The following is a 122,748-nucleotide window of genomic DNA, read 5'->3' on the forward strand; positions in this document are numbered from 1 at the left end:
CTGCCTCCATGTCTTCCCAGAAACTCTGCATGTAGCCTTTTTACTTTCGCACATGCAGTTGACAGAAATAGAGACTTGAGGGGGAAAAAAGCCAACAGGGAGAACACAGTGTCTCTGCTGGGTCTGTTTCTATAGCGAGGGAAGCCCTGGGTCAGGTTTAAGGGGGGACCTGAGCTTTGTGTGACGTACCGTGTTAAATTAGGACTGTCAATTTAACACCCAAGCTCATTGATGAGGTTTTGTTCTGTTGTCCCAGTTAGACTAGTAGTTTCCTGCCAACTTTCTTTTATGCTTACCAAGGTGTTAAAAACATAATGTAGAGAACAGTGAAATAATACTACTGTGACACATTATTTTTAGTTTAAAATAACTTAATATAACTGTAATTTCTTGCTAATAGCAAAGCTGAGGTTTCAGCAGCCATTATTCCAGACTTTAGTGTCACATGATCCTTCAGAAAACATTGTAATATGCTGATTCAATGCTCAAGAAACATCTATTTTTATCATCAATGCAAATGAACGTTTTTTGTAGAAACCATGATATTTTTCAGGAGTTTACGAAAAATATTCAGCTCAATATCATATAACAAATAATGTACAAGGTCAACAAATGTATAAAAATGCAGTCCAGGCTTTTACAGTTGTCAATAATTAAATTAATAAAAATAAAAATGCAATTAAAAATACAGACTAAATATAATTTTTTTTTAAATATATATAAAAAAACAGGCACTTCTTGCATTCAGAAACTAGAATTAGAACCAGAGCTAGAACCAAGCACATTTATAAAATACCAATCAAGATTTTAATGTTTTTTTAAAGCAACACTAAAGAGTTTTTTTTTATCTTAAAATAATGTTTCCGAACTCGTGTCAGTGGTTCATCGGCACTTTCGTATTCGCTTTGCGACCCTCTATCAGCCATAACAGCACTTTGTAAGTTTGGGTCGTCGGGTCGTGGTTTTGTAGTTCAAATGAGACTACAAATGCGACTTGCATTACGGAAAAAAAAAAAAAAATAGCAAACAATGTCATTTCTATGTTTTGTTTCGTTTTCATACTTTCATAAAGTCATGCAACATACTCTACCTTGTCACTGGACATCGTTATTTCCAAAGCCGGTCCTGGATAGCCTCCAAACAAATAACGTGCATGTGACACGACGGTAGGCTAAATTATTTACGACAGCGGTAATGGACAGTTCCGCTTCCAACCTGTAGAGGGATTGCGAAGTTCTTTAGTGTTGCTTTAAAGAAACGTCTTCTGCTCACCAAGCCTGCATTTATTTGATCCATAATTAAGCAAAAGCAGTAATATTCTGAAATATTTTTACTATTTAAAATAACTGCTTTCTATTTGAATATATTTTAAAATGTAATTTATTCCTTTGATCAAATCTGAATTTTCAGCATCAATCCTCCGGTCTTCAATGTCACATGATTCTTCGTAAATCATTTGAATATGCTGATTTGCTGTTTAAGAAACTTTTTTATTAAGTACTTTTTTTCAGGATTCTTTGATAAGTAGAAAGATCCAAAGATCAGCATTTATCTGAAATGTATCTGCTTTTGTAATATTACACTCTTAACATTCAAAAGCTTGGAGTCAGTATAATTTTAAATGATAGAAATTAATACTTTTATTTAGCAAGTCACAAGATAAATTCAGATAAATGCTGTTCTTCTGAACTTTCTGTTTATCAAAGAAACCTGAAACAAATCTACTCTGCTGTTTTCAGCATAATAATAATATTTGAATGATTTCTGAAGGATTATGTGACTGGAGTAATGATGCTAAAAATCTAGCTTTGAAATGACAGGAATAAATTAAATTTTAATATATATTCAAATAGAAAACAGTTATTTTAAATAAAATATATCAAAATTGTTCTGTTTTTGCTGTACTTTGGATCAAATAAATGCAGGCTTGGTGAACAGAAGAGACTTCTTTAAAAAAACAAAAAAAACATTAACAATCTTACTGTTCAAAAACTTTTGATTGGTAGTGCATGTAAATAAAACAAGCATTACATTGACACAACTTAGCGAAGCCACTTTTTGATGTATATTCAATGCTAAACACAGAACAGAAATGCATCTGTGTCACCATACATTAATGCCACATACACAATGGCCCTACACCACCCCAAGACCCTCTATAGCACATGCTGTCTTTTTTTTTCACTCTCCCTTTGAGATCTCCATATTTTATTTACACTGGCAGTGCCAGGCTGGTGTCTCAGTGCTGTAATTTCATCTGTCGCCTGCTGCCGAGGACACGACCAGCCTCCCGCTTGCACCAACCTCACGCAACCCCTCTACTTTTGCATAATCATGGCTTTCTTCTGTCCTTTTGCACCCATCTCCTCTATATGGTACATTCTGATAAGTGTATATGTGTGTTAATATTTGTGGGCATCTGTGCATTTTAGGGTTGTTGTTTTGGAGAGCCGGCCTACAGATAACCCTACCGCTCTCAGTAACCTCTACATCCTGGCTGGACACGAGAACAGTTATTAGCTCCGCCTCCTTCAGCCGTTCAGGCACACTGCATCTCGAGCCGTTGCGGTACCCATGATGCATTTGTTTCGGAACGGCGCCAACGCTGGACAACCACAGCTGAGCTGATGAGCAGACTGTGTTTAGTGCTAAATCTCACTGCAGCCTTATTGCCATGCGCTGCTCACCGCCAGAGACACCCAGACATCTCGCCACTTAAGGCATCCAGAATCAAACATTATGCAGTTCTACAGCAGCCAGTCAGATTTGTGCAAATCAAGCAAGTAATCGCCAGAAGTGCAAGCAGTAGATACATTAAATCCTTTTTTTAAACCCTATTAAATGTAATCATTCAAAACATTTAAAAAACATTAAACCAACGTTAAAGCTGCAAAGATAGAACATTGAGCAATATGCATAGCTGCTCAAAAAGTGCCATATAAGGGAACGGTTTTATTAAAATATTAAACTAACTTCTGAGGTTTTGTGTTAAATTGGATTTAAAATGTCCGGTTTTTGTGCCGGCGAACGGGGAGAGTTTTTGGGAGAATGAGTGAGTGTTATTTATTCAGCTGAGTCATGTGAGTCAAGCATCTCGCCCTCATGTTACTGAGTGAATATTTTTCTGCTGCAGGTCATTTTCTCCTTGTTTGTTGTAGCTTTTTTGTATTTTCTCCAGCTGAGTAATATTTTAAAATTTTCAGTTATCTCTTTTTAAAAAGTAACTTTAATTCAATACTTGCACCATGTAAGCACTTTTGTACATGTTCTTTTTGTATTTAAAAATGACAAAACATGGGAGATGTGAGGTTACTGTGATATCTCAAGTGTTTCCGTTGCTTTAGTTTTAATGTATGCAGCTTTTGTAATAAAAAGGCAATTGTTAACACTTTGGGATGTTGGTGAAAGTCATTTCTGATAAAAATGCACAGAAATAGCGGAAATCTCTCAAAACCTACATATTTGGACATGAAAAACAGTGCGGTGGGGTTGTATTTTTGTTGTAGTTTTAATTACTAATTAGTACAAGTACACTTAATGGGCCTATCTACAGAATTGGTTCAAAGTCAGAGTTGGAAATGACTTAATAAAATGTTTTTTTTTTCCCCACAGATTTTGTATGTTTGCAAATTGTGTAATATCCATTGTACACATTTCTAATAATTGTGAAGTTAATTCTCATATTGTATTTTCAGAAAGTTTTGGAAATTTGTCCTCTCCCCAGATTTGTCACTAACCAAAACACAGTAATATAAAATTTTATTAGAAGGGTTATATTGACCTATTAAGATTTTGCTTACATCTTCCTTGTGAATGTTTTTTTCAATTTTATTAAAAAGTTTTTTAGAGGTAAATCAATAACAGTAACAATATTTCAAGTGTGATTTATTTTGAATCCAATTTTCTTTGTAAAAGGCAAGAAGTTGATCATACTGATTTCAAACTTAAGGGTTCATTTGTTTGAATATACATTGAATCAAACACTAACATAACATCCTAGTTGATAATTCAGTATACTTTTATTTTTGACAACATCCCATGTTTCGGTCATGACCGTAATGTTTTGGAAGCAACCACATCACATTACAGAATTATAACCCCATTCTAAAACTACTAAAATACTAAAAATTGTTAAAACTAAAAGTTTGTTTATTTCCCCCAAATATGAGAATTATGTTTTCCCTTTTGTCACTACCGAAGCAATGATGACATGTTTCTGTTGTGACAATTTTATGGGATAACACCCAAAAAAAACAATGATGTTACTACCGAAACTTCACCAAATATTTCGGTCGTGACTGTTATGTTAGTGACAATTTTATGGAATAACACCCAAAAAACAGAGACGTCACTACTGAAACTTCACCAAATGTTTCGATCGTGACTGTCACAGTAGTGATAATTTTATGGAACAACACCCAAAAAACAGAGACGTCACTACTGAAACTTCACCAAATGTTTCGATCGTGACTGTCACAGTAGTGATAATTTTATGGAACAACACCCAAAAAACAGAGACGTCACTACTGAAACTTCACCAAATGTTTCGATCGTGACTGTCACAGTAGTGATAATTTTATGGAACAACACCCAAAAAACAGAGACGTCACTACTGAAACTTCACCAAATGTTTCGATCGTGACTGTTACGGTAGTGACAGTTTTGTGGGATAACACCCCCCAAAAAAACAAAAAACAATGATGTCACTATCGAAACTTCACTAAACGTTTCGGTCGTGACTGTTACGGTAGTAATAATTCTATGGGATAACAGTCAAAAAACAAAGATGTCACTATCGAAACTTCACTAAACGTTTCGGTCATGACTGTTACGGTAGTGACAATTTTATGGGATAACACTCAAAAAAACCAAAGACGTCTCTACCAAAACTTAACCAAACATTTAGGTCGTGAATGTTACGGTAGTGGCAATTTTATGGAATAACATCAAAAAAAAAAAAAAAACTCTGATGACACTACCAAAACTTCACCATACGTTTCGACCGTGACCGTTACAGTAGTGACAATTTTATGGAATAACATTACAAAAACAAAGACGACACCACCGAAACTTCACCGAATTCTTCGATCGTAACAGTTACGGTAGTGACAATTTTATGGGATAACATTCAAAAAAAACAAATACGTCTCTACCAAAACTTAACATAACGTTTAGGTCGTGACTGTTACGGTAGTGACAAATTGTATGGGATAACACCCAAAAAGAACAAAGATGTCGCTACCGAAACTTAACCAAACGTTTCGGTCGTGACTGTTACGGTAGTTGCAAATTTATGGAATAACATCCGGGGAAAAAAAAAACTCTGACGACACTACCAAAACTTCACCAGACGTTTCGACCGTGACCGTTACAATAGTGACAATTTTATGGAATAACATTACAAAAACAAAGACGACACCACCGAAACTTCACCGAATTCTTTGATCGTAACAGTTACGGTACTAACAATTTTATAGGATAACACCCAAGAAAACAAAGAAGGCACTACCAAAACTTCACCAAACGTTTCGACCATGACGGTTACAGTAGTGACAATTTTATGGAATAACATTACAAAAACAAAGACGACACCACCGAAACTTCACCGAATTCTTCGATCGTAACAGTTACGGTAGTGACAATTTTATGGGATAACATTAAAAAAAAACAAATACGTCTCTACCAAAACTTAACAAAACATTTAGGTCGTGACTGTTACGGTAGTGACAAATTGTATGGGATAACACCCAAAAAGAACAAAGATGTCGCTACCGAAACTTAACCAAACGTTTCGGTCGTGACTGTTACGGTAGTTGCAAATTTATGGAATAACATCCGGGGAAAAAAAAAACTCTGACGACACTACCAAAACTTCACCAGACGTTTCGACCGTGACCGTTACAATAGTGACAATTTTATGGAATAACATTACAAAAACAAAGACGACACCACCGAAACTTCACCGAATTCTTTGATCGTAACAGTTACGGTACTAACAATTTTATAGGATAACACCCAAGAAAACAAAGAAGGCACTACCAAAACTTCACCAAACGTTTCGACCATGACTGTTACAGTAGTGACAATTTTATGGAATAACATTACAAAAACAAAGACGACACCACCGAAACTTCACCGAATTCTTCGATCGTAACAGTTACGGTAGTGACAATTTTATGGGATAACATTAAAAAAAAACAAATACGTCTCTACCAAAACTTAACAAAACGTTTAGGTCGTGACTGTTACGGTAGTGACAAATTGTATGGGATAACACCCAAAAAGAACAAAGATGTCGCTACCGAAACTTAACCAAACGTTTCGGTCGTGACTGTTACGGTAGTTGCAAATTTATGGAATAACATCCGGGGAAAAAAAAAACTCTGACGACACTACCAAAACTTCACCAGACGTTTCGACCGTGACCGTTACAATAGTGACAATTTTATGGAATAACATTACAAAAACAAAGACGACACCACCGAAACTTCACCGAATTCTTCGATCGTAACAGTTACGGTAGTGACAATTTTATGGGATAACATTAAAAAAAAACAAATACGTCTCTACCAAAACTTAACAAAACGTTTAGGTCGTGACTGTTACGGTAGTGACAAATTGTATGGGATAACACCCAAAAAGAACAAAGATGTCGCTACCGAAACTTAACCAAACGTTTCGGTCGTGACTGTTACGGTAGTTGCAAATTTATGGAACAACATCCGGGAAAAAAAAAAACTCTGACGACACTACCAAAACTTCACCAGACGTTTCGACCGTGACCGTTACAATAGTGACAATTTTATGGAATAACATTACAAAAACAAAGACAACACCACCGAAACTTCACCGAATTCTTCGATCGTAACAGTTACGGTAGTGACAATTTTATGGGATAACATTAAAAAAAAACAAATACGTCTCTACCAAAACTTAACATAACGTTTAGGTCGTGACTGTTACGGTAGTGACAAATTGTATGGGATAACACCCAAAAAGAACAAAGATGTCGCTACCGAAACTTAACCAAACGTTTCGGTCGTGAATGTTACGGTAGTTGCAAATTTATGGAATAACATCCGGGAAAAAAAAAAACTCTGACGACACTACCAAAACTTCACCAGACGTTTCGACCGTGACCGTTACAATAGTGACAATTTTATGGAATAACATTACAAAAACAAAGACGACACCACCGAAACTTCACCGAATTCTTCGATCGTAACAGTTACGGTAGTGACAATTTTATGGGATAACATTTAAAAAAAACAAATACGTCTCTACCAAAACTTAACAAAACGTTTAGGTCGTGACTGTTACGGTAGTGACAAATTGTATGGGATAACACCCAAAAAGAACAAAGATGTCGCTACCGAAACTTAACCAAACGTTTCGGTCGTGACTGTTACGGTAGTTGCAAATTTATGGAATAACATCCGGGAAAAAAAAAAACTCTGACGACACTACCAAAACTTCACCAGACGTTTCGACCGTGACCGTTACAATAGTGACAATTTTATGGAATAACATTACAAAAACAAAGACGACACCACCGAAACTTCACCGAATTCTTTGATCGTAACAGTTACGGTACTAACAATTTTATAGGATAACACCTAAGAAAACAAAGAAGGCACTACCAAAACTTCACCAAACGTTTCGACCATGACGGTTACAGTAGTGACAATTTTATGGAATAACATTACAAAAACAAAGACGACACCACCGAAACTTCACCGAATTCTTCGATCGCAACAGTTACGGTACTGACAATTTTATAGGATAACACCCAAAAAAAACAAAGAAGGCACTACGAAAACTTCACCAAACGTTTCGGTAGTGACAATTTTATAGGATAACACCCAAAAAATCAAAGATGACACTACCGAAACTTCAAACGTTTCAGTCGTGACAATTTTAGGTACTTTGAACCTAGCTCAAAGAGGCTAACATGGTAAGTTAGCACAGTTCTGAACAGTTGTACGCATATAAAAATTAAATGTTATGGAATAACTCCCAAAACAATTCTTCAATGTTTGCCACACATTTTGAACACATTACCTAGGACCCATCTACACATACCTTGACCTTGTAAAAATGCGGGACACATTTTTTTTGTATGTAATTTTTTTTAACTTCACTTTTTACAGAAATAAAAAAGATAAGAAAATAAAAAGATATTTTAAAAAACAATGTAATGAAATGTAAAAATGATTTCAGTATCATTTTCACAAGTTGAAATGTAGGGGTTGGGTTCGGAACAGCCACCTCCCAATTGAAAGTACACACTAAATGATGATTTTTATATGAATTAAGCTTATTTTAAATATTATTGTATGTTTCAATAGATGCTAAAAAGATTTTAGTAAACATCTAAGATTTGAATACTTAACTGCTTTTTAAATGTGTTTTTTGGTTGTGGGATAGCAGTTTGCTCCAATTCTGTAGAATGGCCCATATACAAATTCGTAGTGTGCTGTGTGATCAACTAGGCACTGGTTTGTTGTTCTCACACCTTATTTAATAAGAAAAATAACATTCTCTTGCGAATACATGTGTGAGAAAAAGTGATAGACTCAAGCGCGCGTGCACTTGTCACCTCACGCTCACGCGAACTGTTGGGTGTGTATGTGTGTGTACAGGTGGAAAAAACTTCGTGACATTTGATTTAAGTCATCGGATGCAGGGATTTACAGTCCCACTGCTCTCATCTCGTAAAAGGCTGATCTGAGGTCAGACCGCGCGGATTGTTTCGCGCTTTCAGCGTGTTGCTGTGCAGATTGAAGCGCGCCCGGAGTGGAGGCGGAGTCTCGAATCGGTTTCTACGGCGACCTGCAGCTTGTAAATAGCGTGTTTTCTTCTCCATGCGAACTCAAACACATTCTCACGGTGCGCGGACACACGGTATCTGTCCGTCAGATTCACTCAACACAACACACCTCCGGTTATTTGACAAATTTCGACCTCTGGAAACGGCTATTTGTATACGCTTTTTCAGCAAACATTTGGATGGGACATTGGAAGGTAAGCTGCATATCTAACTCTCTATGCTCTCTATATTATATTGTATGTTCTATGTATGTTTTATAATTTTGTTGATACTAAGGTTGAACACAGTTTAGTACACTGACTAGAACAGTAGACTTGACTACAACGGTTCTTTCCCATAGTAAAGTTATATATCAATAATGCGTTCCTTTCAGCACAAGACTTAAGTTACCTCAAAAAACATTATCTTATACATTTCAATAAATTAATTAAAAAAATTAACAATCATAAATTTAAAAAATAATGTTTCAAATTAAGTTTGGTGTCCTAGTGGGGTCAAAGGTGAACTTTTAGTGGCCCACAGCTATTTCTAAATGTTAACACTATATTTTACAGAGTTCTTGTTACTTGAACTCACTATAGTAGTACTTCCTTGTGTTATTGCACCTTAACATGGTTAAAATAAAATGTATTTTTATCTTCAGCCTTGCATGTGTCATTTACAAGCCTCTCATTTCTCTCCAGGTTTTCACATTTCGATCCACATCAAGGTGAGGCAGTATTATAAGTGTTTTCTGCTGGTCTCACAGAGATGGAGAAGTATGAAAAGATCAGTAAGATAGGCGAAGGCTCGTACGGAGTCGTGTTCAAGTGCAGGAATAGAGACACCGGACAGATCGTGGCCATCAAGAAGTTTGTGGAGTCTGAGGACGATCCCATCATTAAGAAAATAGCGCTCAGAGAAATCCGCATGCTGAAGGTAAACACTCAGTCTTGACTTAAACCAGCCTAAAATGGTTTGTTGGTCTTTAAGAAGGTCCCCTTGGTTTTTGTCTGCCCAGATCCTCTTTAAAACCAGCCAACAGACCAAGCAAGACCAGCAAAGTAGTTTAGTCTGGTTTAAAAGGAAGTCTTATTAATTCATGGTTTGTTACTATTGTTTGTAGACTTTAAGATTAGTATTAATAGTGTTTATGTCTCATAAGTGGATGTGTGGCGACAGGATGTTTTAATAATCAGTGTCTGGAGCTCCTGTGTGATTTGCAAACTCTTTCCTTTGAGCTGAGAGCAAAGCAGTGGCCCTTTGAAGATCTGACATGTCAGCCAGCACTAGCTTACCAATTAATTTCACTCTGTTATGCATGAATGGATGAATGAATATTCTTGTTGTTCTCTTCCCCTCCCTTGAGCGTTTTTTTATTTCAGGAGGTTACTGTATCACAGACTTCAGCCCATTTTTGACTCTCTAAAAAATATTCTGTGATCATGTTTAAATATAAATTATTTTGTCTCTAAAGGGAGTCACAGATTATTCTAAACTTCGAAACTCTTGCAGTTTAAGATGGTTCTAGGATTAATTCTGGGGTGGATGCTGATCTGGTTGGTAATATGGGGCATATTGTTTGTATACAATTATAATATTTATTCATATTTTGAATTGGCTTTTCAATTTTCAGTTTTCAATTTTTAATTTTAGTAATTTGTTATGTTCTTTTGTCATTTTTATTAATAAATTATAAATATTTTTATTTTATATTATCAATAATTTTATGTAAAAAAAAATCCAGTAAGTTTTATTTTAGTTCTAGTCATTTTAGTAAATAAAGTTTCTTCGACTAATATTTATATTTAATTTTATTTAAATTTTTTTTCAATGTTCAAAAATGTAAAAAATTTTAGTTAACAATATCAACAGTGATATAGGGTGTGTTGTGAAACATTTGATAAGACGTGAAGCTACTTATCGTTTTTAACATTTGTGACCCTGGACCACAAAACCAGTCATAAGGTAAAATTTTACAAAACTGAGATGTATACAACATATGAAAGCTCAATAAATAAGCTTTCTATTGATATATGGTTTGTTAGGATAGGACAATATTTGGCCGAGATACATCTATTTGAAAATCTGGAATCTGAGGCTGCAAAAAAAAAATCAAAATACTGAGAAAATCACCTTTAAACTTGTCCAAATTAAGTTCTTAACAATGCATATTACTAATAAAAAATTACATTTTGATAGGTTTACAGTAGGAATTTTACAAAAAATCTTAATGGAACATGATCTTTACTTAATTTCCTAATGATTTTTGGCATAAAAGAAAAATCTATAATTTTGACCCATACAATGTATTTTTGGCTATTGCTACAAATATACACATTTGTGAATGCTAAATCAAATGTACCCATATAAAGTGAGGTCAAAAGTTTTAGACTGCATTAAAAATGTAATTTTTCATGATGCTAAATAAATAAGAAATATTTGAGAATCTGCAGTATTTGCTTACTATAAAAATAAGTAAATTTGTGACATTGGCCATGTGATCTCTGTGAACAGACGATCAGATGTTCTTCCTTTCATTAAAGCACAAAATGCTCTTCATTCATCTTTAAAGCAAAAGGGGGACAAACCAAATATTAAGAAAAATATTATTATATTACAATCAAATTAGAAGCATTTTCTCTAATATTCTTAGACTTTTTGGATACGTTTCCACATAAAGTACCAGTCAAAAATTTTTGAACAGTAAGATTTTTAATTTTTTTAAATACGTCTTTTCTGCTCACCAAGCCTGCATTTATTTGATCCGAAATCCAGCCAAAACAGTAGCATTTTGAAATATATTTACTATTTAAAATAACTGTTGTCTATTTAAGTATATATAAAATTTAATTTATTCCTGTGATTTCAAAGCTGAATTTTTAGCATCATTACTCCAGTCACACGGTCCTTCAGAAATCATACTAATATTCTGGTTTGCTGCTCAAAAAAGTTTTATTATGTAGAAAACAGCTGAGTAGAATTTGTTCAGGCTTCTTTGATTAATAGAAAGTTCAGAAGAACAGCATGTATCTGAAATAGAAATCTTCTGTAACTTTATAAATGTCTTTATCACTTTTGATCAATTAAAAAAAAATACACTGACTCCAAGCTTTTAAATGATATAGTGTATAATGTTATAAAAGCTTTTTATTTCAGATAAATGCTGATCTTTGGAGCTTTCTATTAATCATTCTTTAAAAAAATGCAGTTAACTGTTTTAAACATTTATAATAATAATAATAATCAGCATATTAGAATGATTTCTAAAGGATCATATGACACTAAAGATTGGAGTAATGATGCAGAAAATTTAGATTTGATCACAGGAATACATTACATTTTAAAATATATTCAAAAAAAATATTTCAAAATTGTACTGTTTTTTATGTACTTTGAATCAAATAAATGCAGACTTGGTGAGCAAAAGAGAAGTCTAACTGTTCAAAAACTTTTGACTGGTAATGTATAAATCCTAATTTGTTCATTACATTGTGTGTTTAGCAACTGAAACATCCAAACCTGGTGAATCTGATCGAGGTATTCAGAAGAAAGAGAAAACTGCACCTGGTGTTTGAGTACTGCGACCACACCGTCCTGAATGAGCTGGACAGATACCCAAGAGGGTGAGAACAAAAACTCGCATGCAGACACACCTATAAAACAGCTCTGTGTTTCTCACACTAACACACATATTGTGTTTTTGTTGCTATGACGCTCAGCATGTCTTTGGTGGAATGTTTACAGCAGGATGCGTTTGTCCTCTGTGGTGCACTTGAGGGAGACGCTGTTAAACATTTAACAACATTTAACTCTTTATGTGTCCTCCTCTTGATTTACAAGTCAAGAATCAACAGAGCTCGTACAATAGAGCACTCATACAGTCACATACACACTATATCATCAGAACCTATAGGGTTAGTGTGGAGGGTTGAGACAGAAGAAGCGAAGAATGAATGGGTAATGTAGAAAATGAGGTTTGTGTTCCTGTAAATGCATTGTAATGCTTTTGTGTGTCTGTGTTCACACAGCGTTCCAGAGCACATGGTTAAAAGCATCATCTGGCAAACACTTCAGGCTGTGAACTTCTGCCATAAACAGAACGTAAGAATTTCAGAATTATAGATGCTCTCTCCCACTCTATTAACAGTATTATTTTCTCAGATTTAATGCCTCTGCCCTGAATGGAGTTAAAAAGGCAGCTGGATGTATACCGTGTTAGAAAAAATATTTAAACAATAGTGGGTTACACTTTATTTTAATGTGTCCTTGTTACAGTGTAATTATACATTTAAGTAACTTACTATATGGTTAGGATTAGGGTTTGGTTTAGGATTTAGGCATGTAATTGTGCATAATTAATTGTTATTATAAAAGTAAGTACATGTAATGTGTAACAAGGACACATTAAAATAAAGTGTTACCAAAATGTGTTATTATTTTAGTATGTAGAATGAATATTTTAAATCAGTTTTTTTTTTCATATTTTCCATTTTAATTTTAGCTTTAAAGTTTTTTTGTTGTGCCTTTTTATTTTTAGTAGGTTTTTTATGTCTGTAGTTTTTATTATTTTTTATTATTTCAGTTTTAGTTCTTTTTAGCACACCAAATCAAACTAAAATAAAAAATAAAAAAATAAGAAAAATATATATTTTTTTAAAGTTTTTATTACTATTAATATTTTAAATTTAATGTCTACTTTATTTCAAGTAACAAATTAGTTTTATGGTTTTAGTTTTAGTTTCTGTTTTAGTTAACTATAATAATAAACAATAATAAATTAATTGTTACTGTAAAGCAAGTTGTTACAATATATTTAAATCCTGTAAATATGATTAACATAATTGTGTTTAAAAATGGGTGAAAAATGTGTTAAAAACATTTTTTTATTATGACTCCCTAACACTCCTTATTTAAATGAAGTGATTTTTTGTTTATTTTATTTAATTGTTTTATTTTACGTTATTTTGTTTTATTATTATTATTATTATTTTCATTATTTTATTTTATTTTATTATTTTATATTATCATTATTTTTTTATTTTGCTCTGTTTTATTTTATTTAGTTTTATTTTGCTGTTTATTGGTTTTACTAGCTTTGCTTTGTTTTGTTTTACTTTTTTTAATGTAGCTTTGTTTTTTATTGTACTTTTTGTTTTGTTTTATTTCAGTTTTTTGTTTTTGTTTTATTTTGTCATTTTATTTGAGTTTTTGTTTTATTTTGCTTTGTTTTATTTTACTTTATTGTTTTGTTTTATTTTATTTCCTTTTGTTTTTAGTTTCATTTTCATTATTTTATTTTTATTTTACTTTATTTTGCTTTGCTTTGTTTTATTTAGTTTTGTTTTTCTTGTTTTATTTTACTTTTTGTTTTATTTTGCTTTGCTTCATTTTGTTTTGTTTTACTTTGTTTTATTTTTTTGTTTTGTTTTATTTTGCATAGTTTTTATTTATTTTTAAGCCTAATAATAGCTAAGTTTTAAAATCTGGATCCAGCCTATTTTAGTAAATCCTCGACATCATATGCTTTGACCCGTGTACAGTAAAGAGTCAATGTTTCAGTCAATTTAGTCAATTCAGTAAAACATTTTAATACTATCCTTAGATTAGATGTTTTAGGAGACTCTCCGAGTGATTTAAAAATGTGTGTTTTTAGTGTATCCACAGAGATGTGAAGCCTGAAAATATTCTCATCACCAAACATCAGGTCATCAAACTCTGCGACTTTGGCTTTGCCAGGATCCTCAGTGCGTGTACACATACAATCCACACACACACACACACACACACACACACACACACACACACACACACACACACACACTCCCTACCTTTTCATTCATCTAACAGCTCGTTTTTTTTCCCAGCGGGTCCGTGTGATTATTACACGGATTATGTAGCAACGCGGTGGTACAGAGCTCCAGAACTGCTAGTGGGAGACACGCAGTACGGCCCGCCAGTGGACGTCTGGGCAGTTGGATGTGTGTTTGCAGAGCTGCTCTCTGGTGCCCCTTTATGGCCGGGCAAATCTGATGTAGACCAGCTGTATCTGATCAGGAGAACTCTGGGTAAGTAACACATAACTGCAGCTGTTCATATGTAATGTGAATGAATGCATGTAATAAATACAGTTTGTGTGTTGTTCATAGGCGAGTTAATTCCCCGACACCAGCAGGTGTTCAGCACTAACCAGTTCTTCAGTGGTGTTTGTGTCCCTGAACCACAGGAGGTGGTAAGATGACCAATTAAGTGATTAAGTTTTCATTCTGCTCAAGTTCATTTCTAGAGATCTTGAAATTAAACCCATTCACATTCAATGTGTTTCATTTACAGGAGCCTCTTGAACTGAAGTATCCAAATATTTCATACCAGGCACTGAGCCTCATGAAGGTCAGTTAAACACACACACACCATCCATACAGAAGTCCGCTGTGCACCTAGAATTAGTACCAACATGTTTGTCTGTTGTCTGTCTTTCTCAGGGTTGTCTGCGGATGGACCCGGCTGAGAGGTTGTCCTGTGAGCAGTTACTGGAACTGCCATACTTTGACAGTCTGCGAGAAGAGAGCGAGAGTGTGACACGTGAACTGGACCGCAAGAGACGCACACGCCAGCCACGCAAACACCTGCCACCTGGGGTTTGTTGCCACGACTACAACACTCACACCTAGGGATGGGCTGTGTGACCCTTATTGTGTGCAAAGCTGTAAAATTCAGTAGTTATCAATTATTCCAGTAGTTTAGTTATATACACACTACCCTTCAAAATTTTGGGATCAGTAAGATTTTTTATGTTTTTTTAAAGAAGTCTCTTATGCTCATCAAGGCTGCATTTATTTGATCAAAAATACAGAAAAAACAGTAATATTGTGAAATATTATTGCAATTTAAATGACTGGTTTTCCATTTTAATGTACGTCAAAATATTATTTATTCTTCAGTATCACATGATCCTTCAGAAATCATTCTAATATGCTGATTTATTGTCAATGTTGGAAACAGCTGTGATGCTTTATACATTTTTTTCAGGATTCTTTGATGAATAAAAAGTTTCCAACATTGATAATACATCAGCATATTAGAATGATTTCTGAATGATCATGTGACATTGAAGGCTGAAGTAATAATGCTGAAAATACAGCTTTGTATCACAGGGATAAATTATACTTTAAAATTTATTGAAATAGAAAACTGTTATTTTCAACTGCAATAATATTTCACAATATTACTGTTTTTTCTGTATTTTTGATCAAATAAATGCAGCCTTGATGAGCATAAAAAACCTCTAAAAAAAACTTAAAAATATTTATTTGAAGTTGCTTTTACTGTATTTTTGATTAAAAATGCAGGCTTGGTGAGCATAAGAGGCTTCTTTCAAAGACATTAAAAAACTTCCCTCCCCTAAGCTTTTATATAGCTTAGGGGAGGGAATATATATATATATATATATAAACAAAACTATATTATGAAATAAAAAAATTAAAAATATCAAATTGCTTAAAGGATTATTCCACTTTCAGACTAAAAAAATCCTGATAATTAACTGACCCCCAAGATATTTCTTTCTTTCTTTCTTAAGTTGCAAAGAAATTAATTTTTTTGAGGAAAACATTACAGGATTTTTCTCCATATAGTGGACTTCAATGGCGCTCAACGAATTGAAGGTTAAAAATGCAGTTTCAATGCAGCTTCAAAGGGCTCTAAACAATCCCAGCCGAGGAATAAGGGTTTTATTTAGCGAAATGATAGGTCATTTTCTTTAAAAAATTCCTATTTCTACACTTTTTGACCACACATGCTTGTATTGTCTAGCTCTGCAGCTTATTCCTCGGCTGGGATTGTGTAAAGCCCTTTGAAGCTGCACTGAAAGTGCATTTTTAACCTTCAATCCATTGAGCACCATCCTGAAAAATCCTGCAATGTATTTCTCAAAAACCTTAATTTCTTTGCAACTGAAGAAAGAAAGACATGAACATCTTGGATGACATGGGGGTGAGTAAATTATCAAGAAAGGTTTATTTTGGAAGTGGAGTAATCCTTTAAAAAAAGACTTTGGCCATACTGCCCATCTCTACTCTTACCCATATAATTCTCCCATTTATTTTAAAGATTTAACTCCCTGTTCTCTGTGTAGTATCTGCCTCAGCTGGCCAGCAGTACTGTCTTTCCAGCCGTGGAGAACAGAAAATACTACAACAACCTGCGCAAATTCAACTATCATCTACCCAACATATGATGGACGCTGACTCATCAGGAACCCGAGAACCGACCAACCACCTCCCAGCTGGTGTGTGAGTGAGTGAGCGTGTGTGTGTGTGTGTGTGAGTGTGTGTGTGTGTATGTGTGTGAAAGACAAAGGGCTCTGCTCTGCCTGTAGAACAATGATGTCACACTGCCAAAGCAAAGACTCACAGAGGCATTTCTGTAATATGTAAAAAGACAACAGCAATAATAATAGCGTTAAAACTGAATGCTGTGCTGTGCTTGATAGTTTGATTAGAAACTCACATCAGTGCTGTAGAAGAGTTTGCTCTGTGGGACCAGTTTTTTTTTTTTTTACCTTTATTAGATCCAGATATTTTTCTTTATTATAAATAACGATGCTTCATGTTTGTTTGAAGTGTGTATATATGACTAAAATCATTTCTAGAGACGTAACCAGACCCAGACAGAATCAACAAACTTTTTTCAAATTCTCTGTAGATAAAAGACTGTGGAATTCTTAATTGCGAGTTGCTGAAAGCATAGTTAAATTAGCCAAAATATTTAATAAACTAAGGGTTTGGGGATGTGTAAAACTTTTTGAATTGTACAGAAATCTGTGGTGCTTTTTGTGTGGGCATTTTTTGTGTGGGCCTGGGCATAACATATATTTTTTTAAAGGAAACCCTGGGTATTAAGACTTGTTGGTTTATTATAATGTAAATTAAGTTCTCTTACTAAATTATGTAGTAGAAAACCTGTGAAGAGTTTATGTTATTTAAAAAAATCCACTGCTGGTGCTACCTTTTTTAACCTGGTTTTTAACACAAGTAATGCGAGTTACGTAATAAGACTACTTTTTCCAAGTAACTAGTAAAGTAACACATTACTTTTTAATTGGCAAGAAAATATCCGAGTTACTTTTTCCCCCCATTTATTGATTAAAAGCTCTCCTGTCCCCATGTTGAGAGAAATCGAGAGTAAGATGTTACTTTAGTTCTAGAATAAATGTGAACGTGCATAAATTTATCTCACTCAAAAAAAAACCAACAGATTCAGTATTTTTCAAAATGAATATAAACAGTTAAAATCAACTCGGAATATGACGCAAACATGCAATAATTAATTATGTTAATTAATACAAATATACTTTATGTATTTAATCGTATTTTATTAACCAGTGTCTTTGCTGCTGACCTTTGATGACACAATTCATCTGTACTAATAAGCCAAAATTACTCAAGATAATCTAATATTTGTTTTCCTTTTTTATTGATGAATTGCTATTTACTTTTTGGTTTGAAATGGCTATTATATATGACAAAAATATAACTTTTTATATTTAAAACAAGCAAGCCCTGCCCAGATTTAAAAAGTAACGTAACACATTACTTTCCATAAAAAGTAACTGAGTAATGTAAATAATTATTTTTTAGTGATTAACTTAATATTGTATTGCACTACTTTTAAAAGTAACTTTCCCTAATGCTGGCTGTGTCTACTAAAAGCCTCAAAGGCATCAGGGCTAAAGTGGAGAGAACAAAGACGTGGGTCTTTAAGAAGTTTTATTCGTCCACAGGCATCTTCCCATTCTATTCTTCTCTTCTTATCGCTAGGAATGCAGTGAAGACTTACATTGCTTCTCTTATTGCCTTTTAACTTAAAATTAAACCCAAAAGCAAAATGTGGCATCGTATCAGTATTTAATTTTCTGAGTTGTTTTGTGGTAAAAATAGCAACAGGTAGCCCAGTAGCTCACCGAGTGCAGTCATTTCACGTCATCGAAATATTGTCGCCCCCATAGTCCAAAATATGTATAAAACTATGTGGATAATGCAGTTTTCTACTATATAGTCCCGTAAGAGGCATCATTTGTTTTATTAAGCCATACAAGTCTTAATACCCAGGGATCCCTTTAACATTTATTACCCCATTGTGGACATAATGATCTTATTGTTGCCTTTACGACTGGTGCTAATAATTGAGCCACTGACTTGCACCAAATGCCAAATTCAAGATTTGCAAATGTGTTTTTTGTGTTAAAATGAGTAGATTAAATAGTTTTTGTTTGTTTTCAGACTAAATCATTAAAGATCTTTCTGCAACATATTTTTGTTTCTATAGCTTCTTCATAAGAAATGAAACACGTGTATAAAGAGAAACAACATCAAAACTACAGTTGAAAATTTATTGATAATGGCAATATAACATTGTTCAACTGCCGCAGGTGGTCTGACAAAACTACATTTTGTTGGATCAAAGCTAATTCGATGTTGTTGACAGGAGCTCTCTGCATCCATCCGTGGGATGCTCAGTTGCTTGGAAACTGTTGCCACAGCAGTCATGGACATCAGCCAGAGGGGTTGTGTGGCCCGGTCATAAGGCTGTAAGAGTTGTGGTTTTCCAAATGTGCTCTGAGAAGCGCTGCGATTGGTTAAGCCAGATCCAGTTCTATGGTGAGTCTGGGAAGTGCAGTCTGGAGTCTGTCCACAGTCTGATCTTTATCTTTTACACCAGGCAGATCACTGAGAAGCAGAGACTCCAGAGTCCTAATATACACGGACAATCAGAGGTAACACTTATGATTTAAGTAGCAGAAGCCACTGATTTTACTGTAGTGACAAACCAATATATCAACCAGGGCTGCACTTCTCAAAAGTAGGTCATTGAAACGTTCAGCAGCAGTGGTCTGTAAAAGAATCATTCACCCAAAATTGACAATTTGCTGAGAATTTACTCACCCTCAGGCCATCCAAGATTAGTTTTATTCTTCATCAGAACAGATTTGAAGAAATTTAGCATTACATCACTAGCTCACAAATGGATCCTCTGCAGTGAATGGGTGCTGTCAGAATGAGAGTCCAAACAGCTGATAGAAACATCACAATACACACAGCTTTTTGCTTTACAAGACTTATTTAAGGTCAAATTAACTGTTGTTGTGTGGATTACTTGTGGACTATTACTTTTATCAGCTCTTTCGACTCTCATTCTGATGGCACCCATTCACTGCTGAGGATCCATTGCTGAGCAAGTGACGTAATGCTAAATTCATCTAAATCTGTTCCGATAAAGAAACATCTACATCTTGGGTGGCCTGAGGGCCTGAGGATGAGTTTTCAGCAAATATTCATTTTTGGGTGAACTATCCATTTAAGCTCACACTGCCTCTAGGAAATGCATTAATTCTCCAGTGGTCATTTGAGATGATCAATATCATCCAATTTCAATGCCCATATGGCATACACACAAAATTATGAACAATACTGAGAGCTAAACTGAAATAAAAGATGCTGTTCTCATACCTGAGGTGATGAAGAGCGATGATTCCTTTATCTGTCACATTGCCACAGGAAACTATCGTCATGTTCTTCAAACTGTCCTGCAGCGTCTTTATTTGACTCAAACGCTCCAGGCAGGCGTCTTCTATATAAATACATTTATTGAACCTGATTTCCTCTACATGCTCGAGGCCCTCTAAACACAAAAACAAAGGCGTGTAAGTACCAACAATCCTTTAGATGCATTTGGTAAATATTCATTCATATATAGTCCAAGAGGTCAGCAACATTTTTTGACCTTTTCTTATATATATAAATACAGTTGAGGTCAAAAGTTTACATACACCTTGTAGAATCTCAAAATAGTAATTATACCAAAATAAGAGGGATCATACAAAATGCATAGTATTTTTATTTAGTACTGACCTGAATAAGATATTTCACATAAAAGATGTTTACATATAGTCCACAAGAGAAAATAATAGTTGAATTTATAAAAATGACAAAAGTTTACATATACTTGGTTCTTAGTGTGTTGTTACGTAAATGATCCACAGCTGTGTGTTTTTTTTTTGTTTGTTTGTTTAGTGATAGTTGTTCATGAGTCCCTTGTTTGTCCTGAACAGTTAAACTGCCTGCTGTTCTTCAGAAAAATCCTTCAGGTCCCACAAATTTTGTGGTTTTTCAGGATTTTTGAACCCTTTCCAACAATGACTGTATGATTTTAAGATCCATCTTTTCACACTGAGCACAACTGAGGGACTCATATGCAAGTATTACAGAAGGTTCAAACACTCACTGATGCTTCAGAAGGAAAAACCATGCATTAAGAGCCAGGGGTGTAAACGTTTGAACGGAATGAGGATGTGTACATTTTTCTAATTTTGCCTAAATATAATTTTTTTTCCATTTATAACTGCCATTCAGAAGATACTTCCATGTTTCCCAGAAGACGAAATAAGAAAAATATACCCTAATCTTCAAATTCAAAAAGCCTTAATGGTCTTAAAGCATAGTTTTAATGTATGAAGCATCAATAACTGTTTGAACCTTTTGTAATAGTTGCATATGAGTCCCTCAGTAGTTTAACTATTCAGGACAAACAAGGGACTCATGAACAACTATCACTAAACAAAAAAAAAAAAACAGCTGTGGATCATTTAAGTAACAACATAGTATTAAGAAACAAGTGTACATAAACTTTTTAACTTTTGTCATTTTTATAAATTCAACTATTATTTTCTCTTGTGGACTAGATGTACATGTGGACTAGTATTTTATGTGAAATATCTTATTCAGGTCAATAATAAATAACATGCATTTTGTATTATCCCTCTTATTTTGGTTTCTGCAAGGTATATGTAAACTTTTGACTTCAACTGTAATACGGTGAGCTTTTATTACAGTAATACAGTAAGCTTTTAATGAGGCAACTCAACGTTCCTACTAGTTCTAAGGTGACATTTTCGAATTAGTAATAGAGGCTTGGGTTCAGCTGTTAAACTGTCAACCTGAGATTTGAATCCATGGCGGAAGCAAGTTGTTCGCAAAAAAAGAGGGTTTTTAAAGACACCCTGTCGTTTCTTAGAAATGTGTAGAAATGTAACATATAGTGTACTGTATAGTAAAACTGGGTGCGTAAAAAGACAAGTGTGTGAGTGAAAATACAGAGAGGACCGCACTGTATCTGTCTGTGTAAAACACCCCTTAGCTTTACGTCACTTTTTCCCCACAACTGAACCTCTCATCCTCACCTGTGACACACAAACAGTGTCTCATCCTCACCTGTGACACACACACGGTGTCTCAGTGTCTCACCGCATCTCTCACACACACAGTAACATCCTCACAAACTTTCCCTCTCTGGGGTCTAATTTAATAAATAATGCAAGACTGTTTTGCTGAAGCAAATGGAGTAAGAGATCTTAAGGTTGAAGCAGGTGTTTGACCTTCTCCATTCACTGATGATTTCATTAAATTTGCATAGGTAATGTCACAATGCTAAAGGTTAAAAGATAATTCTGTTACATAAGCATAAGCGGGTCAGGGAAATGAGAAGAGTGTTTATGCATTTCATCGATCACTCACCAAGATGATCAAAACCACGATACATGATGCAGGACTCTGTGGCATCAATAGCTTCTATCCGGTACCGGCCCAACGGCCCAGTCGGGAGACCATTGTAGTCATGCTGCCAGCGGTCGAAACCACGAAACCGAACTTTTGCACCACATCTCAGGAGCCACTCGGCAGCAGCTCGATCAGGACCCACTGCTTTAATACGCTCGTAATCAACTCTGTATTGATCAAAGAACACAACAATTATGGATCAGTGCATCTGGAAAGCTTAATGGATAGTTTTGTATAAACTAACATTTAAAAGTTTGGTTGGGGTCTTTAAAGGATTAGTTCACTTCCAGAACAAAAATTTACAGATAATTTGCTCACCCCCTTGTCATCCAAGATGTTCATGTCTTTTTTTCTTCAGTCGTAAAGAAATTTTTTTTTTGAGGAAAACTTTTCAAGAATTTTCTCCATATAGTGGACTTCTATGGTGCCCACAAGTTTGAATTTCCAAATTGCAGTTTAAATGCAGCTTCAAAGGGCTTTAAACGATCCCAGCCCTGTTCTTATCTAGCAAATGATCTGTTATTTAAAAAAAAAAAGGCAATTTATACATTTATTTTAACCTCAAATGCTCGTCTTGGGACGATTTTGAAGTTGGAGGAGAAAATAAGATGGGTGTTTTTCGACATACCCTAACTGTTTTGAACCAGAGTTCACAGAATACGCATACACATCACAGAGCTAGACGAGATTGGTTGCATTAGCATTTTTGGTTGAAAAGTTTAAAAAATGTATTTTTTTTTTTTTTTTTTTCAGAAAATAACCAATCGTTTCACTAGATAAGACACTTCTTCCTCAACTAGGATCATTTAGAGCCTTTTGAAGCTGCATTTAAACTGCAATTTGGAAATTCAAACCTGTGGGCACCATAGAAGTCCACTATATGGAGAAAAGTCCTGAAAAGTTTTCCTCAAAAAACAAAATTTCTTTACGACTGAAGAAAGAAAAACATGAACATCTTGGATGACAAGGGGGTGAGTAAATTATCTGTACATTTTTGTTCTGGAACTGAACTAATTCTTTAGTGTTCTATTCTGTTCACCAAGGATGCATTTATTTAATCAAAAATACAGGTAAACAGTAATATTGTGAAATATCTTTTTTTTGTATTTATTATATTTCAAAATGTAATCTTTTTCTGGCAAAGCTGAATTACTCCTCTAATTAATCTTCAGTGTCACAGAAATCATAATGTGCTGATTTGATGCTTAAAAACATTTCTTATTAAGAACATAAAACATAAATTAAATGCAATCCACCTTTTTCTTTAAAGCAGAAGTAAGCCTATGGGTGAAACTTCTGGTTGATTAAGCTATAGGGAAATAACCAGAAGAATAACAACGTGCACTACAAACCAGTGTGCTCATAATTAAGATAATGCCTGAAAGTAATATGGTGAGACACACCAATTTACAATATCAAGCAGCAAAACAAGCTGTTTTGTTCAGCTAAAAATAGCTGGATATGGGTGAGATCGGAAGACCTATAACATGTACAAATGGGAAGAAAAAGGTGGATAACTTTAAATTAAAGTCCAGACTCTAAATAAGAGCTGTTGTTGTGAATTAGAAGGCTTAGATTAGTCTCTGTAGGGATTTCACCCTCTAATGAATAGTCATTCTAGAGACTAATCACTCGACATTAGTCCCTTTATAGATATTTATGGCTCTCACACTCAACATTTCGTTTGTTGTAATTGGCCTCAGGTGCTTTGCAGTCTGCTGTGGGTTGGGAAAGGAAATACATTACGACATTAAAGCTAATATTAAACTAGTTACATAACTGTTTTGAAAAATATCAAAAAATTACTTGTTGAAAACAGCATTGAGCCACCCCCAAAACTCACGACTACTGCCCTCTGACGGCTGCTTATAGGCGGATAAAATCCTCCTCGCTGACCAGGTGAACAATCTCATGTCTATGGATAAGATAAAGAGAGAAAGACATGAAATATCAAAGTATGAAGACATACAGAGCAAAACAATCTGTGTACGCAAATGGCCGTGTCTTTGAATATGAAGGACAACGTATTATTTTATCAAGCCACAAACATCTAAATGTCCTAGAGCTCCGAGAGAATCGGTACGTAGTATATACAGAACCACTACAGCAAAGCACTGTAAATCCTAAAACTGACCCTCTGTATATGCGTGGAGTATCTGTTATTTACATCCCGTCCTCCATGCGCGTTCGCTGATCTTTCACCCGTTGCGTCACCACGTCCCGCACTCCCATTGGTCGGTCAGTGTACGTCAGGGGCGGGGCTACGAAGGACGGATAGTACACCGTAGATTCCTTTACCCGAGAATAAACCAACGTTACCGGGTCAGCGACGAGCACTATGATTACACGGATATAACAAGTGTGTTTGGAAAAGTGCACGTAATTTGTGGAATAATGATACGAACTTTCGGTACCGGATCTGTGCGCGTCCATTTACTGTCACAGGGATTCAAGTATGCAACATGCAGAGCTGCACACCTCCACAGCGGGTGAGAATAACAACAGCACTAGTGACAGAGTATTTAAAACAAGTACAAATTACTTACAATGACAAAAAGAGTTCTGACTGTAAAGTTAGTGTCATAAAATTGAAAATACGTTACCTCAGTGTCAGTATTGTTACTGTAGAGTGATACTGTAGTCAGAGTGCATTCAGTGACATTATTTGCACCGATTTTAAAGTAAAAGTTCACCAAAAATGAAAATTCCCAATGTCGTTCCAAACCTGTATTACCTTCTTTCTTGTGTGAAACATAAAAGAAGATATTTTGAAGAATATCAGTAGCCAACAGCTTTGGTTACCATTGACATCCATTGTATGGAGAAACAAGGCAGAGACATTTCTCAAAATGTTCTGGCTGTTCCACAGAAGAAGTAAAGTCAAAAAGTTTGGAGATTTTTTCTTTAAAGTTATTTGCTACTCAAATTGTTACACTATTCTGTTTTGTCTGAATAAGTTAAAAATTAAAACACTACAAGCTAAAACCAGACATTTAAAATGTTACCAATTTTGGGCATCACATGATTATAATGAATAGTATGCTTAAATAGAGATTTATCATACTGTTTTCATTAGTAGCATGGGTATATTTGTAACAGTAGCCAACAATACGTTGTATGGGTCAAAATCATTAGGATATTAATTATAGATCATGTTCCATGAAGATATTTTGTAAATTATCTCACCGTATATATATATTAAAACTGAATTTTTCTTAGTAATATGCATTGCAATGAAAATCTAAAGGTGATTTTCTCAATATTTAGATTTTTTGCACTCCCAGATTTCAGATTTTCAAATAGTTGTATCTCGGCAAAGCATTGTATGATCAATTTCCAAAAATTGACCCTTATGACTGGTTTTGTGGTCCAGGGTCACAAAAATCCAATATCAGGTGATTACCTATATTATACCATTGTATTGTGTAGCTCTTTTGATGTGGCTGTTGTTGGTGGAGGGATTGTTGGACTGGCCTCTGCCAGAGAGCTGATCCTCAGGCACCCAAACCTCACCTTTACCTTGCTGGAGAAAGAAAATGAGCTTGGTAAGTGTGTGTGTGTGTGTGTGTGTGTGTGTGTGTGTGTGTGTGTGTGTGTGTGTGTGTGTTTTAGATACTTTTTCATATCTGCCTTGATTTCATATTAATTTCTTTTGTGTTTTTCTATCCACAGCTCTCCATCAGACAGGCCATAACAGTGGTGTGATCCACTCTGGTATTTACTACACACCGGGCTCTCTGAAGGCTCAGCTTTGTGTTCGTGGAGCCATGCTAACATATCAGTACTGCCAGAAGAAAGGTGTGCCTTATAAGAAATGTGGCAAGGTGAGAATGAGCACAGGCCTCCATAATACCACAGATACCAAAGAGATTTGCCCCTGTAGCAGTGGTGTCAAACTCCTGTTTCCTGCAAAGTTTAGGTCTAACCCTAATTAAACACCCCTGATCCTTTCAATCACATCTTTCAGGCTTTTTTGAAAATATTGCAGGGCTGCGGCCTTTCAGGAACTTTGACACCTGTGCTCTGTAGTATCCTGTGTGTTTGTGACTTCAGCTTATCGTGGCAGTGGAGAGAGAGGAGATTCCCCGTCTGAAAGCTCTATATGAGCGTGGTCAGGTGAACAATGTTCAAGATCTTCGTCTGATTGACGCCAAGGCCATCCGAGAGAAAGAGCCGTACTGCAGGGTGAGTGATATCTGTTTATTTGTTAATGAAAGATAGGCTTCATATTTTCCACTCATTTACCATACTTTGGTTTGATCAATAACCAGCAGATTGCAAAAGTGCTATCATCAGGCCTTTACCTGATTTAGGTGACCTTAGGCCTGCTGTTTCAAAGAGTGAACTATTAAACTATTTATGACTGTCAAATGCATTTGTATTTTATATAACGTGTTTTGTCAATTTATGTTAAACTGGCTCTCACATAAACTACTGTTCAAAAGTTTGGGGTTGGAAAGATATTTAAAGTTTTTGAAAGAAGACAACATATTAAAAATACAGGAAAAATAGTAATATTGTGAAATATTTTTACAGTTTAAAACAAAAAGTTTTTAATTTCTATATATTTTAAAATGTAATTTATTCCTATGATGCAAAGCTGAATTATTAGCAGCCATTACTCTAGTGTTCAGTGTTCAAGAAGCATTTCTTATTATCATCAAAATTGAAAACACTTAGGCCCGGTTTAACAGACAGGGCTTAGCTTAAACCAGGATTAGGAAATAGTTCAATTAGGACATTTAAGTAATTTTTATTAACTTTCCCTGAAAAAAAACATTACTGGTGTGCATCTAGAGGCAAAACAAAGGCACTGACATATTTTAAGATCAGTTAGTGCAAATTTCTTTCAGTTAAAACAGCTCAAATTTACAGTTTAGTCTGGGATTAGACTTAAACCTTGTCTGTGAAACCGGGGGTATATGATTAATATTTATTAATCAGCACAAAAAATATATATATTTTATGCCAAAAATCATTAGAACAGTAAGTAAAGATCATGCGCCATAAAGATATTTTGTCAATTTTCTACCGTAAATATATCAAGACTTAATTTGTGGTTACATATACATTGCTAAGAACTCAATTGCGCACTGACAGCCAATCAGATGCTGATTTAAGCCATTTGTGTGAGGAATATCAATCAAACAGTCAGAAAACAGACTGTACATTAAATAATGTATGATTTTTTGGTTCATACATAGGGCATCATGGCATTGGACTCTCCAAACACAGGGATTGTTGACTGGCGGATAGTAGCGCTGACCTATGGTAAGGACTTCCAGGAAGCAGGTGGCACTGTGATAACTGACTTTGAAGCAACTGACATTAAGGTGGCAGCAGAAAGCCCAGCTGGGAGTGCTGAAGGTGAGTCACGTGACTTGCTCTGTGTCTCAGATTTCTTTCTTTTCTTTATTAATAATCACTGTATTCATCCCATTATGTCTAAACTATGTTTAGGGCTGAAATATCCCATCACCATTAAAAGCTCACAGGTGAGAAACTGATATGTATAAATCATGTTTTCATGCTCTCTTGGCTTGGTGTCTTAGTATGGCTGTGTTTTGTGTGCAGGGTAAGGAGGTGAGGTGTCGGTTCGTGTTGACGTGTGGAGGTCTTTACTCTGATCGGTTGTCTGAGATATCTGGCTGTAGTTCAGAGCCCCGTATCGTTCCCTTTAGAGGAGATTATCTAGTACTCAAGCCAGAGAAAAACTACCTGGTCAGGGGCAACATCTACCCTGTGAGTAGAAACACAACACACAATCACATAATACACAGATATGTGAGAACGTGTGTTTAAGGACTTTATGTTTGTGTGCTGAGGTGCCAAACCCACGGTTCCCATTTCTTGGATTCCATTTCACTCCTCGTATGGACGGCAGCATCTGGCTGGGCCCAAACGCTGTGTTGGCTTTTAAACGAGAAGGGTATAAACTCTTTGACTTTGATACACAAGACTTCGTCAATGCGGTCTCTTACAGGTACGTTTAAATACACTTTGGCGTATATAAGTTCAAAAGTTTGGGGTTAGTAAGATGTTTTTTAAAGAAATCATCAATTTTATTCAGCAAGGGTGCATTAAATTGATTAGAAGTGATAGTAAAACCATTTTCGATGTCAAATAAATGCTGTTTTTTTGACTTTCTATTCATCAAAGAATCTTGGAAACTAATATTAAATGATTAGTTCACTTCCAAAATGATAATTGACTCACTTCCATGTCATCCAAGATGTTTATGTCTTTATTCCTTCATTCGAAAAGAAATCTAGGTTGTTGAGGAAAACATTCCAGGACTTCAATGGAACCAAACAGGCTGAAGGTCCAAATTTCAGTTTCAACACAGATTCAAAGGGCTCTACACAATCCCAGCCAAAAAATAAAGGCCTTCTAGTTAAACGATCGGTCATTTTCTAAATAAAAAGAAAAATGTATATACTTTATAACCACAAAAGCTTGTCTTAACTCAATCACGCACACGTGACATAGGTGGACATACCGACCCAGAGTTTACAAAGTGAACGTGCAAAGAAAGTCAAACTCCCTTTACAAAAAAAGGTAAAACAACAATGTCAGATGATTTTGAAGTTGGAGGAGAAAATGAGATGGTGTTTTTTTTACCCTACTTTACCTTTTTGAACCAAAGTACACAGACAAAGAATTAATCGAATGTGACTTTTCCAACGTGATTACATAATGCTTTAAGCATCGCAGAGCTAGTGCAAGACGAGCATTTATGGTTAAAAAAGTATATACATTATTATTATAGTAGACAAGCCCATTATTCCTCAGCTGGGATCATGTAGAGCACTTTGGACCTTTAACCTGTTGATCCCCATTGAAGTCCACTATATGGAGAAAACTCCTGGAATGTTTTCCTCAAAAACATTGATTTCTTCTCGACTAAAGAAAAAAAGACATGAACATCTTGGATGACATGGGGGTGAGTTGATTATTATGACATTTTTATTCTGGAAGTGAGCTAATCCTTTAAGCTGCAACTTTTTTTATCATTGATAATGATTAAAAGATGAGATCAGAATAATAGAATGCTTTCTGAAAAATCATCTGACACTGAAGACTGGAGCAAAGGCTGCTGAAAATTCAACTTCGTCATCACAGGAGTAACTTTTATTTGAAAATATATTAAAATAGAAAACAATTATTTTAAATTGTAATATTATTTTATAATATTACTACAAGCATAAAATGAAATTACTGACCCCAAACTTTTTAACAGAAGTGTACACTCATATTTACACATTCTCATGCATAAAATGCACTTGTGTAAAGTTATATCCAATTTTACAACTTTGTTTACCATGCCTAAAACTCTAAAACAACCATAAAAATGACAATGTTACAGCTCACATCTGACCCTGGACAATAAAAGCAGTCATAAGTAGCACGGGTAAATTTGTAGCAATAGCCAAAAATTCATTGTGTGGATCAAAATGATCATTTTTTTCTTTTATGCCAAAAATCATTAGGATATTAAGTAAAGATCATGTTCCGTAAAGATATTTTGTAAATTTCCTATTGTAAATATATTTCAACTTTTTGATTAGTAATTTGCATTGTTAAGAACTTCATTTGGACAACTTTAAAGGTGATTTTCTCAGTATTCAGATATTTTTGCATCCTCAGATTAAATTTTTTTAATAGTTGTATCTCAGCGAAATATATAAACAAACCATACATCAATGAAAAGCTTATTTAGCTTTCAGACATTCAAAAAATTTACCCTTATGAATGGTTTTGTGGTGCAGGGTCACGAGTAGTATGTTTTAACAGACAAATTAATGTTTTAAAGTAAACTGATCCCATTTACTTTCTTTGTAAGTTATTTATTGGTTACCTACATTTTTCTTCTTTTTTTAAATAAAACAAGGGATGAGTTGGAACATTGCAAAAATGCTGTTGAAGTTACTGAACCCAAAACATTTCTTTAAAGGGGTCATCAGAAGCCCATTGTCAACAAGTTGATATGATTCTTTGGGGTCTTAATGAAAAGTCTATAACATACTTTGGTTAAATTTTTCAATGGTAGTGTAAAACAACACCCTTTTTACATTGTCAAAAAGAGCTCAGTTCACAGCGACCCGTTTCTGTGCATGGCTCTTTAAATGCTAATGAGCTCCGCTCACTCCACCCCTCTTTTCCGTGGGATGACGACCAGTTTTCTGAGACTGTAAACTTTTGCTGCAGAACTTGCTAACTAGCACATTATTAAGAAAGTCGATTTGCATAGATTCATTAAAAACCCTTATACTCACTTCTTCTGTAGGTTAAGCTGGATCACGAATGATTTGTGCGAACATAGACATATTAGATCGGGGGTTGGGGCATTTGCTTCAAAAACAAAAGTAATCCTTTGCATCTTCAGTGAGTAAATGACGACTGCTATGTTTATTATTACATCTTGTCTTCTCTGCTGCAGCGTCAAAACAATGGCAGATTGTTTACAGCTCACTCAGGACGGGTCTATGCTAAAACACCAATGTCAGTCAACAATTGTGGGAGGGGCCTGGCCCTGTGTGACGTCACACAGCCAAGAATCTGAGAATGGCTTGATTTGTGAAAGGGGTTATGATTTTTAGGGATTTATGTATGTATTTTAATCATTATAGGGTGGTTGTGTACACACTGCCAACACACATTTATGTTCAAACAACATGTAAAAGTGAATTTTGCATCCGATGACATACATAAGGGTGTTAATTTCAAGAGAGTTTCTTAAATTAAAAAACAAGGCCCTTTGCTCATGTTCGTAATGTGTGTGTGTGTGTGTGTGTGTGTGTGTGTGTGTGTGTGTAGGGGTCTGCAGAGGCTGGTAATGAAGAATATTGTGTATGGAATGGGAGAAATATATAGAGGTTTGTTTACCAGTGCTCAGGTAAAGAACCTGCAGAAGTTCATACCCGAACTGAGCCCCAGTGACGTCCTCAGGTACAGACACACAAACACTCAATTGAAAAAGATCATAGGAGTCATGCATAATCTCATTTATTGTCAAAATTGTAACTATTTCTGTTGGTTTGTGCAGGGGGCCGTCAGGTGTGCGCGCGCAGGCTTTGGATCATGAAGGAAACCTGGTGGATGATTTTGTGTTTGATGGTGGGAAGGGAGAGCTGGCCAGCCGGATTCTGCATGTACGCAATGCTCCATCACCCGCTGCGAGCTCCTCCCTGGCCATCGCTGAGATGATCGCAGATGAGCTGGAGAAAAGATTTCAACTGTAGACATACCTCAGATGACGTTGCCATAACATTGATTACACTCTCACTCTTATACTTTAACTCAAAGTATAACAGAATGATTATAGAATAAAATTTACTTTTATAGTGGTGTGGAATATATGTATAAAGAGATTTCTGGTGCTCTTTTCTAATGTGTCTTCTGGAAATAATGCAGGTTTTAGGAAATGCTGTGTAACTGTTATTATGTCTTTCTAAATCTTATGATTTATGAGGAAAAAGAACTGCCTCAAAGTAATTTACAAAAGGTGGTTGCCTCCTAAGAAAATGCATTCACTTTATTTGAATTTGTAAAAATAAAGCATAAACTCTTTTTAACCGATGAATATACATGACTATTACAGTTGTTTGTGACTTCTATACAAATTCTAAGATTTTTAATGTTTTTTTTAAAGAAAATTCTTCTGCTCACCAAGCCTGCATTTATTTGATTTGAAGTACAGCAAAAATAGTATAATTTTGAAATATTTTACTATTTAAAATAACAATTTTCTATTTAAATATATTTTAAAATGTAATTTATTCCTGTGATCAATATTACATTTTTCAGTGTTTTAATTCTTCAGAAATCATTCTAATATGCTGATTTGCTGTTCAAGAAACATTTTTTCTTGAGTACAGTTGAGTATATTGTTTTTAGGAGTCTTTAATGAAGAACAGCATTTTTTCTGAAATAGAAATCTTTTGTGACATTACAAATGTCTTTATCATCACTTTTGAGAATTTTTTTAGGGAAAGAAATGATAAAAATAGTACTTTTATTTAGTAAGGGTAATTTAATTTAAATAAAAGTGATGATAAAGACATTTATAATGTTACAAAAGATTTCTATTTTAGTTAAATGCTGTTCTTCTGAACTTTCTATTCATCAAAGAAACCTGAAAAAAAAATCTACTCAGCTGTTTTCAACATTATAATAAAAATAAATGTTTTTTGAGCAGCAAATCAGAATATTAGAATGATTATTTAAGGATCATGTGACTAGAGTAATGATGCTAAAAATTCAGCTTTGAAATAAATTCGATTTTAAAATATATTCAAATAGGAAACTGTTATTTTAAACAGATCTTTACTCTTTTTGCTGTGCTTTGGATCAAATGAATGCAGGCTTGGTGAGTAGAAGAGACTTATTTTCAACTTATTGTTCAACTTTTAACTGGTAGTGTATATAATTTAAAGTTTGATGTGATTATAAAAATGTCTACTCTTTAGTATTTTTTATCTTTATTATTTTGTAATTGTAATATTTCATTAATTAACATTACTTTTCCAGGTCTAGAAATCGCACACCTCCTATATTCAGGTTTTTAGGCAATATGAACCCTTGTTCTTCAAAGAAGTTAAGGTTATGGACAGTTGTTGAACAGGTCAGACATCTTGTTTTTTTGTTGTTTTAGCTTATTTTAGTACTAGTTTTGTCTTATCTGAAATCAAGTCATCTTAAGGTTGGAGGTTTGCTTCCTTTTCTGAAGCATTATTTGCAGATCCGTGAAATGTTTACATGATCTTACTTGACCATTCCGCTTTTTACCACACGATGGCAGTGGTTGACTGGAAATTTGGGGGATTTTTAGCTTTATAGTAACTAAAATAATCATGAAAAATAATAAACAATATTTGGAAGTACCACAGGCACGCCGCTACAGACCATGTAAACTTTTATAAGTAGCCTATTAAAGATGATTCACTATCGATTACTGAAAGTCATATGCAATACTTTTGTTGTTAAAACACTTCTAGAATATACGCTTCAGCGTATGTGTGTTTATTCTGCCAAAATAAGACATCTCATGTATGTGCTATATTGCTGCGCTCATTCGCTCGCTTGCTCGCACACAGCGGGCGATCCCTCCCTCGGGGCTGCGCAGATGCGGGAAGCGCGCGCAGTGAGCAGCTGTGATTACACCGTCATGGACACGAGCGCACTACATCGGAGTTGAATCGGGACGTTGCCAACAACAAAAACAAAGACATTAGCACTTCCCGATTTTTCGTCGGATTCTAACGGATTCAGGCGTCTCTGATGTGATTGGAATATGCCCAGCAGACGGACTCCCACAACATGACAGTGTCGCGCTGGAGAAACTCTCGAGGCCACAGAGCCGCGGCGCGCCGCCAGATGTGCTGCTGTTAACCGCAGGCACAACACCGTGAGACGAACACCAGCCCGACGACACTCAACGCCTCTTTTTAACATTTCCCCCCTCTGTGAAAGACATGACATCGGCTGTCCTGTTTGAGGAGCAGCTGGGCGAACTGCCCGACTAGCATGTGCGGCTAATTTCGGTGTACGTTAGCGGCTAAACACCCGCGACACTCCAACGGCTGTCAGGACAGAGACCCGGACACTTTTACACTCTTTAAAACTGCTTAGTCTTATTCACAAACATTTTTCCTCACAGAATGAGGTGTTTCACGTGTCGAATAGCCGTGCTGGGCCGTCAATGTGGTAGAGTTTGAGTTTGTTTTGAGTGTGTGTGCGCGCCGTGAGAGCGGCTAAACTTGGGAGGTTGTTCCCGGTGCTGGGAGCGCGCAGGGCCGATGCAGAGCAGCGCGCACGGCGGCCGCAGGCATGCAGCACGACTTCGGCTCCAGCGAGGAGAACAGCGCGAAATGGCGAGGCCTGTTCGTGCAGGCGCTGCGAAAGGTAACGTTACTGACCCTGTTCGCTCCGCCGTTCTCACTTTTCATAGTGTTTGTATTGAATCTCAAGCTTAATGAGGGAGTTTCAACGACTATTTCTGCAGAACTGAAATGTAGAGTTGTGTTCGTATGATGATTAGCACAGCTGTACATAGTGACTGCTTTGAGATGTTCCTGAAGGATGCAGCTGTGCAAGATGCAAAGTATGTTTCTTTTATTGTTATATTATGGCCTAAACACCATACAGTCAAGGATTCATAGTTCAGACACAAACTTTGACACGATATGTCTGCTGTAGTGTCGATATGTCTAGTTTAGAGAGTTCAGTTGGTTGGCTTTTACTTTTTGATGGGACTTTACCTTTGACCAAGCAGTCCAATGTTTAACTATCATGCGCTGCTAGTCCTTTTAAAAATTAAAAATTAGACTAACTAGCTCTGTGTGAGTGTATGTGTGTTTTTATTTATATATATATATATATATATATATGACCCTGAACCACAAAACCTGTCATAAAGGTACATTTTTATGAAATTGAGGTTTATATCTGAAAGCTGAATAAATAGGCTTTCCATTGATGTATGGTTAAATCTGGAATCTGAGGGTGCAACAAATCTAAATACAGAGAAAATTGCCTTTAAAGCTGTCTAAATGAAGTTCTTAGCAAAGCATATTACTAATCAGAAATTAAGTTTTAATATATTTATGGCAAGAAATGTACACAATATTTTCATGGAACATGATCTTTACTTAATATCCTAATGATTTTGGCATAAAAGAAAAATCGATAATTTTGACACATACAGTGTATTTTTGACTATTGCTACAAATATTCTTGTGCTACTTGAGACTAATTTTGTGGTCTAGGATCACATATATAAAATTTAGGGTTTCTTTTTATTTATTTGAAATTGAGGTCTTCCAGGGCTTCCCCTGCAAGAATAAATGAAAAATGTATTCCAGATCTCCCTTCTGTCTTGTTCTTCTCACTACTGCAAGAAAAATATCTCAGCACCATCAGGAGTCTGTGGGAGCAGATGGTGTGTGTGAATGTTTTTGGTTGTGAGAGAAAGAAAGATTTAGGCTGCATCTGATCTTCGTTTGTTTCCAATCAAACATATCCTTAAAAATAAATATGAAATGAGTGACACTGAGACAAATAAAGAACTTTATTTATAAACAACATATTCACTGAGCATTACTTAAAGGAAAAGCTCACCCAAAAATGAAAATTAATTTACTCATCCAAGTAATTCCAAACCTATATGTGACCCTGGACTACAAAAGGGTCATAAGAGTCAATTTTTTGAAATTGAGATTTATAGATCATCTGAAAGCTGAATAAATAAGCTTTCCATTGATGTATGGATTGGTTGGATATGACAATATTTGAAAATCTGGAATCTACAGGTGCAAAAAAATCAAAATATTGAGAAAACCGACTTTAAAGTTGTGCAAAAGGATGCATATTACAAATTAAAAAGTAAGTTTTGATATATTTATGGTATGAAATGTACAAATTATCTTAATGGAACATGATCTTTGCTTAATATCCTAATGATTATTGGCATAAAAGATAAATCAAAAGGTATTGTTGACTATTGCTACGAATATACCCATGTTACTTATGACTGGTCTTGTGGTCCAGGGTCACATATGTCTGTTTGTCTTCTGTGGAGCATAAAAGAAGACACTGAGAAATGTCTCTGGTTATTTTACATTGTAAGTCAATAGTAACGAAAACTGGTTTTACGAAAAGATTTTTAAAATAAATACTGTGTTCTGCAAAAGAAAGTCATAAAGGTTATGAGGGTGAATAAATAATAACAGAATGATAAGTTATATTATTCATTCAAACTGACAACTTCTAAAGATGTAAATATACAGAGCATCGCTTTTAAATCTCATCCTGCATGTTTTTCATTCTGGAAGTAGCGCTCACATCTCTCATTTTCTCTGCCTGCTCTCCCATTCTCCACATCAATACTTTTCTGTCTGCTACTATCATCCCCCCATCCCTGGAGAAGACAGAGGGGTAGAGTGTGTGTTTGTATCTGCGTGTGTGTATGTGTGTTGTGGGGTCCCAGTAGAGTAGCTCTCAGTGCCTAATGGAGGACGGCATGTAACCAGACACTAGAGCAGAGAGCACAAGCCATCTCTCATCTGTGTATTTGTGTGGTGTGTGTATGTGCTTGCATGCATTCGCTTTGTGTTTTCGGTCAGTATTTCACTGCAGAAGTGGATTAAATCTGTGTTCGACTTCAAACCTGCGCTCACCTTTAACCTTTCACCTGTCAGAACACAAGTGCTATTTTATATTTGAGGCTCCTACTGTTTGTACTCTCTCTCTTTGACACTTTTTTTCCTAACTGGTTTTGCCACACTACCTGAACAGACTGCATTCCTATTTCAGGACGCAGCCCAGTAAGGTGGGAGGGGGATAAAATCGGAAAGAGAGTTTTTTTTTTTGTTTCATTTGTCCACCAAACCGTGAGCTGAGAAGGTGTGTGCGTGTCTGCATATGTCAGATGATGTCATGCTTTCTTTGTAACAGTGTGTCTATCTATAAATGTGTGAGAGAGCTATGAGCACAGACCAGATTTTTTTTTATAAGTATTTATTTTTATCCTTTTTTTATGTGCATTTGTCTTGGTGATGCCATACAAATGCATCTGTGTTACAATGAAGTTATAACATCACTCGGTTTTATATGTGCAGGTGCAGTTACAAGTGCATCCAAACCTGTCGGCTAAAGAAGACGCACTCCAGCACATTGAGGCACTCATACTACAGCTCCTGAACAAGCTGTGTGTTACACAGCCCAGAACAATAGCTGATGTCGAGGTACACATACACCAGGGATGGGTGGTATTATGACATGTCGTGTAGTGTACTATGGGAGAAATGTGTCAACTGGAACACGGAAGCTTTTCTTACTAAAGCGTGCGATTTAGTTTAGTTTAGTTTCTTATATAGCACATTTCTACTGCCACAAGATCAGTCCAAACTGCTGTTCAATGCATTTAAGAAAACCAAACAAAAACAGTAACACAGCATCTTAAAAAGGAAAGAAAAAATATTAATAATAATAATAAAAAAAGGTTGTGTTAACCGAAAAAAAAATTTCATCAGTGACGGAAAAATCTGAAGGTTGTCCGTCACTTTGACGGAATACACCACACACACAATTTGTAACTGTAGTTCCCACCCCTGTCCAGTTGTTGGCAAATGCGCTCCAGTGTAGCAGCAGAGCAGTATCCAGAACCAAAAAGAAACACGAATCCTTTGCTATGCGTTTGTTTACGCACAGGCCAGTACCCAGTTAAGGCTACAGCGATCTATCACCCCACATTAAAGAGTGCCAAAACGGTATTTATTACTTGAATATTCTAATGCAATGGACAGAATTTGAAATCTGAGAATTTTTCATATTGAACGTAACAAATGAGGCGCACTATGTAGCCTACTCTTCATTATGTGCAAACAGCATATACTGAAAGATCGATTGGGATTTAAGAATTTAAAAATTTATTTAAAAATAAATATAAGTTCATAAAAATGAGAATCTATTCAAATCGAGAAATCGATTTTTTTTTACCCAGCCCTAGTATGTTTTGTTGTTTTTGTCACTGCTGAGTGTGGTATTGAACACGAAAAGTGACGCAGTTTCTGTTCATCTGTTCTCTTCATAAATAAATACATAAACATATACAGTATGCTTGTATTGTAGGTTCATTATTAAAAAATGACAATTGAACAAAAATAAAAGCAATTAAATGTGTTATTATAATATGAAAATTAAAATGATAGGTAATAATAGATTATGACGGAATTTTTGCGACCCTGTCCGTCAAAATGACGGACAACGAAAGAATCTAATGCAACCACTATATATATATATTATTTTTTTATTTTATTTTTTTTTACGTCTCTTCTAAATCAGATTCAAAAGCCAAGATATAAAAGATATAGATTAGCATAATATTCAGTTGATGTGTCTGATGCATGGCTTCAAGTGAGACTCATCAAATCAATTAAATTTTTTTCGTTTGCAATTTTACTTTCAGTCTTTTGGTTTTAATCAGAATATTACATAATTTAAAGCTGTTTTTGCATTGAATCAGAATTGTAGTTTTTGTAAATATTTATGAATTTTTATGAATATAAAATCATGAGGTACCCATGATCCTGAATGTTTTGATGAAATGTTTTTTTTTTTTTTAAAGAAGTCTCTTCTACTCACCAAGCCTGCATTTATTTAATCGAAAGTAGAGCAAAAACAGTAAAGTTTTGACATTTTTACTATTTAAAATAACTGTTTTCTATTTGAATATATTTTAAAACAGTCACATTATCCTTCAGAAATCATTCTAATATTCTGATTTGTGGCTCAAAAACATTTATTATTATTATTTTATTATATACATTTATTATATACAGCTTATGTTGAATACTGAGTAACCTTTTTTCAGGTTTCTTTGATGAATAGAAAGTTCAAAAGAACAGCATTTATTTGAAATAGAAATCTTTTGTAACATTATAAATGTCTTTTTCATCACTTTTTATCAATTTAAAGCATCCTTGCCCTTTTCTCCCTCTGAAAAAACCTAAACTGACTCCAAGCTTTTGAATGGTATAGTGTATAATGTTACAAAAGCTTTTTATTACACATAAATGCTGATCTTTGGATCTTACTATTCATTAAAGAATCCTGAAAAAAATGTACTCAACTGTTTTAAATATTGATATTGATAATAATAATAATAATAATAATAATAATAATAATAATAATAAAATGTTTCTTGAACAGCAAATCAGCATATTAGAATGATTTCTGAAGGATCAAGTGACACTGAAGACTGGAGTAATTATGCTGAAAATGTAGCCTTGATCACAGAAATAAATGACATTTTACAATATATTTAAATAGAAAGCAGTTATTTTAAATAATAAAAAAAATATTTTAGAATATTACTGCTTTTGCTGTATTTTGGATCAAATAAATGTAGGCCTGGTGAACAGATGAGACTACTTTAAAATAGGGCTGCAACTAACGACTATTTTAATAGTCGACTAGTCACCGACTATTGAAACGATTAGTCGACTAATCGGATAATTATTCAATTTTTCTCAAATTTAGCATGAGATTGCTTTAATTATGTGGAAAATTATAGTAAACACAAGAAAGAAGGGGGTACTTCAATAAAAGATGCATATTTTGCTGCTGATAGGCCAATTCATACTAAAAGTAAATAAAAATGCCCTGTCTAAAACCAATTAGGCACAGTGCTCGGTCAGTACAGACATAAATGCATAATTTAAGAAACTCTATAATTTTTTTAATGGACAGGCACATTTGTTTTATAAGAAAAAATAAATTAAAATCAAGTAAACATTTTCTTCCTGTAAACCATCAGCAGCAATAAAACAGTAAACAAAAATGTATATCCAAAACAAAACGTATTGGCTTCCATGTTATTTAAATCTTACCGAGGCCAGCCAAACTCCGTTTCATTCAACTGTCCGACGTGCTTTCTCTTTAAATGTTCGTGCATCACAGAGGTGCTGCCGTGATGCGCAAGGACTGCTTTACAAACCATGCAGGTAATATTTTAATTCGCCGTAGCAGGCTAAAATGCTCCCAAACTTTACTCCTGTTTCATACATACTCAGTCTGCAGTGCGTCTACAGTCCGTGTGCGTTACGTATGCGGTGCAGAAGAAGCACAGACTCGTTTTGCTTTCACACAGAACGCGTTTGCAGTCCGTACATTGTGAACGTTCTAATCCGTTAACATGGGTGTGGAAAAAAAAAACGCACTGCAGACGGAGTATGTGTGAAACGGGCGTGTTTTGGTACGCGCAGCAGCTGCGTTGGACGCCGCCATTTCTGTATGTTATCGCTCAGCATAGAAGCTGCGTATGTGCGACTCTCGGCAGAAAGATGCCTCACTCGGTTGTCTGGCGACAACATCGACAATGAAATTCATTGTCGACTATTTCTATTATCGATTTTTGTCGACAACGTCGACGAATCGTTGCAGCCCTACTTTAAAAATACATTTAAAATCTTACTTTATAAAAACGTTTGACTGTAATGTAGTTACATAAAAATACATGAATACAGGATTTTGGTCACCTTTGTCTTGATTTGTAATCACAGGATCGTGTCCAGAAGACGTTCCCAAACCCCATCGATAAATGGGCAATGTCAGACGCTCAGGCTGCGATAGAGAAGCGCAAGCGAAGGAACCCACTGCTGCTGCCCGTCGATAAGATACATCCACTACTGAAGGTGTGAAAACCTCAAACACATACTCAACATTCACATACTGCTAGGCTAGCTGGCACGCAGAGTAACACATTTGTTTGTTGTTTTTTTGTTTTTCTGACAGGAGGTGCTGGGCTACAAGATCGACTATCATGTATGTCTGTATATTGTTGCTGTGCTAGAGTACATCTCAGCCGACATCCTCAAGCTGGCTGGAAACTACGTGAGCAACATTCGACATTACGAGATTAGCCAGCAAGACATCACTGTCTCCATGTGTGCTGACAAGGTCAGAAATGTCTGTGTGTGTGTCTGTGTCTGTGTCTGTATAAATAGTTTTTGCTTTTTGGAAGGATGTTATTAGTAAAGAAATTATATTTGGTGATGATAAACATTTAATTATGACAGTTAATACAACTGTCACAATTGTCACCCCCATCTCATCCAAGATGTTCATGTCTTTCTTTCTTCTGTCGAAAAGAAATGAAGGTTTTTGAGGAATACCTTCCAGGATTTTTCTCCATATAGTGGACTTCAATGGGGATCAGCAGTTTGAAGGTCCAAATTGGAGATTCAGTGGAGCTTCAAAGGGCTCTACACTATCCCAGCTGAGAAATAAGGGTCTTAACTTGCAAAACAAACAAAAAACAAAAATGTATATACTTTTTAACCACAAATGCTCTTCTTTTGTTCTTCTTTCAAAATTGTCCAACATCATTGTTTTTTTTTTTTGTAAAGGGTGTTTGACTTTCTTTGCACGTTCGCTTTGTAAACACTGGGTGGGTGCTTCTGTCTACATCACACATGACCAACGTGACTATGTAATGCGTGAAGTCGAGCTAGTGCAAAATGAGCATTTGTGGTTAAAAAGTATATGCATTTTTATTTTTTTTAGAAAATGACAATTGTTTTGCTAGATAAGACCTGTATTCCTTGGCTGGAATCGTGTAGAGCTCTTTGAAGCAGCATTTAAACTGCAGTTTGGACCTTCAACCCGTTGGCTTCCATTGAAGTTCATTATTTGGAAAACAGTCCTGGAATATTTTAAATTAAATAATAGAGAATAGTTGTAATTGATTATTTTAATGTATTAACAGTTTTAATATTGTGTGTGTGTGTGTGTGCGCGCCTTCAGGTTTTAATGGATATGTTCGATCAGGAAGAGGAGATGGGGCTTGTGTCTCAGAGTGTAGAGGAGGTGTCTTCCTCTGGTGTGCTCACATATGATGACCTTGTGCGTCTGGAAATCGCTGAGGAACGTCAGTATCTGCGGGAACTCGATCTCATCATCAAAGTATTCCGCCAAGCCTTTACACACAATGGCAAACTCTTCTCCGCTCAGGTGTGTTCTTCCGACCAATCAGAACATGAGCTGATGGATATTAGCATTTATGCTGGCAGGGATTAGCTGTTTGGATTCTCTTTATAATTATTTATTCTCAGTTTTCTCTCTCTCTGCAATATGTGTAGGATGTGGAGCTGGCCTTCAGTAATATTCTAGAGGTTCACGAGTTAACGGTTAAGCTGTTGGGTCTCATTGAGGATGCTGTAGAAATGACAGCCGACGGGAGTCCACATCCCCTTGTGGGTAGCTGCTTCGAAGATCTTGCTGAGGTATGGAAACGAGAAATACCATAATTTATAATGTACATTACTGCGCTGTTAGAAATGTTTGTGTGTGTATCTGTTGTGTACAGGAGCAGGCGTTTGATCCCTATGAGACACTCTCTCAGGACATCCTCTCTAAAGAATTCTGTCAACATTTCCACACTCTGATGTCCCGCCCCACTGTTGCTCTGTACTTCCAGGTCAACACCAACACTGGCCTCTATTATTAATCTTGATTTATTTTTGTTTTTTTGTCTAAGTTAGTGTTGAATAGATCAGTATTAGTCATGTTTGCTTGACTTTGATCCAGTATAGTGTGTCTTAGAAGTGACCCTAACTGAACTTAAAACGCTGCTTTATTAAAGGATTAGTTCACCCAAAAAATTTTATTCTATCATTAATCATCTGTAAGACCTTCGTTCGGCTTTGGAACACAAATTAAGATATTTTTGATTCAATCCGAGCGCTCTCTAACCCTGCATAGACAGCAAGGGTCCTTCCATGTTTGAGGTCCAGAAAGCTGTATATGGAGGGTCAGAGAGCTCTTGGATTTTATCAAAAATATCTTACTTTGTGTTCTGAAGACAAACGAAGGTCTTGGAATGACATGAGGGTGAGGGTGAAACATGTTGTTTCATTAGTTGAACTTGGAAATCATATCTACCACATTTTGAAGGCAAATAATACGATGCAAAAAGAGACTTTTGGGGACAGGGAGAGGGCGGGCATTGGAATCAAAGCCTTCATCTCTGCAGGCATGAGCTCAGATGTTCAGTCTCCTGTGGTGTGTTTCTGTGTGTTTCAGTCAATTGCAGAGGGTTTTAAGGAGGCAGTGCAGTATATGCTTCCTCAGTTGATGATGGTTCCCGTTTACCACTGCATGCACTACTTTGAACTGTTACAGGTGAGTACTAAATGCACTTCACACTCAATCAGTAACATACAGCTGTGTAATGTGTTATTTGAGGTTTGTGTATCTTTGTCTCTGTAGCAATTGCAGGAGTGCAGTGAAGACCAAGACGACAGAGAGTGTCTAAAACAGGCTCAGACTGCACTGATCAACCTACAATGCAGCATTGAACGCATATATGCTAAACACCAACCACGGCGCAAACAAGGGTAATTAAGATGATAAATGCTCACCAAGCCTGCATTTATTTATTTTAAAGTACAGCAAAAACTGAAATTTTAAACTATTTTTACCATTTAAAATAACTGTTTCTTTATTTGAATATTTATTTACAATGTAATTTATTCATGTGATTTCAAAGCTGAATTTTTAGCTCCAGTCACATGATCCTTCAGAAATCATTCTAATATTCTGATTTGCTGCTCAAAAAACATTTATTATTATTTTGAAAACAGCTGAGTAGAATTTTTTTCAGGTTTCTTTGATAAATGGGAAGTTTAGACGATCAGCATTTATCGGAAATAGAAGTCGTTTGTAACATTATTAATGCCTTTATCATCACTTTTGATCAATTTAAAGCATCCTTGCTAAATTAAAGTATTAATTTCTATAATTTCTTTCACAAAAAAATGTATACTGACTCCAAGCTTTTAAATGGAAGAGTGTATGATGTTACAAATGCTTTTTATTTCAGATAAATGCTGATCTTTGGATCTTTCTATTCATCAAAGAATCCTGAAAAAATGTACTCATCTGTTTTAAATATTGATAATAATAATAAATGTTTTTTGAACAACAAATAAGCATATTAGAATGATTTCTTGAGGATCATTGAAGACTAGAGTAATGATGCTGAAAATTAACTTTGATCACATGAATAAATTACATTTTAAAATATATTCAAATAGAAAATGTATATTCAAAATTGTACTGTTTTTGCCGTACTTTGGTAAGCAGAAGAGACTTCGTGAAAAAACATTAAAAATCTTACTGTTCAAAAACTTTTGTCTGGTAGCGTGTCTGTACTAAACTGTATTTTCATCTTTCTTTCTTTCTTGCGACTTTCTCTTTTAGGGAGCCACTTTATCGGTTATATAGTCGTGCATCTCGCAGCAAGCAGGCAGCAATAAAGCGTATGAATGACATCCAGAGGAGTATTGATGGCTGGGAGGGCAGAGACATCGGCCAGTGCTGCAGCCAGTTCATCATGGAGGGGGCACTCCTACGGGCCGGAGCCAAGCATGAACGCCATAACTTTCTGTTTGATGGCCTCATGATAAGCTGCAAAGCCAACCAGAGCTCCAGGTTGCCAGGTGCAGGCAGTGGGGCAGAGTTTCGTCTAAAAGAGAAGTTTGTTTTACGCAAGTATCGCATTGTAGACCGTGACGATTCGCCAGAGTTTCGTCACGCATTTGAGCTGGTGGGCCGTGAGGAAAGCAGTGCCGTGTTCAGCACACGCTCAGCGGAAGAGAAGTGTGCGTGGATGGCTGCGCTAGTCACTCTGCAGTACCGGCCCACACTGGACCGCATGCTGGACACCGTCTTGCACCGTGAAGAACAAGCACAACCGCTGAGGCTGCCATCACCAGACGTCTACCGGTTCGCCATACAGGATTCTGAGGAGAACATTGTATTTGAGGAGGGAGCGCAGAGCAAGACTGGAATCCCTATTATTAAGGCCGGGACAGTTGTCAAGCTTATTGAGAGGCTGACGTACCACATGTATGCAGGTACAGATTTTTAAAGAGAGAAATTGAGTCAAAGGTCTCCAAATACTAGTGTTTCATTATTTGTGTATATCCCTGGGTGCCTTTATTAGTACTGTTTTTCTTTTCCACACAGACCCAAATTTCGTGCGTACATTTCTGACTACATACCGTTCTTTCTGTAAACCACAAGACCTGCTCACACTACTGATTGAAAGGTAAAGCACACATACCCTTATGTCTCACACATGTTCAGTCAACAAGAAGAGAGGAATTCTGTTAAATTATTCACAGCTCTGCAATCACTCTAAAATGTTTGCATGTCCATCAGGGGGTTTGTTGCATTTACACATATTGGTTTGTAAACTTAGGATTGTCTGCTGTTTCTTGTTGTGTTTCCCTTTCATGTTAGGATGTACAGTATATGCACGCAATTTTGTTTTAATTGTTTCCCCATGATGCTTCAGGATTGAGATTCCAGAGCCAGAGCCATCAGAAGCAGACTTAGAGGCACTCTGGAATGGGGAGCAACCAATGGCGGCTGAGCTTCAGAGATTTCGCAGAGAATATGTGCAGCCTGTCCAACTCAGGTAAAACATAGACATTCTCATTCGCCAAGCACACTCATACATGATTTGCTCGTGATGATATATCTATTAAAGATAACTGTTTTCTATTTGAATATACAGTGGTGGCCAAAATTATTGGAACAGTAGTGTTTTCACCAGCTAAAAACAGTTTTAAGTCAGTTATTTCTATCTTTTGCTGTATTGTGTCAGAAGGATATATCAGTTTACATTTCCAAACATTCTTTTTGCCATTAATTGTAATAATCCAGTGAGATTTTTATTTGCACAAGGAGTCTGTCAGTGCTCCACCACAGAGATCTGATCTCATTATCATGCAGATCTGGAATGACATCAAGAACAAACTGAGACAGACTAAATCCAGAAGAACTGTGGCAATGTCTCCAAGATGCTTCAAGCAACCTACCTGCAAAGCTACATAAAAAACTATGCGCAAGTGCACCTATGGCAAAAGCTGCTTTAAATGCAAATAAATTAGTTAATATAAGTTAATGGATAAATAAATTCTATGTATGGCATTATTTATGACAGCATCCTCATTACATTTAACAGTACTGTAGCTTTGCAGGTAGGTTTCTTGAAGCATCTTGGAGATGTTGCCACAGTTCCTCTGGATTTAGTCTGTCTCAGTTTGTTCTGTTTCTTCTTGTCATTCCAGACAGACTGGATGATGATGAGATCAGATCTCTGTGTGGAGCACTGGCTGTTGTCAGACTCCTTATGCAAACAAAAATCTCACTGGAATATTACAATTAATGGCAAAAAGAATGTTTGGAAATGTGAACTGCTATTTCCTACTGACACACTGCAGCAAAAGACAAAAATAACTGACTTAAAACCATTTTTTAGGTGGTGTTCTAATAGTTATTAGAAATACTAGTGTTCTAATCATTTGGCCACCACTGTATATTAAAATGTGATTAATTCATGTGATGCCAATGCTGAGTTTTCAGCAGCTATTTTTATAGACTTCAGTGTCACATGATCTTTCAGAAGTCATTCTAATATGCTGATTTGGTATTCAAGAAACATTTCCAGTTATTACCAATGTTGAAAACAGTTGTTCTGACTAATTTTTGTGGATACGGTGTTTTTTTTCTTTCTCCAAGATTCTTTGCTTCATTCAAAGGAACCGCATTAAAAAAAATATATATATATATTGCTGTAATGAAACCGCAATATTGTCGCTTTAATAAATTTAATGCGTTCTTGCTAAATAAAAATATATATAACATTTGAACTTTTGTATATATTTTATTTTTTATTTAATTTTTTTTTTTTTTTTTTTTTTGTAAGACTCAACCATCCTGTTGTTGCCTCGTCTTGTGCTCATTTCAGTCCATGTCACCACACACAGTCCTGCTGTCAATCGTAATAGTAATAGTCTGTGAGCGCATCGGTCTGATGTGTGTATGTGTGTCATTAGGGTTCTGAATGTATTCCGTCAGTGGGTAGAACATCACTTTTATGACTTTGAGAATGATCCTGAACTCAGCTGTGGACTTGAAGAATACCTCACCAGCACCACACAACTTAGAGGTACATAAACACACTCTAACACTGCTTGCTGATTGTCTTTTAGATGCTCATACATAGACACAAGTTTAGAGACTGATGTCTGATACTCTGCTTTGCAGGTAAATCCATGCGTAAGTGGGTGGAGTCTATCATCAAGATCATGAGGCGGAAGAAACAAACTCAATCTAATGGCATCAGTCACAACATCACCTTTGAGAGCCCGCCCCCTCCTATTGAATGGCACATCAGCCGTCCTGGGAGCATTGACACCTTTGATCTCATGACCCTTCATCCAATAGAAATTGCTCGTCAGCTGACACTTCTAGAGTCTGATCTGTACAGGTGAGCCAATCAGAATTATAAACGTGTATAAGAGAGACAGTACATTGACTGACTATTGTACATTTGTGTGCATAGAGCCGTGCGTCCATCTGAGCTGGTAGGAAGTGTTTGGACAAAGGAAGATAAAGAGAAGAATTCTCCAAATCTGCTGAGAATGATTAGACACACAACCAACCTCACACTGTGGTTTGAAAAGTGAGTAACTAGCTCATAGCCAACTGCATCATCTCCATAAGCAGCACAACACATTTTATGTTGCAGAAAAACATTATCTCCATTCTTGATATTATAAATTCTTACACAAGTTTCTCTCTCACTGTCACTCAGGTGTATAGTAGAGGCTGAAAATGTGGATGAGAGGGTTGCTGTATTCTCTCGTATTATTGAGATCCTGCAGGTGTTTCAAGAGCTCAATAACTTTAATGGAGTTTTGGAGATTGTAAGCGCCATCAACTCCGTACCGGTGTATCGTCTTGACCACACGTTTGAGGTGACCTGTTTGTTTATTATGAACTCCAGTGTTAATTTTGTGACTAATTGTTTTCGTCATAGTTTTTATCAACAACATTTTTTTCACTGATAAAAATGAGACAATAGTGAAACAAAAACTGGTTTTAAATGACAAAATCTATGACGAAAATTGAATGACTTTTCATCAACTAATAAAAACGAAACAAAAACGTTAGGAAGGGTTGATTTGGCAAGAGATTCATTTAGAACAAGCTTAGATGCATACCTTTGACCTGTAACACAGCCTATTGAATAGTCCGGTGGGACATAAGCTGGCATATATTTGCTGCATGTCTCAAAACGTTCAATATCTAGGAGTAAGAGAACAGCAGACGTATGGATAAATTTTATGACGCTAAAGAGAACTCTATTTGGTCCGGTTTTCTGAACGTAGACACTAAAGCAGCGCCTCACACACAGCGCACGAGTACTCTTTCGCATCTCATGAATGGAGAAATGCACACAAAATGATGTTGAATTGTCCGTTTTGACGAGTATTCATGTAAACACACTCGGTTACGTCTTAGGTGAACGCAAACAGTTGGGAAAATGTTGGATGTGTATCAACATTGCTTCCATGCGTTTGGTTTTAAAGGGACAGAAGCCTAATTTATTTGCTGTTGTCTGTGGCATTGATGTTAATCAAGTAACAAAAGAAAGACACAAAGAAAGGAAATCACTCATTGCTCTTGACTGAATCACTTTAATAGCACTAATAAAGATTAATCTACATGTATTTATAGAAATAAATTTGTCTGCTTGAAAGAATGAATAATTTTGTAAACAAGTTGTTATAAAGCATAATTAACCTGCATAAAAGACCATGTTCTTTTTTTTATGAGAAGTGGGTTCATTTAATTTTAATATAAAGACATGTTGTGTGTCACAGCAGTTAAATCAGTGTCTGTCATTTTAAAATCGTAAGATCAAACCTATACAATGAGTTTGGTAATTTTAGAGAAATGCTTAATAAATGCATTACACTGTACATAAAGCCATTAGATTTTAGCTGACTAAATCTACTGTAGATTTAGTCAACTAAATTCTTGCAATATTTACTCGACTAAAACTAACCTAAACTAAATGGAATTTTAGTCAAAAGTCTATGACTAAAAATAAACCAAAAGTAGCACTGATGCACTCACAGTGTCAAGTAATAATGGAATATGTGGTTTTATTGTGTATATGTAGGCCGTGCCAGAGAGGAAGAGGAGGATTCTAGAGGAAGCTGTTGAACTGAGTCAGGATCATTTTAAGAAATACCTCGCCAAGCTCAAATCCATCAACCCACCTTGCGTACCTTTCTTTGGTAAGAGAAAGAGATGCTTTGTTACAATCTAGCATGTATTTATAAATGCACTAAGTTTGGGGTTGTAAGGTTTCGCAAGAAGTCTTTGCCAGTAATATTGTGAAATATTATTGCAATTTAAAATAGCTCTATATTTGTTCTTATATATTTTGAAATGCAGTTTATTCCTGTGATGGCAAAGCTACATTTTTAACAGTCATTACTTCAGTCTTGAAAAAAAGATGTGTTACTTGATATTTTTGTGGAAACCAATTTTTGGATGAATATAAAGTTCTAAAGAACAGCATTTATTTCAAATAGAAATCTTTTGTAACATTCTTTACCATTTTTTTTTATATGTCTTTGCTGAATAAAAGTAGTAATAATTTGCTGAATAAAAAATAATTTCTTACGTTTTCTGTCTGTTTGCTGTGTATGCAGGTATCTACCTGACTAACATTCTGAAGACTGAAGAGGGAAATCCAGATTTTCTAAAACGTGTTGGAAAAGAACTAATCAACTTTAGCAAAAGACGCAAAGTAGCAGAAATCACTGGAGAAATCCAGCAGTACCAGAACCAACCCTACTGCCTCAAAGTAGAACATGAAATAAAGGTTTTTATGTTCATCACTCACTCTCACCTTTTTCCTATTTCTCTGATTAGTTTATATGAGTTTAAGAGTTTGTTTGTTTTGTAGAGGTTCTTTGAGAATCTGAATCCAATGGGAAACATGAGTGAGAAGGAGTTTTCTGACTACCTGTTCAACAAGTCTCTAGAGATTGAACCACGGAACTGCAAACAGCCACCTAGATTTGTAAGTATTTTGTTAAATCAGAAAGATATTTTATGTTTATTAAAGAAGTCTTATGCTCGTTAAAGTTGGATTTATTTGAACAAAAATATTATGCAATATTATTGCAATTTAAAATAATGGTTTACTATTTTAATATACTTTAAAATTTTATTTTTGTGATGCAAAGCTGAATTTTTAGCATCATTACTCCAGTTTTCTGTGCCACATGATCCTTCAGAAATCATTTCTAATAAGCTGATTTATTATCAGTGTTGGAAACACTGCTTAATATTTTTTTTGAAACCTGTGACACTTTTTCAGGATTCTTTGTTGAATAAAACGTAAAAAGAAGAGTGTTTATTTAAAATGGAAATATTTTGTAATATACACTACTGTTCAAATGTTTGGGGTCAGTTTTTTTTTTTTTTTTTTTTTTAAGAAATTTATATTTTTTTCAGCAAGGATGTGTTACATTAATAAAAAGTGGTTGTAAAGACTTGCGTTGTTATAAAAGATTTATATTTTAAATAAATGCTGTTCTTTTAAACTTTTTATTCTTCAAAGTATCCTGCAAAAAGAATCACAGGTTCACAAAAAATATTAAGCAGCACAACTGTTTCTAACATTGATAATAAATCAGCATATTAGAATGATTTTTGAAGGATCATGTGACACTGAAGACTGGAGTAATGACGATGAAAAGTCTGCTTTGCATCACATGAATAAATTATATTTTACAGTATAATGTTATTTTAAATTTAAATAATATTTCACAAGATTTGTTGTTGTTTTTTTTTTCTAAATTTTCGATCAAAGTAAGATCAAAGAGTAATGTGAGGTGGGTTAAGTTTATAACAGTATGTTGGTTTTACAGCTGAGTGTGTTGTGTTTTATAGCCCAGAAAGACTACGTATTCTCTGAAGTCTCCTGGCGTTCGGCCGGTGCGGCAGGCGTCAGGAGGAGGAGGGACACTGAAAGGTCACCCAGTGCCATTAGAACGAGAACCACCTCACAAAATCACCTTCAGGAGCATCGCAGAAACAGAACCTGAGACCCCCCCTTCTCTCCCAACCTCTCCAAACACACCCACACCTCCACAGTCTGCCAGCTCTGACCTTAACTCTGTGTTCATGGATCACGACCTGAGCAGCTCCTATGGTGAGAGACGGGAGTGGTGGTAACTCAATGGTTAAGGATCAGCTAGTAAACTTCTGCAGCATTTTTTCCCTAGACATGGTTAAATGTAATTTTGTTTGTTTTTCTACAGGTAACAACAGCATATTTGTCCCAGTTTTGCTGCCCCAGTCCAGTAAGTGTGACGTCATAATTTTCGCCAAGCAGAGCTGTCCTGTTTTATCTGTCAGACTGTAAGATGGTGTGTTTTCTCTCTTTGTCAGAGTTTCAGTCTGTCTCGTGTGGCAGTTTACACCATTTGATTGGCGATGAGCTACTTAAACCCCCTCCATTACCTCCCCGCAGGAAAGATACCTCTTCAGAGACCAAGGTGACTTGCATACGTTGTTGAGGAAGTTACTTTGAAACTGTACATTCTATAATGTCCACACACTAAAAATTAAAGGTTCAAAAACATTTATTTTTCCAAGATAGGGATCTAACTGTATTATCAATATTGTGGTATTGCAATAGCAATTGCTGTCCAAATTCAAAATATCTCCTTCAAGTGTAGAAATTAGGAATTTATTGTAATTTCCGTACTGTAGTGTATTATATTCTAATTTGTTTGGCTTCCTAAAACATTAGTGTGAATGTAATTTAGACTGAGACAGTATACCACAAATAAAAAGAGGATTGAATTTTCTTACTTAACATGGGTTGGAGCTCCAAAATTTTAACTCTCTAAGTGTATTAGAAAATTTTTTATATAATTTTCTTTCCTTTTTTTTTTTTTTTAAATTTTGCACAAAACATTGTATCGTGGTCTCATATCAAGATATTATAGTATTGTGAGATTCTGAGGTCCTTACATCCCTATTTCAATAACGTTTTTGTGTCATTTCTTTGAAACTACACATGCTACTCATAATTTCAAGAATTTACAACATAGTTACAAACAGCTTTTAACAAAATATTTTAATACAAAATGCAATTTAAATTATTTTATTGTGATTGCTCACCCAAAAATGAAAATTCTGTCATTAATTACTCACCCTCATGTCATTCCAAACTAATAAGACCTTTATTCAATTTTGGAGTTTTTTTGAAGCAACAAGAATACTTTTTGTGCGGAAAGAAACAAAAATAACGAATTTATTCAACAATTTCTTTTCTTCCATGTCAAGTCCCTTCATATGTTTGCAAGAGTAGACATGAGAAACACATCCGTGTGCATTTCCTAAAGTCATTATTTATTTATTTATTTTTTTGCACACAAAGTATTCTTGCAGCTTCAAAACATTACAGTTGAACCACTGATGTCACATGGACTATTTTAACAATGTCCTTACTACCTTTCTGGGCCTTGAAGATGGTAGTTTCGTTGCTTTCTGTGGAGGGTCAGAAAGCTTTTGGATTTCTTAAAAAATATCTTAATCTGTGTTCTAAAGATGAACAAAGGTTTGGAACCTATCATTAATGACATAATTTTCATTTTAGGGTTACTATCCCTATAAATTTGAAAACAGTATTACGAATATCAGAATGTCTTTTGTATTTGATTTGTCCTCCTTCTGCTTTAGATATTTAGTCAGTTTTACAGGCTTTTATCAGTGCATGATGTTGTGCCATCACATTTACACAAGTGCATTCTGTCCTGTCTTAAAGTTGAGTTCCAGGCCTGAAAGTCCTCCCGCCATTCCACCACGACAGCCGCCGCCTCCTCGCCTGCAACCACGTGTTCCAGTGATCAACGGGCCGTCAGACGGGCCGCTGCCGAGCCCCCCGCCCCCTCCGCCCCGCGACCCAATGCCGGACACGCCTCCGCCAGTTCCGCAACGACCACCGGAGATCTTCATCAACTACCCCGTGAACGTGCAGCCGTCTCCAGGAGGCCGTTTCCACTGGGACTTCACCAGCCTGCCCAGCACTCCCAACACCCCTCCCGGCACGCCCTCACCCCGCGCTCCGCCCCCCGGCACGCCTTCTCCACGCGTGCCTCGGCGCCCCTGCACACCCAGTCTAGTCCACCTGCCCCCGCCCACTCCGGCCCCTCCCATCCCACCTCGGCACAACTCCACCCCCGCGTTGCCGAAACTGCCGCCCAAGACTTACAAGAGAGAACTCTCTCAATCCACACACACTCTCTCACAGCCATCCATACACACTCTCTCACTAGTCGACAACAGGGACAGCAACGAATAATAGCATCGCGCACTAGAATACAGACGCGAGTGTGTGTTGTTTTAACAACGTTAACCTGGAACCAGACAATCTGATGCTAATAAACACCTGAAGACGCTCTCGAGGAATGTGATTATCACTCATTTTTCACGCAAGGTCATGTGCTCAGCACATTCACTGATGGAAATGCTGCTCCGAGGCCTTTCACCACCGTCAGACTCTGCTGTGGATGTTTATTTGGTTGCAGGTCAAAGGTCAACCAGGGTTCAACCCGAACACCCTCAGCACGCCTCTCTTCGGTTGCCTTTATCTCACAGCCGTGACCTTGACCAGAGATTGTACCCTTCAGGTGAACTCTTTGACAGAGCTTTTTCCTTACACTATTTAAAGCCAATATGATGTCTTAACTTCTCCCCATCTATTCGTCGATTCATCGCAAGCCTCGGCCCTCTACTTATGCCCCGTGATTTCCACACCAGACTCTTAACGTGCCTTCGATATCAGTACTGAACAAAATGTAAGTGTCCGACAGCATTCGCCTTGACCATGCTTAGAACAAATGTCTAGACAACACCTCCTCCGTTCGTCGTCCGTTTGTGCGCGTGCGCTCCAAGTATTCTGTACAGAGTGACATATCTGCCCTCGCTACTCACCTCGGCGCCGTGGCGGCCCAGTTGCTGATGTATCTACTGACAATCTCAGTCTGAGACCCACCGGATTCACACACTGTTGTAGTGTTTGGTGTGGACCAGTGTCAAGTTTGTGTGTCTTAATAGTGTGCGGTGAGCCTTTTTTGCACTTTAGGGCAGTACTGTTACAGAAGCAGAGGACTCAAACTCACAATCCTGTGACCTTATGACCCTGTCCTGCTAACCCCCGTCCTCTGGGCTGGTCAGGACAACCGTCGGGGCTGTTTTCCAAAACTCACGAACTTTGGGACACGGTGCCACGGTCAGAATGTTCTATTGTAAATCACGCCTCCTGCTCTCATTCAGGTCCGCTCCATCAACCGAACCAGGTCCGTACAGGAAGGGCTTCATCACCAGAGCAATTCCTACTCAATCGACCACGGAAATGGTCTCCGAGGCGATCAGCCATAGAGGGACTGCAGTGTTTTGTAGTGATGTCACATCCTGTATGTGTAGAATCTCATCCTGGCCACTCCCACTGAGATGATTGGTTTGAAGTGTTAGTAATTCCCAAAAACTCACTGTTTGTGTGCGTGTGAGTGTGTGAATTTGTGTGTGTATGTGTATGTGTGAGCATTCAAGGCCTGTAACTGCTTTTGTACCATGTTCTCCATGAGACTCATTAATAAACTCGCAGTCTTATTTTCTACTGAACGTTTTTATTCCTCTGTTTATGTGCATTCGGTTACATCAACGTGTTTATTTCTCTCTGACAGGACAGATCATGCTGGAAGACTTTTGTTGAGTTTAGCTGTCGTGAGGGTGCTGGTTCTTCATGTCAGGTCACAGTGAGGAGAAGTCTGCATTTGTAATCTCAGATTATTACAGTGATTTCATTGGATGAAGTAGAGAAGTTCCCTGTGTATAATTAGTTGCACCAATGCGAACAATATTTATTGTTTGTTGGCATAGGAGTGTTTCAGACTGTGCTGCAGGGTCCTTCGCTATCTTCACTGTCGTGCCACACTGCTTCAGCCCGCTGGACTCCAGACGCTCTGTATGCAGATCTACAACAACATATACACACATTACTACTTTGGAGTGCACTTAACTGGCATTACGCTGTTTTAAGTTTAGCACAGAGATAACTTTGCACATAATTTTATTGACATTTTTATTGGATTTCAGAAATCGTTTGGAATGGCATACTAGGCTCTACAGACATCTCAGATGTATTTGCAGGCTCAGAGGTAAGTGCTGTTGAATATGTAGCTAAACTAAAACTGCAGTTACAACAAAAAAAGGATGATGGTAGAGAATTGTAATCTAAGCCAATTTAAAAATCTATTTTAGAATTTTATCATTACATGCAGTGTCTTGTGCATTTTTAAAAAAAATACTTTAGTTAATTGATTTAAAGTCAGTAAGTTTATTATATATTTTTTATGTGCATAGAAAAATCATTAACATTGCAATATTCTATTTGATGTGAAATTTAATTTACATTTTAAGTATTTTACATACATGGATGGCACCAGCATCCAAAATTAACAGTTTATTAAAAATGCCAAATGCTAAATAAATGGCCTTATGAATAGGAATGATAAACTCACTGTTGTACAAAGACATTTTTTATACAAAATTCCATTAACATTAAACTATGGAAGCCCATTTCTTCCACTGAATAATACATAAAAAAAAAAAAAAAGTAATTGCAACTTTTTATCTCACCATTCTGAGTTGCGAGTTATAAAGTCAACAGTGCATGGTATAAACTCCCAATTCTGAGAAATAAAGTCAAAATTGCAAGATATAAACTTGAAATTGCAAGATAAAAGGCAGACTCAGAATTCTGAGACCATATCAGTCTTTTTTTCGCCCAAAGAATTGGACTTTGTGACTCGCGATTGCGAATTACTCACAATTCTGAGAAAAGTCAGAATTGCGAGATACAAACTCGTATTTGCAAAAAAGTCAGAAGTGTGAGTAATTCCGACTTTATTTCTTGCAATTGCAAGTTTCTATTCCGCTATTCTGTCTTTATAAATCGCAATTGTGAGTTACATCACGCAAATCTGAGGGAAAAAAGTCAGAATTGTGAGAACTTTATTTCTTGCAATTGAGTTTATATCACATTATTCTGACTTTATAACTCGCAATTGTGAGTTTATGTAACACAAATCTGAAAAAAAAAGTCAGAAATGTGAAATACAAACTCGCATTTGCGAGAAAAAAGTCTCAATTTTTAGTTTTTCTCTCACAATTATGACTTGTAATTGAAATGTTCTTGCAAATGAGTTTCTATCCCACTATTCTGACTTTATAAATTGCAATCGTTAGAGAAATTCAGAATTGCGAGATGCAAATTTCTATTTGCTGAGAAAAAAAATGTCAGAATTGTGAGATTAAAAACTTGTATTTGTAAGAAAAAAGTTAGAATTGTGAGTTATCTCATAATTCTGACTTAATTTTTGCAGTTGGGTTTATATACTGCTATTCTATTGCGAACACATTTGTGAGAAAAAAAAAGTCAGAATTGTGAGTAACAAAAGACCTTATTTCTTGCAATTGTGAGTTTATATAAAAAATCAAGAAAAAAATCAGATTTGCTAGATGAAAAATCTGAATTGTGAGGGAAAAACTCACAATTTTCTTTCTTTTTTTTTTTCAGTGGTGGAAACGGGCTTCCATACTAAACTGTTTTTATAATTGAGATTATTAAATGTTCTGTTGTATACTGCACATTTTGGCAGGTCATCCAGGTAGCATGCTATTTCAAATGCAGCCGTAAGTCCACTTACCGTGATTGGTCAGTCTCTTGCTGCTGATTAATGATCTGATTGGTTGAGCTGAAAGACACAGAGTTCTCTTTTGCAGGAGTCACATCAGCCTGAAAGAGAGGTTAGTGTTTCTGTTAGTAATGGTTCATGTGATATTTCAGTGGCTGCATCTGAAATCACATACTTGTCAACTATATAGTAGGCGAGAAATAGTGTGCAAGAAAAGTAGTAGATTTTGAACTATCGTCTCTGATTTGAGTTATTGGATCAGGGCAGCTCTTAAAGTGACAGCAGTCTAATATTCCTGCTGTCTGTTATTCATGTTAATCAAACAACAAGAGAGAAAATCTCTTACTTCTCTTGACTAAATCAATTTTGTAACTTTAAAAGTATCTGCTTAGAAAGTATGCAATTTCAGACAATATTATAAGTGGACCTCAGGGGGACAAAATAGTGAATCAGAATTGTAGGATGCAGTGGGCTTGTGCAGATTTTTGTGTGATGTCTCAAACCTGCAAGTAAGTTGGGTCCCAAATCGGCCGGAAGGCACTGGCGGGGATTCTGTGTGGTTTTGGGGCACGCGTTTTGCCTTGAGCCCCAATGCGAACCTCGGCAGGAATAGGAGCCCGCCTGGGAATCTGCCACGGCATACATACACTTCCCCCCGCCTGCACAGCTGAAGCGTTGTGAGTGTATGAAGGTTTGAGGAGAACTGGAACCTCACTATCCTCTTCATCATCATCCTCATCCTCACGTGCTTCCACTCCCCTGAGCCGATTCAGAGTTTCATCTGGGCTACAGGTCGTTACAGAAGAGAAGTCAAAAACGGATGCGTCGGCCACGTCACAATCTGTGTCTCCGTCATCAAGACGATGTGGCGGAGGGTACAGGTCAGATGTGTATACGCGTCCGTCGAGCCCCGGGGACCCACACACACGCACAGCCAGACCAGCCGAGGAGCTCTGACTCTTGGCAGCAGTCGTGAGGTTTCCCCCGACACCAACAGGTGGCACAGGATTCAGAAAGCGGCCGGGTTCTCTTGGATGACGAGGGAAGGGTATGCAGATGGGACCCGTGTGGCTCTGCCTTGCATTGCCATTCCACATGTACTCTGTGGTCCAGCCACCAGGGGGCAGATCACACATATGCTCACGGCCATTTCTGAGGAGACATTATTGTTTAGTATAGGTAAGAAAAAAATGTAATCCAAATTAACAAATGTTAAAAATTAAATAATTACATTAATCTGACTTCTGATTATGAAATGAAAATGTATTTACAGTTGAAGTCAAAAGTTTACACCTTGCCTTATCTGCAAATTGTTAATTATTTTACCAAAATAAGAGGGATCGTACAAAATGCATGTTATTTTTTTATTTAGTACTGACCTGAATAAAATATTTCACATAAGTCGTTTACATGTAGTCCACAAAAGAAAATAATAGTTGAATTTCTAAAAATTGCCCCTTAATATATACATACACTTGATTCTTAACACTGTTATTACCTGAATGATCTACAGCGTTTTTTTTGTTTGTTTGTTTGTTTTTTGTGTAGTGATAGTTGTTCATGAGTCCCTTGTTTGTCCTAAACAGTTAAGAAAAATCCTTCAGGTCCCACAAATTCTGTTTTGTTTTGTTGTTTTTTCAGCATTTTTGTTTATTTGAACCCTTTCCAACAATGTACACTGAGGGCAACTGAGGGACTCATATGCAACTATTACAGAAGGTTTAAACACTCACTGATGCTCCAGAAGGAAACACAATGCATTAAGAGCCAAGGAAGAAAGAAGAAAAATGTACTCATCTTCATTCTAATGCATAGTTTTTTCCTTCTGGAGCATCAGTGAGAATTTAAACCTTCTGTAATAGTTGCATATGAGTCCCTCAGTTGTCCTCAGTGTGAAAAGATGAATCTCAAAATCATACAGTCATTGTTGGAAAGGGTTCAGATACACACAAATGCTGAAAACCTAAAGTATTTGTGGGACCTGACTATATTTATATTATTAATTCATGTTTCATAAAAAAAAGTTCTAAAAGTACCTATATATTTTATGACATGCTTAAAATATACTGTGATATTATGAAGATGTCATGTTGTTTGAAAAACAAATAATTGCCATTTAGGTTTCCAATACAAATAATCTGTATTTACAGGCTCAAATTGATTTCGTTTAGTGCCGTTTAATACATTTAAATTTGTTACAGTTGCTCAAAATTTTATGCCATTTTTAATACATTGAAGCAGCTGACAAAAAGTCTTAAAACTATAAATTATTTTAAATTCAATTATTTTATTTAATTAATTAATAAAATTAATTAATTATAAATACCTTACATTTTGAGTCATTTTATGCAGACTGCACTGTCAAAGAACAATTTCAACAACAATTCACTGTCAAACGAAGCAAATTTAATATTTTATAGTATACCTAGAACTGTCTATGATTTTAGACTTGTATTACTTTCCAGGTTTAGTAATCACAATTAAATACATTAAATTAAACATTGTTTTATTGGATTTATTCTAAGGGGTTGTTTATACAACATTTTCAGCCAAAAACAGGAAACGTATGTGTTTTGCCTGCCATTTACATGACAACAGTGTTTTGAGGACTGAAAATACAAAACGAAAGCGCTGTCACTGAATTTTATGCCATTTTTTAATACATTGAAGCAGCTGACAAAAAGAAATGCCTTAACTTTACACGTACTGTGAATGTCTTCATACCTGACACGTACTACAATCGTGCATGAAATCACCGTTTTCAAAGATTCCCGTTTTGGGTGTTTACACGGAAATAATAACGTTGCGTTTTCATTCGCGTTTTCAGTCCCCAAAACGTTGTTGTCGTGTAAACGAACAGGCAAAATGCATAAAATGTTTTTGGCTGAAAACATTGTAGTGTAAACGGCCCATTCACCCAAAAATGAAAATTCTGTCATTAATTACTCGCTCTCATGTTATTCCAAACCTCTGTTCATCTTCGGAACACAAATTAAGATACTTTTGTTTAATTCCAAGAGCTTTCTGAGCCTGCATAGACAGCAACACAACTACCACGTTCAAGGCCCAGAAATGTGGTTGTGACTGACACAGAAGAGAAGAAACGGTTGAATAAAGTCGTTATTTTTGATTTTTTTGTGCACAAAACGTATTCTCATAGCTTCATAAGATTACAGTTAAACCACTGATGACACATGGACTATTTTAACAATGTCCTTACTACCTTTTTGGGCCTTGAACATGTCAGTTCCGTTGCTGTCTATGCAGGGTCAGAAAGCTCTTGGAATTCAACAAAAATATCTTAAAATTGTGATTCGAAGATGAACAAAAGTCTTAAAATCTCTTTAATGGTCTTTTTCTTGCTCTAATTTCTGTATAAAACGCTGGAGTACCTTAAAATGCCACTGGGCCGAGGTAGCGTGCGTGAGATGCCAACACGACAGCATTTCCTCTGGTGTACAGTGCTGTCTATGCCTGCGCCCGCTGTGACGCTGGCTGTATCCGCGTTAGTGTTGGCACAGTACTTGGTAAAAGCGGAAGGGCCACAGTCGGGGCTCTCGGCACAGCACCTGTTTCTCAAACTGCAGACACACTAAAATTAGCATCAACCACCTGCCACAAAAGCCAGTTTCATTTCAAACAGAATAGTACAACAGTAAAATTCACACTTCCTGAAGCTTTACGTGACAGACAGACAAACTAAATAATAAGACTGACCCTTGTTCAGACCCCACCCCCTCTTCGCATGGCCCCGCCTTCGCTAAGGTCATGTGACAGCTTGTGCAGAGGTCCCACAGCACCCGCTCGCTCTCCTGTAGTGAACACCAGTCGGCATGTCCAGCGCCAGAACTGCGTAACAGAGCCTGGTGGAATTAGGACGTAGAGTAGAAAAGATGCAGGTTTTTGTAGCAATAATGAAAATTAAAATCAATTATAAAATATCAGACTGCATTTTTAGGAAGATACATGTGCTGAACTGCTTGGACTACTTGAACTTGCACTACTTAGTGCAGACAGTAGTGCAGCAGTGTGCAAAGCAGACCTATGGTGGCATGAGTTCAGCAATGCGGTAATGCCATCTGGACCCTGCTCGACTGTGCTGTAGCATTCATTGCCGACTCGTGGTCTACAACCCCAGTGTCACGTCCAGCCTCACGTTTTCCATAATTTTATGTTTAGAGGTTCAAAAGTATCTTGACCTAAATTCAACACAACATCAGCTGTTTAACTGAGTCGGGTTATACATTTCAGCAGTGACTGAAACTGACCATTCTTGAACTCTGTTGACTGTGTCTATGTCATGCTGTCGATCCCCATAGAAAATGATTGACTCGTCTCTCACTTAGTAAAAAAAACTACTAAAAAACAGTTTGCAGTAATATACTGACAGTGGAAGCTCAACAAATACAATGTATATAGTACTTTTTAAAGGTCCCATATTGTACACATTTCTGGAGGTTTATTTTAGTTGTTGATCTCCTTAAGAATATATATTTGCGGTATAAGTGCCAAAATCCATCTCAATATATTTTTACAGCTCCTTTTTTAGGAGCTCTGTCAAAAACAGGTCGATTTTGGCCCATCTAATTAATATTCATGAGCCTCTCTTCTGATTGGCCTGTTGTTTTCTGAGTGACGCGCAGCCGGTCATGTACGCTTTAGCCGAGCCCAGAGCCATAGAGAGAGCCTAGCCTGCTGATACTCAACAGGATATTTCAGAATGATCATTAATGTTTTTTCTTTTTCAAACACCGAATGCAGTAAGCTACATAACTGTTGTTTTAGTAAAGCCCCTTTCACAATGCGCGCTGATTCTGGAAAATTACGGAAACGAGCGCTGTGTGAACAAAAGCCAGAACCATAAAGGCAGTGTTGTAGTGATGATGCAAGTTATCATGCGACTCTTCACGATGAAAAAATACGTGCAAAGTGGAATGAAGCGGCGATCAGACAGAGCCAGCTCCGCACTATCAGCGCTATTTTCTCTTGTGGACTATATGTAAATGTCTTTTATGTAAAATATCTTATTCAGGTCAGTACTAAATAAAAAATAACATGCATTGTGTATGATCCATTTTATTTTGGTAAAATAATTAACAATTTGCAGATTCTGCAGGGTATATGTAAACTTTTGACCTCAATTGTATATGAGATCTGAAACTAATATCAGCTGTTTTATCATTGCGTAAATCAGATTGTTTTATTACTAAATGTTTACAAAATGTTTTTAAATTATTTTCTGTATGATTATAATGTTCATATGATCCAATGATTATAGATTGCCAGACCCAGAGTTTACAATCACTCTTTTTTTCCTGTGAAAATCTCTGCTGTACATAAAACAAACACATCAGTATTAAGGCATGTTCACTATTAAGGCTATTAAGTTCATGCATCTAGAATAGTCTCAACAAAAGGATTTACACCTTTACAGATCAAAGTAACAAGCAATGTGTGTGTTACTGTTAACATATTTTTCATTCATTTATATCAAGTTTATTCTGCAAGTATGTATAGAAGCCTGTTTATGCCAATGAATAAAAAATAAAGGTAGTGTGACTTTTTCTCACAATTGTAAGTTTATTTCTTGCATATTGACTTTTTTTCTCAGAATTGTGAGACAAAAACATGCAATTCTGAGTTTTTTCTTAGAATTGCAAGTTGTAAAGACATAAACTCGCAATTCTGATAAATAAGCCCACAATTTTGTCTTTTTCTTGCAAGTTTATATCTCACAATTGTGACTTTTTTTCTTATAATTGCGATTATATCACACAGTTCTGACTTGATAACACGCAATTGTGAGTTAAGTCAGAATTGTGGGATATAAACTCGCAATTCTTAAAACATATCAGTCCCCCCCCCCCCCCCCCAGTCTTGTTCTCCCCCTCCACTGGACTCAAAAAAGTCAGAATTGCGAGTTTGTATCACACAAGTCAGAATTGCAGGATACAAACCTGCATTTGCAAGAAAAGTCAAAATTGTGAGAAAAAGTCAGAATTGTGAATTTATATTTTGCGATTCTGACTTTATAACTAGCAAATGCAAGTTTATATCTTAACAGTTCTGAGAAAAAGTCATAATTGCGAATTTATCACACAATTCAGAGAAAAAAAATCTGAACTGTGAGATAAAGTCGCAATAATATTTTTTTTAAATTTAGTGGCAGAAACAGTATGCGACTCACCTGTATGATGTTCAGGTATGTGTGGATGCGTGAAACAGGAGCGAATAGTAGTGAAAGCAGTCTGAAGCTCTCTTTCTCCTCCTAGCAGAAAAACATAAGCACATGAAACCAATATTTTGCAAAAGTAAAAATCAATAGATTTGTACATGCACATATATATATAATATATATACTACTGCTGAGCTAAACACAAAAAAGTCATTACTGTGTGCTTAGGCATCTATCATAACATGAAACAAGAAAATTTGCCTGTGTGTTTTGTGGACTGCTGTTGGGTAAAGTTGTGCCGATCTCTGTTTTCAGGATATTTCCCAGACTGGCAGCGTATCCGAGATAGGCATCAGAGAAAGTCTTCTGCAAAAGGACAACAATAAACCTTTTAAAAACAGTAATATTATATTAACATCATATTGATACAATTTAAAAGAACTGTTTTATATTTTAATACATTTTAAAATGTAATTTATTCCTGTGATCAAAGCTGAATTTTCAGCATCATTACTCCATTCTTTAGTGTCACATGATCCTTCAGAAATCATTCTAATATGCTGATTTGCTGCTTAAGAATGTTGAAAACAGTTGTTTGATTAATAGAATGTTCAAAAAAACATTCTATATTATATTTTTGTAACAATGTAAATGTCTTTATTGTCACTTTTGATCAAATTAATAAGAGAAAACATTAGTGGTAGTAAATGGTATTACATTGTTCTGTCCAGTGAGATTGAGGAAAGCATCCCCAGCAGCACAGCTTCTCTCATCCGTGGTCAGTCGTTCCTCTAGGGTGTTGCGGAACAGCAGGTGGCGCTGTAGCATCTGATCAATATGCTTTACAAACGCCACACTGTCTCAGAAAAACACAAAGACAATTGTTATAGTGCATAGTACAGTCGGCGATAAAGAGATTGCATGAAATAGTGATAATGTTTGCAGTTCTCTACTTTTGCTCAGCAGATTTGTATTTCTCATAGAGCTGATTCAAACTAGACACATAATCGCGTTCAGACTGCAACAGCATCTCCACCACACCCCGCCTCCTGCCTGACACAAAGACACAGAGAGACATGAGGATCCACATGTGAATACTGAGCAGTTAAAAGGCTAGGAGAACAGATTATTTACCCCGTCGTAGGCAGCTGTGCGTTACATGGGAGGAAAGAGAATCTGCACCTGAAACAGGAGGATTATTCATATTTACTTTTCCTCATTTAATTCCTACCATTTATTATTTATTATGCAACATTTTATTTTATACAGTTGAAGTCAAAAGTTTACAAACACCTTTCAGAATCTGCAAAATGTTCATTATTTTACCAAAATAAGAGGGATTACACAAAATGCATGTTATTTTTTTTATTTAGTACTGTCCTGAATAAGATATTTCACATAAAAGATGTTTACATATAGTCCACAAGAGAAAATAATAGTTAAATTTATAAAAATGACCCAGTTCAAAAGTTTACATACACTTGATTCTCAATACTGTGTTGCTATGAATGATCCACAGCTGTGTTTTTTAGTTTAGTGATAGTTGTTTATGAGTGCCTTTGTCCTGAATAGTTAAACTGTCTGCTGTTCTTCAGAAAAGTCCTTCAGGTCCCACAAATTCTTAGATTTTTCAGCTTTTTTGTGTATTTGAACCCTTTCTAACAATGACTGTATGATTTTGGGATCCATCTTTTCACACTGAGGACATATGCAACTATTACAGAAGGTTCAAAAGCTCACTGATGCTTCAGAAGGAAAAAAAACATGCATTACGAGCCAGGGGTGTAAACTTTTGAACAGAATGAAGATGTGTATATTTTTCTTATTTTGCCTAAATATCATTTTTTTATTATTATTATTATTTCGTACTGCCTTCAGAAGCTACTTACATGTTTTCCAGAAGATAAAATAAGTTCCATTTACCGGCTCTTCGTTTCTTCTTCTGAAGCATCAGTAAGCGTTTGAACCTTCTGTAATAGTTGCATATGAGTCCCTCAGTTGTCCTCAGTGTGAAAAGATGTATCTCAAAATCATACAGTCGTTGTTGGAAAGGGTTCAAATACACAAAAATGTTCAAAAACCAAAGAATTTGTGGGACCTGAAGGTTTAACTGTCCCTCTTAATTTTTTATGTTTTTAACGTTTTTTTACCCATTAAATGAAAGCTCACCTATATTCTGTCTGGCCCATTGCCACACCTTTAATCCCTGCAGGTAACAGTGTATGAAGAAATCTCCGCTCACAGGTGAAAGGGGAGGAGCCTCTGCCGCACCATTACTCTGTCCAGCATTACTGTCATCCAATCCATTACTGCATTCACACATAAACGCATCAGCACTCGCACTGTAACACAGTTAGTCATATTTCAAATGCAAATTTGTGCATGTCAGCATGTGTGTGTGTTTGTGTGTGTTTACCTTTCTCCTTCTGGATTCTCTGGTGGTTTTCTCTCTTGTGTTTCACAGAGTTGACGAAACTGACAACGTACTTCCTCCAGCTCCTCCTAAAGAGACACACATGAAAACATAACTTGGACAGACACATACAGAACAGATTTACAAGACAGGTGTCTGATCTCACCTTGAGGGACAGCACCAGACTCTCTAGGTGAAGGGCGCGCTTGTTGCAGCCATGTCTTGTGTCCTCCAGCTGGCTCTGCAGCTCAGTGTCTCCCTGCTGAATCTGATTCAGCTCCAGCAGCGCACGAGAAAACCCTGCCCGCAACTCACACACCATGCCCTGAACCTGAACACAAGACATCAAGTAAGAATGAATAGTCAATGTAGATTTTAAATCATGCACTGACAAAGAACAATTTCTAATTAGTGTAACATTTTAGAGTATAGCTAGAAATTTCCATTATTTAAAAACTTGTTTAAAAACCCACGACTGTTCAGGCCTTTGTAATCACAAGTAATTATACACACTAACCCAAAAAGTCTTTTTAACAGACTTTTAAACATTCAAACTTTTTAAACCTGTTGAAGAAAGTCAGTGTGTGTGTGTGTGTGTGTGTGTGTGTGTGTGTGTGTGTGTGTGTGTGTGTGTGTGTGTGTGTGTGTGTGTGTGTGTGTGTGTGTGTGTGTGTTTGTTTGTTACCTTAGAGATCTCTCTCTCCAGTTCTCCCTCATGAGATTTCATTTTCTGTGTGAGGATACACAAACATCATTCAACACACAAAGGTTCGTCTCAAAGGTTCGTAAGCATTCTCTGTGGAGAGGCTTTATTTTGCAGATGACCGCTGAGAATTATGTAGGTGTAGTAAGATGCACAACAGTTCAGTTTTTATGTCTTGACGCTTGAAAAGGCATGCTCCTAATCGGACTATAGTTTCTTTTTCACGGACACGATTACATAATATTTACACAATAGCAATAAATTATATATAATTTATTGATTCTCCCTAATTCCACTTTTTCGTATTGTTTTTACCATGTATTTATATGTCCTTGGAAGGCTTTTGTCTTTCAAACACATTAAAATGCACAATTTCACAAACTTGTTTTGTGATCTGGTCCTCGTTTACCTAACATATTTACTTTAAGTACCCCTGATATTTTCTAATAAATATTTTAATAATTATGGATCACATTGTTCATGTTTCTCTAACATTGGTTATGGTCACTTGACATGCAGGTAAAAAAAAAAAAAAATATATCTTTTTTTTGTAAGTGTTTTATTTATTTTTTTATTTTTTTAATTATTAAACGTTTCATTAAAAGTTTCTTCATAAACCCCAGTTTTGGAAACCTTGATGTAATATAGTTAGGGCAGGGCAATGATTAATTGTGTTTAATCGCATCCAAAATAAAAGTTTTGTGTACATTTATAATGTATATATAAATACATACGCATGCATGTATATATTTAAGAAAAATATGCTATGTTTATATATTAAATATATTTGTGTATTATATAAAAGTAAAAATATACATGTAAATATTTTCAAAATATATACTGTATGTGTGTGTCTTTATATAGAGAGATGGGTAAATTACCTACAAATTGTAATCCGTTACTGTTTCCTAATTACATGACAAAAACTGTAGTTAATAATGTAATCCATTACATTACATATTTTAGGTAATGTAATCAGACTACTTTTTTTAGATTACTTTTGACCTAATTAGTTTATCACATTGATACAAATAGGATAATCTTGTACCATATTGATATAAAAAATACAAAGAGTAAGAAAATATATTCCATTTGTTGTTATTAACAACATGAAGTTCATTAAACGAGTTTAATGAAAAGCCAATAATCAATTAAATCATAAAAAATAGTAAACAAAAATAAATAATTTTAAAATCAATCAAAATAATAAAAACGTACTAAAAAAACGAAATATTTTATTTGTTTACCTGCATGTCACGTGACCATAACCAACATCAGAGAACCAATGAACATGCAAATGTGATATTTAATTATTAAAATATTTATTTGATATCTCAGGGGTACTTCAAGCAAATATGCGAAAGAGGATCAGATAGCAAATAAGTTTGTGTTTAAAAGACAAAAGCCTTCTAAGACAGAAATAATTGGTTAAATGACCAATTAAAATAAAAATCAGTGTTCAGCAGCAGTACTTGTTGCAATTTTAAAACACTTCATAAACCTGAAATTATTTTTGTAAATCAATGGTCAAATGCAGTGTCGTCACCTGACTATGACTGATCTTTGTGTGAATGTCTACAAAACATGGAAGACTTTCTAAATGTGTATAAGCAGTAGGCTATTTTAGAAAATAAAATTTAAAAGCTGAAAAAAAGGAATTAGAGAGAATCAATAAATTATTAATAATTTATTGCTATTGTTTCAATAATATGTAATCATGTAATCCATTAAAAAGTAACTGTAGTCTGATTACGAGTATTTTAAAATGTCATTTAATCTAATTACAAATACTTAATTTTTGGAATCTGATTACATAATCACCAAGCTCTTTTAATATATACATAATAAATATTATAATAAATACAATATTATATAAACAAGACTTTTATTTTGGATATGAATAATCGGGATTAATCGTTGGCCGGTACTCTATATAATGCACTCCATGTTGCTAATAACAACAAATGGAAAATATTTTTTTTACTGATTTCTATTTTTATATCAATATGGTACAAGATTATCCAATTGAAATCAATGTGATAAACGAGAAACATCAAAAGTAATCTAAAAGTAATCCGATTACCTAAAATGTGTAATGGATTACATTACTAATTACAATTTTTGTCATGTAATTTGGAATCAGTTACGGATTACAATTTGTAAGTAATCTACCCAACCCTGCCAACAAGCTAGTCACTACAAAAAGAGTAAACTGCATCATCTTATACACATTTTTAAGAGGTTAGTCACCTAAGGGGGTGTTTCATAAAACAAGTTTACCATATAAGCCAGGCTTATTTAAGGCAAATCAAGTGACAGTAAGTCAGACTGACTTAAATAAACCTGGTTTATTTGGTAAACTTGTTTTATGAAATACCCCTCTGAAGAATAGTAAACCATGATCAACGTGTCCATTAAGCAAATTAGTCATTACTACAGAATGGGTTGTGAGACTGAAACCAAGGCGCTTTTACCTAGAGCTGGTCGCCCTGTCAGCGAATCCCAGGTGGGGGAAAAGATACCTGCCAAAGAGCTCCACCCTACACCAGACAGTGAAAAAAGATTTATAAATATTTTCTTTCTATTTTCTCATAAGTATTTTTATAATCTTATATTTTCCTAATACAGTCTTGTATTACACATGTAGGCTAACTAACGACGCATCATTACACAAAAGTAAATAAAAATGCAGTAGCCTATTCAACAACACACTTTTAATAATGCTAAGGCAAACTAAGGCAAGTATTATTAATATTAATACTAATAGTAAGAAATTCATATATATATATATATATATATATATATATATATATATATATATATATATATATATAGACCGTATATGCAGCGTGCTGACTTACCAGAAAGAAAATCTTCAAGATTTCTTTTTAAGTTTGAATGTTATTCCATTTCTTTGACATAGTGACGACCTCATGTTTTTGTAGTTCAGTGTCTAACGTTATCCCTGAGCTCTCGTGTCCCGGTGTCCGGTCTATCTGGTGTCGTGCACTGCGTCTGTTTGACTGCGGGAGCAGAGGAGGAACAGAACACGGACTGCGCACAGTCAGCAAAAGAGCAGTTTTTCGGCTGATTAGAGCTCCGTTTGACTTACACTCAAATATCAGAGGTAATGTATCAAGATAATTATTTTAACTTGAGTCACAATATTTTATTTAATAGCCCAGATATTGTCTGTTTGATTACATCTCTGAAAAAGAATAAATGCGTACATTGTAGTAGTAGCCCACTCGGAAAAAGCTGAAAACTGTAGGAGCTTACGTCTCATTAATATGTAATTCTCAGATTAAGCGAAACTGCGCAGAGGGCGTGTCTTCTACAAACAGAGGTGTGGTTTTCGAACATGTTCGATATGATTGGACGAGTCCTTTAAGTATGTTTTAAAATAGCTGCGCATGCGCATTGTGAAGCGGTGTGTCGGTGAGTTCGGTTGTTGATTCTCTCTGTTGCTTACAAACTTTATGTTTCTATGTAGCATTTTAAAGCTTCGTTTGAATAATTTCGAGGTGTCGAGTGCGTAAATAGAGTTAGTTATGCAAACGAGAATATATATGCACCTGCTAATAATGTCTCATAGCATATTATACTTTTATTTCTCATAAATTTACATTGAAATCTAAATTTTTCACGTGATAAGCAAAGCCATCAGAAGAAGCTAATGTTTGGATATTAGTTTCACATTTCAGCTCTCATGTGTCAGTGTCTGGGTTGATTAATGATCTTGGTGTCATTACACTTGTGTGTATGGTAGACTGGGGCAATGAGGACAAGTGAGTTTGATTCATCTGACGAAGAGGACTTTGGTGAAGTGGAAGCAACACCTTTTCAGATCTCATGGTGAGAAAAACATACATATACATACTCAAAAGCTGAAGGAATTTTCATAGATTGAGAGTGATTTGTGGTGTGTGTTTTGCCAGGTTGTCTCTGTCAGTGGTGGAGTGTTCCCAGTCCCTTGGCATTTGTTCCTTACCTGGTAAAATTAATGAATTAATTATGGCTCTTTTTGCTTTGTGTGTTGATTTCATAAATATTAAAGGGATAGTTCACCCAAAAATGAAAACTACCCCCATGATTTACTCACCCTCAAGCCATCCTAGGTATATATGACTTTCTTCTTTCAGATGAATACCATCAGAGTTATATTTAAGAAATGTACTGGCTCTTCCAAGCTTTATAATGGCAGTGAATGGGTGTTGAGATTTTAAAGAGCCGTAAAGTGCATAAATACATCATAAAAAGTACTCCACACAGCTCAGGGAGTTAATAAAGGCCTTCTTAAATGAATTGATGGGTTTGTGAAAAATATCCATATTGAAAGCTTTATAAATCGTAATCTAACGTTATATGTGGGTTCATGAGAGAGTGGTGTTCCAGCAGATGCTGAAGGACTTAATGTAGTGTAAGCTCCAGAAAGAAGTGATGAATGTGGAAGCGCAGAGGAGAGAGCAAAACCATTCACAAATTAGAAGTACAAAATGAGAATTTGTAAAGAAAAATGTTGAAGTATTTCGATATAAGCCAAGAGGAGACTGGTTTTCCTTTGCTTTAAAAAAAAAACTAGGTTCTCAAGAGATTACAGTATTCTCACCAGAGCTTACGCTACGCCTACATCTTACGTGGCTGGGACGCCACTCTCTCGTGAACACGCATACAACAGTTCACAGGAGCTAGAGATTACATTTGTGACCCTGGACCACAAAACCAGTCATAAGGTTAAATTTTACAAAACTGAGATATATAAATCATATGAAAGCTCAATAAATAAGCTTTCTATTGATGTATGGTTTGTTAGGATAGGGCAATATTTAGCCGAGATACATCTATTTAAAAATCTGGAATCTAAGGGTGCAAAAAATCAAAATACTGAGAAAATCACCTTTAAAGTTGTCCAAATTAAGTTCTTAGCAATGCATATTACTAATCAAAAATTACATTTTGATAGGTTTACAGTAGGAATTTTACAAAAAATCTTCATGGAACATGATCTTTACTTAATTTCCTAATGATTTTTGACATAAAAGAAAAATCTATAATTTTGACCCATACAATGTATTTTTGGCTATTGCTACAAATATACCCCAGCGACTTAAGACTGGTTTTGTGGTCCAGGGTCACATTTTATAAAGTTTTAAATATGGATATTATTAAACCCCTGGAGCCATGTGGAGCACTTTTTATGATGGATGGATGGATGCACTTTTTAAAATCTCAACCACCATTCACTGTCTTTATAAAGCCTGGACATTTTTTTGAAATACCTTTTGATTGTATTCATCTGAAAGAAAGTCATATATACCTAGGATGGCTTGAAAAAGAGTAAATCATGGGGCAATTTTAATTTGAGGGTGAACTATCCCTTCAATAAACATTTTCTGCTAGACCTGCACAATTTTGTTGATAAAATAAAAATTACAATACTAATACTAATTTAAACCAAACTGAAAACACTGGTTCATGAGCTACTTGTGTGTAAATGAAATACAGTGTCATGGTTTACCCTGAATAATCGCCATAATAAGCCATAACATGTTGTTTTTATTTTAATCATGAAGACCCAATTTCTCATTTCAGGATGCAAATACAAAGAAACCAGAAGAAATCTGCAGAAAGATGTTGGTGAGTGTAGCTGACATGCACACATACAGTTCACACACAGTAATGGTCTAAACCGGTGGTTCTCGACCGAAGGTGAGGCCAAAACAAAACAAATGAAAATCCATGGTATGTAGGCACAAATACTTGTCAGTTAGTTAAAGGTTGTCAAATTAGTAGGATTCAGACATTGAGAAGTGCTTTGGCATCCTCTGATCCTCAAAAAAAAAAAAAACACCCAGACTCATGAAATCAAAAAAGGACAATTCTTCATTAATTTTAATACATATTGCAGCAGTAAACAAATGACAACAAACGGACGAAATTTGTTTTTGTTTTTCATGATCAAGAAGCTGTTTTGTTTGAATATAAATCACAATAGGCAAGAAAATATCACAATTTCCATTTCATGTCAACTTTAAATATGAGTTTATTTGCATAAGTATGGTTTGTGCCAAAAATGTTTGAACAAACCAGGTTAATTTTCCTATTCAGTCTATGCCATGTTGTTTTTGCATTTAGCAGGGCCTGTTTGTAGTTCTATTAATACATTTTAGCATTTGGATGTTTTAAGGATATTTTTGTTTCCTTCAGTACAATATATATTTTTTACACTGTTTTGGTTCACCACTTGATGTCCTGACTGATTAATCTGCTGTGTGTGTTTGTGTGTAGCTGAGATGTGTGATCAGGGTGTGGAGGACGTGTTTGTGTTTTGTACCAGAGGAGAGCTGGTGCGCTACAGGGTGCCATGTCTGTTAGAGGTTTATTCTCAGAATGGACTCCGAGTGCACTACCTCCCCTTCCCAGACGGCTGCGCTCCAGAGCTTTCTCAATGCAGCTGCATTCTGGAAGAACTGCAGGACTGCCTGCAGAATCAACGCAGGACTGTCATACAGTAAGAACACACTCAGTTACTTTAAGGGCATTTTTCATAAGCTAAAGAAATGTGATCAGTTTACCTTTATAACAAATTTAACGGAACCATTTTTAACAAATATATTTTTGTAATTTATTTAAAATAAAACATTAAAAATGTAAATAAATGTTAACACATTAACACAATACATTTTCAGCAGTGATGCACTGAATTAATGTCAAACGTGACAGAAAATACACTACCAGTCAAAAGTTTTTGAACAGTAAGATTTTTGATGTTTTTTGAACGTGTCTTCTGCTCACCAAGCCTGCATTTGATCGAAAGTACAGCAAAAACAGTCAAATTTTGAAATATTTTTACTATTTAAAATAACTGTTTTCTATTTGAATATATTTTAAAATGTAATTTATTCCTGTGATTTCAAAGCTGAATGTGTAGCATCATTACTCCAGTCTTCAGTGTCACATGATCCTTCAGCAATCATTCTATTCTGATTTGCTGCTCAAAAACATTGTTGAAAACAGCTAAGTAGAACTTTCTCAGGTTTTTTGATAAATAGAAAGTTCAGAAGAACAGCATTTATCTGAAATAGAAATCTTTTGTAACATTATAAATGTCTTTATCATCATTTTTGATCAATTGCAGGGCTTAAAGTATTCCGGCACTGTGCCGGATCTCCGGCGTGCGGCCGTGAGGGAAAAAAATATATATATTTTAGAGCCTGCGCATGTGGTTTAATATTTTCGAGACAATTTATTTCACCTACCAATCATATGAGAGGAATGCAGCTTTAACTAACGTTACAAGCCTATCAGAAGCAGAGAAGGGCGGGTCCTTGCAACACAGAATGATTGACACCCATACGTCAATGTCACATTAGCGTTGTCAGAGAAAAAAAAATGGAGCACATTTTTATTTACTTTAACCCCTGCAATTGTAAAGCATCCTTACTAAATACAAGTATTACTTTCTTTAATCCCCCAACAGCAAATCAGCATATTTAACTGATTTCTGAAGGATCATGTGACACTGAAGACTGGAGTAATGATGCTGAAAGTTTAGCTTTAATTACAGGAATAAATTGCATTTTAAAATATAAATAGTTATTTTAAATAGTAAAAATGTTTTAAAATTTTTTTTTTTTTTTTTTTTTTTTTTTTTTTACTGTACTTTGGATCAAATAAATGCAGGATTGGTGAGCAGAAGATATATATAACATCAGATTTTAATTGTGTGGTTTTATTCCTCTACAGTTGTTATGGAGGCCTGGGACGCTCAGGGTTAAGTAAGTATTAAATGCTCAAACAGGTTTCAGTGTTATGATTAATGTTAGTCCCGTGTGTGTGTGTGATTAAGAGTTTAACCTATGCTGCAATGTCACAGTTGCTGCATGTTTGCTGCTGCAGCTGTCTGTCTCCATGACACCCAGTGCTGCTCTGGAGATCCTGAGGGAGCTGAGAGGAGGTGGAGCCATTCAGACTGTCAAGGTAAGAGGCAACATCCAGAAACCTAAATGCACCATTTCCTCTAACCGGACAGCTAATCTGTTAATAATGATGCCTTCTCATTTGTCTCCTAATAGCAATACAACTTCCTTCATGAGTTTCGGGAGAAGTTTGAAGCATATCAAGAAACCAAAGAGCGTCTTTCAGAGAGATCAGTGTCCAGATGATCAACCTGACATCCAGATCCAAAAGACAAATTACTTGCTCTGTGGATTTTCTCTACTTTGATTATGAATGCATTTGTTTCTTTTCTGATGGCACTTTAAAAATTCTGTATTTTTATAGGTCGATCTAGTGATATTGTGCTTAATATATAACTTTAACTTTGCAATTAAATGAGTCTTGTCCAGTAAGTGAGTCTTAAAGGTACAGGAAGTGATTTCCCAGAAACAATGTTGAAAATTGTAATTAACACCCAAACAAAACAAAATTGTGTGAATATTTGCTATCTGTCTGTTCTGTGTGTGCTAAAACAAATTGTGTTTGTGCAAAGTCCTGGCTATGTAAATAGGAGGAAAATAAAGTGGATTAAACCAATCAGAACTAGCACCACAACACTCTTGTAGCCAATCAGCATTTGTTGCCAAGTCTGCCTTTTTCTTGCGGAGTGGGCTGTTTTAACAATGTTGCCACATGTTGTTTTAATGTCCAAGGGTTGAAGCGACCCCAACAATGTGATATTTAGCCCCTGGAATGCGAATTTTTTCCCGGGGGGCCCCACCAAAAAAGTGTATTTTACCTGCCGAAACGAAATTGTCCCTTTGCAAAAAACCTGCCCCCCGTAGTTACTGTTGCTATGTCTGACAAACAATGCTGTTCTCACACAGTGATAAATACAAGGTCTAAGCTTCAAAACTTTTTTTTTTAAATTCAATTCGTGATAGATCACTAGTTTCTCTTTATAGATATAAATGTTAAAAAATTTGGATATTTTGGACATTCCTCAAATAAATATTAATATATATAGCCTACATGTTGATACATTACTTGCCTTTTACTTTTAGAGATTAAAAACTATAGTCTGTTCATTTTGCTGTTGATCTATGAAGCAAACTGGTTGGTAAGAAAGGGGGCATTTTACCCCACTGCTGGGGCAAAATGCCCCCTTTGTACAAAAATATGTTCAGTCAAAATACTAATTAATTATGAAGGCTGAGCAATTTTAATATTTGGTGAATAACTCCTGCCATAGTTACTCAAAACAGGGATGGCAATTCTAGTCACATTTATGTTTTGTTTCACTGTAATGTCACATCCAAATTTCCCAGTAGTAAATAACACTTGAGAGGCCGTTCATGTCCAATTTCCGATTAGGAAACTAGTATTTGTGATCTGAATTTGTTTGTCGGACAAAATGGCGGTTTCGGCGTTATGATTGGTCAGATCACCTGTCAATCAAGCTGTTTAGCAATTGGTCCGCTGTTTTGCTGTGAAAATCTGGCAACCCTGGAGGCTGGAGCTAGAGCAAGCGGTAGATTTGACTAGACTAGAGAAAGAGATGGCTGAGACATTACCAAGAGAAAAGAGTCAGAGTTCAGTGGAAAAAGGAGGCTTAGAATTAGGCAAACTCTAGGAACCGCGTTAAAATACGAAAAGCGTAGGAGAGACGTTAGAGAGCGGGAAGTCGAAAACTGACGCCGAGGTTGATTTGTTTGTTTCGATACGTGAGTAACATTGGTTTTGCTACATTTCACAAAAACAATACATACTGTTGTGATATATTAGCTATAGTGCTGTTGAGACAGTTATGGGTGTAATGGTAATTGGTAATTAAAACATTAATTTAGGCTGACGACGCTGTCTTAATGAGCCAGCCGTGTGAATTAGGGGGGCGGATAAATGAAGGGAGGTGTGTTTGTTTGGGCGTCGGTTTCTAATATCAACAGTATTTCTCAGTAATGGCCTAGTGCCTAAACTAGAAACAAAATGTTGTCTGCATTAATGCTGACCAGTTGGTCAAATTAATAGCAGTGTTTATTTTTGTGTCTGGGAGACCATTATGTTGCTTATGAGAAGTGAGATAATTTGGATGGTGAGTTAAGTCATTATGCAGCTGTTGGCAATAATTCTTGGCGATTCTTTTCTATCTATCAGTCAGGATATCTAAATAATATTATCTATGTTTTGCAACAATTACCTATCAAGTTAACCCAGGTAACAAGATCCAAACCTTTAATTTAAACAGAGAAATACTAATCATACAAATAATTGCAATTTTGTTATACTGAATGAAGAAAAAACGTGGAAGTAAGCATATGGGCGAGACTTCTGGTTAATTAGAGAATAGCAATATGCAGTAAAAAGGTAAACTGTTTGCATTACAAACTAGTGTTTTCATAATTAAGATAATACATTAAAATAATATGGTAAGACACCAATTTCCAATATCAAGCAGCAAAACAAGCTATTTTGTACAGCTAAAAATAGCTGGACAAGGATAAAACCAGAAGCCATGCACATTAAATTTACAAATCGCTGTGTCCACTCTTACAGGAAAAACAAGTTGGATATATTTCAACATAAGTTCGCTACATGAAAATAAAGTATGACTAATAAAGCTTTGTGCAAAACAATATCACTGTTTTTCAAAGTAACTGGGTAGTAGACAAATTACCATTTTTGAAAAAATGCATGTATTTATGCAGTGTGAAGTCTAATTTATTTTAGAAAATATAAAGGGTCACTAACGTCGTTAATTCTTTCATTTTTGTTATTATTATTTTACATTTTTACTGAACTTTACCATAAATTTGTGCTATGGTGTGACATAACCATTATAACCAGCTCTTAATAATAGACAAATAGCATGAGAGAGATTTATCTCCATTGTTAGACACTTATTTTCATAGTGTTAATATGAAATTATTATTAACATCATATTTCCTCCATGACTTTACCTTTACAAACTTTACTGTCATACAAATACAAATTTAGAATGAGTGACATTTAAACCTCCCCTATTACAATACTTAACTCTTTTTATTTATTTATTTTTTCGATATTTTGGGATAAAAACGTGTCTGTGGTTCTTTACGACATTACGTCACACTAAAGGACAGAAATGGTAGTTATTAGTATTTCTATATAATTTTGAACATCCAAGGAGAAAGTCACCTGTCATTAGCAGTTATCAAGACACATTTGCATAATTCTCCATGATTATGTAGTTCAACATACAGTTTTTAATAATAAAAAAAATGATAATTTAGGGGTGTTTTACCAAAGGACAACAAAACTTAACACTTTTGTAGTGTTTCCAAAAAAGTTAAATATTTGAACAATTCTGAGATCATGGGCTTGACAGGGGGCTTTAGTAAAATGACCATTAATAGCGTCTTTAAACTAATAAATTTAAAATAAAGACATTGTGATATAGTGTCACACCACATGCTTTTCAGAGAAAAATTGTTTAAATTTCCTCTGCTCCTAATATATGAATGAAAATAATGCTTTCCATTTACTAAACTAGACACTTGTAGAATTATACTGGAGTTATTAACATTTTTATGCTTTTCTTTTTACTTTATAAAAGTTGTAATTTATTGATACATGCTTCAGACAGTCACACCATAGGACAGTTTTGAGATTTGACATGTAGGACAAAGAAATGTTTAACAATTTACTGCATTTTAAATAACGACACTAATAATTATATTCATTTTTATCTTGTGACAGAATAAAAAAGCCATGTCACATCAACAGCTCAAAAATATTTTTTAAAACTAAAAATATATGCAGTTCATATTTACAAGTTGAAATGAATTCAATCTTGAGTTTTTTTTTTATGTATACGGTATAAAGTAACATAATTATTACATGCCAGAAAATTCTAAAAAATATAATTTATAATAAAATGAGAACTTTTGTACTATTCTTTCAGTTTAACCCAAACCTGTTTTTTAACCATCAATCCTTTTGCCAAATGGAATAAACTTAAGTTTACACAAAATGTCATCATAAAATAGGCCATGAGCATTTGTCATGTTTTGTCTATGGGGGCTTTATTTGGAACTTTAAAGCAATATTACAAGCCAAAAAGAAAAACTAAATAAAAATCACAAATTACTACAGCTCTTGCAAGACTTTATAACATTCAAACACACATCAAGCTGGATTCACACACACGGGGGGAAAAAGCAAACAGAAAAAAAAAATCTAAAAACAAACAATCACAGGGAAAATCAAATATAACCTATTATTCTGAATATCACCTCGGTGGGCCGGCTTGGCGATTATGAACACCTGTCAGTGTGGTGGTGATCAGTGAATCCTTCCACACAGCTCTGCTTTTAATCCAGATGCAGACTTTACAGCATTACCTCAGGACTGAAGCCTCTCTTTGCGATTACTGACAGGCTATTAAAAAAAATGGTATCATGGGACACTAAGATCATGCCAACAACAAACTGAAATTTTCAAAATAGTCCACACTCATCTCCATCTCACACAAACATAACGGAGGCAAAACAAAATCAGAAAACAATTACACGTAGAAATACAAAATGCACACAAAAATAAATTTAAAAGCAAAAAGTTACATGTGGAGTATTTCCAGGGTGTATGAGCGAAATAAAGCCTTCAACACACTGAAAGCATCGGTTCCATTTGCTACCAGCAAGACAGTAAACAGTGGTTTTAACACACTTGAAATGGAGCATTCATCTGATAAGAGCCAGAGCCGTCGACATGAAGCAGACCACCCGCATGAGCTCAAAAACACGGACTTGCAAAATCATGAACCACCAAAGCAGCACACGACCCTGAAGGACAAATTAAAGAACTGACTGAGCCACAAGGCAGTAATACATTTAAGATAAAATAAGTCTGTAAAAATGCTACAATCAAGATCTTTATTTTGTCCCACAGTTTGAAAACACAAGAGTAAAATCTTTGCACATATCCCTCAGTGGTATAGTGTTCAAGCCCTTGTGCCTCTGCTTTGGACACGATCTGGTCAGTGTAAACGGTTTCATCTCATCTACTGATGCTTTCAGTGTGTGAAGTGCTTTGGCATTGGTGCAGCGTGTGTGTGTGTAAGTCTAAAGAGGTTGTACTGAAGAGTTGGTAATCATTTATTTTTGCATGTGTGGTTCTGGAGTTGTGCAGGCTGCTTGCATTCCTGGATCGTTCTTGGCCAATGAGGAGTAAATAAAGTCAATGTCCATTTGAAACAGCCAAGCAGAACTGAGAGAGATGGCCGAGTCCAAATTCAGCTCCATTTGGGTTTTAAAATCAGCATCTCAAACGCTTCAATATGTGTTTTCCAGCTGTATCCAGTTTAGGAGCTCACCAAAACATAGATCATCCTGAAATACAAACACCAGAGAGAAACATAAGCTTTAGGGTTTTAGATGAAACAACACAGATTTGGACTTTTTTTTCTCAGAATTGTGGGATATAAACTCGCAACTGCAAGAAATGAAGTCAGAATATTGAGGTAGTCAGAACTGGCAGTTTATTTCTCACAATTCTAACCTTTTTTTCTCAGAGTTATGGGATATGAACTCAAAATAGAGTCAGAATTGCAAGATATAAACTGGCAGTTCTGACTTTATTTCTTGAAATTGGATGTTTACATCTTGCCAATTTTGACTTTTTCTCACAATTCAAAAATTTTTCTCAGAATTGTGGGATATAAACTTGAATTGCGAGAAATAAAGTCAGAATTGCCAGTTTATATCTTAAAATTATAACTTTATTTCTCGCAATTGCAAGTTTATATCTTAAAATTATAACTTTATTTCTCGCAATTGCAAGTTTATATCTTGCAATTCTGACTTTTTCCCCGTGCAACTGCGGTTTACATCTCGCAATTCAGACTTTATTTCTCGCAAATGAGTTTCTTACAATTCTGATTTTATAAATTCTGACTTTTTTCTTGCAATTGCAAGCTTATATCTCACTATTCTAACTTTTTAATTGTGGGATATAAACTAAAAATAGTGAAAAATAAAGTACAAATTGAGAGATATAAACTGGCAATTTTTTTACTTTTTTTCTCGCAATTGCAAATTTATATGTTTGGGTGTATATATAAATATATATAAATTAAATGTATATAGACTCACAGAACTGCCCATTTATATCTCACAATTCTGATATTATTCTCAGAATTGTGGGATATAAACTCAAAATAGCGAGGAATAAAGTCAGAATTGTGAAATATAAACGGGCAATTCCGAATTCTCTCAATTGCGAATTTATATCTTGCAATTCTATTCTTACAATTGCAAGCTTATCTCACGATTCTAACTTTTTTTCTCAATTGTGGAATATAAACTTAAAATAGTGATAAATAAAGTCAGAATTGAGAGATATAAACTGGCAATTCAGAATTTATTTTCCCGCAATTGCAAGTTTATATCTTTTTTTTATATCAAGTGTGTATGTGTGTATATATGTATATATGTATATATGTATATATATATATATATATATATATATATATATATATATATATATAATTTAATTAGGTGTTTACATCTGGCATTTCTGACTTTATTTCTCGCAATTCTAACTTTTTTCCCAGAATTGTGGGATATAAACAATTGTGAGAAAATCTAAATCTGAGGAGAAAAAGGGCTGCTCTCAGAATTGCGAGATGTAAGTCATAAATGATCTGTTCTGAGATAAGTCACATTTACTTGTGATATGCTCATTTGATTATCAAGAAACACTAACTTATTTTCAATGATAAAAATAGTTGCTGCTTAAAATTGTTGTGTGATACAGTGATTGTTTAGATCCTTTAAATGAACAAAGTTTAAATGAATTTGAACTTGTATTTGAACCAAATCTTTTGTAACGCTATAAATGTTTTCACTGCCACGTTTGATCAATTTATTCTATCCTTGCTGAATAAAAGTAATATTTTTTTAAGGGAAAAACAAACCTACTGACCCCAAACTTTTGAATGAAAGTGTATACAAGATTAAAATGGAAATTGTTTATTATTTATTTTTAAACTCTACATACCCGTAAAGATAGTAGAAGAATGAGAGGAGGTAGAACGCAAGTTTGCACCAGCCCTCCTTCTGACAGTATGCCAGAATATCTGCGTTCATTATTGTAGTGGGGTCATACAATCCAGGTCCACTCATCACTGGGCGGCTCATATACCTGCACACAAACACACACATTCGACATTGCACTTTGAGCAAGACACAATGTTGACTAATAACTTATTAACTTTTGAGAAACTACCATGACACAGTTGCTGAGGTGTTTGATATACAGCCAACAAATATGAAATGTGTGTTTCTGTGTGATTCATTTAGGGCAGAGGGCCTCACCCACCTCCAGACGTGATAGGCCAGCAGCGGCATGTTGAGTCCAAGCGTCAGCCATTCTGCAGCACACAGGAACATTACGCAGAAGAACACATGGATGAGGTACTCCGGCAAGACGAGCTGAGAAAGCCAAATAACACATGGTCAGACGACAGACACATATACACCAATCCATCTCAGAGACTAGAGTTCTATTGCGCCTGAAGCCTGTACCCCAAGTCTAGCCAATCAGGTGTAATCACTTATATTATCTCAATCCCATGAGGTCTAGTACTTATTAATCTGTTTAAGTACATCTAAATCTCTCTAAACCTCAAAAAAGCAGGATCTGCTAAGAATAATTGTCAGAAATTATTATTATTTAAAGAAACAGTTCAGCCAGAAATGTAAATCTCCTCACTCTTAGGTCATACAACATGGATGAATTTTAAAATTTGAGAAATTATAAATGTATTACAAACACCCAGCTTTAATTGTTGGACTGAGTTGTGTGAATTACTAGTAGATTATGATGTTGCTTTGATCAGCTGTTTAGACTCATTCTGACGGCACCCATTCACCACAGAGGATCCATTGGTGAGAAAGTAATGTAATGCTAAATTTCTCCAAATTTGCACATTTAAATAGGATGTGAAGAATTCAAATTTAGAATCAGGATGTTTGTTCCATTTAAGAATTTGTGACATCATTCATTTCAAAATTCAAACTATCCAGAGGATTTCCCTCCTGTCAATCATCTCTGTTCAATAACCTCTGTAACAGGGCATCTATCATATCCTAAAGCTGTTGAGGTTTGTAAAGAGCATACTGTACCCCATCTGCTTTCGATTTAGTTGAATATAGAGTGTTGAATTTCTTTTATTAGGCAAATAGAACCTCTGGCCATTAGCAAATTACTGCAAAAAAACTGATGAGCCGACATTATCTACTTCCCCTTCCCCCGGCCCACAAACAAAGATATGGGAACAGAGGCAGGATCGTGTTTTTTCACAGGGATACAATGCCAGGCAGAGTGAAAACAGCAGCCATGCTGAGGGAGGGAGCAGCTACAAGGACCCCAGGCTGCCCCTGCCATGCCTAATTATAACCGGTAAATGTAGACACGACACATGAAGGCCATGCAAAAAGAGAGAAAGTGTGTATTCTGCTTTTGCCCAACACAAACACATTGTAAAAAAAAATCTAAGTTTGAACTGTCAATGGCGATTATGAAGAACGTAAATATGTAAAATGGCCTCAAAATTCATTAAGCATTTACTGAATGATCGGACACATCCAACCAGAAATACCCCTTTCTAATAGATACTATTGCTTAAATCTAAATTCAAGTGCACCGAAGATACTACACCCACGCTTCTTTCTCTTTATCATTAATCTCATCCATCACACAAGGGCACTTCTTCTGCATGATCTTAATGGTGCAATTGTTTTACAGCAGAGCCAATTTTAGAAATACACTTTCTAAGCGAGACGTAAATGGAGTTAGTCGCTCTGGGTAAAGAGCAAACGGAGGAAAGGACAGAACGGCACATGCATGTTCTGAGCATTTGCAAGTCTTTTCAGTTAACACTTTTCCCTGTAAACCACTGTCTTTCCTACACTCAACCAAACACCTGTGTAACTGTGCCTGTACTCAAAACCCACAGTAACGGACTAAAACGTGAGCAACCCTAAAGGGGCAATCTGGGTTTTGTTCATTCGACAGATGCGATGGAGTTTGCAACAAAGACAACTTCTGGAATCAAGCTGTCTAGTTGGCGTAATCCAGGTCCTGTCTCTCTGCTTGGCTTGTTTGTACATTTGTGAGGTGTTAGTTAACTGAAAAGACATTTGTAAACACTCCGCTCGTGCACACAGAGAGACTGTTACTGATCTTGAGCTAAATTCTGGTACCAACCTTCAGAGCAAGCCTGACCCTTTTAATTTTTTTCACCCTGTCAACTGTCTTTGAGCCAATCAGAGAAAAAGGGTAAAAAGCAAATATTAAGAAAATAAGACACAAGATGCAAATCAGAAAAATCTAACCAAAGTAGTGTTAGTGTTGGAAAGCAACATTCACTGCAGATGATTTCATCAATTAGCAGAACAGTGTTGAGATAGAAGAGAAGAAACAGGAGTGCATGCATCACACGCCATCTCTCTAAAAACCTCTCACTTACCGGGTTTAATGTGTTACATTGGTCTATAGGATTCTTATAGTCGGTCTTCAGCTCATCAAATGCAATTATCTAAAAAAAAAAAAAGGGAAACAAAAGCATGATCAATATGATAAATATGCAATCACTTCCTACATTTGTCAGGAATATATTATTCTTCAGTTGTTGTTTTTTTTTTTTTTTTTAAAGAAGTCACTTCTTTCTTTTTTTTTCATTTTTAAATTAATTGCTTTCTATTTGAATATATTTTAAAAAGTAATTTGTTCCTGTGATTTCAAAGCTGAATTTTTAATATAATTACTCCAGTCACATGATCCTTCAAAAATCATTCTAATATTCTGATTTGCTGCTCAAAAACATTTATTTTTATTACAATGTTGAGTGTAATTTTTTTTCAGGTTTTTTTGATGAATTGAAAGTTCAGAAGGACAGCATTTATATGAAATAGAAATCTTTTGTAACATTATAAATGTCTTTATCATCACTTGTGATCCATTTAAAACATCCTTGTTAAATAGTATTAATTTCTAAATAAAAATTATATTTTTGAATATATTCAAATAGAAAGCAGTTACTTTAAATAGTAAAAATCAGCTTTTGCTGTACTTCGGATCAAATAAATGCAGGCTTGGTGAGCAGAAGAGACTTCCTTAAAAAAACAAAACATTAAAAATATTAAAACCTTTGACCGGTAGTGTATTTTTGTTCTGAGTGAATTAATTAAATGTAAAAAGCTTGAAGTGCTTAATATTTTCTGAGATTTGTGATGCAGGTGATTTAAATTTAAACTGCTTTAATACAGAAACACCAGAGATCTTTATACATTTCTCTTTGTGTCTTTTCAACCCATCCCAAATTCAGAACATATGTAGTGTCCATTACGCCTGAATCATTCGGATTATAATTATTTACTAATTATTAGTCATAAATTCATTAGTCATAAATACTAAAATCTAATTTATTACCATAAGTGATATTGTTAAATATGAAATTCAACCATTTCCCTTTGATCTTGGAGAAAAATAAGAGTGGAAATCAATATTCCCATCACTGTTGTGACATTTGTCTGCATTTAAATGCATTAGGGCTGAAATGTGATGCTGTATCTCTAAAATAGGTTAATGGCATCAGGCACACAATGAATCTGTTTAAGAGATCTAAACAGTGCTATTCTGTTCGCATATAACTCAAAATGTGACTCCAATTTAAACATAAAACATCACAGTTCTGTCTACATCTAACATGCAAAGACCCACATGATGCAGACAGACCCAGTGACTCTATACTGAGAGGTTCATGTATAAAAGACTAAACAGCATTTGGTTTTTGTTATTTATTTACGTCTATGCTGCTCATTTGTAGCCGTTGTGATTTACCACTGATCTATAAACACATGAACGAAAGCTAAACGGGAGCGCGCCCCATCCGCCCGTGGTCACTACTAACAGATGACAAATGCTAAACACAGCGTGAATTAAATATGGCTAACTCTATCAACAATACAGTTAAATACACCGAAGAGCCCGTTAAATGGTTTAACGGAAGAATAGCGGTGATGATGATAATAATAATAATGGGTGTCACCAGCTTGTGTCGTGCCATTCATTCGCGTTTGTCTCGCACTCTGCTGTGTGTCTGTCTAATGTCACTATCCGCCGACTATCTGTGTGCTCAAAGTCTCACCAGTTCGGTTGGAGTTTAATCAAAATACTTACATGCCAAATAGCGAAGAAGATAAGCGCCGCCGTCAGCAGTAGCGCCAGCATATAACAAAAGGCCGCGAATGTGAACGCCATTTTTCGCTCATGTGGAATTATCCAGACCGACGACTGTAGTGACGTTGAGACAGCTGTAGGTCACGTGACTGGAGGAGTCACGTGGATACTCGAAAAAACGCGAGATTAGGGGAACCCCTAGTATCAAAAAATACTGAAATAAAAATAAAAATGTAATTCCAAACCCATGTGGAACTCAAATGGAAATCTGTTTCTCTAAACTAAAAATACCGTTAAAATAGGCTATTATAAAAAATATTATTATTTTACCAAGTCTAATGAAGCCATGTAATAGCCTTTGGGTAAGGAACAGACCAACATTTAATCTGCTTGAATATGGAAACACAATAGCTAAACCAGAGATCTTGTATCTCTCTTTGTTTAGCCTGTAAACACGTTAAGTTTTTTGGACCCATCCTGAGATTAGAAACTATGCAATTTATTATCCAGGCCTGAAAATTTAGGTCATGACTGTTTACTGAAATCATGAAACATTAAAAAATTATTTATTACCAAATGTAATATTCTTATTACATGAAATTCACACACATTTATCTAACATTAAGAACATAAAGCAAAAAGTGATCCTGCTAACTGCTGTGACTGACATCACACAAGTCTCTTACAGTTTTTTACAGACGCTAGGACACATTTCTCAATACTTGGGTCACTTTTGCAAAACTCTTCACACAGTGAGCACAACAGAAGTCTATGTGGGCTAAACCGAGGATCAATTATCATTGTTTTGGCACAAAATGCATTCAGTGACTACATCTGTCAAATTTCATGAATTCTTTTCCTTCTCAGACACAACAACTGCCAAAAATCTTTGTACGTACAGGACATTTTGCACGTGCTTAAATACTGTTTTCAAAACTGTTAAACTTATGTTCAAAACAATAACATAATGCAAAACTGAATAAGACAGCAAAATTCAACAGCAATATGTTATTGAAACATATTTCAAATCTAAAAATGCAGTTTAACCAGCCACAGCTGATTCTCATTGTAGATGAACATCTACACAGGTGTTCTTGGATTTTGGAATTATTTAGTGCAAAAAAATAAAAATAAATAAACAACATAAAATATTGACAAATTCTGCATCATGTCTGATTCATTCCAGTAACATATATTGCAGTTATAAACAATATATATTGCAATTAAGAACAGAGATGTGTCCTTGTTTTACACAAGAAAACACTGCGTAATGCTACATGTTGTTAGTGTTTTTTAGGTCATTGTTTTGTGGGTGACAAAGTGTGTTTGTCGGCTGTCAACCTTTGCTATTGTTCTGGAAGAATGAGTTTATTTGAGACCTGAATAAAGTGTTTTGGTAGTTGTAGTGCATTTTGAATGTGAAATGAACTGCTTTGCCAAGCTGAAAGTCGGTTAGGAGAATTGTGTGAAGAGTTTTGCAAAAGTGACCTAAGTATTGAGAAATGTGTCCTAGCGTCTGTAAAAAACTGTAAAGGAATAGTTCAGCCAAAAATGAAAATTACTCCTTGATTTACTCCCCCACAAGCCATTCTAGGTGTATATGACTTTCTTCTTTCAGATGAATAAATCAGAGGTATGTTAAAAAAATCCTGGCTCTTCTAAGCTTTATAATGGCAGTGAATAGGTTTTGATATTTTAAAGTCCAATAAAGTGCATCCATCTATCATAAAAAGTACTCCACATGGCTCCCGGAGGTTAATAAAGGCTTTCTGAAGCGAATCAATGCATTTGTGTAAGAAAAATATCCATATCCAAAACTTTATAAACTGTAATCTCTAGTTTTTGGTAATTGTCGTACAAGAGAGTGGTGTTCCAGTGGATGATGTACGACAAAGGCATAGCATAAGCTCCTGTGAGAATATGCTAGTCTCGTGAGAACCAAGTTTTGTTTACAGCGAAGGAAAACCAGTCTCGTCTTATATCGAAATCCTCCAACATTTCTTTAAAAATCTGTACTAGTTTGTGACCAGTAATTTGTTTTTCTCTTTTCTCTGTGCTTCCGCGTTCGTCACTTCTTACAGGAGCTAGAGATTGAGGTTTATAAAGTTTTAAAAATGGATATTTCTTTTATACTTCAGAAGGCCTTTATTAACCCCCCAAGCTGTGTGGAGTACTTTTTATGATGGATGGAAAAACTTTATTGGGCTTTAACACCTCAATAGCCATTCACTGCCATTACAAAGTTTGGAAAAGCCAGGATATTTTAAATTAAATTTTTTTTACATAACAATTGTATTTGTCTGAAAGAAGAAAGTCATATACACCTAGAAGGGCTTGAGGGTGAGTAAATCATGGTGTAATTTAAATTTTTAAGTGAACTATACTTTTAAAACCTTCATCTTTTCATAGTAAGTTGCAGATATGGCATACTGCATGTTGTGCTGAATGTTAATCATGTTTTTATAGTGGTTAGTAAAATAAAATATTCACAGACATAGGATGGAAATGTAAAGCCAGCTAACTGCAAACAAACAAGCAAACTTCTGATGAGATATTTCACTTCCTGGGGCAAGATGAAATCACTATGTGTGGTCATCAGGTGACGCATGTTTGGTAAGGACTAGATCAACAGAGCCCAACTATAGGCAGATAAAATCAAAACCACATGAAAATGACTGGGTAGAACTTTCTCATGCTTTGTGCCATTGACCTAATATTGGCTTACTAATGCAAACCCAGCATTTGTAGAATGGAGTGTTTTCAATATGCGTGATCAATTGACCAGGTTGGCGGCACTGAATGTAAACAATGCCACTGAACCGAACAAAACTTGCATGTTTTGCTGATTATTGCTGCTGAAAATGGTCTAATCTTGTCATGTTTTGGGTTGTGCTAATCGGTCAGACCAGGAAAAACATTTGGAATACTATAGACTGACAAAAGTTTTAACAAATCAAGAAGAAGAGTGCAAAAACTGTCCGAGGAACAAAAGGTGTTTGTGGTTGGCCAGACTGAAACAGGGCAAGTCTAGGGCAACTCCTTATATGATTTAGCAGCTTACACACATTTCTTTTCGTAGTTTAGACAGCATAAATTAGAAGTACAATGTATTCACTAGTATATTAACTGTGCAGTCCACGCTGTTGTCTACATGCCACAAGGTAATGAGCATGGCTAAATCGCCTGGTCTGTTTGACATTTGCTCTCTTAGCATGTTAATGTTTAGTGTAATTATATTTTGTAATCAGACATTGTTTCACCCTTTGCTTACAGTATAAATGACTGAAAAACACTACCATGACAAACAATTAATACCTATGAATGTCAATCAAAAACGCTCCAGTTAAGCACAAAGTCAAATTTTCAAAGGAAAAAACCTTCTATTTAATTATTCAAAACAGCAGACAAATGTAATTGAGACACATTGAAAGTTTAACCGTTTTTCTGGTTTCAAGAGAGAACTTGAGTTATAAATGATCAGGAAAAGCATCTTCAGTCATTAAAAATTAAATGTTAAACACATACACAGTTCACTACTGTATGGGACATATCATGTGATGTCCACATCATACAAACCACCAAAGTGAGCAATCAGTGTTTAATAGGAAACGGCACTAGTCACAGGTGTTACAGGTTCTACAGATGTACAAAGATGAGCCTGACCCACATTAGAGCTCACAAATTCTGCAAGACGTGAAATCTGCAGAGGTATTACTTATCAAACCATAATAACATCACTTCTTTAAACTATTTGTATTACTCTGTTAAGCTTTGAACATTTCCAGTGTTTACATTTTGCCAATAGAACGATTGTTTTTACATAAATATGGAAATAGCGACGCTTTGCATAAACTTAAGAATAGTGACACCAGGGAAATTAGTCATTTAGAATAACAGAGGAATTAATTATGAGATGATTGCCTGTGGCAGAAAAACACCATAGCACATCTCTGCCGCTGTACATCTAAACCTACACGTTTCCAAAAAGGTAGGACAGATCTGTGATTAACAATGTCTGGGTGACAAATACTAAGTCCCCTCTCCCAAAAACACTAAATCAGGAAAAATTAGTCCCAGAAGTTTCACCCAATTGTCCTCACAGATTCTTTAGTGGAGATTTTTTTTATCAGGCTGTGAGCACAGATTCCAAAAGGCAAAGAAGAATGAATTTATGACACTCGAGACAACAGGTCAGAAACAGTAAGCAAACGCTTTCTCCCAAAAATATCACTAAGACTTCTGACCTCTTCACCTACCATTACAGTTCAACAGACATCAAAACAAAATAATTCATGTTTGGTCAAATTACAGGTAGAAAATGCATTATGAAGGAAGAAAATGTTTGGCCCTTATCAGGGTCTTACATGAAGACTTGCGTGATTTTATACCAAAACTGGCAAAACATGCCTTGTTGTAGAGTTTTAAAATGTTTAAATGTTACCATGTCATCTATCATGAAAGACAGCTGACATAAAATTGCAACATGTCACCCAACTATCAAGATTGGACCACCTATGCAGGCCAGTACATACGTTACTGCTCAGGGACGAGAGCGGAATGGTTTTTAAAATCCAAGGAATAGTTCAGAGTACACATTTTCTTTTCTTTGCACCTCAAATTTCTGTCATCTTAAAGTGGTACAGGCGGGTTTAGAGTTTGGGCAGAAGCATTCAAACATACACAAACAGACAGTATCAGATGGACTATGGTATTCTCTCCGTTTGGAGGTGATGGTCCCATCTCGGTCACTCTTTAAACACGAGTGTTCGGTCCGTTCTTAGCGGAAGAAGCCCAGTTTCTCTCGGAGCCACTCCTCTGTCAGGTCTTCGGTGTTCCTGATCTCAAACACCTGAGAGAAAGCAGATACAGACAAATATAAAAAGACATTCCCACTACACTGCTTCAAAAGAAATGTAAAGTTAGCTGTGTTAATTAAAACTCACCTTGGTCAGTTCAACTGTCTGTACCAGTTTGTTTTTGCTGCCGGCATACATCATCTGCTGCTCAGGTTTGCATCCTGGGAAATAAGGGTTTCATTTTAAAGATTTGGAGAAATAGCACTGCCTCATATTACTGGGTTTGTCCATGTTAAGTACTGAATGTGTGTATTTGCTTTACCAACAGGACTGGAGAAGATAAAACACAGAGGGTAGGACACTCTTCCATCATCATGCTGGTACTTATAGCTGTAGACTACAAATGTGTCACAAGTTAAGGAATCCAGAATAGACATATTTAATGAGTTTAAAGGGAACATATCATGACAATCAGACTTTTTAAGTGCTATAATCAGGTCCCTGGTGCATCTACCAACCCAGAAAATGTGAAAAGGGACAACCTAGTAACTTTATTTTGCAAGCCTTTCTCTGGAGGCACATGAAAAAAACAAGCTGCTCAGATTTCGTTCCCCCATGACGTAAGAAGGGGATCTTATTATAATATTATGCCCCATAATCTGCACGTTTCCATTTACAATGCCATCATTTTGTTTTTGCAAGTGACAACGGTGTACCAGTTCTAATGCGATGGCAAAAGTTTGAGCAAAACATGCTAACTGTTCTGTTCTTTGGCTGCACAGATGAGCAAAGAACACTATTTAGAGTCCTAGAGAGTTGAGAGCAGTGGAATTATTGATTTATTTACTGTGTATTACGCTGCTGCCACACGGATGTAATATAAACACATAATTTCTTTCCCAGCCATTTACCTTCAGACATAACCGACTGTTTTTGTTACTCAACTGCTGTGTTTTTGGCATATACTTGGGTGTATTTAACAGTTTAAGTGCAATAAGACATGAAAGAACTTAGTTTAGTACTCGCATGTCATGTAACAGCCGCATTCATGCATTTTAAAGCCATATTAGCATTTTAAATTCTGATATAGGGTTTTTGGAGCACACATATCCGAATTTAAAACTAATATGGCTTTAAAATGCATGATTTCATCAAGATAGACAAGATAATCAAAACCAAACAGCATTTTTTTTTGGCAGAGTATCTAAGGTATGAGCTGTAGAGGCACAGCCCTATTCTGTAAAAGGGGGTGGGGAGCAGCAGCTCATTTGCATTTAAAGAGACATGCACGAAAACATTTGCGTCTGCTTCCCCTCAAAATAGGCATTTTCAAAATGATATAATTAAAGGTTGTATCAGCGATTTCTAGCCTAAAACATAAAGTGTCAATTTCAGCTGACCTTTCTTCACGATCCGCTCGCTGCCTGCCCCATAAATTGTCTGTGAAAAAAACGCGTCTCTCTGGTCAGCCTAGGGTCCGAGATATGCCAAAAAAAACAATCGGCACTACCAACCTTTCCACAGATAAACAAACAGTGTTCCAACCAATCAGCATCAGGGGTTTGGTGTTGTGGACTTTCCTACTGGTGCAGGGATGTGAGGAAGGCGGAGCGAAAGTCCACAACACCAAACCCCTGACACTGATTGGTTGGAACACTGTTTGTTTTTCTATGGAATGGTTGGTAGCACCGATTGTTTTTTTGGCATATCTCGGACCCTAGGCTGACCAGAGAGACGCGTTTTTTTCACAGACAATTTATGGGGCAGGCAGCGAGCGGATCGTGAAGAAAGCTCAGCTGAATTTGACACTTTATGTTTCAGGCTAGAAATCGCTGATACAACCTTTAATGATCTATGGGGTATTTTGAGCTGAAACTTCAGACACTTTCTGGTTTACATCTTGTAAAAAGGCATAATAGGTCTCCTTTAAAAAATCATGGTGCAGCACAGAATGAGTTTTGTTTTAATGAAGGATATCTGGGCTGTCTCTCTGGTAGCTCATTCTTCAGGTCTTCAGGAGAAATATCCTAGGAGAAGGACAAATCAAACCCTGGGTTACACCACTGAGCTTCTCAGTTATTAGTCCCACTAGAATGCTGTGTATTACAGTGGTCTTGTGTATGTGAAATTACCTCATGCTCCTCCTCCAGAATCACCAGCTGTTTGTCTTTATCAATCTTCACTGTAACCAGAGGATAAAAACAGCAATATCAGCTTTCAATCCTCATGCTATATATGAGAAAGTTTAAGCATATATGAAACAGCTTAAAGGGATAGTTCACCCAAAAATGAAAATTCTCATTAATTACTCACCTTCTTGTTGTTCTGAATTCGTAAGGCTTTGGAACTTATTTCTGATAAAATCCAAGAACTTTCTGACCCTCCACAGACAGCAAGTGTCCTACCTCATTCAAGGCTCAGACATGTACCAAGAACTTCGACAAAATAGTCCATGTGACATCAGTGGTTCAACTGTAATATTACAAAGCTACTAGACTTATTCAACAATTCTTCATTATCGAAAGTCCCACAATGCGAGGGAGAAGCACTGTTGTTATTTTTGTTTTCTTTGTGCACAAAAAGTATTCTTGTAGCTTTGTAAAATTACGGTGGAATCACCCATGTCACATGGACTGTTTTAATGACTTCCTTACTACGTTTCTGTGCCTTGACCCTTGACTGTGATAGTACCCTTGCTGTCTATTGAGAGACAGAAGACAGAAGCTCTTGGATTTCATCACAAAATTCCTTAATTTGTATTCTGAATATGAACTAAGATCTTAATGGCTTTGGAACAACATGAGGGTGAGTAATTAATGATGGCATTTTCATTTTTGTGTAAATTATCCCTTAAGTATAAAGTTAATCTCGGTTTGACTCACTGATGATGGCGGCATTATTAGTCTCCTTCCTGAAGCGGAAATCCCGCAACTTTTTCACCAGGTCTTCGTCCACCTCACACACAACTAATGACTCACTCTGCACACAAATTATAGTTATTACTATTTTCCACATGTCAGTCCATTTTTGAATAGTAATAGTGTATACATAATTCATAAAGCTGATAAACTCCCAATTAATCTCTTTGATTATGAGTCATACAGGTTAGGGACACACTTAAGGTTCAAAGTTTGTCTCAGAGTTTATTGGTTCTCAACTGAGGGCCAGGGTTTGCAAAGTTTCAGGGGGCCCAATAAGTCTTCCAATAGAGTGTTTTGACGACTTGTCATCAATCTGCCATATTGGTGGCGCTAAATGTAAAACAATGCCACTGAACCAAACAGACGTCGCAAATTTTGCTGATTTATTACTGATGAAAATGGTCAATTACTGTCATGTTTTGGGCTGTACTAATCGGTCAGAACAAATAGAGTACTATAGACTGCCAAAAGTTATAACAAATCAAGGAGAAGACTGCAAAAAACTGTCTGAGGAACAAAATGTGTTTGTGGTTAGCCAAAGCGAACTAGGATTTCCTTCTATATATGATTTGGCAGCATCCACATGGTTTTTCCTGTGGTTTACACAGCATAAATTAGCAGAACTTTGTATTCAGTAGTACATTAACCATGCAATCCATGCTGTTGTTTACATCTGAGTATCTCCAATATGGCTGTGCATCAGGGTAACTGACCAAACCGTGACGTAAGTGCAAACCCCCTATTAGATAACTGTAGTTAAATTATCAGCTTAGATAGGATGGCCTTTAAATATTGACCTGTACAAAAGGGATCTTAAAGTCAAAAATGTTAAGATTAACATGTAATCAATGCACTGAATGCAGCAAGTGTGGAAACTAGTATTTCTTCTGATTGTAAAATTCTGTTAAGAAACTTTAAATCACCACAGCTTAGATGCTGCCAACTCAATAATAAAACCACCTGTCTACTCTGGCACCCAACATCACAAGGAATAGGACTTCACAAAAGTCATGCACCTGCACCATGACAACCAGTGTAGGTCATCACACTGATGTCATCAGGAGAACAATCACGTTCTTGGCTGGTGATGTGGCGGACAAAGTGGGCAAACGTGTTTTGACGTGCATTGCTGGCGGAATGTAAAGAATCTGCGTTTATTCATCACATTGTTGGTCATTTCTGCTCTGATTTAATTACAATGTTTGATCGTGCCATTCAAATCAAATGAGCCACACCGTGTCTTTGTCGCTCAGCAGAATTCCCAAATTTCCTTGAAATGCTGAAGTGTGAGCACGTCTGCAACAGGAAATGAGAATTCCCCCGGAGCCGCCGGAATTCCATCATATCGCAATTATGTAAGGCGATCCTATCTCATGAAAATTCAAAACAGACTTCTAGGGTCAATTTAACGCTAAACATGCCTTTATTTTGCTAAACTTTATGAAGTCCGTGTAATGCAAGAGAGGGTTTGACATGCAGCTCATCACAAAGCATTGGGTGGAACTGCAACAGGGCTCAGAAAAAAACAACCCCTCTAACATACACACATCTCTCACCGTTGAGGCGTACGGCGTTGTTTGTAAATGCCTCTGTATTATTATACACCCTACAAGAGAGGGCCGCCATACAAATGTTTTTATTAATCCAAGGCAGTTTTTGTACTCACCATTTTCACAGACAGCACGAGCTCAGCAGTGCAGGAGTTCTACCGTGCCGCGTCTCGTGACGCTCGCTCGACCAATCAGAGCGCTGGAACGCGCCTGGATTTGCATAAACGGCTGTACTAGGATCAGTTCGTTTCTCCCATAGAAGGACAAGCTCTGTCTGATCCCAGAACAGCAGCATTTAGGCATGAACTGATGCTCATGGAAAGAACTATCGGATGTACGCTTCTGTCTCCACCCTACGGGGAAATTAGGGGAATTAGATTGCCAGCCATTCGTTCACAATAAATAAATTGTCAAATAAATCATAAAAAGTATATGAAATGCACGCAAATGTGACCCAAGTGAATGCATTTGATGCATATTTAGTGTAAAAGTAATATTTAATGTGCAACAGACTTATAATAATTTAGAAAAATGCACAACATATTTTACTAAATATATACAGGTCCTTTTCAAAAAATTAGCATATTGTGATAAAGTTCATTATTTTCTGTAATGTACTGATAAACATTAGACTTTCATATATTTTAGATTCATTACACATATTTGAAAGTAGTTCTAGCCTTTTATTGTTTTAATATTGATGATTTTGGCATACAGCTCATGAAAACCCAAAATTCCTATCTCAAAAAATTAGCATATTTCATCCGACCAATAAAAGAAAAGTGTTTTTAATACAAAAAAAGTCAACCTTCAAATAATTATATACAGTTATGCACTCAATACTTGATCGGGAATCCTTTTGCAGAAATGACTGCTTCAATGCGGCGTGGCATGGAGGCAATCAGCCTGTGGCACTGCTGAGGTGTTATGGAGGCCCAGGATGCTTCGATAGCAGCCTTAAGCTCATCCAGAGTGTTGGGTCTTGCGTCTCTCAACTTTCTCTTCACAATATCCCACAGATTCTCTATGGGGTTCAGGTCAGGAGAGTTGGCAGGCCAATTGAGCACAGTAATACCATGGTCAGTAAACCATTTACCAGTGGTTTTGGCACTGCGAGCAGGTGCCAGGTCGTGCTGAAAAATGAAATCTTCATCTCTATAAAGCTTTTCAGCAGATGGAAGCATGAAGTGCTCCAAAATCTCCTGATAGCTAGCTGCATTGACCCTGCCCTTGATAAAACACAGTGGACCAAAGTACTTTTTTCGGATGAAAGCAAATTTTGCATGTCATTTGGAAATCAAGGTGCCAGAGTCTGGAGGAAGACTGGGGAGAGGGAAATGCCAAAATGCCTGAAGTCCAGTGTCAAGTACCCACAGTCAGTGATGGTCTGGGGTGCCATGTCAGCTGCTGGTGTTGGTCCACTGTGTTTTATCAAGGGCAGGGTCAATGCAGCTAGCTATCAGGAGATTTTGGAGCACTTCATGCTTCCATCTGCTGAAAAGCTTTATGGAGATGAAGATTTCATTTTTCAGCACGACCTGGCACCTGCTCACAGTGCCAAAACCACTGGTAAATGGTTTACTGACCATGGTATTACTGTGCTCAATTGGCCTGCCAACTCTCCTGACCTGAACCCCATAGAGAATCTGTGGGATATTGTGAAGAGAAAGTTGAGAGACGCAAGACCCAACACTCTGGATGAGCTTAAGGCCGCTATCGAAGCATCCTGGGCCTCCATAACACCTCAGCAGTGCCACAGGCTGATTGCCTCCATGCCACGCCGCATTGAAGCAGTCATTTCTGCAAAAGGATTCCCGACCAAGTATTGAGTGCATAACTGAACATAATTATTTGAAGGTTGACTTTTTTTGTATTAAAAACACTTTTCTTTTATTAGTCGGATGAAATATGCTTGTATGAAAATATGAATTTTGGGTTTTCATGAGCTGTATGCCAAAATCATCAATATTAAAACAATAAAAGGCTAGAACTACTTTCAAATTTGTGTAATGAATCTAAAATATATGAAAGTCTAATGTTTATCAGTACATTACAGAAAATAATGAACTTTATCACAATATGCTAATTTTTTGAAAAGGACCTGTATAGTCTCTAATGTTCACCAAGCCTGCATCTACTTGAGCCAAAATACAGCAAAAGCTGTAATATTGTGAAATATTCTTACTATTTAAAATAACTGATTTCTATTTGAATATATTTTAGAATGTCATTTATCCTGTGATCAAAGCTAAATTTTAAGCATCATTACTTCTTCAGTCTTCAGTGTCACATGATTCTTCAGAAATCATTCTAATATGCTGATTTGCTGTTCGGTAAACATTTATTATTGTTCATCCATATTTATCCATCTATATCCATATTTAAAACAGTTGAGTAAAATTTTCAGGATTCTTTGATCAATAGAAAGATCCAAAGATCAGCGTTTATCTGAAATAAAAAGCTTTTGTAACACTAACACTATACCATTCAAAATCTTGGATTAAAGGATTAAAAAATAAATTAAAGGATGCTTTAAATTGATCAAAAGTGATGATAAATGTTAATTTATAATTCATAATGTTACAAAAGATTTCTATTTCAGTGCTTTCTCTTCATCAAAAAAAATCTACTCAGCTGTTTTCAACAATAATAATAAATGTTTTTTTGAGCAGCAAATCTATTTAGAATATTAGAATGATTACTGAAGGATCATGTGACACTAAAGACTGGAGTAATGATGCTAAAAATTCAGCTTTGAAATCACAGAAATAAATTACATTTTAAAATATATTCAAAAAGAAAACAGTTATTTTCTATAGTAAAAATATTTCTAAATTGGCTGTTTTTGCTGTACTTTGGATCAAATGCAGGCTTGGTGAGCACAAGATACTTCTTTAAAAACATTAAAAATCGTAGAGTTCAAAAACTTTAGACTGGTAGTGTATATAATATTTTGTTTCTTAATTTATGGGAAATATAGCTAGTACAAAGAAACATTTGATCCGAAACATTTGATCCGAACCTTCACTTCAACATTCACCCTTTGTTGGAAAAAAGTCACCTTTTCAAGGCTGTATTCGTGGAAAGTGGCATTTAGGAAACTGGAAAAGTTTCTAAATCGGTTGTAGGGCTGTGGTTCATTTTATTATGGTTGTTTTATTTTAAGCCTCCCAGGGTTGAAAACGCCCCCTTCGTCACAGTAACCCCTGCGCATGCGCAGACGAGCCGGCCCATCCCTCAGAGGACACGCCCATCATGGAGCGTGCGCGTTCATAGCGCTCATATCTGATCTATAAACACAGTAGATTGTTCCGTGTCTTTAACTACAGCGGTTAATGTGTCATCCATATTATGTGGCGCTCACAATGTTTTCAAACACGCCGTTGAAAACCCTCAATGTTCCAGTTATCACCTCACTTCCTGTATAGAGTTTAGTAATTCTGACTTTCGGATCTTTTCGGGCGACAGGAGGACCTGGTGCTGCTAAGAAGCCCCCATCTTCGGACCACAGGCCCTGATTCAGTCGAGGTGCTGATGCCCACAAAACTGCTTACATTACTCTCAAATGCGCATGTATAGCCCTACACAGATTCATCTACGTGTAGTTGGCATATCTGATTTAATCTTACGTTTTGAAGTGTAACTTAAATACTTGCGAGATTGTGTTTGATACACTGACGTTACGTTGTTTTAATAGAGTATGTATAACTATGTACTAGGCTTGTGACAGAACATTATTTGTATACAATTTCATGTCACTAAGTGTCCATGTTTGTGTCTCTTTTAGGCCATGGCAGACTTTTCGGTAAGTGTTTTAACTGTTTCATAAATAATCTTATTCGATCGTTTATCTCTTTATAAGTTTGGGTTGTCCTTTCTCCTGTGTTAGTAAAGTAAGAAACATACCAGCAGTAAAAATGAATGTACTATTAGATCCAGTTATTACGTTTCTCAACTGTTAAAACTGATATTGAATTGATAAAATATCTGTTTTCAGAACATAGTCAAACTAAAATGTATTCAGATACCTTTAACATTTCTCACATTATTACAGTTTATTAGCTGTAGTTTAGAAAATGCTAATAAAATATGACCAGAACTCAGAGTTAAACTGTGTCAGAACAAATTCATCTTCAGACAACTGTTAGTATGACAATATTTACACAACTATCAATACTTTGTTGACCAATTACCAAGCAATGCTTAATTTTGTTCAGTCTGTGATGTAAAAAGGTTGCATTAGAAATTAAGTAATTAGGCAAAACATGGTTAGATCAAAGTAATTATTGATCCCAAATTTTTAAAAAAAAATTTTTACTGGTAGTCCACTGTATGAAGAATTTTTGGGTGTAATATGTCCCAGTTTACTTTATTTCGCTATCCTCACTTACATAAATTAACTATAGTGTCCTGCATCCACTAGTAATAAAAATATATTATTATTTGGTTTGACTTTATGACCAGCATGAAACCACTAGTAAAAAATTTTTTATTATAATTTAATTATAGAATTTATATTACAATAATTTACTATAATGAAATATTATTAATTTATTTGCATAAGCAAAGTGTAAGTGAAAATTAAACATTTAATGAAAAAAAAAGATTTGAGAATGATGGAAGTGAAAGCAAAACTGTCTAACCATTTGCTAAAAGTAATTCAAAAGTCACAAATTAGCTTTTTTACTTTGCTAGTAAAAATATTGAAATATTGCAGAATATTAAAAAAAATATACATTTTATGTCATAATGTTGTTTTTTCTTCTTCCAAAGTCCTATAATTTTCTGTTTATTTACAGGTTTCATTGTTTTTTAATCCCTTATTTTCCATCTGATCTCAGACTTTTGGACCCCACTGTTTGCCCTAGTTAGTCTTTTGCTTTGCGACGATAATAACAGACCAAAAGTCTCTCTGATAAAACTTTCATCTTCTTTCTGTAGCTTGCTGACGCAATCTCAGATGATGTTCCTAGCGCGGCATCAAAAACTAAGCACACCAATCCATCAGCTCCTGGTAATGGGGCTCCACCCCCCACTAATCCCGGCTGGCCTGGTGCGGCCCCCGGTGGCCCTCATTTCCCATCCTCAGGAGGCCCTGCCCAACCAACAGCACCCGGCTTCCCTCAGACTGGGCCGTCTGCCCCAGGTCCCTTTCCACCCGGCCCAGGAGCCCCGGGCCAGTTTCCCGGAGCCCCTGCTGCACCGGGTGGATACCCTCCAGGACCAGGCGTACCTGGACAGTTCCCTTCCAACCCTGGAGCTCCAGGACAGTTCCCCTCGATGCCAGGTCAGTTCCCACCAGGTGGAGCACCCATGCAATACCCCGTTCCTGGACAGTTCCCCTCCCCACCTGGGGCTCCACAGGGCCCGTATCCAAACGTGCCTTACCCAACAGGTCCATCTGGGCCTGGGATGTACGGCCCAGGAGGTCCTGGTGCCTTTCCACCAGATGGAGGCCCAGGATATGGAGGAGGAATGTTTCCCCCAGTGCCACAAGGATCCTGGGGTCCACCCGGAGGGGGGTTCCCACCTCAACCTGGCCCTCCAGGAGGCTACGGTCCAGGGCCCATGGGACCATACGGAGGGCCTGCAGCTCCAGGTGGAATGCTGGTAAGCAATTATAACTGTTTGAATGGGTCTATAAGGACATTTTGCATGTGTGATGGGTTGGTTTGGTGACGGCTCTGCTTTATTCTACTGGAGTTTGTTTAATCAGAGTGTTGGTGATACTACAAGCATTGCTTTCAGGGTTGTAGGTTTGCCTCTTGAGGTCTGAGATGCTCCTGCTCTGGTCTCTCTGGATCACAATAAACCTGCAGATCTTAAAATGTGGATCTCAAAAGCTCCTCTTCTTGTTTTTCAGCCACCATATAGACCACCATATTTTTGAACACAATGAACAGCTCAGCCAATCACAGGAGGAGGACGCACCACAGCCATCACAAAGACCCCAAATAACATCCAATCAGAGTTCAGAGTTTTGGACACTGAGCACATAGCTCATGCTGATATATTAGTATATCACCTTTGCAAACAAATGCACATATTTAATGTAGCTGAGCTACTTCTTTCTACACAGTACATTTGTGATTATTATTTTACTTTAAAGTTCATTGTTTTAATGAAGTTATTGCTTGAAAAAGAGGAAAAATAAATAACGCACTTTGTGTTTATACAACAAACAGATGAAATTGGTATTATTTTAATTAAAGGTTTTTATGGGCTCAATTTATTGTTTGTCAGCATTAGCTTTTGGGGGGGGCAGAGAGGAGTATGAGGACCGACACCTATGATAATCAATTTCAGAAATCTGAAATATTTTATTTTGTATTTCATGATCTTATATAAACCTTTTAGCAATTACACTACTCTTCTAAAGTTTGGGGTTGGTAATATTTAATGTTTTTGAAAGAAGTTTCTTATGCTTACCAAAGCTGCATTTATTTGATCAACAACACAGTAAAACAATATAAAATGATACATATAAAATGAAATATTATTACAATTTAAAATCTGTTTCTGTTTTAATAGTATTTATAGTGTAATATATTCCTGGGATAGCAAAACTGAATTTTCAACTGTTATTACTAATCTTCTCACATGATCTTTCAGAAATCATTCAGTGTTGTAAACTGTTGTATTTTTGTGAAAACCATGATACGTCTCTTTGCATTCTTTGACAAATAAAAAGTTGAAAAGAACAGCATTTATTTGAAATGGAACTCTTTTGTAACCTCTTGAATTTATGCAGTAACTTTTAATCATAACGAATCATCTTGAATGAAAGGATTTCTTTTAAAAACAGACCTTACTGATCCCAAACTTAAGAACAAAAGTGTGTATGAATATTCATGATATACAAAGGCATCTCAAAGCACTTGGATTTTAGTATACTATAAGGTATTATCTCAAATATGTGCTTGTTTGTTCATAAACAGCGTGTATGTTTGTGCGTGTTTGACCACAGCAGGCTTTTTTCACTGAAGGGAATCATGAGTCAGTGGGTGGGGTTTGGAATCAGGGATTGGCAGTTTATGAGATTCGTCACAGTGTTGTCATAGCAAAGTTGTTTATAAACTAGATGTCTTTCTCTCAGTTTCTCATGTGACCTGTGCTGTAGTATTCGCTGGAACAGAAGAAACGGAAAGGGCATGTGTGTTTAGGTCTTTGCTGTTTAGTATACATAGGCTAGTTAGTGATCAGTAAGAGTATTTGATCAAGTTCAAGCTGGAAAATACTCATTTGAATTGTACAATTTAATGTCAGGGGAGGGCTTCATGTTAGTTTGACCACTATGGAAAAGCCCGACATGGAATTTTATGATGGAGAATGGAAGAAACGCAGAGACATCATGGGAAAATTTATTAACAGATGATGAAGACTGTCAAGTCGCTACACTTCATGTGTAAATCGCAGAGCTCTCAGGCTAATAGGGCTGATTCAACATTGATACGATGATAATGTATATATTTGTGTTTTTTGTGCTTGATAAAGATTTTAATTAAAAGTTTGGGGTTAGTACAAATTAATTTAGCAAAGATCTATTAAACTGATCCAACATTTATAATGTTGCCAAAGATTTTTATTTCAAATAAATGCTGTTCTTTTGAATTTTCTATTAATCATAAAATTCTGTATTACAGCAGCACAACTGTTTTTAACACTAATGGTAATAAGAAATGTTTCTTGAGCACCAAATCAGCATATTACAATGATACACTGAAGACTGGAGTAATGGTGCTGAAAACTCAGTTTGCATCACAGGAATAAATTACATTTTAAAATGTTAAAATAGGAAATACTTTAAATTGTAATAATGATTCACAATATTACTGTTTTTACTGTACTTTGATCAAATAAATGCTGCCTTGTTTGACCCCAAGCAAGAACAGTTGTATTTATAAAACTTTACATATATTCTTACTGTAGAGACCTGTTGCAACTGTTAAGAAACTCAAATAATTTGTATGTGTGTGTGTTTTAGCCATTGCCGTACGATCTTCCGCTGCATGCAGGGATAATGCCCAGCCTCCTGATTACTATTGTGGGTGAGCCAGTACCAGGAGGAGACAGGTAATAAAAAAACAAAACAACTATATACAGCATTACTTCTGCATGTCCAAAGCAAACTCTTACTTCCCTTTTTTCAGGTTCCATATAGATTTTGTGAGGGGACATGATGTGGTTTTCCATTTCAACCCTCGTTTCCATGAGAACACCATCGTACGGAACACGCAGTTTGGAGGCTGCTGGGGTCCCGAGGAGAGGGAGGGAGGCTTTCCCTTTGTGCAGGGCAGACAGTTTGAGGTACAGCTTTCTCATTTACTCTTAACATAAGGTATAAGTTCACTTCTGGAATAAAACTTTCCTTGTAATTTACTCACCCCCATGTGATCCAAGATGTTCATGTCTTTCTTTCTTCAATTGAAAAGAAAATAAGGTTTTTGAGGAAAACATTCCTGGGTTTTTTCTCCATATAGTGGACTTCAATGGGGATCAGTGGGTGCAAATTGTTTCAATGCAGCTTCAAAGGGCTCTACACGATCCCAGCCAAGGAATAGAGGTCTTATCTAGCGAAACGATGTCATTTTCAAAAAAAAGAAAAAAAAAGAAATTACATTTATATACTTTTTATATACATTTATTCAGGTAGTGTAGGGTGAAAAACTCCATCACATCATTGTTTTACCTTTGACTTTGACTTTCTTTGCACAATCGCTTTTAAACACTGGCTTGGTGCTTTCGCCTACGTCACGCATGACCTTTCCAGCATGATTACATAATGTGTGAGGTTGGGCTGGTGCAAGAAGTCATTTGTGGTTAAAAAGTATATCGATTTTTATTGTTTTAAGAAAATGACTAATCTTTTCACTAGATAAGACCCTTATTCCTCAGCTGGGAGGAATAGGGCCCTTTGAAGCTACATTGAAACTGCAATTTGAACCTTCAACCCGCTGACTCCCATTAAAGTCCAATAACTTGAGAAAAATCCTTGAATGCTTTTCTCAAAAACCTTAATTTCTTTGCAACTGAAGAAAGTAAGACATGAACATCTTGGATGACATGGGGGGTGAGTAAAGTATCAGGAAATTTCTATTCTGGAAGTAAACTAATACCTCTTCCAAACCTGTATGAATTTCTAGGTGAGTTCACCTGAAATTGAAAATTTGCTAAGAAAAATTAGTCACCCTTGGGCCATCCAAGATTTGGTGAAATTTAGCATTACATCACTCGCCCACCAATGGATCCTCTGCAGTGAATGGGTGCCGTCAGACTGAGAGTCCAAAAAGCCGATAAAAAAAAATCCCAATAATCCACAAGTAATCCACACGACTCCAGTCCATCAAATAATGTTTTGTAAAGTAGAAAGCTCCTTGTTTATAATAAAGAAATCCATTTTTAAAGGGGTCATCGGATGCAAAACTAACTGTGTGTTGGCAGTTTGTGTACACAACCACCCTACAATGATAACAATCCACCCAGTGGTATTTTTTAAATCTTTAAAAGTAATATCCACTTTTTAAAATCAGCTCATTTTCAGCTTCTTGTCGGTGTGACGAAACACGGTTGATTGACATGAGCGCCTTACCTTAGACCCGCCCTCACCGAGCTGAAACAGTCCGAATACGATCGCCATTGTGTGACTCAGGTGCAGGGGAAGACTCTAATTGAGCGATTGAGGTGTTCTATTGATGGATGTAATAATGAACATAGCAGTCGTCATTTACTCCTCACATCTGAGCCGCTGAAGAGGTAGAGGACAACGTTACTTTCATTTTTAAAAGGAAAGCGCCGATCTCGATCTACATCTGCATCTATGTTCGTGTGAATCATTCATGATACAGCTTCACACACAACAGAAGTGAGTATAAAGGTTTTTTATGCATCTTTGCAAATAGCCATTCTTAATAATGTGCTTGTTGGGAAGTTTCACAGCTAAATGCGGCTAAAGTAAACATTACAGCTCGTAATCCCTCAGCAGAGAGGGGCGGGGCGAGCAGAGCTCATTTGCATTTAAAGGGCCCATGCAATAAAATGAGCTGATACTTTGCAGAGCTGATTTTGACAAGGTAAAAGGGTGTTTTTTTACACTACTATTGAGAATTTTTAACCAAAGTATATTAGAGACTTTTCATTAAGACCCTAAAGAATCATATGAACTTGTGGAAAATGGGCATCCGATGACCCCTTTAAGATGTTTTCAACTTCAAACTGTTGCTTCTGGTTAGACACAAGTCCTCTATCCATGATACTGCTTTCTCCAGGGAAAAAGTTGATACTTCTGCATCAGAAGAGAAATATGCTCTGATCAAGCATTGTTTACAAGTGAAAACAGTCTAAAACAGTTCTAAACAAATATGCTGGTGTATGTTGATGTTAGAGGACAACAGAACATTGACTTTTTCCACTGGAGGAAGTGTCATTATGAATTCTGGACTGGTATTTTGGCCAGAAACTATGGTTATTAATTTGAATTATGAATTTCTTTATTATAAACATGCAGTTTTTTTTTTTTTTACTTCAGAAGACTTTAACTGGACTGGAGTCAGTGTGAATTACTTGTGAATTATTGTTTTTATCAGCTGTTTAAATTCTCATTCTGACGGCACCCATTCACTGCAGAGGATCCATGGGCAAGCAAGTGATATACAATGCTACATTTCTCCAGATTTGTCTATCTACATGTTGGATGAGCTGAGTAAATTTTCAACAAATTTTTATTTTTGGGTAAACTATTCTTTTAATCCATATTGGGTTTCAGTTGAGTTTTCATAATGTGTTTGTGTGTGTGCAGCTGAAGATCCTGGTGGAGACAGATGGGTTTAAGGTGGCCGTGGATGGCAATCATCTGCTGGAGTTTGAGCACAGAACAGGCGGGATGGAGGATGTCACTCGCCTGCACATAGAGGGAGACCTTGTTCTGTTCAGTGCGGCCCCCAGCATGATCTAAAAGCCAGGGGCGTAGGAGCGATTTGACAAAGTTGAGGTGACACATTACGTTAATGGTTCTTGAAAAGTAAAGATTATCTCCAAAAAGTTGGAACGAACAGAAAACTATAAAAGTTATAATGATATATCTGTTATCTGCCTCTCCACTGCAGATTAGTCAAACTCAAACACATCTAAACAAATGAAATACAGATGTAAAGAAAGTTCCGGCCCATCTGAGAGGTCGCTGATATCACTGATATGTCCGAAGCACCATAACTTTGTTTTTCCTTATTCTCTCCCATCTCAGAATGCATTATGCTAGTTAACCTTTTGCATGTATACTGGAACGTGACAATTTTGTAAAAAAAAAACTAAACGTGTACTATTCAAAACACACCTATTGTATGACCTTCAGTGTTAGGATGGTACAGTACCAAGGCCCATGAGGGGTCATAAACTCTAATTCAGGAAACTGCAGACCAGAGCTGTGACACTGTGCTGAATCACATCAGATCTAAATGGCTGAATATTATTTTATTTGGTATGGATTTTAGAAAATGATCATTATTTTGAATAAAACAATATTAATGAAATCATTGTGATAATTGAGATAAACAAATAATTATGTTTGAATAAATGCTGTATTACCCCAGTTGAAATGTGCTTGGTCAAATGTTGACTGTGGTTAGTTTTTGGTGTCAAACTGACAGCAGTGCATGGTTTTTAAGGCATAGTTCTCTCAAAAATAAAAATTCTGTCATTAATTACTAACCCTCATGTCGTTCCAAACCTGTAAGATTATTGTTCATCTTGGGAACACAAATTAAGATATTTTTGATGAAATCTAAAAGCTTTCTGACCCTGCATAGACAGCAATGCAACTACTACATTCAAGGCCCAGAAAGGTACTAAGGACATCATTAAAATAGTACATTTGGCATCAGTGGTTTAACCGCAATTATATGACGCATGCGTTGTGGTACTCTTGTGAACATGCAGCGAAGACTGATGCAGAAGACAAGAAATAAAAATATTAACACTTATATTATGCAAAACATAGTATCTGACACTCTCTGGGGACCATGATGCTCTTTCCAGTTTTTGACAGATAAAATTCCCAACATAAAAACAAAACATAATCATTTAAAAATAAAAATGTAATAATTATATCTATCTTTTTCTTCCTGTAAGAGTGGGCCATTTGTAAATTGTATGGGTCTGGCTTCCGGTCTCATCTGCATCCAGCTACTTTTAGCTGTACAAAACAGCTTGTTTTGCTGCTTGATATTACAAATTGATGTGTCTTACCATATTATTTTAATGTATTATCTTAATTATGAACACACTGGTTTGTAGTGCAAACAGTTTTACTGTCAACTGCACGTTGTTATTCTTTTCATTATTTCCCTATGGAGTGTTTAAACGACATGTCATCAGTTGGCCATTTTGGTGGCACAGAACGTAAACTATGCCACTGAACCGAACGAAACTCCAATATTTTGCTGATTATTGCTGCTAAAAAATTTTGTCAATTATTCTTATGTTTTGAGCTTTAATAATTGGTCGGACCGGGGGGAAACAACTGTGGGAACAAACGGCATATGTGGTTGGCCAAACTGAACCAGGATTTCAAGGGCAAAATGTTGACAACATTCATGTTTGTTCTTATCATTTCTGGTCAGGTATGTGAAATATTAGGCTAATCCTGCTTGTATGTATTTTTACCACCTATTAACTTTAGTTTGTCCAAATATTGCACCCTTTCCTGCTTAATAAGTCCTTCTCTATATAATTTAGCAGCCTCCACACATTTTTTCCACATAAATTAGCAAAGCAACATACTCAATAGTACATGCTGTTGTTTACATCCGAGTATCGCCAATATGCCCACGCATCCAGGTAACTTACCAAATCGTGACGTAAGTGCAAGTCTCACCCATAGGCTTACTTCTGTGTTGAAGAAAAAGGTAGATGTAATAAAATATAAAATAAATATAATAACAGATGTTTTTTCTGATATAATAGGCAGAATATGAACACAATTTCTGGACACAATGCATTGAAGCTGTATATTTTTAATATTCAGATTCATGAATTGTTCTTTTGAATCTAATGATTCGAACAACATGCACATTCGACTTGTTGACAGCATTTGACTGGTGCAACAGGGTATGGCCAAAGTACTTAAAAATAGCAGAATAGCACAAATCTTACAAATAAAACTTACTGAAAATATGTATGACTTGATTGTATAATGGCTTAAAAACAGTAATTTTCTTTTAGACGAGATGTAAATTATTTTAATGTTTAATGTGCTATTTAGTTTATAAAAAATACAATAAACACCCTTATTCATTCTAATTTTAGAAAACACAATAAGCATGATTTTGTGCCATCCTATGACATTTGTGACCCTGGACCACAAAACCAGTCATAGGGGTCAATTTTTGGAAATCGAGATGTATACATCATCTGAAAGCTGTATAAATAAGCTTTCCATTGATGCATGGTTTAGTATAGGACAATATTTGGCCGAGATACAACTATTTTGAAAATCTGAAATCTGAGGGTGCAAAAAAATTAAAATATTGAGAAAATCACCTTTAAAGTTGTCCAAATGAAGTTCTTAGCAATGCATATTACTAATAAAAAAAAATTAAGTGTTGATATATTTAGGGTAGAATATTTACAAAATATCTTAATGGAACATGATCGATAATTTTGACCCATACTGTGTATTTTTGGCTATTGCTACAAATATACCCATGCTACTTAAGACTGGTTTTGTGGTTCAGGAGCACATTTAATGCAACGTTTGTATATCAGGCAATGAAGTGCACTGTGGAAGTTCCGGTGGTGTCCGTTAGGAGGCAGTGGCGATTGCGTGTATATCCCGACAGCATTAGAAGAAGCAGGCGGAGTTCCGCACGCTTTAGGAGGGTTTTGCTGTTCGGGAATAAAAGTGAAACTTTTCCGACATCATGAACGGATCCGCACACAATGCGCCGAGCGACTACGAAATTACGCTAAAAAGAGGCCCGGCTGGTAAGTGTGCCTTTTTCTTCGACTTCTCCCGCACTGTTGGAGCTGTTGAAAACAGAGTTCAGCCCGGCGGTTCGCTACTAGAGGTTCGGCCCGCTCCTGCAGGAAATGCTGACACAACTGCCGCCGTGAACACGAACACATAATGCGGACCGAAAGCGTTCTGCAGACGGTCAGATTAGTTTTTTTCGGAGACGTTCGTATTATTATGAAAGCGAAAGTTCAGTTGAGATTAGAACCTGCACAGTACGCCATCAACGTTATAGACCCAAATATACAAACAAACACATTTCTGACAGATTAAACCACACAATATTAGGCTGATATTAACGTTTTTAAAGAGTACTCAATCCGGTCCCGGTCCTTTAGTTACGTTTCCGAAAGCTGACAGTCTCCGCTGCTTGTTGACTTTGATTAAACTGTTATATAATGCTTTGGTGTGTGTGACCTCTGCGAGGTCATGGACTGAACTGCTTTAATCACTCTGGACTTTGATATGTGATACAATAGTATTAGTGTAAAACAATTGTAGATACTTAATGCGTCATCAACACTATAAGCCAAATTAGACTATTTAACTAATACCGGACCTGCCCCTGCAAACAATCCAGTTGTCAGTATTGGAAAGAAAATGTCCTGTTTTTAATCTGCCGTACATAAAATGGTCTTTAGACCCCATATAGTATATAACACATGATCTTATTATTATAATTAAAGAATATCTGGTGCAAAACTCTCCTCTTGTGTGCAGTGACGCATGACTGCTAAATTTAGATTTAGAATAAATTACGTTTTAAAGTCTGCTTGCTTTTATTTAGTTTCTAAATCTTATAGATCTAGTAATGTTTAATCAGAATGTCATGGTTATTCTGGTTAAAAAAAAAAACGACAGAAATCTGGTGGTTCTTTATGTACTGCATAATTTCAGTAAATTTTTGATTCCGAATTAAAGGAATAGTTCATACAAAAATGAAAATTTGCTAAAAATGGGTTCACTTTCGGAGCATCCAAGATGTAAATTAGTTTTTTTTTTTTTTTTTTTTGCATCCGAACAGATTTGTAGAAATTTAGCGTTACTTAATTTGCTCACCAATGGATCCTTTGCAGTGAATGGGTGCCGTCAGAATGAGAGTCCAAACAACTGATAAAAACATCAAAGTAATCCACATGACTGTCAATTAAGGTCTTTTAAAGCAAAAAGCAGTGTGTTTGTAATAAACAATTGAGTTGTTAAAGCATTTTAACTAAAAACCGTCGCTTCTGGCCAGAATTTTGGCTTTTTTGGCTTTAAATTTTGACGAGATGGCTTTAACATTTCTTACGTTATACATTTATTAATATCTGTTTAATCTTTATTACTTATTTTACCATTTCAAATAATGGCTTTCAATTTGAATATATTTTAAATATATTTCAGCATCATTACTCCAGTCTTCAGTGTCACATAATCCTGCAGAAATCATTCTAAAATGTTTATTTGCTGTTAAAAAACATTTAGTATTAGTACGATTGTAAATATTTAATACGGTTGAGTACTTTTTTTTCAGGATTCTTTGATGAAGAGGAAGATCCAAAGATCAGCATTTATTTGAAATACATGGCTTTTTGGAAAGAAATTATAGAAATTAATACTTTTATTTAGTAAGGATGCCATTAATTGATCAAAAATGATGATAAAGACATGTATAATATTACAAAAGATTTCTATTTCAGATAAATGTTGTTCTTCTGAACTTTTTATTTATCAAAGAAACCTGAAAAAATTCTACTTTGCTGTTTGCAACATAATAATAATAATAAATGTTGAGCAGCAAATCCGAATATTAGAAAGATTTCTGAAGAATCATGTGACTGCAGTAATGATGCTAAAAAAAATTAAATCACAGGAATAAATTACATTTTAAAATATATTTAAATAGAAATGTTATTTAAAATAGTAAACATATTTCAAAATGATAGTTTTTTTTTTTTTTGCTGTGCTTTAGATCAAATAAGTGCAGGATTAGTGAGCAAAAAAACATTACAAATCTTACTGTTCAAAAACTTTTGACTAATAGTGTATATTATTAGTAAATCATAGCTTTTGTAGTAGATATGAAGTGTTTTGCACGACAAGGATTGCATTTGACAGTGATATTTTCCATGTGTCTTGTTGTTTCTGTATGTTTAAAAAAGCAATGAGACCCCTCTGTCTTAAGAAGTGATGTCTGGCAAGGATCATGTCTCTTTCTTCCCCCTTCCCCATTTCTTCAGAAATCACATTAAGGCCTTCAGAACATATTTCAGGCTCAGTTTAATCATGTAAGTAGTTCAAACTGGTGCTGTGTGTAACATCCTCTCTGTCTCTGTCAGGTCTGGGGTTTAATATAGTGGGTGGAGTGGACCAGCAGTATATTATGAATGACAGTGGAATCTATGTGGCAAAAATTAAAGAGAACGGAGCGGCTGCACTGGATGGACGCCTGCAGGAGGGAGACAAAATTCTTGCGGTAAAACCACTGTAATTTACTGTATTAGTTAACGAAGAATACTTTAATATTACTTAATGCTTGAGTATCTCTATGTTTAACTTTGAATCAATACTGCCACTTCACTATACAACAGCACAACTGTACATGAGTGATTTATTGTAAATCAATGCTTACTGTAATCCTGTGGACGAACCTATTTAGCTTTAAAGCAGTCCTCAGAATGACGATAGCACAGCATTTGTGGTTGTGTTACCAGAACAATAATATATATATATATATATATTAAAAAGTTAAAGACTTAAAAAGTCTTTAAAAGTCTTAAATTCAGTTTCGGTAGGTCTTAAATAGTTCTGGTCACATGTCCGCTAAAATATCTTCAGTCTTCATTACTTAATTTAGGTCCTGATGGAAAATATCAGGTAAATCATAAAGAAAACGCCGTTCTAACAGCGTCTTTAAATCCATCTTGACCGCTCCCAGCACCCATACCGTAAGTGCACGATTAGACGCGCATACAAAAAAAAGCGCGGCTGGCGTGACTGTGTATTTTCAAGACGCGACTGGCATGACCGCAGTCACAGTGTCTGATGGACTGAAGATTTTTTTCTCCCCCTGTGGTAGTTACTGCGTCTTTAGACAGAATCACAGTAGCAGAATACAACAGTAGCATAGTCCAACAAGCTTTTTTTCACTTGTTCATATCTGCAGATACCCTGAATTGTAGAATGGCCTACAATTCTACAATTTTGTAGAATGGCCAAAGTCAGATTTGGAAACGCCTTGAAAAAAAAGTGTGTTTTTCCAAAAAAAATTGTATGTGTGCAAATTGTATAATATCCAAGGTGCACATTTCTAGTAATTGTGCAGTTAATTCTCATTTGTATTTTCAGAAAGGTCTGGAATATTTGTCCTCTCCCCAAATTTGTCACTAATTTGTCACTTTACACTCTACACTCAATCTATATACATTGAACCAAACACTATCATAACATCTTAGCTGATAATTTAATATACTATATTTTTGGGAAAACATCCCATGTTTCGGTTGTGACTTCACATTTTCGCTAGTGACATTTTCGGTAGCTTTGGTAGCGACCCCATCACATTACAGAATTTTAACTCTCATACCAAAACACTACTAAAAACATACACGTAATATACTAAAAATTTGCATAACTGTACTAAAGTGGTTTATTTCCCCCAATAGAGGATTAAGTGTTCCTCCTTTTCGCTACTGAAACAATAATGACATGTAGTGATTGTTTCGGTAGTGACAATTTTAAGGAATGACTCTTAAAAAAACAAGGTTGTCATTACCGAAACTTCACCAGATGTTTTGGTTGTGACAATTTTAAGAAATTACACCCAAAAAAACAAGGATGTCCCTACAGAAACTTCACCAAATGTTTTGGTTGTGACTGTTTTGGTAACGACAATTTAAAGGACTGATACCCAAACAACAAGGATGTCACTACCGAAACTTTACCAAATGTTTTGGTAATGACAATTTTAAGGAATGACACCCAAAAAACAAGGATGTCTCTACCAAAAACTTCACCAAATGTTTTGGTTGTGACTGTTTTGGTAACGACAATTTAAAGGACTGATACCCAAACAACAAGGATGTCACTACCGAAACTTCACCAAATGTTTTGGTTGTGACTGTTTCAGTAGTCAAGTCAAGTCAAGATTATTTATACAGTGCTTTTTACAATACAAGTTGTGTCAAAGCAACCTTAAAGTATTAAAATAATAAAGTAAAATGTCAATAATAATGCAAGAGTTCCATATTGCAACAAAGTCAAATTGGGGAGGACTCATCTAGTTCCCATGGCCTTGTGCCGGTGGCCGTTTAGGGTAGGAGTTCTTTCTTGATGATCTGTCTCTGGGGCTCATCTAGTTGACACGGTATCCGCTGACATTCGGCTGAAGGTGTTGATCCACCATCTGCTCTTGGTTTGGACTGGATCCGGGGTTCTGCAGTGACCATCTGATCTGGATACGGACTGGATCTCGTGGCTATTGTGACCTGGGAATAAGAAATAAACAGACTAATATTAATGTAGATGCAAGAGTTCCAAGTTGCCACAAAATCAGATTGGAGAGAACTCATCTTGTTTTCGCTGTCTTGCGTCGATGGCCATCTAGGTGATGAGGTCTTCACTGATGATCTGTCTCTGGGGCTCATCTAGTTGATGTGGTCTCTGCTGACATTCAGGGCTGTAGAGGATATCTCTGGGTGCTGATGGGCACGGACTAGATCCGGGAGACTAGTGACCGTCTGATCTGGATACAGGTGGCTACGGTGACCTCGGAATAAGAAGGAAAGATACTAATATTAGCGTATGGCATTCTTCTTCTGATGCAACGAGTACATCAGGTGTTACAGGAAGTGTCCCTGGTTCCGGTTGACCTAAATAATGCAGCCTAACAATCCTTTAACGGATTTGGATTATGAAATGTCTTAAGTGTAGGCCAGGTTAAAGACATGGGTCTTTAATCTAGATTTAAACTGACAGAGTGTGTCTGCCTCCTGAACAGTGTTAGGTAGATTGTTCCAGAGTTTGGGCGCTAAATGTGAAAAAGATCTGCCGCACCGCAGTTGGTTTTGATATTCTAGGTACTATCAAATTGCCAGAATCTTGAGAACGCAGTGGACGTGAGGGACTATAATATGATAAGAGCTCGCTCAAGTACTGAGGAGCTAAACCATTCAGGGCTTTATAAGTAATTAGCAAGATTTTAAAATCTATACCATGTTTAATAGGGAGCCAGTGCAGTGTTGACAGAACCGGGCTAATATGGTCATACTTTCTGGTTCTAGTAAGAACTCTAGCTGCTGCATTTTGGACCAGCTGGAGTTTATTAAGCATGCAGAACAACCACCCAATAAAGCATTACAATAATCTATCCTTAAGGTCATGAACGCATGGATTAACGTTTCTGCATTTGACATCGTGAGCATAGGTCGTAATTTAGATATTTTTTTAGATGAAAAAATGCGGTTTTGCAAATGCTAGAAATGTGGCTTTCGAAGGAAAGATTGCTATCGAATAGCACACCTAGGTTTCTGACTGATGACGACGAATTGACAGAGCAGTCATTGAGTATTAGACTGTGTTTTAGGTTATTACATGCAGAGGTTTTTGGTCCAATAATTAACGCCTCTGTTTTTTCAGAATTTAGCATTAAAAAATTTCTTGCCATCCAATTATTTTTCAACTATGCATTCTGTTAGTTTTTCAAATTGGTATGTTTTTCGCCGGGCCGCGAAGAAATATAGAGCTGCGTATCATCAGCGTAACAATGAAAGCTAACACCATGTTTCCTGATGATATCTCCCAAGGGTAACATATAAAGTGTAAAAAGTAATGGCCCTAGTACTGAGCCTTGAGGTACTCATACTGCACTTGTGATTGATATGATACCTCGTCATTCACTGCTCCGAATTGATGCCGGTCAGATAAGTACGATTCGAACCAAGCCAGTGCAGTACCACTAATGCCAACATAATTTCCAAGTCTATTTAAAAGAATATTGTGGTCAACAGTATCAAACGCAGCACTACGATCCAGTAGTACAAAAAGAGAGATGCATCCACGATCGGATGACAGGAGAAGATCATTTGTAACTCTAATAAAAGCAGTCTCAGTACTATGATACGGTCTAAAACCTGACTGGAAATCCTCACAGATACCAGATTTTTCTCTAAGAAAGAACACAATTGTGAGGACACTACCTTTTCTAGTATCTTTGACAGAAAAGGGAGATTTGAAATTGGTCTGTAATTGTTTAATTCATTGGGATCAAGTTGAGGTTTTTTAATTAGAGGCTTAATAACAGCCAGTTTGAAAGTTTTGGGGACATATCCTAACGATAGTGACGAATTAATAATATTCAGAAGAGGATCTATGACTTCTGGAAGGACCTCTTTTAGTAGCTTAGATGGAATAGGGTCTAACATACATGTTGTCGGTTTAGATGAGTTAATAAGTTTATACAACTGTTCCTCTCCTATAGTTGAAAATGCATGGAATTGTGCCTCAGGAGATCTATAGCATATCTGATGTGATACTGTAGCGGATGGCTGCATAGTTACAATTTTATCTCTAGTAGTATCTATCTATGTAGTTAAATAGTTCATGAAGTCATTACTGCTGTGCTGTTGGGAAAATTCAGCGCCTGTTGGTGCTTTATTCTTCGTTAATTAGCCACTGTATTGAATAAATACCTAGGGTTATGTTTGTTTTCTTCTAAGAAAGATGAAAAATAATCTGATCTAGCAGTTTTTAATGCTTTTCTATAGGATATGTTACATTCATGCCAGGCTGTACGGAAAACAAGTAGTGACAATTTTAAGGAATGACTCCCAAAAATACAGGGATGTCACTTCCGAAACTTCACCAAATGTTTCAGTTATGGAATAACTCCCAAAAAAAGTGTGCTTAATTGCAGAAAAATGGTGTTCGGTAGTGACGTTCCTTAGTTACACACAGATTTTCAAATTTTTAAACACCTTTACCTCAAAATGATGGGACCTATCTACTCACCATGTAGGTACGAGAGAGAGGGACACATAAATATTTCCTGATCATAAATGTAGGGGTGTAGTTTGGTTTTCAGTTTCGGTAGTGACATGAAAAATGTGGGACACGTTTTTTTTGACAAATTTCCTAATTTACAAAGAAAATATAAAATGTATATATTTTTTGGACTTCACTATCAAAGAGATCTATCAAAAAGATACTTTTAAAAACATCGATTGGGGAAAAAATGTTTTAATAAGTTTAAATTTAGGGGTTAGGGTTCTTGATATGACCGCTTTAAAATGAATATTGTATATGTGATTGTTTTTTGTATAGATAAATGGCCAAAAGTTGGACAATCTGTCTCACGGTGCAGCAGTGGAGCTGTTTCGGTCTGCAGGGGAAGATGTGCATCTTCACATACAGCAGCGAGTAAGTATTGAAGGCTATGGCAATCGTGATGTTGATTGTGTGTCTTGAGAATTCCCAGTAAATGAATCAGCTTCACTGACATGTGTTCAAATCTACAGCCTATCCCGCAGAACGGCCCCACCAGCTCTCGTGCCGACGGAGAATCTTCATCTGTTTTCGGCACATGGACAATCTATACTGTAGTCGGCCTGGCAGTAATAGCAGCTGGTTTCATGGCTTACAAACGCTTTCAGTTGCACCCCCGGGGGTCACGGGGCCCATTTTAACCCATCACGTGATTACATGACATTTTACAGACTAAGTCTTCCTTTCTTTTTCTTTTTTTGATCTGTTTCTGCTGAGGACCCAAACATGAACAGAGAGCAAAAATGGAAAGCAGTTAATGTTAGCAGAATTTGCAGATTTTCTTTAATTGTTTATACCATGTTATGACCACACACTTGTAGCTGTAACAGGTTTTCACAATTCATTTGGTGATAATCATTGGCGCTTAACCAGAATACCCAGCATGCCTGATGACATTGCATGGTGGAATAAGGGAACAAGGATGATGAGCACGGTGTTTGGATCAACAGCTGCAGAAATATCCATAATCTAGACCGAGGGGCTGCAGGCAGGAGAAACCGAGACCGAAGTGGAGCTGTGTTTCTGGGCAGAAGACAGGCCCACAAAAGAATGATTTTCCTCCAGAGCGCTGGAATGAGCCCACGGTGTGCCATTAGATTTTTTTTTTTTTTAGGTTTTCTCAGGTACCTGCTTGTGCTATGTTTGAAAGCATGCATGATGTGAATGGAGTTCATTTTTTTTTATCTTTAATTTTTCACTCATCCATGTTCAGACATGCAGGATGCATTTCTGTGGCTGCGGTAGAGACTGGGGACGTGAAGGTGTTCGAATTGTTGATTTGCCATCAGGGCTTGGCCTTGTATTTGCTCTTCCTCCCTCAGGGGAAAAAAAACTAGAGGTGGCACTTGTTAGAATTCACAGTCAGAATGAAAATGATATATTGTTGATGTTGTATATGGCTTGTGTTTCTGGAATCGTCTTGTCTTGTACACTAATGTTTTTCTGCACCTCTCTCGACTCGTGCCTTGCCATGTTGAGCTGCTGGTCTCAATGCTGCTCCCTGTCTGCTGTTTTAGGGGCGGCAGCTTGTCTAACTGTAAAAGCTGTTCTGTAAGTGGCAAATGTGTGTTTGTGTCGTCATGGCGGTTGTTCTCTAGGTCTGTGTAGATGATACCACATGTATCTTCATGAAATGCTCATTCACCTTTCACAGTTAAAATCTTGTTTCTCATTCACATGCAACATACATTAAATAAATCATTTGTTTGAAAGAACACATTTATGTTTGTGCGCTTCTCAGTGTTTGAAATGTGTATGTAATAAAAACAATTCAAATGGCTTAAATATGTGGTGAAACGTGAATTTTCTCCATATAGTGGACTTCAATGGTGCCCAACGGGTTGAAGGTCTCAATGCAGCTTCACAAGGACTCAACATGATCCCAGCTGAGGAATAAGTGTCTTATCTAGCAAAACGATTGGTTATTTTCTTAAAACAATAAAAATGTATACACTTTATAACCACAAATGCTCATCTTGCACCAGCCTGACGTCACGCATTACGTAATCAGGTTGGAAAGGTAAGGCGTGGCGTAGGCAGAAGTACAAGGCAAACCAAAGGTAAAACCACAATGTTATTTTATTAGATAAGACCCTTATTCTTTGTGTAGAGCCCTTTGAAGCTGCATTGAAACTGTAATTTGGATCTTAAACCCATTGGCTCCCATTGAAGTCCACTGTATGGAGAAAAATCCTGTAATGTTTTCCTCAAAAACCTTAATTTCTTTGCAACTGAAGGCAGAAAGGATCACATAAGGGTTAGTAAATTATCAGGAATTTATTCTGGAAGTGAACTCCTTTAACACATCCTATAAAAGATAAGGTTAGTGATAAAATCTTTTTTTTTTTTTTTTTTCTTTGATAAGTGTCTATATTTCGTATTACAATGCTTGACACTTTTTGGACAGCTCTTATGGTGTTTCCTCTGAGGAGGCAGGGGAGGCAGTGTCTCCTTAGAAAACTGAATAAGTACAAATATAGTACAAAAATAAAACAAAGCAAATATTATAAAATATGATGCAAAAAGCGTATTAATAACCCGTTTTTCTAAAGTAAAACGGTCAAACAGCGACACCAGCAGGTAAAATTACAGCCCCCATCACGATATGATTGGATGTGACTGATTATGTTCGGTTGTTCATCCGATAAATCCCGCCTCTTCTGTGTTTCTGCGCGTTCGCGAATCAGTCGGAATGAACAATATAATGGCGTTAACGGGAAAACTAATATTAAAAACGTAAGTAAAAAAAAAACTTGCACACATATATATTAAGTCAAAATCAAACTATCGAACTTCAAATGGTCTGAAAACTTGAACTGTGTTTTTTTAGCGAGGCTACAAGAAGACTACAATTCACACGGGGCTATCCAAAATTTGACAGTCGAAGATTGGAAAAAGGTTGTTTGGTCAGATGAGTCTCAATGTCTGTTGCAACATTTGGTTGGCAAAGTCAGAATTTGGCGCAAAAAACATGAAAGCATGGATCCATCCTGCCGTGTATGCATGCAGTGCCTTGTGAAAGTTTTCATACCCCTTCAGTGTTTTACGTTTTGTGTTGCTGCCTTATGTCAAACTGCTTTAAATTATTTTTACCACATCAATATACATTCCAAACAAAAACAGAATTGTCACATCTTTGTAAATGCATTAAAAAATAAAAAACTGAAATAAGTGCATTGCATAGGTATTCATACCCTTAAAGGCTGTATAAGCGATTTCAAGCCTGAACCATAAAGTGACACATTCAGCTGACCTTTCTTTATGATCCACTCGCTGCCTGCCCCATAAATTGGCTGTAAAAAAAACGCATCTCTGTGGTCAGCCTAGGGTCTGAGATATGCCAAAAAAACAATCGGTGCTACCAACCATTCCATAGAAAAACAAACAGTGTTCCAACCAATCACCGTCAGGGGGTTGGTGTTGTGGACTTTCGCACTGGTGCAGGGATGTGAGGGAGGCAGAGCGAAAGTCCACAAGTGGTTGGAACACTGTTTGTTTTTCTATGGAATGGTTGGTAGCACCGATTGTTTTTTTGGCATATCTCAGACCCTAGGCTGACCACAGAGACGCATTTTTTTTTTACAGCCAATTTATGGGGCAGGCAGCGAGCGGATTGTGAAGAAAGTCTTTTTGGGTGTGACGCAACAAGCTTTACACATCAGCATTTGGCAATCATTTGCAATTCTTCTCTTTATCTCTTCACCTCTCAAGCTCTGTCAGGTTGGATGGGGACCCATTTTCAGGTTTCTCCAGAAATATTTGATTGGGTTCAAGCCTGTGGCTGGACCACTTGAGGACATTCACGGAGTTGTCTATAAGCCACTCTTGCTGTGTGCTTAGGGCCCTGTTGGAAGTTAAACCTTCGGCCCAGTCTGAGGTTCTGAATGCCCTGGACTGGGTTTTCATTAAAGCTATCTCAATATTTTGGTGCATTGAGGTTTTCTTCTACCCTGACAAGACCTTCAGTATCTGCTTCTGAAAAACAGCCCCACAACACGAGGCTGCTACCAGCACACTTTACTTTTAGGATGGTACTCTGCAGTTGATGAACAGTGTTTGGTTTCCTCCAAACATGATGCTTGGAATTGAGGTTCATCAGACCACGAAATCTTGTTTCTCACAATCTGAGGGTCCTTTAAGTTCTTTTTTGCAAATGCCAAGTGTGAATGTCTTCGCTGAGGAAAGGATTGAGTCTTGGTACACCGCCATTAAGCCCAGATCGGTGGAGTGTTGCAGTGATGTTTGTCCTTCTGTAGGTTTTTCCTATCTCCACATATGATCATGGAGCTCAACTAGAGTGACTGTCAGCTTCTGTCACCACTCTAACCAAAGCCCTTCTCCATCAATTGCTCAGTTTGGCCAGGAGACCAGCTCTAGGAAGAGAACGTCTTCCATTAAGGGTAACAGAGACTACATGCTTCTCCTGCAATGCAGCAATTTTTTTCCCCTGAACTCTTCCCCAGATGTGTGACTTGATGCAGTCCTGCCTCTAAGCTCTCACAAGCAGTTTTTTTTTACCTCAAGGCTTGGTTTTTGCTCTGATGTGCATTTTCAGCTGTTAGACCATTTATTAAAATGTGTGCATTTCCAAATCATACTCATTCAACTGAATTTGCCACAGGTTAATTTCACTAAAGGTTTACAAGTAATATAAACGCTCCTAAGCTAAATTTCAACTGTCTCAGATAAGGGTATGTATACTTATGCAATGGAATCATACATTTTTTTATTTTGTAAATGCATTTAGATGTTTGAACAACAGCTTTTTTGCTTTGCCAGTATTGCGTATGGAGTGTAAATTGATGTGGAAAAAAGGTAATTTAAAGCAGTTTAACACAAGGCAGCAACATAACAAAATGTGAAAAAAATCAAAGGCACTGTATATGCCACCACAAACATACAGATTCAAAATATTTTGTATTATAAAAAAACAAGATGCTTTCTCTGGTTCATCAATTTCTTTTGTTAGGGATGGATGAAATGCAAAGAATTGCCTGTATCTGGGTCCCATTCGGATGATCGACTCAGGATAACATGCTGTCTGAGTGACTGGATGGACTGCTGCTGTCTTTCTGTCTAAATGGATAGACTGCTGTCTCTCTGTCTGCTGTCTGAGAGGGGAAGCAGATGCCTTTGACAAATGAGTACTGGTATGTGCATGTTTGTGTGGGTCTATGTCGGTGTGTGTATTAGTCCTCCTCATCAGAAATCAATACACTCAAAGGCAGCAGCGTCTGAATGCACTTAAAGTAGGAGAGGGAAACGAAAGAGAATGATAATGCAGTACTTCCTCCGGAGACTTGTATTACATTACCTCACATGGCTGAAGCAGAAAGGGTGATGGCATCAGCATGATTAAAGATATAGGCTATTTACAATAAACATTTGGGTTATTTACAACATTTAAAACAAAGGTTGGGGATTCAATATGGGATATTTACAACCATTTTGAGTTAAGGAAATGTAATAAATGCACTGTAAGTCACTATGGAAAATCGGCAAATGCTAATGACGGTGCTCTTTAATGCAGTTTTAATATTGAAATGCTACAGCTACATGGCTAAAACATGTCTAACACACTCCTGTATGTGCTTACTGTACTTTAGACAAGATTTCTGCTGACGGGGCATCAATTCCAAAGCACATAGGAAGCACATACTCTACAAGCTAGCGATGCAATTTTGCTCAGACGCCATCAATCAAATACTAAACCTATGACGACTGACAGCCTTACACACATATTAAGCATTAAAGCTAACTCCCACCCTCTCTCTGTCACAAATAAATCATGTGAGAGTGTTGAGCACTATCTCAAATGAGCCCTGTTATGATACACTGCCAAAAAAAAGGTTAAATTCATCAAGTGTGGCCAATAATTACATCATAAGGTTTGCAGCAAACAATAACTAAATAACAAAAATACCATATAAGTATCTCCAATGTGCATAACTTTTATATTAAAAAATATAAAAAGAATCTAACCTTTTAAATAAAGTTGGCTTGCGGGAATTCTGGGAATGCGTCTTTACCCCAAATTACAAAGTGTTTTTTACTTTTATATCCACCTTATTTTTCCTTTAAGTGTGAGCGCGGCCGTCTGTAAATATAATGCTTCTGGTGTCATTCGCTTCCAGCTATATTATATTAGCTGTACAAAACAGATCATTTTGCTGCTTGATATTGTAAACTGGTGTGTCTTACCATATTATTGTAATGTATTATCTTAGTTATGAACACACTGGTTTGTAGAGCAAACAGTTTCTTTACATTCACAGAAAGCGGCTTCTGCGTAAAAAAAATAAAAAAATAAAAAAATAAAATAGAGGGTTTGCACTTACGTCACGGTTTGGTCAGTTACCCGGATGCGCAGCCATATTGGTTATATTCAGATGTAAACAACAGCATTAATTGCATGGTTAATATATACTGAATACATTGTTCTGCTAAATGATGCTGTCTAAACCACAGAAAAAACATGTGGAAGCTGCTAAATCATATAGAGAAGGACATAGTAAGCAGGAAAGGACGCAATATTTTGACAAACTAAAGTTAATAGGTAAACATATGTATGAGCAGTAATAATTAAGATATTAGCCTAATATTTCACCTACCTGACTGGAAATGATAAGAACAAACACGAATGTTGTCAAGATTTATGCCCTGAAAATCCTGGTTAAGTTTGGCCACCACAAATCTCAGACTGTTTTTTTGCACTCTTCTCTTTGATTTGTTATCACTTTTGGCAGTCTGTAGCACTCCAAATGTTTTTCCTTGTCTGACTGATTAGTACAGCCCAAAACATGACAGTAATTGACTCTTTTCAGCAGCAATAATCAGCAAAATATACGATTTATGACGCATCGTGAAAACACTCTATAACGTGGATACATTTTGGTATCCAAGATTAATGAAGTATGTTTTACAAACATTTATTTGTGAAATTTACTACCAATTTCTGAAAATTGTTTCAAAGTAGTCTAACTTTTTCCAGTGTATGACCTAAAATAGTTATTTTTTATAAAGTAGTCAATAGTGTGTTTTCACAATGTGTCATCAATTGGCCATTTTGACAGCACTGAACACAAACAATGCCATTGAGCTTAACAAAACTCGCATATTTTGCTGATTATTACTGCTGAAAATGGTAAATTATTGTCATGTTATGGGCTGTACTAATTGGTCAAACCGGGAAAAACATTTAGAGTCCTAAAGACTTTGGAGCCAAAAGTTCAGTGCAAAAAACTGTCTGAGGAACAAAAGGCGTTTGTGGTTGGCCAAACTAAACCAGGATTTCCAGGGCAAGAATCTTTGACAACAAGTCCTTCTCTATATGATTTAGCAGCTTCCACATGTTTTTTCTGTGGTTTAGACAGCATAAATTATCAAATTAACACTGTATTCAGTAGTACATTAACCATGCAATCAATGCTGTTG

General features: G+C 36.2%; 11 protein-coding genes across 18 annotated transcripts in view; 7 read left to right on the forward strand and 4 right to left on the reverse strand.

Moving 5' to 3' along the window:
* Window positions 1-3,391, forward strand: part of map4k5 (mitogen-activated protein kinase kinase kinase kinase 5) — a 32,551-nt gene extending 29,160 nt beyond the window's left edge. For all 5 annotated transcript variants that reach the window (XM_073833747.1, XM_073833748.1, XM_073833744.1 and 2 more), the window contains one exon: window positions 2,433-3,391. In XM_073833747.1, coding sequence (XP_073689848.1) covers window positions 2,433-2,520 — 88 coding nt within the window. In that variant the 3' untranslated portion in view covers window positions 2,521-3,391. The remainder of the gene's footprint in view (window positions 1-2,432) is intronic.
* Window positions 3,392-9,545: 6,154 nt separating this feature from the next.
* Window positions 9,546-19,104, forward strand: cdkl1 (cyclin dependent kinase like 1 (CDC2 related kinase)). Its single transcript, XM_073834899.1, has 9 exons — window positions 9,546-9,748; window positions 12,314-12,435; window positions 12,841-12,913; window positions 14,466-14,556; window positions 14,677-14,877; window positions 14,959-15,041; window positions 15,143-15,199; window positions 15,292-15,447; window positions 16,944-19,104. Exons 1-9 carry the CDS (start codon window positions 9,581-9,583, stop codon window positions 17,043-17,045), a joined length of 1,053 nt encoding a protein of 350 aa, XP_073691000.1. The 5' UTR covers window positions 9,546-9,580; the 3' UTR covers window positions 17,046-19,104.
* An 81-nt stretch (window positions 19,105-19,185) lies between these two features.
* Window positions 19,186-24,667, reverse strand: dmac2l (distal membrane arm assembly component 2 like). Its single transcript, XM_073834902.1, has 5 exons — window positions 24,557-24,667; window positions 24,229-24,337; window positions 22,381-22,589; window positions 20,317-20,488; window positions 19,186-19,560 (listed from the first exon to the last, which is right to left on the reverse strand). Exons 2-5 carry the CDS (start codon window positions 24,333-24,335, stop codon window positions 19,446-19,448), a joined length of 603 nt encoding a protein of 200 aa, XP_073691003.1. The 5' UTR covers window positions 24,336-24,337; window positions 24,557-24,667; the 3' UTR covers window positions 19,186-19,445.
* A 20-nt stretch (window positions 24,668-24,687) lies between these two features.
* Window positions 24,688-32,009, forward strand: l2hgdh (L-2-hydroxyglutarate dehydrogenase). The gene is made up of 10 exons (XM_073834901.1): window positions 24,688-24,911; window positions 25,852-25,967; window positions 26,095-26,246; window positions 26,476-26,607; window positions 27,627-27,789; window positions 27,883-27,917; window positions 27,997-28,164; window positions 28,248-28,405; window positions 31,240-31,371; window positions 31,469-32,009. The coding sequence occupies exons 1-10, from the start codon at window positions 24,817-24,819 to the stop codon at window positions 31,662-31,664; spliced, it is 1,347 nt and encodes a 448-aa protein (XP_073691002.1). The 5' UTR covers window positions 24,688-24,816; the 3' UTR covers window positions 31,665-32,009.
* A 1,553-nt stretch (window positions 32,010-33,562) lies between these two features.
* sos2 (son of sevenless homolog 2 (Drosophila)) lies at window positions 33,563-54,490 on the forward strand. Its single transcript, XM_073833749.1, has 23 exons — window positions 33,563-34,326; window positions 37,041-37,166; window positions 40,485-40,616; window positions 40,717-40,881; window positions 41,728-41,934; window positions 42,063-42,206; window positions 42,290-42,400; window positions 43,006-43,104; window positions 43,192-43,319; window positions 44,185-44,840; window positions 44,953-45,034; window positions 45,284-45,406; window positions 46,830-46,942; window positions 47,041-47,263; window positions 47,339-47,458; window positions 47,591-47,753; window positions 48,965-49,082; window positions 49,503-49,675; window positions 49,760-49,876; window positions 50,752-51,013; window positions 51,123-51,164; window positions 51,253-51,359; window positions 52,637-54,490. The coding sequence occupies exons 1-23, from the start codon at window positions 34,252-34,254 to the stop codon at window positions 53,171-53,173; spliced, it is 4,023 nt and encodes a 1,340-aa protein (XP_073689850.1). The 5' UTR covers window positions 33,563-34,251; the 3' UTR covers window positions 53,174-54,490.
* Window positions 54,481-68,862, reverse strand: LOC141325205 (uncharacterized). 3 transcript variants are annotated; one of them, XM_073833751.1, is made up of 16 exons: window positions 68,723-68,862; window positions 68,336-68,401; window positions 65,844-65,888; window positions 65,325-65,489; window positions 65,162-65,247; window positions 64,915-65,054; window positions 63,880-63,927; window positions 63,699-63,798; window positions 63,463-63,601; window positions 63,007-63,111; window positions 62,758-62,838; window positions 60,288-60,433; window positions 59,963-60,151; window positions 57,074-57,722; window positions 56,583-56,671; window positions 54,481-54,848 (listed from the first exon to the last, which is right to left on the reverse strand). In XM_073833751.1, exons 3-16 carry the CDS (start codon window positions 65,883-65,885, stop codon window positions 54,761-54,763), a joined length of 2,067 nt encoding a protein of 688 aa, XP_073689852.1. In that variant the 5' UTR covers window positions 65,886-65,888; window positions 68,336-68,401; window positions 68,723-68,862; the 3' UTR covers window positions 54,481-54,760. The 3 variants fall into 3 exon arrangements, with proteins under 3 accessions (XP_073689852.1, XP_073689851.1, XP_073689853.1); XM_073833750.1 differs by having other exon boundaries at window positions 64,915-65,087; XM_073833752.1 differs by lacking the exon at window positions 63,880-63,927 and having other exon boundaries at window positions 64,915-65,087.
* An 11-nt stretch (window positions 68,863-68,873) lies between these two features.
* Window positions 68,874-74,573, forward strand: cdkn3 (cyclin dependent kinase inhibitor 3). The gene is made up of 8 exons (XM_073833753.1): window positions 68,874-68,988; window positions 69,631-69,716; window positions 69,800-69,855; window positions 71,454-71,498; window positions 72,150-72,372; window positions 73,608-73,639; window positions 73,738-73,841; window positions 73,937-74,573. The coding sequence occupies exons 2-8, from the start codon at window positions 69,640-69,642 to the stop codon at window positions 74,024-74,026; spliced, it is 627 nt and encodes a 208-aa protein (XP_073689854.1). The 5' UTR covers window positions 68,874-68,988; window positions 69,631-69,639; the 3' UTR covers window positions 74,027-74,573.
* Window positions 74,574-77,834: 3,261 nt separating this feature from the next.
* Window positions 77,835-85,148, reverse strand: cnih1 (cornichon family member 1). The gene is made up of 5 exons (XM_073834903.1): window positions 85,020-85,148; window positions 83,308-83,376; window positions 81,156-81,268; window positions 80,835-80,978; window positions 77,835-79,165 (listed from the first exon to the last, which is right to left on the reverse strand). Exons 1-5 carry the CDS (start codon window positions 85,098-85,100, stop codon window positions 79,138-79,140), a joined length of 435 nt encoding a protein of 144 aa, XP_073691004.1. The 5' UTR covers window positions 85,101-85,148; the 3' UTR covers window positions 77,835-79,137.
* Window positions 85,149-88,374: 3,226 nt separating this feature from the next.
* gmfb (glia maturation factor, beta) lies at window positions 88,375-94,543 on the reverse strand. The gene is made up of 7 exons (XM_073834904.1): window positions 94,403-94,543; window positions 92,698-92,794; window positions 91,948-91,997; window positions 91,791-91,842; window positions 90,138-90,218; window positions 89,963-90,036; window positions 88,375-89,868 (listed from the first exon to the last, which is right to left on the reverse strand). The coding sequence occupies exons 1-7, from the start codon at window positions 94,403-94,405 to the stop codon at window positions 89,797-89,799; spliced, it is 429 nt and encodes a 142-aa protein (XP_073691005.1). The 5' UTR covers window positions 94,406-94,543; the 3' UTR covers window positions 88,375-89,796.
* Window positions 94,544-97,622: 3,079 nt separating this feature from the next.
* Window positions 97,623-105,870, forward strand: lgals3a (lectin, galactoside binding soluble 3a). 2 transcript variants are annotated; one of them, XM_073833754.1, is made up of 6 exons: window positions 97,626-97,814; window positions 98,074-98,091; window positions 99,228-99,896; window positions 102,271-102,359; window positions 102,437-102,593; window positions 105,082-105,870. In XM_073833754.1, the coding sequence occupies exons 2-6, from the start codon at window positions 98,077-98,079 to the stop codon at window positions 105,235-105,237; spliced, it is 1,086 nt and encodes a 361-aa protein (XP_073689855.1). In that variant the 5' UTR covers window positions 97,626-97,814; window positions 98,074-98,076; the 3' UTR covers window positions 105,238-105,870. The 2 variants fall into 2 exon arrangements, with proteins under 2 accessions (XP_073689857.1, XP_073689855.1); XM_073833756.1 differs by lacking the exons at window positions 102,271-102,359; window positions 102,437-102,593; window positions 105,082-105,870 and adding an exon at window positions 100,150-100,990 and having other exon boundaries at window positions 97,623-97,814.
* Window positions 105,871-108,105: 2,235 nt separating this feature from the next.
* On the forward strand, window positions 108,106-117,029 carry synj2bp (synaptojanin 2 binding protein). Its single transcript, XM_073833770.1, has 4 exons — window positions 108,106-108,263; window positions 110,613-110,749; window positions 115,594-115,689; window positions 115,788-117,029. The coding sequence occupies exons 1-4, from the start codon at window positions 108,200-108,202 to the stop codon at window positions 115,953-115,955; spliced, it is 465 nt and encodes a 154-aa protein (XP_073689871.1). The 5' UTR covers window positions 108,106-108,199; the 3' UTR covers window positions 115,956-117,029.
* The last annotated feature ends 5,719 nt before the right edge of the window (window positions 117,030-122,748 follow it).

The sequence above is a fragment of the Garra rufa genome, chromosome 2 (genome assembly GCF_049309525.1).
Source record: "Garra rufa chromosome 2, GarRuf1.0, whole genome shotgun sequence".
NCBI classification, from domain to species: Eukaryota; Metazoa; Chordata; class Actinopteri; order Cypriniformes; family Cyprinidae; genus Garra; species Garra rufa.

Bases quoted from the DNA above. Each gene is read 5' to 3' on its own strand.
- sos2 (XM_073833749.1), top strand. From the start codon at position 34,252: ATGCAGCACGACTTCGGCTCCAGCGAGGAGAACAGCGCGAAATGGCGA. The intron at 47,754-48,964 runs GTGACCTGTTTG...GTGTATATGTAG, and splicing joins GTCTTGACCACACGTTTGAG to GCCGTGCCAGAGAGGAAGAG. The intron at 49,877-50,751 runs GTAAGTATTTTG...TGTGTTTTATAG, and splicing joins GCAAACAGCCACCTAGATTT to CCCAGAAAGACTACGTATTC.
- lgals3a (XM_073833754.1), top strand. The intron at 102,360-102,436 runs GTAATAAAAAAA...CCCTTTTTTCAG, and splicing joins CCAGTACCAGGAGGAGACAG to GTTCCATATAGATTTTGTGA. The intron at 102,594-105,081 runs GTACAGCTTTCT...GTGTGTGTGCAG, and splicing joins TGCAGGGCAGACAGTTTGAG to CTGAAGATCCTGGTGGAGAC.
- cnih1 (XM_073834903.1), bottom strand. From the start codon at position 85,100: ATGGCGTTCACATTCGCGGCCTTTTGTTATATGCTGGCGCTACTGCTG. The intron at 83,377-85,019 runs GTAAGTATTTTG...TTTTTTTTTTAG, and splicing joins TCTTCTTCGCTATTTGGCAT to ATAATTGCATTTGATGAGCT. The intron at 79,166-80,834 runs GTATGTAGAGTT...TTTGTATTTCAG, and splicing joins TTCTTCTACTATCTTTACGG to GATGATCTATGTTTTGGTGA.
- LOC141325205 (XM_073833750.1), bottom strand. From the start codon at position 65,885: ATGAAATCTCATGAGGGAGAACTGGAGAGAGAGATCTCTAAG. The intron at 65,088-65,161 runs GTAAACACACAC...ACTGTGTTACAG, and splicing joins GAGAATCCAGAAGGAGAAAG to TGCGAGTGCTGATGCGTTTA. The intron at 62,839-63,006 runs GCAAATTTTCTT...TTTTTCTGCTAG, and splicing joins GCAGTCCACAAAACACACAG to GAGGAGAAAGAGAGCTTCAG.
- cdkn3 (XM_073833753.1), top strand. From the start codon at position 69,640: ATGAGGACAAGTGAGTTTGATTCATCTGACGAAGAGGACTTTGGTGAA. The intron at 71,499-72,149 runs GTGAGTGTAGCT...GTTTGTGTGTAG, and splicing joins AAATCTGCAGAAAGATGTTG to CTGAGATGTGTGATCAGGGT. The intron at 73,640-73,737 runs GTAAGTATTAAA...GCAATGTCACAG, and splicing joins CCTGGGACGCTCAGGGTTAA to TTGCTGCATGTTTGCTGCTG.
- synj2bp (XM_073833770.1), top strand. From the start codon at position 108,200: ATGAACGGATCCGCACACAATGCGCCGAGCGACTACGAAATTACGCTA. The intron at 110,750-115,593 runs GTAAAACCACTG...TTTTTTGTATAG, and splicing joins AGGGAGACAAAATTCTTGCG to ATAAATGGCCAAAAGTTGGA. The intron at 115,690-115,787 runs GTAAGTATTGAA...TCAAATCTACAG, and splicing joins ATCTTCACATACAGCAGCGA to CCTATCCCGCAGAACGGCCC.
- cdkl1 (XM_073834899.1), top strand. From the start codon at position 9,581: ATGGAGAAGTATGAAAAGATCAGTAAGATAGGCGAAGGCTCGTACGGA. The intron at 14,878-14,958 runs GTAAGTAACACA...TGTTGTTCATAG, and splicing joins TCTGATCAGGAGAACTCTGG to GCGAGTTAATTCCCCGACAC. The intron at 15,448-16,943 runs GTTTGTTGCCAC...TTCTCTGTGTAG, and splicing joins GCAAACACCTGCCACCTGGG to TATCTGCCTCAGCTGGCCAG.
- gmfb (XM_073834904.1), bottom strand. The intron at 91,843-91,947 runs GTAATTTCACAT...TCCTTCTCCTAG, and splicing joins TTCTGGAGGAGGAGCATGAG to GATATTTCTCCTGAAGACCT. The intron at 90,219-91,790 runs ATCCTTCATTAA...CTTGTGACACAT, and splicing joins ACCAGAGAGACAGCCCAGAT to TTGTAGTCTACAGCTATAAG.
- dmac2l (XM_073834902.1), bottom strand. From the start codon at position 24,335: ATGAGATTGTTCACCTGGTCAGCGAGGAGGATTTTATCCGCCTATAAG. The intron at 22,590-24,228 runs GTAATTTTTTGA...TGATCAATACAG, and splicing joins CTCAATGCTGTTTTCAACAA to AGTTGATTACGAGCGTATTA. The intron at 20,489-22,380 runs GTGAGTGATCGA...TTTTGTGTTTAG, and splicing joins TCGTGGTTTTGATCATCTTG to AGGGCCTCGAGCATGTAGAG.
- l2hgdh (XM_073834901.1), top strand. From the start codon at position 24,817: ATGATACGAACTTTCGGTACCGGATCTGTGCGCGTCCATTTACTGTCA. The intron at 26,247-26,475 runs GTGAGAATGAGC...TTGTGACTTCAG, and splicing joins CTTATAAGAAATGTGGCAAG to CTTATCGTGGCAGTGGAGAG. The intron at 28,165-28,247 runs GTGAGTAGAAAC...TTGTGTGCTGAG, and splicing joins TCAGGGGCAACATCTACCCT to GTGCCAAACCCACGGTTCCC.